The sequence below is a fragment of the Aplidium turbinatum genome, chromosome 1 (genome assembly GCF_918807975.1).
Source record: "Aplidium turbinatum chromosome 1, kaAplTurb1.1, whole genome shotgun sequence".
Classification (NCBI taxonomy): domain Eukaryota; kingdom Metazoa; phylum Chordata; class Ascidiacea; order Aplousobranchia; family Polyclinidae; genus Aplidium; species Aplidium turbinatum.
The window spans coordinates 58,988,530-59,116,174 of record NC_137472.1 but is presented as its reverse complement, the minus strand read 5'-3'; the positions used below and the strand labels follow the sequence as shown (position 1 = coordinate 59,116,174).

General features: G+C 38.9%; 3 protein-coding genes across 3 annotated transcripts; 1 reads left to right on the top strand and 2 right to left on the bottom strand.

Annotated features, from left to right (window-relative positions):
* The first annotated feature begins 7,703 nt into the window (after positions 1 to 7,703).
* On the top strand, positions 7,704 to 12,800 carry LOC145767845 (beta-glucosidase A-like). The gene is made up of 5 exons (XM_082579534.1): positions 7,704 to 7,763; positions 8,329 to 8,424; positions 8,883 to 9,002; positions 10,537 to 10,737; positions 12,654 to 12,800. The coding sequence occupies exons 1-5, from the start codon at positions 7,704 to 7,706 to the stop codon at positions 12,798 to 12,800; spliced, it is 624 nt and encodes a 207-aa protein (XP_082435660.1).
* Positions 12,801 to 19,959: 7,159 nt separating this feature from the next.
* LOC145767829 (uncharacterized) lies at positions 19,960 to 98,420 on the bottom strand. The gene is made up of 64 exons (XM_082579533.1): positions 98,273 to 98,420; positions 85,095 to 85,287; positions 84,123 to 84,623; positions 82,854 to 83,041; positions 81,766 to 82,002; positions 81,142 to 81,318; positions 78,848 to 79,004; positions 78,237 to 78,348; positions 77,301 to 77,459; positions 76,451 to 76,615; positions 75,799 to 75,881; positions 75,295 to 75,391; positions 74,859 to 74,963; positions 74,309 to 74,395; positions 73,761 to 73,908; positions 73,193 to 73,396; positions 72,637 to 72,759; positions 71,624 to 71,735; positions 70,776 to 70,924; positions 69,994 to 70,170; positions 69,316 to 69,473; positions 68,625 to 68,822; positions 67,482 to 67,632; positions 58,713 to 58,924; positions 58,068 to 58,151; positions 55,678 to 55,854; positions 52,557 to 52,779; positions 51,953 to 52,181; positions 51,741 to 51,853; positions 50,843 to 51,006; positions 50,300 to 50,510; positions 49,583 to 49,821; positions 47,442 to 47,673; positions 46,777 to 46,871; positions 45,780 to 46,035; positions 45,123 to 45,246; positions 44,306 to 44,447; positions 43,685 to 43,860; positions 42,905 to 43,142; positions 42,328 to 42,455; positions 41,348 to 41,615; positions 39,663 to 39,897; positions 39,040 to 39,127; positions 38,150 to 38,375; positions 37,429 to 37,524; positions 35,993 to 36,112; positions 35,386 to 35,586; positions 34,919 to 35,061; positions 33,190 to 33,415; positions 32,091 to 32,184; positions 31,548 to 31,711; positions 30,754 to 30,961; positions 29,701 to 29,863; positions 28,880 to 28,985; positions 28,378 to 28,455; positions 27,781 to 27,872; positions 27,210 to 27,378; positions 26,291 to 26,526; positions 25,704 to 25,890; positions 25,185 to 25,433; positions 24,213 to 24,378; positions 23,144 to 23,416; positions 22,100 to 22,288; positions 19,960 to 20,394 (listed from the first exon to the last, which is right to left on the bottom strand). The coding sequence occupies exons 1-64, from the start codon at positions 98,418 to 98,420 to the stop codon at positions 20,252 to 20,254; spliced, it is 10,992 nt and encodes a 3,663-aa protein (XP_082435659.1). The 3' UTR covers positions 19,960 to 20,251.
* Positions 98,421 to 100,344: 1,924 nt separating this feature from the next.
* Positions 100,345 to 114,836, bottom strand: LOC145784072 (eukaryotic peptide chain release factor GTP-binding subunit ERF3A-like). The gene is made up of 6 exons (XM_082595828.1): positions 113,804 to 114,836; positions 112,208 to 112,473; positions 102,062 to 102,162; positions 101,317 to 101,441; positions 100,820 to 100,907; positions 100,345 to 100,488 (listed from the first exon to the last, which is right to left on the bottom strand). Exons 1-6 carry the CDS (start codon positions 114,814 to 114,816, stop codon positions 100,345 to 100,347), a joined length of 1,737 nt encoding a protein of 578 aa, XP_082451954.1. The 5' UTR covers positions 114,817 to 114,836.
* Positions 114,837 to 127,645: the final 12,809 nt, after the last annotated feature.

The following is a 127,645-nucleotide window of genomic DNA, read 5'->3' as shown; positions in this document are numbered from 1 at the left end:
CAGCAATACCTGGACTCATGGTGTCGAATGTAATAGTATAGTAGCCTAAGTATGCTTCAAATACAAAGATAGTTTCACATCTTTTTCGTATCTAAGTATAATAAATATGAACAAGTGAACGACATACTCCAGAGACTAGACGAAAAACTTAAGAATGAAGACTTTTTTTCACTTTTGCATAACGTCGATGTTGGTACCAAAGAGGAGTGCTCTTACAATGAAGATGAAACGGGACAAGACGAGGAGGAAAGCAACATCTTTGACGTTTTTGATGATGATGATGATAGCTTCAATTTTTGTTTCGCTTACTTTGTTTAATTCTTGTTAACGAATGTAGAAGAATAAGTCCAACAGTGACGAATAATTTCAAATTTGCCTGGAGTTCATAAATTTATCCTTTTGCTTAATCGGTAATAACTCTTTTTCTGTATATTTTCAGGGTTCTTGTTAATAGAAAAAGTTGTTCCCCTTGAAAAAAGCTAAAAAATGATGTATAATATGTCCTATTTTGAAAAACTTAAAATTTTCATAAAGGGATTGTGACGTCATTTGGAAAATGGGCCCAAAAGAGGGTTTCCCATCATCCGATTAATGGGGAATTTTTTCTCAGCCATTTGCATAGTATGGGGAAGGTGTGAGAAAAGTATCAGCTTGATAAAAAAATTTTCCCACAAAAAACCTTCCACGACTGCACTATAACAGAAATATGGCTAATGATGGCGCATTGGTTTTGGAAACAAACACAACTTTTATTGTCAAATTTGAAGCAGATGGAAAAGATTTTGGAAAGAAAGAAATGGATAGTAGGTAGCCTACTTATGGTAATACTTTACCAGAGTTTGCCTAATGACACTCTAAACCAGGAATTTTCAACTTTTTTTCCACCGCGACCCCCTCAGAACAGTCAACGTGGTCTCGCCCCTTCCCCCTTAAAAGTAATCAACAAAAGCATATTTAATGCAAAATTTAAGAAAATTTGATTTATGCCAACATCCAGTTAAGCTATGTTTAGTTTTGCTGTTCTAACGTAAACTTCCGAAACGAAAAACGTTTTTTTTTCGATGTTGTCACGATTTCTTTCTATCTCTCACCAGGAAAAAGACTTGGAAAGGTTCAATGACGTAGTTTAATGGGTTATAACCGAAAAGCAGTCAAGTAAATTCACGGATAGTTCTACTGGTGAAATGATATATAAAAACGCTTGAAGTACTTCAACGAATGGTTCACCACTTCCAACAATTAATCAAAGTAACAGTAAACAGCAATAGATTCCAATGCTTGCGACTATTGATCAAGTTTAACGTAATCCACTCACAGCTTCTCATACGATTCTAATTTCAATCAGAAATTATATTAGCATCAACTTTGCTTTACTCGTATTCAATACTTCAACTCTTGATCAACAATAATCTTTGCTTCTATTACCAACTGCTACTATTACAGCAATGATCTCTCATAACCAACTCATCATAATAATCAACTCATCATAATCACATAATCAACTCAATATAATAAATAATCCATCAATTCACACCACTATTTATAGCAGGTTTAAAGAAGCTTCTAGATCGCCACGTAGGCGTAGAAGGTTGTAGAAAACACGTTACATAATAAAGATTTTGCAATCACAGATCTACTGGTAAACATCCTTATGACGTCATGACAAACGTCACTCGGCAATTGTGAAAAACAATAAAACATTCCAGATTTGTTCTGAAAGAATGTCCCGTATGCTCTGGAAACACATTACATAGTAGAGACCTGCAATCAAAAGTTACTTCGGGTCATAACCGATAATAACACATAACACCAGAATTTTACAATCAAAACAACAACGCTCGTTGAAGACACAAAGCAATCCATCGCGAGGCCTTGCACATTGATTGTGACAGATGTCATTAAGGCTTTTGTTACATTTCCTCCAATTGTTATTTCTATTTTCTATCAAGCTTAGCTAGGCAATAGGAGAAGAAATAATGAGAATAATCTACGTTTTTGCACTTTCACCAGTTGAATTTATTGCAATCTTTTATGGATTTATTTAAATCAATTTCAGTGAGCTGGTTGGTGCAGCACATTTTTAACTTTGTCAATGCTTGCACCTGTTGCTGAAAGAACTTTCAAACAAAATAGCAGACACCAATTTTTTTCAATGCCATTGAAAACTATAGGCTACTGAGAAATCTATAGTTTGCATACGATTCTACATAATTTTTTTTTTTTACCATAGCGTTGTTACTGGTTAACTTTAGTCTGCACAAAACAACGTTCGGAACAAGAACTTGGTGAAAAATATCGAATGCTTTCCTATAGCTTAGTTAAAGGCATACTAAAGGAAAATTTCAAACCGGAATTAAGCATTAAAATGAGTAAACTGAACATTCAAGAATACATTTCAAAAACACTTACCGAAAAAAAAATGTTTTCAATGGCGCTGGCAAGGCCCAAAGTCCAGTGTTTCATTTATTTTCATTTTTTTCAAAATGACCAAAACGTGCAAACACTGCTCGAGAATACGTCATAAAAGCCAGCAATAACAAAAGCCACGTTACCACATCTGATGTTTTAAGCAAACTGTCTGCTGTTTTGATGTTAAAACGTGCTGTTTTGATGTACATACATACATAGCCTACAGTCAAATCGCCCGCAGTAACAATTATTGCGTGATCGGTTGATTGCTAGCCTTTATGACGTAGACTGTACAGTCGCACGCTTCGTTGCTCAGGCTCAATCTCGTTTTGAAAGCTCTGACAAAAGCACGCGCACAATGGTGGTCAGACCGCAATTAATGGGGCAAAATTTTATTGAAAATCGTTTTATGGTAGCATGTTAAACACAAAGAACGTGGAAAATCGCCAAGTCAGGTTATTCCTTTAGTACCCCTTTAAAGCCTTTGCAACGTCTGAAAGCTTGAACGATAGCCTATAGGCTAATAACCTCAAGTAGAGGAAGGGACGATTGCGAAAAAAAAACAGTTTTTAATCTTTTCTAGCAAAAAAGAAGAAAACAATACACTGAAATTTCAAGCGCCTCGCGAACGTCCGGAAAATGACTCGCGACCCACAGGTTGAAAAGCTCTGCTCTAAACTCAACTTCGGTGAAAGTGGCGCCTACGTGGTTTTGGAAATGGGCTCTTATGTATTGACTCAACTCGGTCATCGTTTTTAAGCGAAAACTGTACTGTACTGGATCTGTATCACTATTCACTATCAGCCTTACAAAAATTGAGGGCCGAATTTTTTCAGGGCCTAAGGCTATAGCCTTATTAGCCTAATGATTAATCCGGCCCTGGATCTGTTCAACACCTTTTGATGAAGTTACCTTTGATTCTCGCAGAGCCTATAATCTTTGAGTTTGAACTAGTCAGTAGTACTGTGTAGTTTTTGTTTTATCCTGTTCATAGATTTAATAAACCTTAGTATTTTATTCAGATGTAGTTACATTAGGCTATATAAGTGTTATTCCTGAAGAGGACATCTTGTAATGTCGAAATCGTTCGATATTTAATTTGTTGCCTAGTTTTCAGTGCTTATCTAAGTACTGTAAATTAGTATACTTCGGTAGATGTTCATTGTGATGGCTTTTTTGCTTTGAACATTAAGTTTGTTTTAACAAAAAAAACCTTAAGCGAGTTATGTCGGTCTGGAATTGCATGCGGGAAGTGATTTTCTGATGTCTCTGGATTTATTAATATTCAATTGAATACTGAGAATATGTCCTTATAATGTTTGTAATGTATTGCATTGAGTTTAAATTTAACCGTTGTTATTGCGTTCATAAACGTAGTTGCACTGATGAGAATTTAATATTCGAAAACGCGTTCTGCAACACTGTTTTTTGCACTCTGCAATGCTTGATGCAGATTTATCTGTAGATTTCCATCACGCATTGAAGCGGTGATCTGATAATGAAATTTTCTACAGTTTGAGAAAAAGTTTTCTCTGCCTATAAAACGTTGAATGGTAGTTTAATTAACTATTTCTGAAAGTTCCTTGGTTTCATATTATCTGAATTTTCTGTAAATGTAATAAACTTGAATATGTTAAACTTGATAACGTTGCTCGGCTTCGTATGCCTATGGTTCAACAAGACATACTCTTTACCGAAGCTCTGAAAAATTTATCTTGAATCAATACATACCAACACAAAAGAAGTACCAGTACGTTAAGTTAATTATTTATTAAAATAACCACTGTTGAATAATCGCCTTTGCATTCATTTCAAAATTATAGACAAATAAAACCTAGCAACCACACGGCATTTAACATAATATAATAGCATGAAAGTAAACAAAGGATTGTTAGGTTTTATTTGTCTATGGTTCAAGAAAACCACCTCTCTACCTAAATTGTATTTTAAAATTAATTTCCGTCTGTACATAATCTGGTTTTAGAGGTGAAAATATTTACAAAAATCTAGAGAAACACTAACGCTAAGAAGATCTGGCAATAAGCTACTTCCTCGAATCTGGGCTTAAATAAGTTATTATATAAATAAATTTCTTTAATTTCTTTGCACTAAAGTTTCATCATCGTCAAACCTTCAAGGCAACTAAATAGCGGGATTACTCACAATGCATATTGCAAGAATTTATTTGTGCAAAACCGGTTTCAAATAAATTATCACGCAGCCTACACACTGTCACACAGCCTTCAAATGTGAGGTCGGCAATTACACCTGCCTACGCATCTTTCAAACAGACGTTTTTTACAGAAACTCGCTCTGCAAATCCACCCTTTTTTACAATGATTCGACGCCTGCAACTGTTGAAACAGTGTAAAAAAGAGCTCAGTCAAGCGTGACCGGGTAAGCACAGTCCTCGTAGACGGCGCAGTCAGGACTGATTTTGCTTGAAACTTGTTGCATTTTTGCGCGTATTGTAAGTTGTAACGACATCGCAACGTTTTCTAAGTAGTTTTTATCTGGACAAACATGTGTTTTAATGTCTATGTCTATGAAACCTTTTGTCAGTTCGTTTCATATTTTGACAGAAAGATACCAGTTAACATGCTTGGAATAGTTAATCAAATTTGGGCTGTTTGTTGCATGCTTTGCAATTTTCAAAGGCCAATACTTTCGTCAGAAAAAGATTAGACGTTGCTTGTAAGCATGTTTTGTTAATTTTATCATGTTAATGCAGTGACCTGTGATGACCTCAGCTAAATATGAACCTTCTGTTTGTCTGCACTGAATAAAGTGGCTTTAGAATGTAAAAATGCGCAGATTTCAAAGAGCGAAATGATTTATTGAGTCCCTCTGTAGTGCATAAATAGTTTAAACTTTAAAGCATGGCCGAAGTAAAAATATTATTGTTTAGTTTAGGTAACATACAATTCAAAAAATCATCATCAAATAGAATTCTCTGTACAAACAGTGACTTGGACGTTGACACAATAAAATCACACCAAGTCATTCCAGATATAGCCATTTGTCCTTGAATTTGTAAACAATAGTGATGAGCCACAGACATATACAACCAAGCAACCACACGGCATTTAACATAATGGATTAAAATTGAACATAAACTATAAGCTACAAACGTTTTCGGCCATACACACGTTAGCCCTTATCAAGTAACAAAAAATAACTGCTTATCATATCTACAATGAAAATGAATGACTGATCTAAACACTGAGTTGAAAAACGAGTTGAAAGTCGTTTTTCAACTCAGTGTTTAGATCAGTCATTCATTTTCATTGTAGATATGATAAGCAGTTATTTTTTGTTACTTGATAAGGGCTAACGTGTGTATGGCCGAAAACGTTTGTAGCTTATAGTTTATGTTCAATTTTAATCCATTATGTTAAATGCCGTGTGGTTGCTTGGTTGTATATGTCTGTGGCTGAAGAAAGTAACCTCTTTACCAAAATTGTATAATAGTGATGAGAGATTTTCATTTGTGGCAAGTTGTTTGCCTGGTTCAGTTCTAAGCAAGAAGCCATCCTGTCTCTTTCTTGCCGCGCTAAAAACTCCAAACACTTGCTCCACTCAAGTCTCTACGGGTCTGCATGCGAGCAACCTCGGCGACTGAAATCGAGACACCCATTTGTACGTGCTGCACAGCTCCTGATGAAAACCGCTGAAGACCAATCCATCAGTGTGGCTACCTGGGCAGACCACCAATGGAGCTCGGAGTAGAAGAAGAACTCCTCAAGACTTCAAAGCTTCATTTCAAACACCAGCCTCCACCCAACCGGAATGCATTTGCCAAGGAAGGTCTGGGTGCGGCTCAATCGCCTGCGTACTGGCGTTGGACTATTCCGCTACAACATGCACGAATGGGGGACGGCTCCATCGGCGATCTGTGTGTGTGGCAAGGAGGAACAAATCGCAGACCACACCATCTGTAACTGCACCATCTACCATGCGCCAAATGATGTGCGTGGTCTGCGTGAACTGGATGACAAATCAATTAAATGGCTGCTCGACACCTGCCCAAACATCTAGACCGCGTCGCCGCCACTGCCCAAGGGTGGTAAAAGGCAGAGCCCCTCAACCCTTGAAGTGGCGACGAAGGTTCAAACGAAGAAGTTCTAAGCAAAAGTCAGGGTAAGACGTCGCTGCTCTGACGCTATGGTGTCTATATTGTATGGGCACTTTATTTCCAAAATTCGAAATTGGCTTTCCTTCGCAAAAAAATCTATCATCTTCCCATCTGGAGAAGCTCCCAGGTATGAACAGCCAGGATTTACTATTAGGCCACAGTCAATATACTTGTAAGGTATGGCCCATTTCCTTGGTCATTTTGGCAACATAAAGCGTAGGCTACGTGCAGCTTTCTCGTTACTTCGACCATGTACTAGTGGTTTGGCATTAGGCCTACATTTATTAGCAGAGAAAATGAGGCTGAAGGTGCAGCTTTCCTTACACACACTTTTCGACACATAGAAGAAGTTAATCAAGAACATCTGCTTTTAAACCACAGATCACTGTCACATTGTTCAACTGTTTCTTTTTCTAGTAGGCTATCTGTGCATTCTTCAGAGATACTTCGGTAGTGCATAATATTGCCAGTGCTTTATCAGAAAGAATTTGATGTTGCATTTGAAATCGTGGCACTGTAGGCAAATAGGGAAAGTTGGCAATGTATCTTACAAACTTACTTTTTTTTGTTTACAAAGGAAAATACGCAATTTAGGCTTGCAGGCTACCGGTTCGGTAGTTAACATAATCTGAACTGAATCTCAACATAATCTGAATTTCTGACTTTGTAGCCTACCGGTACTGCACTCAAGGTTTACACATGATCATAACTTACCCTGGGCCTGTTACAAACGAATGCAAGATTATAAGTTTCATAGACATTAAAACACATGTTTGTCCAGATAAAAACTACTTAGAAAACGTTGCGATGTCGTTACAACTTACAATACGCGCAAAAATGCAACAAGTTTCAAGCAAAATCAGTCCTGACTGCGCCGTTTAAGCTCCATTGGACAATCAAAGATTGGTCGTTCTCAAATGATCTCTCCGCCTTCTTTTATGTAGAATGATGAAAAGACCAACCTCTGGCTCGTAGCACAGTATAACCAGCATAACATGGTTATGAAGCACAACAAACTAAGGGTTGCGGAAAGTATCCACTTAAGTACTTGGTTTCTAACCACATTTCATGCAAGTATGGCGTGTATCATGTCGATTTCACCGTCCCGGAAAGAAGCAGAACTTTGAAAGCATTTGGCACAGAGCATAAACAAATCATCATGAACAACGGTTTTCCCACGGACCAGCTCACAGAGCTTCTTCCAATTACATCGTCCCAGGTCATGGAGAGCACAACATCTGACTTCACAATGCTCCCGTAGTCGAATTATCCTTCGGATGCTGGTGTGTCTGTTTGGGAGGTATGTGCATGAGATTTTGCTTCTTATATAAAAAAAAAACGTAAGTAGGCCTACGTCTTCCGCCCTACACAGTGATATCAATTTATAAAAGAAATTTGTCTGAAAGCTTTGTGCTTTGCCTCGTGAACTAATAAACAATGCGTTTGCCACTTGTGAGTGTGGGTCGGAGAAAAAAAATTGTTTTCCAGTCAGTTATTTACACCAAGGCTAGCACGATAACGCCATTCTTCTCCAAATGAGTTGATGTACCTGGGATTGTGGTTTTACTGTAAATGGTCGCAAATAAATATGGAAATGCATTTCCATTTTACCATTTAGGTTTTAGAAATTTAAAAAAGCCACCATAAGGACCACAAAGTTTGTGGCGGTCAAATCCAGTTCATAGCGGCCATGGCTAGTTTATGGCGGTCGGTTTTTTATTGTTTTTTGTTACTGTATGTAGATTTCAACTCACTGAAATATTGTTTACAAACTATGGTTGTAGGAACTCAATTCCCTCCCTCCTAGAGAGGCCGATATCTTCCATTATGGAACCTTTCCAGACCGATTCAAATGGAGTGCTTCCTCTTCGGCCTATCAGGTTTGATATAAACAATATGCACTAGTGTGAGAAGCGCATCAAGTTAACGAAATAATTTAAAATCTTTCTTTGCAGAGAAAGACATTTCTGAAACAAATCCTGTTGCAAATAATGCAGGAATTACAACAGCGTGTGAATAAGTTTGGATTTGATTTTGTATTATTATGAAATTTATATGGTCAGACAATTCTTTGTTTAAGTTGGGTAAAAAAGTTTTGAATCAATCCGCATTTCATGAATACAACACACGTTGCTTGAACAATTGAACATCTCTTGGTTATGCTTTGAATTATGATTGGTTATGATTCATTTCCATGTGATTTATAAAGAGAAAGAACTTATATCAAAAATGTAAAATTTACAAGTAGGATTTTGTAGACCTAGCAACAGCAAATTTTCAAAAGCGGAACCTGTCTACATACTTTTAAGAGTCCTCACGTTTGTTCTTGTTTGACCAGATCGAAGGCGGTTGGAACACTGATGGCAAAGGGGAAAGCATCTGGGATAAATTCTCTCACACACCAGGCAAAATAGCCAACGGCGAGACCGGTGATGTGGCATGTGACAGTTACCATAAGGTGAGATCTAAGCCAAGAAGATTGGCTGTTTTGTGTAGGTTTATTCACTCATTTATCTGCATCCTAATTTCAGATGTTTCACATCTTCATAAAGACTTTGAACCACTGACTTTGCCCAGTCTACCGAGTTTGATAGTCTCAAGTTTCTATTTATATTGAAAATGTTTTATCTTTAAACTATTACATCCAGCGTACGTCGAGACACGAAAGAAGTCTAGTAACTTTGTTTTACGTTATTTTTGAAGCACTTGCAGAAACGAGTGAAACTCCAGATTTATCATAACTAGGCTACCGCAGTGACGTTCGGTGGCTTAAACCGTTGGGAAAGCAACTTGGAAGTATGCTGCAGCAAGGTAGTAGGCACGAAGGGCGTAACCGTCGGGCGTAGCCCGAAGGCGTGTTGCCGAAGACAACACTTCCAGCGGGGGGTCTGGGGGGCGTCCCCCAGAAATTTTTGAAAAACACTTCCAATTTTGTGCGCTCTGAGAGCATTTCCAAAACAAATCAAAAATAAAAATCTGTCAAATTGTGATTCGCCTATGTCGTGATCATACATCCATTTAATGTTTAGAAGTCATGAACAATCTTAATTTTAACGTTGCAGGACCAAAATCCTGTGTTAGACATGGAATAATAGTTGTCTAAATGTTTAATTCGTCATGAATGTTCATTCTCAGATATTCTGTTAAGCCTACACTACAAAACTAACACTTAGGCCTAAACATTACAACCGCAAGCAATTTGTACAAAAACCTGGATAAGTTTGCCTCCTGCGTATAGAAGCTTAACAAACTAAATATTGCATCCGCACCTGAACGTTCATTGGCGAAGTAACGTTATATCAACGCTGTAAAAAGGGCAAAGGCATGACTATGAAAGCTAGTACAGTAGGCTAAAGTACATGGCGAGGAGACATCGAAAAACAACAACAAGCTTATTGGCATTATGATGCTGTGCGTGTATCGTGACGAGATACCATTCTGACGAGTTAGTCTAGTCGCTCTAGCGAATGTACGCATTGACGTCACTGGGAAAGCACAACTAACCTACCATAATCATAACACATCTGATTGGCTAAGCAGCTGGTGACGTTTTGCAAAACGGGTGAGGATTGGTTAAAACGAAGGCGTTTTTTGACATTTTTGAATCTGGGAAAGCAAGTTTGATAGTTGCTTACCTAGAGCCTCAGTGATTGTTTCTGACAGAAGCGTTTGCGTCAATTGGCATTTATAGGCAAGACATGCGGTTTGGTAGGACTTAGACAACTCACAAGCGTTACGAGTAATTCTAGTCACGAATACAGTAATTTTCAAGTTAAAATAGACGTGATAAAAATAATAAGTTAAACCTAGAATACAGTCATTATATTTTGCATAGTTTTTGCTAAGGTAAGCACTGCTTTCCTTGCTTTCCCTCACCGATCGTCACTGAGCTACCGCAATAGGGTGGGATAGACTGTGCGATTCCAGCTATAATCTAGTTTATTTTAGTAGGGCTTAGCATTAAATATCATCATTACTAATCACATTGTTAGGTTGAAGAAGATGTAAACTTGCTGAAGACAGTCGGAGTCAATCAATATCGCTTCTCAATCGCCTGGACAAGGATATTCCCTGACGGAACAAAGTCAAAAGTAAACCAACCCGGTGTGGATTTTTACAACCGGCTCATTGATACCTTGCTCGCTGCTGGAATCGAACCTGTGGTTACCCTCTACCACTGGGACTTGCCTCAGGTGAAGGGGCTGATATTTATGACTAATGTGGCTAAATATAGCCTAACTCCAACATTCATTTCATGTTTCCTATTTAATGTTTGATGCTAATGCAATATGTCACTTTTTATACATTTTTATAACTTTGAAGTGCGCTCCCTACGTCTCTTCTGTCTAAAATGAAGTCGCTCCTGTGTGCGGCCGAGTTCTACATCGCATCGCGCGTGGTTGCTGAAAGCGATGTGTACGGTGTCTGTAGGCAAGTGGTGTGGAACGCCAGGGCTGCCACACCTCGCTACCTTTCACCTTAACTTGTTTATGCTGTATTGGTTTTAGAATTTTATTTTGACATATGGGTTCAAGTATCATAATTGAAATTGCTGAATAGTATAGCTTTGGTAGAGAGGTACTTTTTAAAAACCATAGACAGACAATTGATAACAACTTAATAACATTGAATTGCATAATTCAAAATTAATACAGAAATGAAATAGATACATAATTTCAAACGTTTTCGGCAAAACTTTCTGCCCTCTTCAGGAAAATATCTTAATTCATCTAAACAAAACAATTATTCGTAAAATGTTAATAATAAATGACTGAAATTCAATAAAACTGCACTGAACTGCGTACAAGCAACAACTGACGAACAAACACAAAAGGTGGTAGCAATCTGTCATAATTACGCGGGAGTGTGGTCATGAGACAAGATAGTGAGCGGACAACATAACATAAAATAAATGCATGCTAATATAAATTCAACAAAAAAGATGCCCCTCCAGCGAATAATTGTTTGTTGAGCCTGGGGTTGTGCTGCTTTATTTGGAGTGCCTCATGAATTTTAGTTTCATACTCTGATTGACAGCTGCGAATAATCTTGAATGAATCTCTAAGAATTTGTTGGTAGAATCGAGCATATATTTATTAGGAATATAAGGTTTAATTATCGAGTCCAAAAACTTTGCTAATCGGTATTCAGGTGTACCAATCATTGACACTACTGGCCTAACTGGGTTTCCATCTTTATGGACTTTTATAAGACCATACAGTTTTCCTGGGTTGCTTCCGGATGGGATAAGTTTTTTACACAAGTCTTTATCAAATTGTTTCAAGTACGTGCGGATATAATACGCGATAGACTTTTCTTTTTTGATGATAGGATGCGTCCTAACGGTATCATCAATCTTAATGAACTTAGAGGGATCATCAACAATAGAGTCAAGTTTTGTGAATGGTAATCCTCTGTATTCAGAATCGCAGTTCCCTTTCCTTTGTCAAATCGACAAACTTTAATGTTAGGATCTTTGGAGAGACTTAGTAGGGTTTTATGTATAGCTTGATTTCTCCTAGACGAACATACACGTTTAGCATCCGACATGAATTGCCTAACGATAAACTTGATGTCATCTTTTGTGTCATCATCCAAACAAATGTTGTTGGTTCGTTTGATTGAAGAAACGAGCTGTTCAATATTGGCCTTAACAACAACCCCAGGCCTTAACAAGCAGCACGACCCCAGGCTCAACAAACAATTATTCGCTGGAGGGGCATCTTTTTTGTTGAATTTATATTAGCTTGCATTTATTTTATGTTATGTTGTCCTCTCACTATCTTGTCTCATGACCACACTCCCGCGTAATTATGACAGATTGCTACAATGCTACCACCTTTTGTGTTTGTTCGTCAGTTGTTGCTTGTACGCAGTTCAGTGCAGTTTTATTGAATTTCAGTCATTTATTATTAACATTTACGAATAATTGTTTTGTTTAGATGAATTAAGATATTTTCCTGAAGAGGACAGAAAGTTTTGCCGAAAACGTTTGAAATTATGTATCTATTTCATTTCTGTATTAATTTTGAATTATGCAATTCAATGTTATTAAGTTGTTATCAAATTGCTGAATTGTTGCAACTTTTATTTTTATGGCTGCCTACAGGCTCTTGAAGACGTAGGTGGCTTGCTGAATGACACTGTTGTTGAGCATTTCAACGACTATGCGGACTTCTGCTTCAAAACCTACGGAGACCAGGTGAAGTTCTGGATCACATTCAACGAGCCATACGTCGTGACGTGGCTTGGGTAAGTTCTAGTGTGCCTAGTTTCAATCAAGTGCTGTAATCGTCACCAAAGGCAGATGAATCTATACCTCAACGCACCGCAATCGCTTTTGCATTCCGTCTCCACATCGACCTACTTTAGAACGTTTTCCTTTAACAAGTCGATTTTTTTTACCGAAATTGGAACCAGGGAGGACGACATTTAATTATTTATCCTTTTGACAAATAAACGGATTCTAAGGGATATATATTTTTTACACAACCACAGACGGTGGCATCTTAGCTTGGTGAACGCCAAAGGCAAAGAAGATAGTACTTGATAATATGTCATATATCCTAACCCGAAGGTGTCTATAAAATGCCCTGACAAATGCTGTGATAGTTGTAACTAATCATAAGTGAATAATTTTGCCTAACAATTATCTTCGTCCATAAAAAATTCTGCAAACTTGACGTTGATAGTTTTACCTGAGAACCAAGGCTAATTGCTTTGTTACATTGCTTCTATTGTGCGGACAATCTATTGTGTTGTTTGTACCATCTGTGTACCCATATAACTGTGCTACATCTAACAAAGTTATCATTACTTGTATGCATTGCAAGTTTGATGTGACGTTTTTGGGGTCATGCGAATGCGTGATTTCAATACAAATAATGACAATGTTTTAATTGTTTGCAAGACAATGAGTGTTTTTAAAACATTGCTTATTACCGTAAGATAGTACCGTAAATAAAATGGCTTGCGTTCTTCTGGTGAGTGTACTTGGTTATCAGAAGATTGCAAGCTATTTTATTTATCAAATACCTTGTGAGCTTGTGAGTTTCTTTCTGTTATTTGCTTTATGGTGTTGGAATTTTCATGCCTCTACTTATCTTCTTGTTGCTCGATGTTGCTTATGATTGTTCAAATTAAAGTTGCTATTCCTAGAAACGGTATCGGAGTGTTTGCTCTTGGGTCTATCAGTCTGGCACTATCCCATACAAATCCGCTTACAACATCATAAGATCTCACGCCAAGGCCTATAGGACATACGAGCGGCTTTACAAGTTCTCCCAGGGCGGAACGGTAGGAATGACTTTGAGCACTGAATGGGCGGAACCAAAGGATCCGAACAATCCGGAAGATGTTAAAGCGGCAGATAGGATGCTGCAGGTAGAAATTGTACACTTTAGTAAACTAATTTGCGTTTCTATATTAACACTTGTGAGCATAAATTCAGTTGTATTTATTGTCTGAACTAAGTACTCAAATGTTTGTTTTCCCTAATGGTGTCCATCAAATGTTAAATATTTGAATCCAATATACTTAATGCTATATAATTTATGCCGTATACTCAATTACTTATACAACTAGATACTCATCCTATAGTATCTTTACCCATGTTTTCAGTTCATCATAGGATTGTTTGCTCATCCTATATTCAAGAACGGAGATTTTCCTGAGATTGTTAAAGAACTAGTTGCAAGTAAAAGCAAAGATCAAGGTAAACTTTTCATCACGTCGTGGGGTTTGACTCTTTAGTTAAAGCATGCTGTGAGATGAAACTTTTCTATCTTGCATATCCTACAAAATTTCATGTTGCATGCTTTTTTATACTTTCAATCGTGAACCTTGAAACTTTACTTGCGCGTTGCTGAAGCGTTAATGTTGAAAATAGAAGTTATCTGTTGAATTGACTACAAGAGGCTTCGATGCAAAATTTGCATAAATTTTCTCAAATAATGCCATGCAGTCATATCGCATAATGTAACTGATACATCAATTTACGTCGCAGACACGTCTATGACGAAACATCAAATCAAACGATAACAATAGTATGCATGAAAACAATCATAATAGTTCCAAGTTTTCCCACTTTCCAGGGTTGAGTGAATCGCGATTGCCGGAGTTTACGGAAGCGAAAAAAGAGGAAATTGCCGGGACATACGACTTCTTTGCAATAAATGGATCACGTCACGAATAGTGACATCACAAACCAAACCATTGTTTCCACCCAGCCACGAATCTGACAGAGACACGCACGAAGTTAGTATGGCAATTGACAACATAGGCTACATCTTTTTTTCTGCTTTAAAAATCGCCAGTAAAAATAGTTAGTGGCTGTTTTGTCTTCCTCTGAATCATTGAACTCTGTTCAACAGCGACGTCAGATTGTCTTACGCTAGAACCGAACCAGCCAACGTTCGAATGTTATCTTACCAGCCAAACGTTCGTGTCAGAGTTGACATCTGCTGCTTCGAAGATAGCCTGCCCATTTTAAGAATTGGTTGAGTGAATCTTTATCCTCGAAGTGAGAAAGCTTTCTTCTGAGACTTTCGCACACTTGTAGACTGTAGACTTGTAGGGGTAGTTTCGAACACTTGTAGACTGTGTATAGTCTTTGAACCAGCCACAGCTTTTCACATTACACCCACCAACCCACAAATAATATTGTAGCCTCTGCAAAGTATCAATCAGAACCGCCACAATTGTTAATTCATGGGCTATTTCTGTCACCAACAAATCGTTTTTTGCACATCAGAAATCGCCTGTAAAATGAATAACCAGTGGCGAACAGCTGTTAAGTTAGAGTTGAGTTAATGTTGACGCTCAGTGCTTAATCCAAGATTTCTTTATAGATTGATTGATTGAATCTTTATCCTCGGACTGGGAAAGCTTCTTGCAGAGCTTAATCCTGGCAGTTTCGCATACTTGTAGAGGCTTTGAATCACTGACGCAGGCCCGGTCACCGAGATTGACAGAGTGAAGTTTCCGATTGTTGAAGTCTTGTTGCCGGGGAACTATTCCATTCATTAGATGCCGCTGAATGGAGAGCAGTCCTTAACGTGCGTTGCTCAAGCGCACACCCCGAGAGTCGAACCAGCGCCGCTTGATCTTGAAGCTTCTTCGTTCCAGAAGTGACGCGCTAACCAATTGAGCTATCGAGGAAGCGATTCCTGGAGCAACCCAGGCTTACCCTGACTGGCTACAAGTTGTTCCCTGGGGAATGCGACGATTGCTCAACTGGATTGACCGGGAGTACAACCAACCCTCCTATCTAGGCTACATCACTGAGAATGGAGTTGGAACAAGTTACGCCACTGTGGACGACCAAGTCAGAGTGTTTTACTACAAATCTTACATCAACGAAGCTTTGAAAGGTAAAGATATATAGTTGTAGTCCACCAAGTACAAGTTTCGGCTGTATAGTCGAGTGGTGAAAGCCATGGTACGACGTTTGTAAGGCCGCGAGTTCGACATTGCTCAAGAGCATGTGGCTGTGTCTTGCGGAATTTAAAATAGTTACAATCAGAGTAATATTGTTACACGAATTTGAAAAAAAAACTGCGTTTGTTGCTTTATTTTTTGTCCTAAACTAATGCATTCCGAAACTCATGGCTAGCTTCTAGTTTTATGGAACCAAATTTCTCATAAGTAACACCTTAGCCTGCTTGAATCTGCTGTTTACATCTTCGTTTGTGTATTTTAGGTCTACAATTGAGTTTGTAGTATGAATATTTTTAGTAGAGAGAAGACAATTGAGCAAGTTGTTGAAATTATCTGAAATTTCTAAGTTCAAATTAGGAGTTTTTGAAATTGTGGATTTGTGTCAAGTCGCATCACAAATATCATGCAGGCTACATAATAAGTCATTTCGCTTACGGGTGTTTATAAACATGACTCATAAATTACATCCACAAACAATACAGCATTTACATCAACAAAGCTAAGTTCGAAGCTCACTTTTTATTGAAGATTGTGTCAATCAATTTGCAAATACATTTTTAGTCCGCCAGCGTCGAAACAATGTAACAGCGAATTGAGGAACATGTGTAAACAAAGGAAATGTGAAATAACCCACAGTCAGCAAATCTACATAAATTTAACGCTTACAAATGTTGAATAAATGTAAAAGGGCTGGATTGCTGACTGGGTCCTTATTGTTTGAAGCACAAAAAATACGCGTAAAGGCGACAACATCAGCAAGGCAGCGATTATGTTTCTGGCCAATAAAAAAAATGATTATGTATAACGAAGCTTGAAAGTTTGTCGTAAAAAATATTGCAGAGATACAATAAACATAATCATTTTGTGCCAGATTGTGAGAAGACTTCCTAGATTCTTTCCAAACATTTGCATGATTGCAAATTATTTTCTATAACTTTATATTGCTAAAAAATGGTTTCTTTGTTGAAACAACGTGGCTACAATTCTATAAAAAATTCTTAGGCCTACTACATTGAAGTAATGAATTTTTTTTTTGTGATTTTGCTGATGACGCTTTACAATATCCGAGAAGTAAAAAATAATAATGATGAATTATTTTACAAAACCGTGGTTTGCAAGCGCTTCACAAAAAATTGTTGGGGGAAATTTACTATTAGACGTAAAACGTTTGTAAAAGAAAATTGTCGGTTTACGTATTTATAATGTTTATTGTGCTGTTATCGAATTATAAACTGCCTGTATTGTCTACTTTGTGGTTGCCGGCCAGCTTAGAGCAGCATGCAAACTACGCGTTTATGGTATTTGCATCGTGTTATGATTCTCGAAAATTTCCCACAAGGTCTTTATTTTTATCGCGATATTTTGTGCCTCTTCTGTCCTAAACTTGAAGTCATTGTGCAGCACAATCCACATCGGTTTTTAGACTCAGTCTTCATTGAAAATCTTATGTGTGGTGCATCATTTCAAGTAGTGTCTTCCCCTAAGCTGTTACACAAACCGCCCAGAACCAGGTTGATTATTATGCATCTGACAGCCGTTGAGAGCCCGTTATTGTATGTGTGGAATTATTATTGTAGATGTCTGACTAAATTCATGCCAAAGTCGAGCAAATTCTGCTTTCGGGATCCTTGCCGTTATTTACCGTATTTTTTGTTGATAAGTTTAGGCAGCATTTTTCCAAGATAAATGAAGACATTGGTATTGTTCGTCACTTAGATTTAGTTTTCTCAGCATTGTTTATTCATTCTTTGATCAACTAGTTTGTCTCACTTTTGGTATAATCGGATCGTTTTTAAATGGCGGGTCTTCACAATAGCCGGCCTCTTATACATTGGCGCAACGTATTCAGATGTTGAATCAATGATCAAGAAAGCTGATTTGTTGTTTGTCTTATGTGACGCCTAACTTTATGCCTTGTCCACATTACAAAATGCTATGTAATGTAGATGAGGCATTACCATCTTTATTTTGCGCTTTTTGGAACAACACACAGTGCATGGTGAAACAAAAATGCAGGACACAGGCTAACAACAAGTAGGCGACATAAAGCAGGGAAGGGACGCCATCGAGTTAGCTGCTAGGTATAAAATGGAGCCTATCTCATAATTTTGAGTGTATCTCACAATTACTGTTTGCAAAAACGCTATTTCTCCGGCTTCTCCCAAAAGCATTTGCAGTGATACATTTCCTCAATTGCAAGTTTTGTCAATGAGAGCATTTCCATAGAACGTTTGTTTCGAAACCAGGTTTTCGTGCCTGTACCCAAGAGAAGATTTCTTATTGTAACGTTTTTTATTCGTCAATGAATATTATCTGCTTGAAACAACTGTTTTGAATAGTTTGTGGCCTGCATAGCCTACTGGCCGGTGTCCTTTTAAAAGGCAAACAAAACATTCATCAAAAAAGCAAAAATCACCAAATTTAGCATACCTAAAAAGTTATGACAATACAACTTTGTGCCTGAAATGTCACCTTAAAAGAGCAACGAGAACTTGTGGCGGCTTTTAATGGGTTAAGAAGGATCCTATAGTCTTGTTTATATATGCCATGTTTCATGACAATAGACCTGCCATTCGTGAGGTAGCTGTTAGGCGAATTCTGAGAGCACGAAAGCTTTCATCTACAATAATACGAAAATTCCATCACTCTGCTGATCAACTAAATCTTAATGCAATGGATTATATTGATATGTTTGACTGGACACGGATTGACGTTCCTGAACCACCATTATTATCATCTAAGAGTGAGGATGAACTTTCATCACCATCATCACGTGCCGTCTCCGATCCGGAGGTTGGCTGTCATTTTCTTTTCCACAAGTTACGTTCTTCCGCTACTCCTTTTGTTTCTCCAATGCTTGACAAATCAGCACACTGTATTACGTCATCTCCCCATGTTCGTCTCCTTCTTCCCCTGCACTTCTTTCCTTCCACCATACCCTCAATAACCGATTGATGTAGCTATCCTGCTGACCCTCTCAAAATATGTCCCGCGAATTTCATCTTTTGTTTTGCTAAGTCGTCTGCCCATCTATCTTGCACTCCAATTCTTTTCCGAATTGCTTCGTTTGTAATGTGCTCTTTATATGAGATTTTTAATATTCTTCTGTAGCACCACAGTTGAAAAGCAGTAATTTTTTTGTGAATTTCTTTGCTGTAGGTCCAACTTTCACTTCCATATGACATGACTGGTTTTGATGTAACAAGATAAAAGTCTCCGTTTGAATTGTAAATCTACTGTATATCTCTTTATTTAAACCTGCATTTTGAAAGCCACCGTAGTTTACAGTAGTATATAATAAAAGACTTTCAAAACCTGCATCACTTTGCCAACACAGTAGCCCAAGCGTAATAGGCTATAGTTTATCATAAGGGGAGCGAAATCATTGTTTGTTGACACATTTCGTCCACCCGTTAGCTCAGTGTTTAATCGCCCGACTTTGTTATACAAAGAAAGCTCAAGTTCTATAGGATAAAGATTCAAACACACCAATCAACATTCAACAAATCGTGCATTTCAGAACTGAGCTTGAGGGCTACCAAGTTCTGAAAGTGAAGTTTGTTTTTTAAGCAAATTGGGATTCTACCCAGGCTCTAACGTTGAGAGCTCCTGAATTGCCATCAACTACCGGGTTTTTGAAGGACTTCTTCTTCTTGTCCGAAAGCAATTCGTTCAACACGTATGATAACAGGCTTATCCACCGACACCGCCGAACGACGTCGGGAAGTACCTACACCCTCTCCTCTAGGCCAACTGAGTTCCAAGCAGAAATGAAGTTTGATAGCATTTTTTAAAGGTTTTTAGTATGACCCGATGGGGAATTGAACCCACGTCTACCGACGCAGAGGCGAGCACTCAAACCACTAGGCCATTGTGGGAAAGGCCTTTGAAACATGTGTCTCAGACGAAACACACTGGTTTAATTGGCAAAGCTCAGTTCAATTTTTCCATTTCATCTTCAACTTCAAATGGATGGCAAACTTAATTCATTTGTTTATTTGGTTGCAGCAATTACACAACGATGTAACATATCAAGATAAATTTGCGTACAAAAATAAGCTGTCCCATTAGCCACGTAGCCTTTACGCAGCCAAGACCCATACGTCTACTTGAGCCAAGGAGTGTAGCTAATGGAGAATGCATGTTATCAAACCACAAAAATCAAGTGCATCCAATGCGTTCAAAATTGTTCGCAAACTTGAAATTTAATTTTCATTATACATAAAGATATGGTCGGTTTAGGTTTAACTGTAGATATCTGTAGTCTTTCTATAACAAGGTGTCGTCTTTTTTCGCCACAGGATTTTCACTTCCTCCGTTGACGTACGTTGAGTTCGTGTTCCCATTTCCAGCCATTGCATAAGCATTCCCACCCTTCTTGACTAATGTCTTGCCCATAAATACCTTTACAGCTGCAAAATTTTTTATCAGTGTTAGAAATACGAAGTTCCTTTCAATAAATCGCCATAACTTGATAAAAATATATGTCTAATTTTATTGCTCTCTCTTTACAGCTTAAGTTCATTATGAAGCGTCCTGAGTTTATAAGCTACTGTGTTTAAAGGAATAGAGAGTATCACAACAAAGTGATCAAATTACAGTTGTTGCAAAGCATTTGACACACAACTTGGCTTTGTCAATATACATTATTCTGAAACAAACAAATCAAATAATATAACACCCTTCCAAGATTTGAAATAGAAATTAAGTTAAATCATTCATGAAAACGAAGGTAGAGGAGGCCTATGAAAAATCACAAACAATTGTTCGGGTATTTTCCACTTCTTCGATGGTTCTTTATCACGTTTCGCACCCATTTATAATTTTAGATCATTGACAAACTCAAGGAAGATATTCCATGAAAAGTTTTGTGACGAACTTTCATCTTGGATTTATAGTTTTTTTTGCGTCTTCTTAGCTGCATGAAACGATATTATCGCGACCATTGTTTTCACAATAGAATTCGTCAGTTTGCTTTATTCGTCGCTGGTTTGTCGGTCCCGCAGTATTTCTTATAGTTTTGATATGTTTGCATAATTCATCAGTTCGCCTAATTCTTCACTTTTTTTAATCCTCTTGAGGTGGCAAATTAGGTGAATTCTATTATAATTATTACGGTATGTCAATTATATTGCGTCATTTTGAGTCGTCATTTTCCGCCGTCAGTGACGAATGCGTGTCTCAAAACATGTCATGGACATCAATCTCTGTCTTTAATTCAAATTTTTTGAAAATTCAATTCAATCAAAATCTTATAAAACTCAGCAGTTGTAGACAAAACTAAATCGAACTTTGGAAAAGACTCGAGAATATAAACCAAACCCTGAAAGAATTTTTACTTATTAGCTTAAAAATCCGTCATGTGGTTTTTATTAGAGGCTACTCTTACAAATTAACCTGTTTTTTTTTTTTAATTAAGTTGGGATTGCAAAGATCCATTTGCATATTAAACGCACTTTGATTAAAAGTTTAGCGCATTTCTAGTCTCACAGAAGTAAACGGGTCCATTGAAAGACATCGTAAATGCACTTTATTCATAAATCTTGAAAGTATACCAATCTATAATGTGTTGATTTAAGCCAGGGATTCACAACCTTTTTTATACCGTGGCCCCTTTGAAAGTTTTGAAAAATCAATAGCCCCCTATTTTTTTCAACCTTTTGAAACCGGTAGCTAGAATGATAGTATTATGTTTGAAGCAACCGGGAATTAAAGACCCGTTTATGAATATTTGAGCAAAATGTACTAGTATTTTTATTGAATTTTAATTTATTTCTTTTGTTATATAGTGTTTGAGTGGACTTAGAGATGATGAATTAAAAAATGAAATTTTTCTATAGCCCTCTTGAAAAAGGTTCATGACCTACTAGGGGGCCATGGCCCCCAAGTTGAGAACCCCTGATTTAAGCTTACTAATTGGTTTAGGAATCGTTATCCTCGGACAAAGGGAGCCACTTCCCAACCTTGATCTTGACAGTTTCAAAAAGAGGCAAAGGTTTTGAACCATTGACGCAGACCGGGTTACCAAGACTGACAGAGTGAACTTTTTACTTGTTTCTCAAACTTTGCTACATCGTTTATAGCCTACCAGCTGAACCAAAAACGACTAGAACTTACCAAATAACGTAGTACCAGCGAAGAAGAGAATGGTCAAGCCGAATAAAACATAAAGTGCGATTTCCGATTCTTCTTTGGTTAGTGAAAGGCCGAGAAACTGGGGCGGCCCAATAACAATGGGGAGGCTGATTGTCGTTGTGTGGGCGCCTGGTGTGGTTTCGGTGCCCCCACCAGAAGAGGTAGTAGTACCTGCGGAATAGTGAACAATGTCATTAAGTGAGAATAATTACCCTCGAACTGTGAAAGTCTTTTTGGAATCGCAAAAATTAATTAGAAAAACACAATAAAAATGATTTGTCAAAGCAACTGGGTGGTAAAGGCTTAATCATGGCAGTGTCGCATACTGGTAGAGGCTTCGACTTCGAAGTATTTAACTTGTATGAAATTATACAGTGAGGCTCCTAATCTACAAATGTCCTTCCAAGTGACCATTTTCACTCAACCAGTTATTACTGTAAATTAAACATTTGGACAGAAATTTAAATCGGTCTGCCAGTTGTGTTACAACAGCTGTATTTATCGCTTCTATTGCGCCATTGAATGTTAAACCACAGAAGAACTATCAAACAATCATTTCCGTTTTGTTAATTTTGAAACATAAGGAGACTTAAATTATGTTTTAGCCAGTCAAGGCAATGCAGACTTTGCTACTTGGACACAGGCGAGCGCAAATATCCGTGAAACACAATACGACTTATTTTTCAGCCTGACAACGGAAGCAACTTGGCACTGGTTGCAGCTACAATTCCTAGAAAGACATGTGACAGTTGCAAAGAATCGTAACGAAGAGCTCTCTCCGCCTTGCTACAAAGAAACCTTTATCCCCTGCCATCAGGGTTGACCAGTTGCCGCAGCGACTTTTTTATTTCTTGCTATTGGCATTTTTAATTTTTAATGTATTGTATGTAACTATATCCTTACAGACGGCGATGGTTAAGTCTTAAATTTACACTAAAAAAGAAACTATAATTACTTTTAAAAAGTCGGTTCTGCCTATAGGCAACTAAAGATAATAATCTAGAGATGGCAGTTATTAATTCCTACCTGTTGGTTTATTGGTGGTGGCTGGTTCTGGTATCCAGGGTGGAGCTTGGGTCGAATTCTTGCCACAGTATTCCAACCCTTTCGAAGGAAAGGAATTCCTCATGATATCCATGTAGCAATAGGTTGATTGCTTAGGGATTCTGGGCCTATCAGGGTCGTTGAAATCGACCCAGTGCATTCCAAAGCGTTCGGTGTATCCCTCCGCCCATTCAAAGTTATCCATGAAAGACCAAGCTGTGTAACCGATGACGTTCACATCATCGAGGGTCATTGCTAAAAGTAAACATAAAGAAATTGAAGAAAAAATTCAATTTTTGTCGTATCCCAGTGGTTGAAAATTTAGATTAAGTGGACTGAAAGGCAAGGAAGTCACCGTATGTCTCCATGCATGTCATTGTCTTACAACATACAAAGCCGCGTGCTCTTGAGCAATGTCGAACCGGCGGCCTTCGAGCGTCGTACAAATGCTCCCACCACTCGGCTAGGCAGTTGAAATTTTAATTAAAATCCACCTTGCCATGGCCACCTAGAGTTGCAGCCTAATTTGTCACATTTGCAGATTTTGATTATCGCTACCGCTAGTGTCTGACTGAAATATTCTAAAGATTTTTTTTTACTTTTTGCTGACTGATAATGATATAAAAGCTTTCTGTTGCCTTGGGAAGCAGTAAAAAATGAGAAAAAGTAAGTTGGAAAACATTCAAACTTACTGTTAAAAAGCAATTAACAGTCTGACAGAAATTTTTAAAATCAAATTTTCTTTGTTTTTCAACGTCTGATGATGTTAAAACTTATTGTGTCACCTGGCGCAGTAAAGAAGACGTTAAAATGTAAGTGTTAGAACAATTCATTCAGACAGTCATCAAAGTTGGCAAAATCTGGAAAATTCTGCAGAATGTGGCAAATCAGGCCGTAACTCTAGGTAGCCATGACCTTACTTACATTTCTCTAACCTCACGTGGTTTTAAAATTCTGCAAGAGTAAGCTTGTACTCGCAGTTTGTCTTTGCTGCAACTACAGCAGTGCAAACGTCTCATAAAACATCAGATATACTTGATGATGTCCAAACCTTTCAGCACTTCGTTGATGTAATTGTAATAGTATTGTTTCCTCCACCAATCATTAAGCTCATTGGAGTCTTCTTCCTCCGAGATTCCATTCTCAGTGATGATGATAGGAGGATCATTGTACTCTTCTTTGACAAATTTAAGAAGTCTTCGGATGCCCCACGGAATCTGAAAAAATATTTCATCAGACAAACTGACATGTGATATTTCTCCCAAAAGCAATGAGAATACAAAGACAGCTTAGAATTATGTTTATTTAAAGCCGGATGAAATCAGTTTGCGGGCCGGTTCCGGCCCGCGGGCCGTAGTTTGGTGACCCCTGATTTAAAGTAAACTTGTTCATGATATTTTTAAGCACGTAATCATTTTCTTTGTTTGTCGTATCCAAGCTTACACCTGGTGGTTGAAGATTTAGATTAAGTGGACGGGAAGGCAAGGAAGCCAATCTTCGTGTCCACCTTCAGACATGCCTTTAAGTATCCTGCCAAAAACACAGCCATAAGCTCTTGAGCGGTGCCGAACCTGTCCCCTTTCGATTGCCGTTCCAGGGCTTTCACCACTTGGCTATGCAGCCGATAGCGCGTAATCTTCAAGAGATTAAAACGTTAAAAATATATCACATTTGTTTCAACACTGTTCTCATTTGGAAAATAAATGATCCTCCAATGAAAAAACAAAGAACAAATGTAGATTGTAGATACTAATGATCAGCAAACGTTTCGAAAACTAACTTGTTTTGATCTTCAGTAATATGGAATTTATAGCACTGAAAATGAAAACATGATAGTTTTCGAAACGTTTTCTAAACATTACAGTATTGTAATAGAGGAATCTTTGTTTTTTTTATTAGATTGACCAGGCGTTCCCACCATTTTGCTCTTAAATGGTCGTTGTATGATTGTTGAACGTCAACCTTTTTGAGCAAGTTTGAAGAACAGTGTTGTGATGGAATTGGTTGAAACGTTTAAATTCACCTCTTTGAGCCAAGACGACGCCGCTTGGTTGTAGGTATAGTCTTGTTCCGTGCTAGCCTCGCGATCTTCGTAATACCCAACGTTGTTCAAGTTCTCTGGATTGTAGCTCGCATACGCTAGATCGCTAGTGTAGTGGTTCAATCCGAAGAAATCTGACGTTCCCGAAATTAAGTCAAGTTCCTCTTCGGTAAACTTCGGAAGTCGTGACGTAGATTCACCTTGAGCTTTGCTTCTCATGTCCACGTAAGTCTGCGAAGACAAAAGAGTGGTTACGTCAGGTGGTCGATCAAACAGAATCAAACTTTAAGAGAATAGAAAACCAACACCTTATCAGCTTACTCAGAAAACAAAATTCGAAGTCTTTTTGTTGAATCAATGTAAAAATTGACTGATTCAAAGTGAAAACGACGGGTTTTAATTGCTGAGTAGCTGCCAATAAGCCAAATCGACAAATAGTTATTGTACGTAGCGTTTGGTAAGAGTATTAACATGCTTCATGATAAGAGCACATGTGCTTACTTTCATCACATCGGGGTAGTCTCTTTTGTAAACGGGGTGGGCAAACCATCCGAGGAAAAATTGCATCACTCTATCTGTTGCGTCATAATCAGCTTCCCTGTAGGTATTTCGAGGCTCGTGCCAGTCGGAGTTGCACGTCATCCCAACTTGGCCTCCTTGTGTGCTGCGGTACTTGTCCGCGTACAAGCTAAAATAACGATAAATCAACGTATGTTAAACTAAGCTTGAAAACAAGACTGACTGTGTGCAGTGTGCACTTGTGTGAAACTAATTCGATATTTAACCTTGCATCAGTAGAAGACAAACCAGTTCTAAAAATAAGGTAGTTCGAAGATACAAGAAAGCTCATAAGTAGCATATTTGGTTGATTCTTTTGTACCGGACAAGACGTTTTTTTGAAAATTTTTATCACTTACATTTCTCAACGTGTTGCAATCAAGCGGGATCTGTTGTACCCAGCGCATGACTTCGATATCGAGCAGACTTTAACGTTCGTAATATGTTTACATTGTTTTCGCTTCGATGTTTAGAAAAAAAAAAAAAAAAACAAACATGATTGAAAAGGTAAAATTCTCTTGAAAACTTACTGATAAGCTTTGGCGTGAGACAAGAGCATGTTGTGAGCGGCTTTGTACTCAGACCGTCCAGGATCTTTGATGTTGGGCGAGTGTACTCCGTCTGAGTACCCAAGGACAGTGAACACCCAGGGCTCGTTGAAAGTAATCCATCTCTTGACGCGATCACCAAACTCTCGGAAGCAAACATCTGCGTAGGTCTCGAACACATCAATGATCTCTTCTCCAGGCCATCCCCCGAACTCGTACTGAAAATATCAATTTGTTGAAGCGTTGATATCCCACCATTTTTTTCATGAACTTGTCAGGGGCGAAGATATAGTACTTAGGACGGGTGAGAGGACCATTTGGGCCCGGTACTAATTAGATCCTTGGGCCCCAAATCAAGACACCTCCAGAAAAAAAAACTATGTCTAAACATTACGAGTTGATTTCTTTGTTCCCGACCCTCTAAAATCAACCTGGGTCCAAGTTCAAAAGGCACCCCAATGGACCTCCGGTCAACGCTACTGCTTGTACGAGCTACAATAGGCGATATACCAGCATGTCAATGAACTGGCAAAGGCAGCGACACCTTAATACGTTTGAAACGTGCCTGAATAAGTGTGAGTAGCATGGGAGGCCGCATGTCTGCAGTTGGCAATGCAGCAAAAGCCGGATAACGGTTTAGTTGGGTGGGCGATATTTAGCAAAAGTGGCTGCTTTTAGAACCATAGTTAATGAGTATGCTTACAGTGGCATCCGACAACATTGTCGTCAGAAATGAACAGCTAAATCACGATATTGGTGAGACGAATAAAACGAAACAGGACTCTGCCTTCAAATTATGTTTTCAAAAATCTTAAGTTGTCTTACAACAAACCAATTATGTTTAGAAATGGTTTTTTATTTGTGACATGACATTTAAATTCAAACTACGACTGTTACTAACCTGAAGAATCAAAGGCAGATCCCAATGGTAGAGAGTCACCATCGGCTCGATGTTGGCTCTTATCAGCCCATCGATCAGTGTGTTGTAATAATTGACAGCGCTTGGGTTCAAATCGCTTTCTGTTTCGTATCTTCCGCTGGGTAGCAAACGGGGCCACGAGAGACTGAACCTGAAAGGTTCAACGAGTTAGTAGGCCTATATTGCCGTTGGATTTTGCTGCATATTTTTTTCTTTGCACGTCATTGATTGATGACGTCACCGAGAATCCGACAACTCGCACAAAGTCGTGGACACAGAGTATTTTGGTTGACACGGTGGTGTTTTTGCGTTAACTTGAAGTTAAACTTTGTTAAAATGAACAAGGAATACAGGAGTCAGACGAAAACTACCCAAATCTAACCTTATAATTTCTGAAGAGCCAACTTTGGCTTTCAACGGACCGAAAAATCTTACGACAATAAATCACCTACTGTGGACACACGTGGGAGGAAAATGGCAAATAACAAACCAATGAGAACGTATAAAGTTATGTGCGAGTAAATAAAATTGGCAATGAATATTTTCGTCATACCTGTAATGTGTGACGCCCAGCCTTCTGAGAAGTTCGATGTCAACTTCTGGCTTGTTGTAACTGTCACAGGCAATATCACCAGTGTCTCCGTTCTGGTGTTTAAAAAGTGAGAACTTGTATAATGTTATGTGACATGAAGCTATGATTGTAGCCTACATGTTGAACATGTAAACAAAACGCATATGACTTTGGTAAGTCAGTAAAGAAGTTGTAAAAGAAAAATATCGAAAAATAAACCAAAAAATCTTTTTTCGATGCTCAAATGTGAGGTGAAGATGGAAAATATTAACAAGAATTCTAGGTTATATTGAAAATCAAATAATGTATGATTTTCTGTTTTTCTCCGGTTGCTGGACTGCCACGTCATTTTCCTTTTGGGACTGACCAGAATTTTGCTTGTTGGTTGACAATATTTAAAAAAAATTCTAAGTTGTTTTCAAAGTCCTTGTTCCGTATTTGTTCAGATTTTAAATTGTTATTGAGCTGTTTACAACAGAGCTTTGTGCGTTGCAATATTGCAAGCCCAAAATAAGTTCATTTTTCCTCACTCAAGGTTACGTTTGAATAACTGTAAAGTTGTGGTTACACAATTCTTACCGCAACCAATCCTGGAGTATGAGAGGTTTGATCCCATATTCCCAAGCCCTTCCCATCACTGTTCCAAGCTCCTTCAATCTGATGAGATACACGATCAAGCATTACCATCGTGAACAGCACAAAATAATAGAAATAGGAATAAAGAATTCGTGTAGACTGTAGAGCAATGAAACAAATGTAATTCACTCCAAAGGTGAAAATGAACGTGTGTTTGGCTTCAATGTAATTCTAACGCAAATGAGACAAAATTATAAAATTGGTGTATAGCGGTTTTATTCAATCATACAGCCTTTAAATTGTTGCAGTTTGTGCACTACAATCAAAAATTTATGTAATATAATGCTAACGACCAAACGATTGATCAAAACTTGGAATAATTTTTTTCTGCATCAAATCTTAACTTTGTCTAAACACCAGAAAGGGATTTCTAATCAACAAGCAGTAACATCAAACTTTTAAATCACTACCAATGATATGTTTAAGTAGTAAAGAAGCCCTGTACCTGATAAGATGATGTAGCTGCAGCCCAGATGAAGTTTTCCGGAAAGTTTCCGTTTATCCTTTCGTCTCTCTCCAGGGGTGGGAATCCGTTATTTCGAATGACTTCGCTGGAATTAAAATACCACTCAATAATTTCAGGTTGGAGATTTGGAATAAAAATGGCATATGGCTTTCTTATTTTCGGTAAGATATTCACATAGCCTACTTGAAGGTAGCATGGGAAAGAAAAATAAGTTTTTCGCTGTAGGTAAGAACTCGAGGAGATTATACGTTGAGAAGCGTAATGCATAAAAATGCAAAATATATATTGACTTCAAAATTGATTGTGTTTAATTGTGCGGGTTTTCGTTCACATAGGCGGGGCTCTTAACCAAATGAGTCATTGGGGAAAACGGCAGACTTTCGAACAAGAGTTTACCGAAACGTGTTTATACACAGGTATAAGAAGAAGGAATATAGGAAGAAGTTTATATAGGAAGAAGGAATTGGTAACGGACATCTTATTGACGTCATATCCTACACAAAATGACGTTTTGCTTTACAGTTACCATGTTTCTATATCATTAATCACACGCTATGGAATAATGGGACTGTTCTGTTCAATCATTAACAAGTAACTAAAACGTTCATCCAGCTACTACTTTGCTATAAACAGCTAACCCTGCTTGATCTGCTTTTTCAGAGGATTCTTTACTGATCTCAATTTTCGGTAAGCTACAATGTTTTCTGGTTAAAGAGACCACCCACTTAATCCGACCAAGTTAATTTGGTTTTGACATGGCCTAGTCAGGTGGATTGCTCGCATTAAGTAATATGACGTACTTGTAGAACAATGAAGAGCGTTTCGGTATTCTCGGCCTCGCGTCGTCATCAAAGTCAACTTCGAACAGACCAAACCGGGGTCCATAACCAGAATTCCATTCAAAGTTATCCATCAAAGACCAAGCAGTGTATCCACGGAGATCCACACCATCCAAACGATGCGCTGTGTGAATAAGTGGCTTGCAGTGAAGATCTGTGTTAGCCCCAATGGCGTACTACACTTAAGACTAAGTTTGTTTGTTTGTTTTATCTTTATCCTGCATTGCAGAAAGCGGACTTGAGCGCTATGCATCGGTGTACGCCTTCCGACATACAGCTGACCTACGCTGCAGCCGACGGCAATGTCTGTTTCCGGTTGTCTACTTTGCTTATGACTTTAATTTGGTACTTAAATTTGGTACTACTATTTGGTACTAAGTGATAATATTGATAGAGTATGTATTGTCAAAGCAATGTTAAAAACCTGCATCATAGAGTATGAGAGAGTATATATTATTAACTAATTGATAATAGTATGTAGCCTACTGTATTATCAAAGTAGTTTTGTACAGTTGCATTACCGATAGGAATCGAATGTCAAATTAAATTGGAAATTTGCATGTGTAATACTTTTAATTTTAAGAGCATGTAGAAATTTCCGCCTCATTCCATTCATCTTTACACTCTCACAAACTTAAAATTACAAGAGAAAACAATATCACAATAAAATATAACTGATCTATGCTAAATGCGTAAGCCTATAACTCCATCATTGTACATTTGTTGTCATTAATAAGTGTTGTTAAACCTTTAAGAACAATAAATACTTGGACTTCATTTCAGTAGGCTATAGCCTTAAAAGGAGCGGTAAGTATTTCCTTCTAGAGCAATGTACTGTTCATACATACGAAAAATTAAAGACTGTAGTCGAAAGGGGCGCCACTTCTCAAGACACAGACACATGCTCTTGAGCGGTATCGAACCGGCGCCCTTTCGAACGTCGTTCCAGGGCTCTCACCACTCGGCTATGCAGCTGACACTTGTACTTGGTGGACTATAACTTTATATCTTTACCTTTTAAAGCTTCGTTGATGTAAGATTTGTAGTAAAGCACTCTGACTTGGTCGTCTACAGTGGCGTAACTTGTTCCAACTCCATTCTCAGTGATGTAGATAGGAGGGTGGTTGTACTCCCGGTCAATCCAGTTGAGCAATCGTCGCATCCCCCAGGGAACAACTTGAAGCCAGTCGGGGTAAGCCTGGGCTGCTCCAGGAATCGCTTCCTATAAAGAAACATATTGAATTAAGCGCTTAGCGTCATCATTGCAACTGAACAGCTGTTGGCCACTGGTTATAGGCTATATTTTACAGGCGATTGTTGATGTGCGGAAAACAATTTGTTGGTTGATTGAAATAGCCCATGAATTAAAAATTGTGGCGGTTCTGATTGATACTTTGCAGAGACTACACTCTACAATATTATTTTTGGGTTGGTGGGTCTAATGTGAAAAGCTGTTACTGGCTCAAAGCCTCTACTCTACAGTCTACAAGTGTGCGAAACTACCTCGCTAAATCTCAGACGAAAGCTTTCTCTGCTCGAGGATAAAGATCCACTCAACCAATACTTAATATGGGTAGGCTATCTTCGACGCGGCAGGTGTCAACTTTGTTATGAACGTTTGGCTGGTGAGATAACATTCGAACGTTGGCTGGTTCGGTTCTAGAGTAAGACAATCTGACGTCGCTATTGAACATAAGCTCTTCGAGTTCCATGAATCAGAGGAAGACAAAACAGCCACTAACTATTTTTACTGAAGGTTTTTAAAACTGAAAAAAGATGTAGCCTATGTTGTTAATTGCCATACTAACTTCGTGGGTGTCCCTGTCAGATTCGTAGCTAGGTGGAAACAATGGTTTGGTTTGTGATGTCACTATTCGTGACGTGTATCCGTTTATTGCAAAGAAGTCGTATGTCCCAGCGATTTCCTCTTTTTCCTCATCCGTAAACTCCGGCAATCGCGATTCACTCAACCCTGGAAAATGGGAAAGCTTGGAACTATAATGATTGTTTTTCACGTATACCATTGTTATTGTTTGGTTTGATTTTTCGTCATAGACGTGTCTGCGACGTAAATTGATGTACCAGTTGCACTATGATGTGACTGCATTACATGATTTGAGAAAATTTATGCAAATTTTGCATTGAAGCCTCTTGTTGTCAATTGATCAGACAACTTCGATGTTCAACACTAACGCTTCAACAACGAGCAAGTAAAGTTTCAAGGTTCACGGTTGAAAGTATGAAAAAAGCATGGAACTTGAAATTTTGTAGGATATGCAAGATAGAAAAGTTTCATCCCACAACATGCTCTAACCAAAGAGACAAACCCCACGACGTGATGAAAAATTTACCTTGATCTTTGCTTTTACTTGCAACTAGTTCTTTAACAATCTCAGGAAAATCTCCGTTCTTGAATATAGGATGAGCGAACAATCCTATGATGAACTAAAAACATGGGAAAAAATTCCATCGGATGAGCATGTAGTTGTGTATAAGTAACTGAGTATATGGTAGGATAGCATTAAGTATATTGGATTCAGATATTTAACATTTGATGGGCACCATTAGGAAACCAGAGATGTACGTATACGCCGTAAATTCTACGCAGCAAACTTGCGGCGTAAACTTTTTGTTTACGCTAACGCTTGCGGCTACATTTTTTTGGATTGTTTGCGCTTGAGGCTACGTCGTAAAGTTTTCGCGGTTTTTTAGCGCATAGCGTCAACGCATACTTTTTAATGTATTTTTTTTCGCTACAACACGCCAATACCTTCCAGCGCTGCAGTTGAAGGAAGGTTTTCAATGGGCAGACATATTGGAACCAAAACACAGCAAAATGTCAGATGAACACTTTCAGATGCTTGTGTTTCTTCGTGGAAATTCAAAATAAAACTTGTTTGTTTCGAGTAGTTTATACCGTGTGAATGTTTGGCACCTAGCAAATAAAATTAGTTTACGCTAGTGTATGCGCTGACGCTGACGCCGCCAACTTTTTTTACAAGTTGCGTTGACGCATACGGCGTATGGTTTTTTGAATGTTTGCGTTAACGCTGACGGCGTCAATATTTTTTGTATGCGTGTACATCACTGGTAAAAAACAGACTTTTGAGTACTAGGTTCAGACTATAAATGCAACTGAATTTACGCTCACAAGTGTTAATATCGAAAACGCAAATTATTTTACTGAAGCCTACAAAAATAACTCTAAAAATCAAATGGTTAAACTGTGTCAGCTACTACCCGCATAAGCGGTATACGATTGTATGTAACTTGCTCTAGTATTGATGTAACATAGGACAAACAAAAAACAAAAATGTAAAAAAAAATCTTTAATTTTATTGATTGAAATTTTGTTACAAGGATATTAATAATTCCTAATTCTTGCATAAGTATTGATATTTTTGTCGGATAAACAATAGGGTGAGATGCATTAATTAACCGGATTTCTACCTGCAACATCCTATCTGCCGCTTTAACATCTTCCGGATTGTTCGGGTCCTTTGGTTCCGCCCATTCCGTGCTCAAAGTCATTCCTACCCTTCCGCCCTGGGAGAACTTGTAAAGCCGCTCGTATGTCCTATAGGCCTTGGCGTGAGATCTTATGATGTTGTAAGCGGATTTGTATGGGGCAGTGCCAGGCTGGTAGACCCCAGGAGCAAACACTCCGATACCGTACCTAAGAATAGCAACTTTAATTTGAAGGATCATAAGCAACATCGAGCGTCAAGAAGTTGAGTAAAAGCATGAAAATTCCAACACCATATTAACCCTTTGAAGGTTGGGGAGGCTGTCAATTCAACTTTTTTATATCAACAGTTGTATCTCTAAAACCACTGAGGCTGCGACTACGAGATTTTTTGACTTTTCCTAACTTTTATTCACCTCTATTGAGCTGAAATTTTGAGCGAATAAAGGTTATAAATTGAGAGATATAAGGCATTTCTCAGCACATCCTCTGAAATATTTCATATTCTATTGTTCAAAATTTTCCCACCAGATGGATGAAAGTAATTAATTTGGCCTATGTCTCGTTAATCAAATGATTTAAATTGAGATTATGTAAAAAAAAATTAATCACAACATTGCAATGCATGTTTTTCATTACTCTATCAAAAAATACCAAATAATTTAAACGTCATAAGTCACATCAACATTTCAACGTATATAAGCAGTTCTAAAATTCACATAGTTTTAATTTTCGGATATGCTCAGCGTGAATAGTTTTACAAAGTGAATCCCAAATTTTGAAACCGTGCCTTAAAAAATAACAGAGATATCACTCCTAAAGCATAAGAAGAATCTACAGCCCCCCCCCCCAAAAAAAACTGAGCAAGACTCCAGGAGCCCAACCACCTAAGGGTTAATAAGCTAATACTGAAAGAAACTGCTCACCAGGTATTTCATAAATAAAATTACTTGCGATCTTTTGGCAACCAAGTATACTCACCAGAAGAACGCAAGCCATTTTATTTACCATATTAAAAAGCATTGTTCTAAAAACACTCATTGTCTTGCAAACAATTGAAACATTGTCATTATTTGTCTTGAAATCATGCATTAGCATGACCCCCAAAAACGTCACATCAGCCTTGCAATGCATACAAGTAATGTTAACTACAGTATGTTAGATCAAGCACAGTTATAATATAGATACACAGATGTTACAACCTACACAATAGATTGTCTAAACAGCACAATATAAGCAATATAACAAAGCAATTAGCCTTGGTTTTCAAGTAAAACTATCAACGCCAAGTTTACAGCATTTGTTATGGACGAAGATAATTGTTGGGCAAAATCATTCACTTATGTTTAGTTCCAACTATCACAGCATTTGTCAGGGCATTTTATAAACATATTTGTGTTAGGATATATGACATATTATCAAGTACTATCTTCTTTGCCTTTGGCGTTCACCAAGCTAAGATGCTACAGTCTGTGGTTGTTTAAAAAAATTATATCCCTTTGAATCCGTTTATTTGTAAAAAAGAGAAATAATTAAATGTCGTCCTCCCTGGTTTCAATTTCGGTAAAAAAATCAGCCTGTTAAAGGAAAACGTTCTAAAGTAGGTCGATGTGGAGACGGAATGCAAAAGCGATTACGGTGCGTTGAGGTAGATTCATCTGCCTTTGGTGACGATTACAGCACTTGATTGAAACTAAGCACACTAGAACTTACCCAAGCCACGTCACGACGTATGGCTCGTTGAATGTGATCCAGAACTTCACCCGGTCTCCGTAGGTTTTGAAGCAGAAGTCCGCATAGTCGTTGAAATGTTCAACAACGGTGTCGTTCAGTAAGCCACCTACGTCTTCAAGAGCCTGCAGGTGGCCATAAAAGAAAAGTTACAACAATTCAGCAATTTGAATTATGATACCGGTCCCATATATCAAAACAAAATTCTAAAAGCAATACAGACACCGTACACAACGCCTTCAGCAACCACGTGCGTCGCGATGTAGAACTCGGCCTCACACAGGAGAGACTTCACTCTAGACAAAAGAGGGGTTGCGAGCGCACATCAAAGTTACACAAAATGTATAAAAAGTGACCTAATGCATTAGCAATTAGCATCAAACGTTAAATAGGAAACAAGGTTGCACTTAGATTTAGTCACGTTTGTCATAAATATCTCAGCCACTAACCTGAGGCAAGTCCCAGTGGTACAGAGTAACCACAGGTTCGATTCCAGCAGCGATCAAGGTATCAATGAGCCGGTTGTAATAATCCACACCGGGTTGGTTCACTCTTGACTTTGTTCCGTCAGGGAATATCCTTGTCCAGGCGATTGAGAAGCGATATTGATTAACTCCGACTGTCTTCAGCAAGTTCACATCTTCTTCAACCTAGCAATATGATTAGTAATGAGAATATTTAATGCTAAGCGCAACTAAAATAAACTATAGTTTACTAGACTATAGCTGGAACCGTTCAGTCTATCCCAGCCTATTGCGGTATTTATGATAATTCTGGAGTTTCACTTGTTGCTCCAATTGCATGAGGAATAGCCTAACATAAAACAAAGTTACTACACTTGTTTTGTATCGCGACGTAGGCTACACTGGATGTAATAGTTTAAAGATACAAACATTTTCAATATAAATAGAAACTTGAGACTATCAAACTCGGTGGACTGGGCAAAGTCAGTGGTTCAAAGTCTTTATGAAGATGTGAAACATCTGAAATTAGGATGCAGATAAATGAGTGAATAAACCTACACAAAACAGCCAATCTTCTTGGCTTAGATCTCACCTTATGGTAACTGTCACATGCCACATCACCGGTCTCGTCGTTGGCTATTTTGCCTGGTGTGTGAGAGAATCTATCCCAGATGCTTTCCCCTTTGCCGTCAGCATCCCAACCGCCTTCGATCTGGTCAAACAAGAACAAACGTGAGGACTCTTAAGTATGAAGACAGATTCTGCTCTCGAAAAATTGCTGTTGCTAGGTCTACGAAAACCTACTCGTAAATTTTACATTTTTGAAATAAGTTCTTTCTCTTCATAAACCACCTGGAAATGAAACATACAACGTTTTTATATGTTATGTTTATATGTTTAACCAGTATACACCATCGGCGAAGGCATACTAGTTGCTATACCAAAACCCAAGAAACCAAAAGGACCACCAGCTAATCTTCGACCCATTGTGCTCCTCAATAGCATCAGAAAAATCCTCTCCATCATCATTTTGCATCGGATTAGAGACAAAATTGACAGCTTCACTGGACCCTTTCAAAGCGGTTTCAAACGTGGCAGAAGCTGTGCTGACATTGTCTGGGTACAACGTATGCTCGTTTCAGTGGTAATGGCTAGAAAATGGGACTTCCACAAAATGGGAATAGATATGTCCAAAGCCTTTGACACCATCAAACGCAAAAAAATCCTTCAAATTTTAGACCAAGCTGGCTGTGATGAAGATGAACTGCGACTAACCCGCACCCTGCTAGCTGGCACAAAACTGTATGTGCGCATTAACAACGAAATGTCCGCAAACTTTGAGACTATTCTCATCTGTCCTATCTCGAACAAAAATCTCTACAAAATATGCAACAGTGAACCATTGTCTTGCAAGATCTCCACCATGAGATGGCACATGTTTGGACACATTCTGAGACTTCACCAGGACTCACCTCCCCAGAAAGCCCTTGAATTTGCAATAATTGGCAGCAAAAAGTACCAAGGCCGAACCGGACGTCACCGTACCAATTTATTACAACTGCTGAGATCTGACATCAGAAAAGCTGGCCTGGGATCCCTGCTCAATACACCACATCTCCATCGATTGCAAAACATCGCAAAGGACAAAACAGAATGGAGATCCTATCAACCTTGTTGAAAGACTGATCGAAGCCAGCGGATGCCAAACGATTTGGCTACACTGGCGGCGGAGACAGTTACAATAATAATAATAATAATGAAACATAACCAAAAATAATTCAAAGCATAACCGAGAGATGTTCAAGCATCGTGTGTTGTATTCATGAGATGCAGATTGATTGAAGGCATTTTTATCTAACCGACAAAGAATTGTCTGACCATATAAATTTTATTCACACGATGTTGTAATTCCTGCACTATTTGCAACAGGGTTTGTTTCATAAATGTCTTTCTCTGCTAAGAAAGGTTTTTGATTATTTCGTTAACTTGATGCGCTTCTCACACTAGTGCATATTGTTCATATTAAACCTGATAGGCCGAAGTGGAAACACTCCATTTGAATTCGTCTGGAAAGTTTCCGTAATGGAAGATATCCGCCTCTCTAGGAGGAAGAGAACTGAATTCCTGCAACCATAGTTTGTAAACAATATTTCAGTGAGTTAAAATCCCTACATAACAAAAATCAATAAAAAACTGACCGCGATAAACTAGTTATTGCCGCTATGAACTGGATTCGACCACTACAAACTTTGTGATCCTTATGGTGGCTTTTTTCAAATTTCTAGAACCTAAATGATAAATCGGAAATGCGTATTCCATAATTATGTTTCTCGGCAGCCGATTTGTAGCAAGAATTAACAGCGATAGACACCTGTTAGCAAATCGCAACTGCTCGCTGTACTAGTGAGTGCTCAGCCTTGTGCTGATAGCCGGGAAGAACGCCCCTTTCTTCACAACTCTATATTTATTTGCGACTATTTACAGTAAAACCACAATCCCAGGTAAATCAACTTATTTGGTGAAGAATGGCGTTATAGTGCTAGCCTTGGTGTAAATAACTGATTGGACAGCAATTTTTTCTCCAACTCACACTCACAAAGTGGCAAACACATTGTTAATTAGGACACGGGGTAAAGCACAAAGCTTTCACACAAATTTATTTTATGAATTGATATCACTGTGTAGTGTGTAGGGCGGAAGACGTACTTATGCTTTTTTTTATATAAGAAGCAAAACCTCATGCACATACCTCCCAAACGGACACACCAGCATCCGAAGGATAATTCGACCCCGGGAGCATTGTGAAATCAGATGTTGTGCTCTCCATGACCTGGGACGATGTAATTGGAAGAAGCTCTGTGAGCTGGTCCGTGGGAAAACCGTTGTTCATGATGATTTGCTTATATTCTGTGCCAAATGCTTTCAAAGTTCGGTTTCTTTCCGGGACGATAAAGTCGACATGATACATGCCATACCTGCATGAAATGTAGTTAGAAACCAAGTACTTGAGTGGATACATTGCACAATCCTTATAACCATGTTAAGCCGGGTATATATTGTGCTACCAGCCAGAGGTTGGTCTTTTCATCATTCTACATCAAAGAAGGCGGAGAGATCATTTGAGAATGACCAGTGTTTGATTGTCTAATGAAGCTTAAAATTCCTTCTACATTTCATGAACAAAAGATTACGCAGTTGTGTATAATTATGTATTTGTTTTTTTGGATTCTCTCTTCGATAGGCCAATTCAAGTCCGCTTGACATATTCAAATTCTACACGATTGGATCACATGCAAAACAGGTTGTCAGAAGTGAGAGGTGACAAAATTGCTAGCGATGATTGATTTGGAAAAAAAAAATTGAAGCTGAAAAACAAACTGTCTACAAATTTCTTGATTAATTGAGAAAATTTGATAAGCAGCCTATGTACGACTGTACATACACTATGATGTAGCCTACTTTTATAATTATACAGTATGTTGTAGTACTAAACGCTTGTCGGCTGCGTAGCTGAGAATTGACTGCACAAATGCGACGCTTCAGAGGGCGTCTGTTCGACACCGTTCCAGAGCACGTTCTACATGCTACATTATATTGCCTTAGTATTATTATTATAGTTAAAATGGAACTATTCGTCACCTGGCCAAAAACTTCATGTCCCATTCGAAGCCGTCCAAGAAGGATCTGGCAACGTATCCGATTAGGTTCGTTGCGTCCATCATATACGCTGTAACAAGAATTATGGTCTCAAGCAGGTCTGCAGTCATGGTTTAACTGCGGCTTCCGTTTATATGCAGTTTTCCTGGAGAACTATGCGTTAGGAACACCTGCCCTGAGTCTACCCACACACAATTTACTTGTTGGCTCAGAACAGGTGTTTATAGCAGGACGTTTTCTATAAACGTTTGACAAAGAATACATGGTAGCCTATGTCTAGTTCTATATATATTTTTGTGTCTGAATATGTCATCACACTACAATAAATTTAAATATAGTGCAAAAGCTCTGCCGACAATGTTAAATATTTATTTGAAAAACTGAGTTTAACAGCTGAGTCATAATTTTGATATTGTGAGACAAAGCAGTTTAATGGTTGAAGTAGGCTACTGTACATTTTCATGTAAACTTATATTCTTAAAACCGATTTTTTTTTACACCAACCCAACAGTGCGTGATTCCCTGTGGATTCACAGACATTTAAACTCCTTTTCCAGAAAAGTCAGTTTTGTCAATAAAGTAGTTATTAAAAAGCATTCATTTACATTTCATTGCTTCATTGATGTATTGTCGCTTGACTTGCAATAAATCAGTATTCCCAGTTGTTCCTGAATTTTCCGCATCCGGTAATCCACTGGCGGCAATTAAAAGTGGGATGCTGTTTCCGTATTTTTCCGTTATCCACTTTAGCACTTTCCGGAGGCCAGTTGGGTTTGCTTTGATCCTTTGGTCAGCAGTCGCAGTCCATGACACATCCTTCCGAGTGGTTTCACTATTCACCTAACAAACACAACACATAATTTTGAGATGCAGAAAAGTATCCTAGAGTTAATACATTACCCTTCCTAAGAGAAAATATCCTAATTTGTAAAACCTGGTGTGGCCCGAGCTGTGATCTTGACATTTTATCACTTTACAACTTTAGAGCAAAAATGTTGCGTGTACTCAGACATGTTGGTGGTGAAGCGGTTTAACTCAAAGTGCTATTCTAACTCAACTTAACCCAACCAACCACGGTGAGTGTGCACTGAGTCTGCAAATCAATTTCTGATATTGATTCAACGTTCGCAAAAAGTTTGCTGGAAAGACAGGGCTGAGATAAAAGAATGCCCACGTAGCAAATAAGTCGCTTTTTACATTGTAAAAAAGTGAAGTAAGAAAACGCCTGATTTTCTGTCTGAGTGTTGTGTAGGCTTAGCGTGCTACGTATGGAGATTTGTTGCCATTTTCTGTCAATCTTTGTTTTATTTAATAATAATAATAACAACAACATTTATATAGCGCCACATCCACAGTCAAACTATGCTCCTGGGCGCTGTACATGACAATGGTGATAATTAATACGGTACTTTCAGTCATAATGTTCATTGAAATAGAACGTTATCAAGCGAGCTTTGAATTCATTTAAATTTTCAGCTTCTTTTGCACAAATATAGGCAAACAATTCCAGCAACAGGCAGCAACAACTGGGAAGGTGCGATTTCCATATTGTGTCTTACATGAAGGGTTGCACAAGAGCAATTGATGTTGAGAACGCAAAGTTCTGGCAGGTTTATAATGAACAAGCAAAGTGTCCAGATAGTTCGGAGCAAAACCATGGAAAACTTTATAAATTAATCGACATATTTTGAAGCAAATACGATACAATACTGGAAGCCAATGTAGGGATTTTAGTATAGGAGTGATATGCTCTCGTTTACGTGTTAAAGTAATTAGCCGAGCTGCAGCATTCTGAACTCTTTGAAGACGCAAAATAGTACAATGTGGAATGTTATTTAACAATGAATTTGATTAATCAAGCCTGGATGTTACAAGTGCATGAGTTAAAGTCTCGTTCAATGAACGTTTGAGTTTACTGCGTATTCAGTTGACATTGACAGTGATTTAAAATATTTACAGACTACCAACAAGGAATGAAGGTGTTGCAATCTTGTTAACTTTTTTAACTTATCAACTTGTTTCGGTTTCAAACACGTTTTGACGTTGGCGTGTTGTCGCTTCTACTTTTTTTAGACCTTTGCTATGTTGACGTGTATTGTTTTCGTCGCGATGGTGAGAAATAAAAACAATTAAACTGAACAAAAAATAGCGGACGACATACAAAGCATACGTATTACGTAGACTATATTGTAAACTGCAATAAAATATAAATTGCAACTAATTCTTTAAACCGTAGAGATTTACGCTAAATCTTCTTACACAGAGTCGTCATGAGTTATAAACAACTTACAAGTTCTGTTGTGTAGTGATCAATTGCAAAGAAATCGTATTTTCCGATCAACATTTCTGATTCGGCATCAGTGAAAACAGGAATTATGTCTTTATAGCGATCACGGGTGGATTGTGGGTAATCTCCGGTGGTCACCGGGTCAGCGAACCAACCAATAGTATCGTCCAAATATTGATCACGTGCGTCGTAATCGGCTTGAATGTTCGGGTTGCTTGGTTCTGCCCAGTTCGCCAGCAAGGAAAAGCCAACTTTTCCGTTGTCTGTGGACCTGCAAAACAAAGATCCAAATTATAGAAGCGGAATAGCGGATAAAGGAGTGGTTTTAAAGGTCTTTCGGTCGGCAAAAAACATCCGAGAAAACTTTTCAAGCCAGCAGGTGACCATACTTACCGTCTGGGAAGGTGTTTACAGACGGTAAACGTAAGTTTGAATACTGAAAAGTTTGAGTGTTCTTCAGGATAATCATCGTTTTAGCACTAGTTGCAACGTTTATCTGATGAATGTGAAAGTAAAAGCGGAGACAGACAAGTTGATTTATTGCTTCATTGACTTTTCGCGCACCATGACAATGCGTATCCTCAGAGCGAATTATGTACAACTTAAATTTACGAAGAACTTTCACTTTCATCACATAAACGTTGCAACTAGTGCTAAAAGCGAAACGTAAGTTTGATAGCCTGCCAGGAAGTACCGCAGATTTTCTAAAAATGATACTAAATCTCTCTTCCGCTTGGCACTCAGCACTGTTCCCGACTCAACATTGAGAGGATAGATCCATAAATTCTAGAATCCATTGCGATAATGTAACCGACTGCGCCTCTACGCATCTGCGGCTTTGTGATGCGCTAAAAACATCGTAGCCTATACCTACTTGCGATGAATACAGAGCTATACAAAAACACACACCACTACCACGTTATTCCTCATGAAACATGAATATACATAATTATGCACAAGCAAAAATCAAACAAATACAGTACCTAAAGTTGTTGTCATACAAATCCCAAACTATCGCATGTGCCTTCAGCATATTGTGAGCCACCATGAATGCTTTGGACTGGTCATGAAGTCCTGGAGGCCATATGCCATTCACATATCCATTGTTTGCCTAAGGTAAAAAAATTAATTTCAAATCGGTGAAGGGTTTCCCTAGTGTGTTTGACACATCAAAAATACTGAATAAGGCAACGCAGATGGGCAAGTATTGGTGATATCTAAAAGGTCTGAGACAAGTTTCTTTCCACCTTCTACTGCATTAGGCCTAGTATATAGCCACTAAGGGGAATTTCAAAACTTTATTTCAAAAATGTTTTTATCGACTGAAAAACGAATGCGTCTCTTTGCGGAAGAATATAAGTTATGGTTTATTTTAATAATAATGTTATGAATTTATGTATCGTCGCTCTGCAACAGCAAAGGTCATTTAGCAACAGGGCTCATTTTTAATTTTATATCAGGTTTACGATGTCAAGATTTTTATTACTAATTACCGACTAATTCATGGAAGATATATTTCACAAAGAAATCATCACAAGATAGCAAATGATCGATACAAACCTCTTCTAAGGGTGCAGCAATGGTAATCCAGTGGCCAACATATTGCCCGAAATTGCCGAAGCAATCATTGGCATACGAAACAAACTGTGCTATGGTGTCCTCATTGGTCCACCCTCCTGTCCTCTGTAAATTGGCAGGTATGTCATGGTGGTACAGGTCTGCAATGATCGATATACCAGCCGACTGCAGACTGGCAAAGAAATCGGTGTAATATTGAACGGTGGATTCGTTCAAAAGTCTGCAACATAAAAGATGAAGTTGAACAAACAAATGCATTTTAACGTGAACAAAAATACTTATTGTATACCCAATACCCATAGGACTATCGCATCGTGCGAGACGATAAATTTGTCAATCCCGCAATTGTGCGCTTATAATAAAATATACAGACTTCTATGTGGAATAACTTAATAGCAGCTTAAAACCTTCACTGTTCAAGCCTTACTGCCATCACTAGACCTACAACAGTATTTCTATGAAAACAAACTCGTTTAAAATGGCACCTAGTGAATGAAATACTTTCCCCACAACAACATTTCAACAACAATCCGAAACTCCACTCTGTCAATCTCGGTAACCGGCCCTGCCTCAAAAGCCTCTACAAGTATAAGAAACTAACAGGAATAACTTATTAAGGCTTTTTCAGTCTGAAGAAAAAGATTCAAAAACCAACCAAACCAAACAACAACGTAATATCATCAGGCCTACTATACGGTACTTTTAGGAAGACGAAAGACTTATTTAAAGCACGTAGCATTCCGCAATCCATTCTCTACCTACCTTGACCACGATAAGGACACTCGGTAGTGAGAGACACCAAGGTTCTTCAATAACTCCACATCGGATTCCCAGTGGTTGAACTGATCAGCTGTCACACTGTCAGGGGAAGCGTCATTGTCCCATATCCATTCATCCCAATTACTTGCAAACGATTTGTTGACAAAACCACCTTCAATCTAAAATGAGTGATACCAAAACTTTTGTCTTCTTCACAAAATAATTATGACTAAACCCTTATTGACTAACAAGAATGAAATAACTCATGGTAAGTAGTTTAGTTCAGACTGCCAACTATAAGTTTTCTTGTCGTCATAATTTCCTGAACAAGTATATGCTGACATCTGGAGCTAGGTTGAAGGTTCAAGCCTCGGCAGCCAACATGTTGACACAATGACACCCTATGGATGGCATGTCGCTGAAGGGCATTATGCGGTGCAATGTGACGTTTGGTCTGGGAGTAGCGGTTACAGTGCTGCGCGACTTAAAACAACAGTGCGGGAAGTTGTCCGGGACATCACTAGCATACACCTTCAAGGTAACCATAACTGAGACAGCTTTGTGAAGTAGGTTAAGGTTTACTACGGAAAAGCTAGAATGGGTCAAACTACTAAAGACGTTTACCGATTGAGCGGCCGAGGAAACACCCCAAAAGAAACCAGACGGGAAAGTCCCATAAGCCCACTTCTCTTCTTCTGGTTGAACAAACCCGTTTGTCTTGATCAGGCCGCTCAGGAAAGTAGCTGAACTTTTTGGTGCACGTTTTCTACAAATGTAAACAGTAAGTGAGAAAAAGGAAGAATTCCTGCTAAAAACACTGAACTGAGCATTTACTAGCACAGCGAGCGTGCATCTATTGCTGTTAGTTCTTACTATACCAGACAAGCGAAAACATGTAAAATTCTGATAAGTGTGTGATGATAAAACTTTAATCTGATGAGGTTTTCATTTTGAATTTTAATCTGATGAGGTTTTCATTTCATTTGACAAATGTCTCGATGGGAGCTGGCACTGTTTCACCACAAGCATACAAAGCCATGCGATGTTATTGCGAATAAAAACTGATTTGCCTACTTCTGAAACATTTTAACAGAATGAAAGGCTAAAGGGTTCAACTTATTGTAATGTATTACATCTAAAAAGATTCAGTCTTGTAGTATCACTTTGTATTGCCAACCAGGTAGATTCTCCAGCCTACAATTATACCACTCCATGTGAATACAGAAAAGTGGATTACAAACTAGAGCAAAAATTAACAAAATGTGATTCTATTTTAATAATCTAAATAAGTTATACTAGATACCTGTACCAACAAAATACGTTTAACTTCACTAACGTTCCGTACAACATGCCAGCGTACATCTTCAGAGCAAACAAAACAGTATTTGTTTTTTCCAATTAATCAAGTTCAAATAATAATAATGTAAAAGTATATGCCAACCTGTCAATGGTATTGAAGTCTACATGGAAAAGTCCGGACCGCCTTGTGTAGCCGCGCTCCCATTCAAATCCGTCAATGAACTGCGAGTAGTAACCGCCAATGGGGACTTTGTCTTTAACTTGTGCTGCACAAATGCATTGTGTATCAACAGCAGGTTTGTGAAATGAGAAATATTATTTATGAACAACACAGTGCACAGAACTGGTCAACCGCTTAAAGGAGCTCGAAATGCAGCTACTTGTCAAATGACCTGTTTGTTTCATATCAACGTAAACGTTAAGCACGTAACATGTGAAACTTCGACAAAAACGAATAAAGTCGAATATTCTTCGATGACAAACTACACCACGGAATGTACTATTAGAGAGGATCCAATCGATTAAACTTTATCTAGAGTTCGCCATGAAAATTCCCATTCCCAATCTATGACACAAATTTGTCAAGTTGAGAAAACCGTCATATTCTATTGAGCAGGTCCAGAGCAGACGTTTTACCCGAGAAATTATTGCAAAACAATTCAACCTCTGCAAGATTAGGAACTTTACAGCATTGAGATTGTTACAAGCATTCAACATTAGGTATCTACCCAGCAAACTAGTGCTTTTTTACCTTAATTCAACATCTACAGACGTTATCGTCTACAGACGTACAGACTACCTTTCAACAGTTCGTTCAAATAAGACTTGTAGTAGTCCACTCTGTAGTAGTCATCGCTCTCTTGCATGGTTTCTTCAATCGCCAGTCCATTGTCACCAACCGTGATTGGATTATTACGAACACTGGTGGACCCTGACACTGTGACGTACTTGCCGTAAGCAAAGTAAAGGAGCCGTCTGACTCCCCATGCCACTGGGGCGGTCCCATATTCTGCCCCATACTGCGGCCAATCGGGGTCTTGATGTAAATTCAGGTCCTGAGATAACAGAGCATAATGCTGTTTCAATTAAATTTCATTTCCCTGAAGTTAGCTTTCAAGTCTCATCTCGTTCGGCTATAGTCATATTGTTCCTATAGGACTACCGAGTAGTCATTTTTGAGTGTATTTTTATCTTCAAGTGAACGGTATTTCGTTCGTTCGTTCCTTTTGTTGGAAAAATCTGGATTTCAATCTTTCACGACCTTTAATCATTGTAATGAAGTTTAGACAATTAAAACATTATGACATATTGCATTAAGGTAACAAATAAAATCGATATATTGAAACAGCGGTGATAAATGATGACCGCTTGATTCCGCTAAGTTGTGGAAAATCTCGGTATTACTACACAGTGCTGTTAACAGGAAGGTGGTTCATTCGTTTTCTTTTACAAAGCAAAATTATTTACGTGGACAACATAGCAAGAATAAAAGCTTGTTGAGCAAAACGAACATCTGATACAAACGAAGATGGAGATTTGTTACTTTGTGGAAAAAACTCACTAGTTGAAGCGTTCTAGGTTCGACACCCGGTAAAAGAAAATTGCTCCACTTAAGACACTCAAGAAATGTTTGAAGAAAAAAAACAAAGATTACCTTACTTGCATTCATTCCTGCCTGCCTACTATTCTAACTAAGATTGCACACAACAACAAAAAACATTTGATAGACGCATGTGGCACCAGCTTATGGAAAGATCTTTTAGGTTTCAAATTCTACGTCTTAGCAACCATGGTACCTGGTCGTTGACATAACTAGGTTCCAATTCATCGTTGTTGACGTGGACAACAAGTTGGACAGTTCCAGGGATGACGTAGAAGTGGTCCGATGTGCCTGGATGAAAGTCAAAGTTATAGGTAGATTAAAGAATTACTTGTTGCTGTATAGGCAGCATGTGAACTTTCAAACAATAATAAATTTTAACAAAAATGGAACAAACCTTTTCTAAATCAACATAAAGTGAGTTAAGGAAACTTCCAGGGCTCTCACCACTCGGCTATGCAGCCGACGACAAAGTAAATAAGTTAAGGTAAAGCCTACTTGGGATAAGGGCATACAAAAAACTCTTCAAGGCAGAGCATGCTGTGAAAGTTACTTCATGTAGGACAGTAATATTATTTGTATTAGCCTATGTAGATGTACATTTACTGTTAAAAGTTCTTTAAAAAAATATTTCAAAAACTGTAAGACATACTTTGTCATTCCTCATAAGCTTAAAGGCCATAATTATATTTTTCGAAACTGGGAGTTCATCTTTTAGCCCATCTCACAAAAATTCTTGCGTTTATCAGATTCTTGTTGGTGCAAGCTGGTATAGTTTATATTGTATGTGCCTTCAGAACTTGAAGGCACATTATATTATGTCATACAAACGCAGGTAAAGATTTATGTATACTTTAATACCTCGAAGAAAAGTTTGCTCATCAATTGTCAGCTCGGGTAGTCGACTAACGCCAGCAACCGAAGCTTCCAGCTCCAGTTGATCGATCATGGACTGAGGGTAGTTGCCAGTGACGTAGATCGGCTCAGCAAACCAACCTAGGCGGAAATCGACGGCTCGCATTGCCGCAGAAACATCAGCTGAATTGTTGGGGTCAGCTGGTTCATACCAGTCTGATGACAAAGCAATTGAAACCTGTAACAAATTAAGATATAATTCTTTGTCCTGCTACTCTGAAACAGACATTCTAAAAGCAAGCGTGTTGATCAGCTGATCAACTGCATACCACATTATCTACCAATGTCCAGTAACCAACCCCAGGATAGATATGTGGACCTCGATGAACACACAATCCATTGGCTGCTGCGCCTGGATATAACAACGTGACCTGCGGTGGCCTCAAACGCAAGAAGAAGCTGATTTCCAATCATACGAACCTACCCAGTTGTGGAAAATAAACAAAAACTGATAAATTCCACAGTTTCTTGTTTCAAGCATATATTGATATACGAGCCGGCGTATTGCCAAATAGTAAAAAATGAAGATAGCCTGTTTGCTCACTAAAGCAGTGTATTAAAAACGGAATGTTTCAAGGTACTATGATGTTTACGTTTGGACTAGTTGTATCTAGTAGTAGTAGTAGTCCAGTTTTAACCCGATGATGATGTACCCGTTACTGAGGGTAGCCTGATTCACATCCGAGTGCCGCAATCTCCTTCACCCAAAAGTACTTTGTGTTATTAACCGTATCTGCCACTGGCGTAGACCTTATGGTCTCGCCCTCTGCTAATTCAGCAATTTCACATAGAAGCAGTGACGCTAGAAACCTGAGATTTCTTGACTTTTACTTTTTTTTTCTTGCCCCAAATTTAATCCCGAATATGTTGGTATCGGATAATTGTGAAGTTCACAATAAACCTTTTGTCACAGCCAGTTATCAAATGCAGGAAAATTTCGGGTTTATTCAATAGCTTGATTGACAGTTTACTATTAGTGTGCGGTTTCATTTTGTGCTTGTCAGTCAAACGCGACGGCGCTAAAATTTCAGGCAGCAAAATCCGTCTTTTTACATTGATTCAACGTCAATTTTACTGTCTGGGTAGAGAGTCGGTCTCTGACGCAATATGAGTCATTCTTTGCTGGCAGACAATAATTAGGAAGGTAATTCGTTATTTGCGCAAATTGCTTTGTAGTGCAAAAAGTGTATGGAATACTGTTTGCACAGAAACGGAAAAACAAAATTGATGAAATTCTGTGTTCAATACAAGAAGACTTTCAAAATGAAATGTCAACTGAAAAATGTGACCAAGAAATGGCGAAAATAGATCTAAAACCGAGTCTTTATCACCTTTTCTAACTAAAATGCACAATCACGAATATATTTTGCAAAATAAATTGATTGAAGTGATAGATAAGGCTTTTGACCAACGGCATACTTTTTCCCGGTGTTATTTGATATAAGCCGACGGAGTAATTAGCAATAAGAGAGACGTAGACCTGATGGTCTCGGCCAGTAACTCTTGCCGCCAAAAGGAAGCAGTGACAGATACGGTTAAATAGAAACTTCATCATTTAAGAGATTTCTAATTATGATGTAAAAAATTGCAAGAGTAAAATATGATAAAAATTCTATACAAATCTTATAATAAATTATCGCGTTGTAGCAGAAAACTACCTAAAAAACATAAAGACAGAAACGCAATTCCATACTTTTTTTGTATAAAACAAACATTGTTGAACACCACATGTTGCTGTTAATTGAGAAATGAATGGTTTAAACCCTAAGAAATTGTTAACATCGTCAATGCACAATTTCCGGTACTAGAAATGATCATACTTTCGGGGTTTTACCACGATAAGTTTAAAAACTCAAGTAAGCTCTCAATGTTGAACATGTGGCAAATTACCGCAAATAGTGAGCACGGAACATTAAAATCTAAATGCAAAACAAACTGTAAAACCCAAGTAGTGTACAGAAAAGTTAACACTGTTTTAATGAATATTTCAAGGTTTGAATAATTCAAAATGTCATTTGCGTTAAGACTAATAAGTAACTGTTTCAGCAAGCGGAATTATTCTAAACCCCACTAAGCTCTAAAGTCACATGCCGCAGTCTTTTGAGACACTTGGGAGGAGGAAAGTGCAGATTTATCCAAAGTCGTTCCAAGCTTTTGGAGGCAACGTCGGTCTTACCTGGGGCGTGCTCACCACTGCCGTAGCCTTTCCACGCGATGGCGTATGGATCATGGATGGTGATCCAGTTCTTTACTCTGTCACCGAACAATTCAAAGCAGGATTCCGCGTACTTTTCAAACCAGCTCACCGAGTTAGAATCAATCCAACCTAAAGAAAAGTTTTAAAGTTAAGCTTCATAGTATAGGCTACGGTACTATACTAAGGTTGCTATGTACAGTAATATGCTAAGCTGGAGACATGGAATGTCTGATATCAAGGAATTCCGACTGGGACCGAAGGTCCGTCTCGATAGCGCAGTTGATTAGGAGACTGAATTCGCGCACGAAGAAACCACAAAATCTAGCGACGGACTGCTCTCCATTCAGCGGCACCCTGTAGATGGAACAGCTCACTGACAACAACTTCATTCTGTCAATTCAGTTTCTGTGTCAATCTCGGTGACTAGTCCTGCGTCAGTGGTTCAATTTCAAAGCCTCTACAAGTATGCAAAACTGCCAGGAGTGAGTTCTTAAAGAAGCTTTTACGGTCCGAGGATAAAGATTCAAAACCAACCAAACTCAACAGCCTTTTAATTTGGAAAGTAGGTCACGTGATTGGCAAGAAGTATCATCTTTCTCCGACTCACCTCCTTCATCCTGTAGCAACTGAGGCAGATCAAAGTGATATAACGTCACTTCCGGTGTCAATCCTCTGCGCATGAGCTCGTCGATCACGTAGTTGTAGTGCGCCACTGCGAGGCTATTTGGAATTTCGTTGCCCAGGAGATTGCCTTGTGGGAAAAGCCGTGACCAGGAAATAGAAAGCCGATATCGAGAGGTGCCCAAACCTTGTAGCATCTGCAAGAAATAAAACTTTCAAAATAAATAAATGGGTTTACTTTATAATGGTAAAGTTTTGTGCATGCAATAAATTTTTACGAGCGTTTCAGTTTAGCGTCTACAACTACAACCAGGGCGGATCCAGTAAGTAGCCTAGGGGGGGGGGACAATTTCAATAAAACACAATGATGTGTAGGTCTACATTCACCCGACTTTGCAATTACATCGTGAATAACGTTACCTTACGATGGGGGGGGATTGGAATATGTCATATAATCAATGCCTGATCCCGCGCACAATCTGATTAAAAAAACGACATTGATGATAAGCATTGTCAAAACCACCCAGACCTGAGCATCAAACTCCGTCTTGTAGTAAGCATCAGAAGCTACATTCCCAGAATACAAGGACGAGCTATCATCGGTTATACTCGTTGAAACGTACGCAGCTTGCGTTGCTGTGGTGACGGGGATTTTCCCCGATTCTTGTGAAAACGTGTCCCATATGCTCATTCCTGTTTAAATTTTTATTAATATTATTTATTTGCATCAGACAAATCTGTCCATATCCAATACAACGAATTAATGCGAACTGCAAACGCATAAAGATCACAAATATTATTAACTGTTTCGAATTTGATTTAATAATAAAATTTGTTCTTTAATCGCTGCATAAACCAATCCAATTAAACACTTGTCTCAGCAAAATTTCTAAACATTTAATGACAAAACAAAACTAATTGAATAACATAAGTTGACAAGGAGAGATGAGAATGACAAAGAAGTGCGACAGCCAACCGCTATCAAAAAAACGTAAGATCCACTGGATTAACAGGAGTAGGGAAGCACGGATGTTGAGACGAAGTGGGAAAACGTCAACAATATTCACATAAGCTTTAAGTTAAAGTAATTGGTGGCACATCTAGATCAGGTAAACGTTACAGAAGGTAATGAACATTACAGAACACAGTGCTAGACGTGAAATTGCCACCTGATCTAGCTTCTTGAAGAAACCAACCTAAAAATGTAGATAATCATCTTATATCATCTTATGATCATCTCATGTCATGATCATCTCATCTCAAGATCATATCTCATGATCATCTCATCTCATGATCATGTCATCTCATAATCATCTCATCTCATCTCATGATCATTTCATCTCATGATCATCTCATCTCATACAACATTCAACGGTAGCTTAACTCCACACAAAGAACACAGCATGGTAAACGTATCGTAAGTTTACCTCTTCCGTCCTTCGTCGATGCCCCCTCAGTCTGGTAGGCTGCAACCGAGACCCCCCACACAAATTCATCGGGAAACTTTTCGTTGATAAATTCCAACTTATCATCTTCACTCCTATTAGGAAAGATAATTACAAACAAACAATAATTACAAACAATTTATAGCTTACATTTTAGCTTATAAAACAAATGCATGATATTAAAAAACATTTACTTTGCCCAAAAGTATCCCCAAGCTTCGCTAGGAGATCTTTCGAAGCTGTTGGCGCGAATCAATGACGTGTAATATTCAGCTGACTTCTTTCGAATTCTCGGTCGATCGGGGTCCGTGAAGTTGACCCAGTGCAGTCCAAACCTTTCAGAGTACCCCTCCGCCCACTCAAAGTTATCCATAAGGGACCAGGCCGTGTACCCCTTTACTTTCACTCCATCGATGTGTATGGCTGAAAATAAGGGTAGGTTAAACTTCAGTTAAGCAGTTTTGTGTTTCTGAAAAAAAAAAAAACCTCAAACGTCAAAGTTAGTTTTTGCATACCGGTACCGGTAGTGGGTTCAGTATCTTTTACTCAGACTGACCTATAGAGTCCAACCCTATTGCTTGACAATCGAATCACTTTCGTTTGGCTACAAGCAGCAATCAAATTGCATGTTTACATTATATATTGCTGCTCTCAACACTTTACAAAGCATACAATAAAATTTTCAACGGAGCAAACCATTACCTAAAACTCAGCAGGCAGGATTATATCTATAAGTAATATATTAAGTAAATCGTAGGCTATGATATCAAGCATCATCACGTTCAAAGCTTTGCTTACCCTTCAGCACTTCGTTGATGTATGTCTTGTAGTAATTAACCCGGATGTCATCATCGAGGTAGTCGTAAAAATGTTCAGAGATTCCGCTCTCTGTGATATAGATGTCCGGATCCTGGAAGTTTCTTTTGATCCATGTCACCAACTTCCGAATCCCCCATGGGACCTGGTAGAGCCAGCTGGATGCAGATCCAGGCCACTCAGAACACCCATCTCCACAAGTGTCCTGAAATATTGAATTCAAATTTGAAAAACAGGTGAAAAATGAATTGGACATGGCCGGACTGTAAAGAAGAAGATGCAATGGACTGAATGAGATAGAAAATAGGAGTGAAGGAAATCACTGCAGGGAAGGAGTCCGCCTCCCTCACCAGTGGAGACAAAACTGAATTTTGATGATAACTATGATGAAAAGAACTAAAGACAGGGTTGAAGTCTGGAAAGAATCTTATTGGCTTCACAGTTCAAAGAGGTTTGTAATTGTATTGTTAAAGTTTTAAGAGATTTGCGATTGCTGCCGACTTACTGTCAGCCCATAATAGACTGCGCAGTGTGTTATGCTGTAAGCAGCACCAAAGAAAAGAAGCAAAATATTAAATAAGAACTTTAATAACAACAATTTAACGATGCACTGTATTCAGAGCAAATATGCGTTGCTCACAGCGATTTACGCGGCATAAATTTTAAAGCACTTATAAGAATTGTTTTTTCGTAAACCAATGGCAAATTACGTTGCTAACCTCATCCATAACACAAATTGCATGATAATTTGATGACAGCAGTTAAAAGATAGTAGTTGTTCTACATAATTTAATCTTGTGCTAGCTACTGGAGATTAATACTCTCCGTAGCGCCTTATGTGGCCTACATGCAACATAAATTTTTGAAGAGTATCCTACATGACTTTGAGAGAGAAGAATAAATATTTGTGAAGAAAATAAACACAAAATACTTTCAACTGCTCCTTTTTAGCTCAATGTTGCAAATTTGCATCAAGGTGTACAGCTAAATATTCTATGTTGGTTCGACTACACTTTTTTAAAACTAAGAAGGAAAGACGAATCAAGGAACTACTATAAACAGATGAAACCAAGCAACCACACGGCATTTAACATAATATATTAAACTGAACATAAACTATCTACGAACGTTTTCGGCCATACACATGTTAGCCCTTTTCAAGTAACGAAAAAATAACTGATTTTACATCTACATTGAAATAAATAACTGATCTTCACACTAAAGTGAAAACGAAATGCATAAGAATGAAACGGCAAAGCAGAGGAGAAAGGCACATCACATGGCGGGTAATTCCGCGAGGCAAACACGCATCATAACTTATGATGAATTAAGAAAAGACGTTAAGCAAATAAGAAGCACCTGCGGCAAACAACTGCGTTTTGAGGCTAGGATTGCATGATTTTATTAGCAAAGCCTCGTGGATTTTAGTGTCAAATTCGGTGAAACATTTACGCAAAGCTCTAAAAGATTTCAAGAATGGTTTGTTGTTTAAACATGATTGGCAATCGAATATATGGTCTTTAATGGCATTTCTTCTGTTCAAATTAGTTAAATCTAAGTGCTCCCTCACTCTCGTGGCCAAATGCCGCGTGGACATGCCAATGTATGTAGCCTACAGTTCGCGTCGCGCGAACAAGTGAACTTGTACACGACATTTCAACACAAGCAGGAGGGAATATCACCGAACTCGGCAACCACGGGGCATTTAACATAATATATTAAACTAAACATAAACAATGTGTATGGCCGAAACCGTTCGTAGATAGTTTATGTTTAGTTTAATATATTATGTTAAATGCCGTGTGATTGCTTGGTTTCATCTGTTTATGGTTGAAGAAAGTCACCTCTTTACCAAAATTGTATTACAAGGAACTACTGTATACAATACGAAACACAGTGACGATCGGTGAGGGAAAGCAAGGAAAGCAGTGCTTACCTTAGCAAAAGCTATGCAAAATATAATGACTGAATTCTAGGTTTAACTTCTTATTATTTTTATCACGTCTATTTTAACTTGAAAATTACTGTATTCGTGACTAGAATTACTCGTAACGCTTGTGAGTAGTCTAAGTCCTCACCAAACCGCATGTCTTGCCTATAAATGACAATTGACGCAAACGCTTCTGTCAGAAACAATCACTGAGGCTCCAGGTAAGCAACTACCAAACTTGCTTTCCCAGATTCAAAAATGTCAAAAAACGCCTTCGTTTTATCCAATCCTCACTCGTTTTGCAAAACGTCACCAGCTGCTTAGCCAATCAGATGTGTTATGGTTATGGTAGGTTAGTTGTGCTTTCCCAGTGACGTCAATGCGTACAATCCGTACATTCGCTAGAGCGACGAGACTAACTCGTCAGAATGGTCTCCTCGTCACGTACTACACGCACAGCATCATAATGCCAAAAAGCTTGTTGCTGTTTTTTGATGTCTCCTCGCCATGTACTTTAGCCTACTGTACTAGCTTTCATAGTCATGCCTTTGCCCTTTTTACAGCGTTGATATAACGTTACTTCGCCAATGAACGTTCAGGTGCGGATGCAATATGTATTTAGTTTGTTAAGCTTCTATACGCAGGAGGCAAACTTATCCTGCTTTTTGTTTAAATTGCTTGCGGTTGTAATGTTTAGGCCTAAGTGTTAGTTTTTGTAGTGTAGGCTTAACTGAATATCTGAGAATGAACACTCATGACGAATTAAACATTTAGACAACTATTATTCCATGTCTAACACAGGATTTTGGTCCTGCAACGTTAAAATTAAGATTGTTCATGACTTCTAAACATTAAATGGATGTATGATCACGACATAGGCGAAGCACAATTTGACAGATTTTTATTTTTGATTTGTTTTGGAAATGCTCTCAGAGCGCACCGAATTGGAAGTGTTTTTCAAAAATTTCTGGGGGAGGCCCCCCAGACCCCCCGCTGAAACATTTCAATCAACCGAATGTAGGTCTATAGTAGGCCTAGTCCATAACATCACGTTTCTAGCGTCCGATGTCTAGAGCGAGAACAGAGATTGTTCCCTTTATGACGTGCAGCTGCAACACCATCCAGAGAAAAAACATATGTAGACTGTAGAGAATGCTTTAATTCATCACATACCGAGTCTGTGTCATGGTTAGGGAAACCATTGTGAGTGTTGCAAGGAAAGACAAGATTAGAAGTGTAGTGGTTCAGCCCAAAAAAATCAGAAGTCCCTTTGTTGAGTTCGATTTCTTCTGGCGTGAACTCAGGTAGACGGTTGTAGGTGATGTTAAAGTATTCACTTTCATTTCCGACCTAAATAACATAGGCTATATATATAACCGAAATAACAATAACGATAATAAAATAATACCAAAAAACAAGCAAAAAAAATCGCATTTGAATATAAAACAATAGGTATTAACAATAAAGAAATATATCAACATAATGTATTAATATCGTTATTACATGTGCTAGCTGAAGATGCTATTACTAGAGCACAATCGATTCTTAATAAATTACACCAAGAGGTTAGATTGTTGTGCAAATGCCAGCATTTGATGAATGCAAAATAGCAGTACCATCTAATGTATTAATATAAAATATGTTTTACTGCAATGCTTCAGGTGTACACTGAAGACCTATTTCACTCATATGTATTCAAATACCCCAAACTGATTCAAGTTTCATTTCAGTTTGATGTTTGGGGTAAAGCTCGACAGAAATCAAACTCACATCCATCAGTTTTAAGATGAGCATTCCAAGCACTATGCAAATGAGTTGATTAGACAGGGGTCCGCAAATACTTGTTGGCGCAACACAAAAAACAAAAATTGTTCTAAAATCTAAATCTTCGCGACACAAACGTTTCGGCAGCACAAAACTTAATTGTGCGCAAAACACTTTGCAATTTAATATCAATTTCAATACAGTCATCCTCCATTTATTACGCCGACATCGGGTCCGGACGATTTTGGGCTTATCAAGCGAGGGACGATTCTCTACCACTCTTACACATTCAGTAATTTGGACCGGACCAAATTGGGCTTAATAAGCTGGTGGACTTATTAACAGTGGGCTTACTAAGCGGAGACTACTGTACTACCATTGAAAGTAAAAATTTTCTTGTACAAAATTGTATGAAACCTAGTACATCAAATAGTGAATGATCTTATTATTTTTTCCAAAAGCGTTATATTTGTAGTAATTTAAGAAAAATGTGAACACTATAATATAAACGACGACCTTTTATAGTACATGGTAATTGTATGAGTACATGCATAAAAGTGAGACACAGTCTAAGTTGAAATTCTTCTGTTATATTTTTCCAATTTTAAACATGCATGTAACTTTTATGTATGTACTCATACAATTACCATGTACTCTAAAAGGTCGTCGTTTATATTATAGTGTTCACATTTTTCTTAAATTTTTGATGCTTTTGTATCTGCTTTACGCGGATCCCCGATTGACTTTACGTTGATACGGGTTTAAAGTAATCGCCCCTTTTTTTTTAAATAATTAGTTAGAAGTATCTTGCATCCGCTAGTTCGGATCATATAATTGTAACAGGAGACTGGCTTGACTGGTCCCAGGCTTTGGCGTATGTCAGCTTGACTGACCTCATTGTTTGTTGTTTATATTTAAATACTTCGCCGAATCCTTAATATTCTCGTACTTTTTATTGTTGCAACTAAAGTTTGTCACTTTACTTTTATAATGTAGCCTATGACCTAATTACCATCATAATTTGCATAACAATTGTTATTATTACTGCTCGTAGACTAATTTCGCAGATTAGTTTGTTTCTTGGCAACCACATAACATTTTTAATCATTTTTTTTTTAAGTGAACTGCTGTAAATTTTACTGTACCATCCTGTTGATAAAGTTGTACTGATGAGGGTTCAATACCCGAAATCGCGATATGCAACAGAATAATTTCAAATTGGAAAAATATAACAGAAGAATTTCAAATTAGACTTTGTCTCACTTTTATGCATGTACTCATACAATTACCATGTACTATAAAAGGTCGTCGTTTATATTATAGTGTTCATATTTTTCTTAAATTTTTGATGCTGTTGTATCTGCTTTACGCGGATCCCCGATTGACTTTACGTTCATACGGGTTTAAAGTAATCGCCCCCTTTTTTTTAAATATTTATAGTAAGTTTAAATTATTTTGCGACTCAGAGTACATGATCTCGCGACCTGAATTTGGGTCCCGAAACACTATTTGAGGACTCTTGGATTACAGAAAGATAGAGAAAGATGAGAGCAGTTTTGCAGAGGCTGTACTGTTGTACCCCAACCATAACGAATATAATAGAAATTGAGATTGAAGCAAGGTATGTTACTTCAGTGTGTAAAAGCTAAAAAGGCACCAAAAGATATCATAAGTGCATTTGCATTTATAGATGTTTTGTGAATGCCATACAACTGGTTTCTTCAAAACCCATATTATGTGGCGATCAAACTAATAAGTAGGTTGCATGATAACTTGTTTGTACAAAAATATTCACTCACGTTCCATTTCATCACCGGAGAGTAATCCCCAGAGTTGAAGATTGGCTCAGCAAACCAACCAGTGAAAAACGTCAAGCTCCGTTGCTGAAAGTTATAATATTTCATGACGTAACAATGACGCAATGTGACTGAATTATAATAGTTTAACAATTAGAGAATCGCATATAAGACGAATGGTCAGTTCTCTCAGCCGTCTTTCCCTGTAGCTCAACTATGCGGACTCAAGTTACCACACTTTGGGTAGAGGTTGGCCGTGCTTTTTTAACATCCAGTTTCAACCGCGAGCCAAGCCAGGGTTGTATGATTATAAAACAAGCGTTTTCACCACTGTTCCATTCTGTTTAAAAATCACAAGGTCATAATTAAAATTATCGTAGAAAGACAAAGACCGAGATGTTATTGAAGTAGATGAGTTATATTGACATCAAAACAAATGGGTCGAAATAACCACTTAAATGGACTTAAAAAGACAAAAAATAACTAGAAAACCAAATTAAAGAGGCCGGATGATGTGATGATGTTGAAGAAATTGATTAGTATCTTCTGGATGAAAACAGCAAAGAATAGACCAATATGAGAATCTGTAAAAACTTTCCACCAGTAATGGCATGACAGATTAATGATGCTAATAGTTTGAACACCCACCGACGCCTCTATGTCGTCAGGATTCGTGATGCGACCAGGCTCCACCCAATTCGAATTCAAAGTAATTCCAATCTTCCCGCCCTGAGTTGGTCGGTAGGTGTCGTTGTAGAGGTGGTAAGCTCGCGCATGCGCCTTGATCAAGGTGTGTGCGGCCAGGTACATCCCGTCTTCCGGCTGGTAGACGGAAGGGGCAAAAGCTCCCCACCCATAACCTGAAAACAAAGTTTTGATTTAAAATTTATAAAGTTAGGCTATGTGTGTTAATTTTTGTGTCAAAATATGATTTAATATCCAAGAGAGTAAAACAACAACCACAGCAAAGACATCATTAGTCAGCAGAATAAGACCAAAAGGAGTGACTGACCACCACTTTTGCTTGAAACAAGAAAGACATTTTTTATTGTTTGTACGGGTTTCGCACAGGGCCGTTGACAGGATTTCTCGGGCCCGGTACCAATTTATTTTCGGGCCCCCTTCGGCCTTCATCGACTATGTTATGAAAATAAAGGTTGTGTACAAACTTTTATTGATGTCGTTTAAGCATGGTCATTTAACAAATCTTGCGCAATCTTAAAATTTCTTGAACCGCAAAACTTACTATCTCTATCTAGCGGTTGCTTTTTTGAACTTTTATTTGTCACATGGCGCTAGAGTATTCTAGGCTCACCAGAAGAGAATTTACAGCAAAGGTAGTGCAGACAGTCAAAAAGTTTTCAATTTGATTTGGAAAAGGTGTTTGGGCCTCGATCAAACATTTGCTGAATGCTGCAATCTATAAAGCGGTTTTGTGCAGTTTTTAGTGCAGTGCAGTGCCGGATTAAGGAGGGTGCTGACTGGGCTGAAGCCCAGGGCCCCCACTTTTGGGGGCCCCCACCTCAAAGAAGAAAATCCATTAATTTGTTTAGTTGCATAGCTGGAGATTGCTGCTTTAATTCGTATCTCAAACAAGCAGGGGCGGCTCGCCTATATGTGCTGCGGTGTTAGAGCATAAACATAGCCAGGGGGGGGGGGGGGCGAAAGGGGCCATGGCCCCCCCAAATCTTCAAAGTTTATATTCCGAAGTTGAACCATTTGTTGAAAATATAATATAATTTGTATAGATTTATATCGTTTTCCAAGATATCTGGCTATTAACACCCCCCAGGACTTGTTTTAGATGCACAGAAAGACACCAATAAATTTTGAAAATCGTAAATCGTGCAAAGTTTACGCGATTTACGCTTCTTTTAACTAATCTGTAGAAGCAATTTCAGAATCGCTTACTCTGTTGGGTTTTAGTGTAGCTGAGTTTTTTGTGTTCTCTAATTTTAGCCGCAGTTTTTGCCCGTTCGTGTGTAACAGCTACCTTTAATAAGTTAATAATCTAGCTGTTTATCTGCCTATAAATTTCATACAAATATTACCCTGAAAGTGTTTCCAGAAAGCGCTATAATCCATTATTTAAGTGTAATTTGCAAAAATTTTCCGGGGAAGCATGCCCCCGGACCCCCCTAGAATACGCGTGCCTTCGGCACGCTCTAACTCCCCGCCAGCTTTATTGCTTCCCATGCTTAACACACCAGGATACGCCATTGCACATCAGGTGGCGATGTCTTAAATCAAACACTTTGCTGTTCTCTTCAATTCATTAAATATTTGGCCCCCCCCCAAATTTTTTTCTGGCTACGCCATTGTGCTAGAGCACCCCTGCCCTACCCCAGTTATTCATTTTTTTTAACAAAAAACATATTTATTTGCTACTTTCATATCCGGAAATGGTACGGAGTTTTTTTGAAAAAACATTTCAATATTGGAAACACGGCTTGCGCTGTTTTTTTATTTCGCCACGCGTCGGTTGGGTATGTTGATAAGCTAGGCTAGGTAGTTGGGTAGGGCGATTTTTAAAATTTGTACCAATGCACTCTCATACAGGAGCAATAATAGCCAAAATTGTTTGGAGTTTTTGGAAAAGCTTAATACCAACATTGAAGACTGCCGCGGTCAAAGTTATGATAATGCTGCCAATATGAGTGGCAAGTATAGGCTAATGGTCTTCAAGCTCTTCTGCGCGAGAAATGTAGTGTAGCTCATTATGTGCCTTGCACAGCATATTCACTTAATTTAATCGGTAAATGTGCTGCAGAAACATGCCGTTCTGCCGCTGCGCTTTTTGAATCGTTGCAAAGCCTTTATTCAAGGCTCGTCTCGTTTACTCACCGTTGGCAAGTCCATCGAAAATTCGTAGATGGTTTGCCTGTTTTAAAGACATTATCTGATACAAGATGGTCAGCTAGATATGATGCAGTTTGTGCATTAAACAAAGGATACAGTGAGACTATTTTAGCGCTTGAAGAATTGGCCTCTGATGATGCTCACTCTCGAAAGAGCAAAGTCAAACGATTTGTAAAAAAGTTGAAACAACTGGAGACAGTTATTTTGCTTGAAATGTGGCGTGCAATTTTGGAAAGGTTTCAAAAACAAACCTGTCCCTTCAAAAAAAGTGGATTGTGTTTGAATAATGCAGTAGGCTACGGTACTACAGTTGTTACAAAGTCTCATGAGCTTTGTCAAAAGCGAAAGATCCAACTTTGAAACGTATGAAAAAAAGGGTAAGAAGAAATGTGGATCCAACACCTATGCATGTTCTTCAAAATGAATTTAAATCCAACGTTATAGGCATTTTGATGGGCCCTCTACAGAGCCAACGATTTTTTTCCAAGAGATAAATTTAGAGTTAAAGTGTATCTTGCCACAATTGACAAACTATCTGCAGAATTGGATAAGCGTTTGAAAGCATACCGTGACGTCGAAAGTAAGTTTGGTTTCATTTCAAAACTGACGGATCTTAGCCCTAACGAGATTGATCAAGCTACTGTTGCATTGATGAAGGAATATCCCATGGATTTCGAAGCCAATTTTCCAACTGAAACAGTTCATTTTGCAGAATTTTTCAAAGTGAAAACTGCTGATGGTGGAAAAGAAGCCTCAGAAAATCCTGATAAACACAAAGTGGAAAAAGATAGTGTTGACCTCAACATGTTGTTAGGCCTACTTCCAAGCGAAAAAAGGTGCGTTGAAACCATGGTTGAAACCATTCCCAATGTCTTCTTTGCTCTGCGAATGTATTTGTGTGTGATGATCTCCGACTGCAGTGGAGAAAGATCTTTTTCAAAATTAAGGAGAATCAAAAACGAAGTTCGAAATTCTTCGCGGCAAGAGTGAGTTTCGAATCTTTCGCTTCTAAGCATTGAACACGATATTTTGGATTCATTGAATTTTGAAGAATTGATCAGCGATTTTGCCACGAGAAAAGCAAGAAAGCGTCCATTTTGAGTTGATATGAACAATTTTCTAGGGCAGTAAACGATATAACTACGTAGGCCTACCGGTACCGCCTACCAGTTTGCAGTTTCATTTTTGATTTATGGCCTAATGGCTACTCCTATGAATATGATTCTGTTTCTATCGTGTGAAGCTGACAAACAATTTACAGCTCATACATAAAGTTGCGGCCAAAAACAAACGTTTAGTTTTTTGTGAAACGATTAAGCTTAGCCTACTTTGAACGCTCTGTATCTCAACAGTTTTGTGTTTAAGTATTCGACACCATTCACACCAAGCATTAAAAGTTTATTGTCATTGCTAAATTTGCTTTTCAACCAGAAAACGAATCTCTTCCGAAGAAATACTGTTGAAAATTAGCCAGGTTTTTCCTCACAATTTACTTGGGGCAAAATTGTTTGTTTTGAACAGTAGCCTACAGTATTGCACATAACGGATATGTTATCGTACAGTATATCAATAATCGCCCACAAGCAATTTGTATTGAAAGTGTTGCCTCTAAAAATTGTTGAGAAAGGATCGAGTTCACTTTGAACAGTGATAGCCTATCTCACAAACGGATACGTTTGTTGATGTGCTCTAAAATGATTGGTTTTGCTTTCAAAAAGACAACTAGAGAACAGTGGCGTACCTAGAGAATAGTGGCGTCGCTCGGGTAAGTTTGAGAGTTTGCGCCCCTCTAATAAAGTCAGCATTAAACGAATTATGTAATTTTGTTGGTCTAAAAATAATGTTCCTGTTTAATCGCTTTTTTCGATCCCAATCGCAGCAAAAGCAAAGTAGCCTACCAACTACACAATAGCCTACACACAACTCAGGGTTTGGAGGCGGAGCCACCTGCTTCTGTGAAATGCTTTTAGCGTCATTGATCGATAAACCTTTTTAGCGAAAAATTTCACTTGATAAGGGCCCCCACTTTCAACTCAGCCCAGGGCCCCATAAACCCTTAATCCGGCCCTGGTGCAGTGCAATGCAATTTTTAGTGCAGAAACAGTGATAGCAATCTTCTTACCTGTGCCATTTCAGTTTGAGTTTAAACAAATATTAACCTGTTTATTTTGAAATTCGTGTTTCGGGTAATATTCATGGTTAGGGAAATCACTATACTAGACTAAACTAAATTCTTATTTTACTGTTTGGTGGCTGAAGTGGCTATTTGACCACCAGAAAGCTGAAGTGCAGTGCTGTGTTAAGCCCTTTGTGGGCCCCCGGGGCCAAAATAATTTTGAGCCCCTTATTGGCAAGCAGACTTATGATAATATAATAGTGTGTATGTTAACTGCACTGATATGGAAAGGTGGTTCACTTCACTAGACTTTCTCACCAGTTGAGAAAACAATACAAATGTAAATAAGAGCAACGACAGGTCTATCAAGTCATAGCTACACCTTTGCTTGCAATGAAAGCCAAAAGTGTTAACGATTGCTAAACATACTAGCAACGGTCATGAAGCGTATGGGTCATTCAACCCAGATCTCATATCACACAGTTGAAGCTGGTATCAAAATTTGACATGCTTATCACATTGAGTTCATACAATTTTTTACATCGGACAAGATTATGAGAATTTTAAATTGGTTACCTACATTTGGAAGCAATTTTTTCCAAAAATTACAATTGGCATTTGAAATTTCACTAACCTATTATTTTTAAATGTATAGCCATAACATAGCAAAACAGTTTAGAAGTGCAAAAAAAAGTGAATTCACAAATGCTTTAACAAACATTTTAACACTTTCACCAAGTGGTAATTATGTTTTGCCTTATAGGATCGCCGAGGTGGAGGCTGACTTGGTGACCTCATAAGGTCTTTCGCTTCTTTCCTATCTCACTTTGATGTAATGTACCAGTGCATTTGATGTGATATTTTGTGAAAAAAATAAACCAGTGATTGATTGATTAAACCACTCACCTATACAATACTTTCAAAAAGCTAACAATTAAGTACCCAATCAAAATGCTAACATGAAAACTCAAGTGTACTCAAATGTGCATAATCAGGAACTTAAGTACAATAAAAACAATAGTTACCAATCTAGTGATATACTTTCAATTCACAACAGAACAGTGTTAATTTATAACAGCACAGAATAGCGTACATGGTATAATAACTACTCACACAAGATACACTATTATTAGAAACCTGTTGTTAATCATGCTATATTTCAATAAAACATTTTTTTTATTAATTGCTTTATTTTTGGAACATTGTGGTTGCTGAATTTAAGAAGCACAATTATTATGAGCAGCAGTTGCTGTAATCTAACTGTTGAATTAACTTTTCTACATGTAATTATTTTTTCATATGCAAACACCATTGGTCATGCTAAAAACAGTTGTTATTGAAATGGTGCATAAGTGCTGACTTATGTAGATGAAGTTTAATAACTTCATCACATGTTGCAACTACTTCACAGGAATCACAGCATACATAAGAAAAGTACTATGATCTTTAACAAAACGGAGCAATATTTACAGTGTAACACTAGTTAATAGGTTTCTAGGTAAGGTCTAACAGCTTCATCACTCACTGACAACTTTGCAGTACCCAGAAAGCCTTCATAGGTTACTGGTGCTTAATGAAATGTTATAATGCTTACTGCACATTGCACAATACCGGCTAACTACTACCTAGTTAAACTTTTATAACTTCATAAACAATCATCAACCCAGCAGTGTACAGAACACAGCAGAAATATAACTAATAGTAAACACAGGACAGGTCTATCAAGTTATAGCTTCATCTTTGCTTGGAATGAAAGAAATGAAACATAAAGCAGCATGGTTTCTGGTACATTCAAGGTTTAACATTTGGCTCAACATAGCTTTTGAAAAAAAAAAACTATGCAAAGAGCTTGGAGAAAAACATTTCCTTGTTTGGAACATCTGCAAAACTTTTGCAGCACGTCTGCACCATTGCTAATCATAGTAAACGAATGTATTCCAATTGCAATAATGGCAAAGCAAAGTTTGCTAGGTTCTGACAAACCTCCATGGTCAGCCATTTCAAAGAATTCCTCTTTGAGAGTTTTGTTTATCTGAAATGTTCAAAGCAAGAATGTCGCTAGTTCAAACAAGACATCTTCTTTATGAAATGCTGAATGAAATCTTGGTACATAGCAAGGTTACACCATTCTAGAACTAGATTACCAGTTGTAAACCAGTAACATTCACTTTGAAGTTAAGCTTAAGAAAGAAAAACACCCTGTAAAACCAAAACGTTAAGCTAAAAGTGCGACAACCTTAATGCAGCTTATGACACTTCAAAAAATACTTTTACCTTGCCAGTTATACCGGTAGATGTAGAAAAAATATTTTATTGTTAAATGGGATATTAATGGACCAACCAAACTTTAAGCTAGTCCAGTATTACAAAAAGTATTTCATGTATCTTGTTTACTTATTGGCAGACTTCAAAATCAATCGTACCTGACTCTTAAAGTTTATGCTAACGAGAAGCTAACCTATGTATAAAACATGAACGCTTTCACCTCATGCTAAAGAAATGTTTCAATCTATGCTTTTGCAAAGTTTAGACAAGGCATTGCAATTAAGTTATGCAAATGTCTTATATAATTTGCCCATTTATGACAATCATTTTAAAATGAGCTGTCTACTTCGTGGTTTAACCTATAACAGTAGCACACAAAGTATGGTGACCCTACCACTACCAGTGTATAAAGCGGTTTCAGTTCAACAGTTGTCAATTCCAAAGTTTTACCACAAAATACGAAAAAATAAACAACCAAAATAATTAAAACACATTTATCTTAAACACACCTTTGTAGGAATTGGGCCTGTCTTGATTTCAAGTATTCAATTGCAACCAACCTGTTTTATTTCAAATACAGGTAATTTTACTAATGTTGTCACATTTTAACTTTTCAAGATAATGTGGTTTTTAGAGATGTTTTGGTATAAGGGCCCAGCATCTCATTGGTACCGGGCCTAAATTATCTTGTCAATGAACAAGTAGGCTACACGCAGTAAACTTTAACAACTAAAAAACAGATTGTTACTGAAACGCAAAAGTCTATTACCTGTGGGCCCCCTGAAATTCTATCACAAAATAACGACCAAAATAATGTGGTGTTTTTAGAGATATTTTGATGTAAGGGCCCAGGCCCAGCATCTCATTGGTACCGGACCTAAATTATCTTCTCAATGGAAGTACACACAGTAAACTTTAGCAGCTAAAAAACATGTTGTCACTGACACGCAAAAGTCTATTACTAGTAGGCCCCCTGAGATGGTGGGCCCAGTACCCAGAAGGGGGCCCAGTACTTTACCATCTGACGGCTGAAATAGCAGTTTTAACTTCTGATGGCAATTCCTTCAGATCTGATTATATTAAGATCTTGATTATGTTTGAAGTCGCGGGGAATTTTTAAAATCTGGGCCCCTTAAATATTCCGGGCCCGGGTCCAAAAGTACCACCTAGACCCCCCCTGTCAACGCCCCTGGTTTCGCATAAGGCAGTGGGGTACCACACGATGGTTTGGTAATGGTGTTTACAACCACCATACAGTGGTGCTGCAATGCTGTTGTAATGATGTTAGCAACCACTACACAATGGTGTTGTAATGGTGTTAGCAATCACCGCACAATAGTGTTTGCAACCACTACACAATGGTGTTGTAATGGTGTTTGCAACCACCAAACAATGGTGTTGTAATGGTATTTACAACCATCACACAATGGTGTTTGCAACCACTACACAATGGTGTTGTAATAGTGTTAGCAATCACCACACAATAGTGTTTGCAACCACTACACAATGGTGTTGTAATGGTGTTTGCAACCACCAAACAATGGTGTTGTAATGGTATTTACAACCATCACACAATGGTGTTTGCAACCACTACACAATGGTGTTGTAATGGTGTTAGCAATCACCACACAATAGTGTTTGCAACCACTACACAATGGTGTTGTAATGGTGTTTGCAACCACCAAACAATGGTGTTGTAATGGTATTTACAACCATCACACAATGGTGTTTGCAACCACTACACAATGGTGTTGTAATGGTGTTTGCAATCACCCACACAACCATAGAATTTTTATAAGATGTCTGGTAAACAGTCGCATTTTATATTGTGAAATAGAATGGTGTCGCCCAATTTGCCCAAAAATATAAGAAATGTGTAATCAGTCTAAGGTACAAAGTGTGACATAGGCTACTGTAGTACTGTTGCTCTTGTGCAAACATCCATGAATGCGCGAGTGACTAAACATAAATTTTCCATTTATTACTTTTCTTATACTGGCATCCGCTATCGATTAAACTAAACTTCTTAAATTGAAAAACAAATAAAATTAACTTGGTTTCAAATAGGTTTTTGGAGCACAGATGGTTCAAGAGATGCTTATTATGACGCACGTCAAATGTCATATTTAGTTTACTTCAATTGTCATCGCATCAAAGGTAGAAGAAGCGCTACCCACCAAGCTGGGTGACAATGTAGGGCTCGTTGAAGGTGATCCAGAACTTGACACGATCGCCAAAACGTTTGAAACACAAATCTGCGTAATCAGCAAAGGCTTGTACGATCACATCACTTTGATTCACCCATCCCCCGTATCGTTCTTGTAGTTTCTATAACAAATAAAGGAAAGGCTTTCAGATCATTTATTTTGTAGCAAACACCCAATTCATTTATTTTGTAGCAAAATGGTAGTTCATGAATTGGGTTAAGTGGACAGAAAGACAAGGAAGCCAATCTTTGTGTCCACCTTCAGGCATGTTACTAACAGTCTTGTGAAAGGCACACCACATGCTCTTAAGCGGTGTCGAACCGACGTCCCTTCAAGAGTTGTACCAGGCCTCTCACCACTCGGCTATCACACTGACACAGGGCAATCTGTACAGTCGCAAGAAATAGCTCATTGAATATGATCATAATACAGATAATTACGATATGCAGAGTATGGTAAATGTGTAAGGGTGGCAGCCAAGGGCCAAAATATCGTCGGAATTACACTGTTTGTTGCATTTGCCACAGCAGAAAGTAAATGGGCAAATAAACAGATGCTTGCATTGAAACAGACGCAGTGATTAAATGGAAGATTACGTGATTCCTACATGTTCTATGCAATACAGTGATTTCCCACAACAAAGTTGGTGATCAGGTGGTAACACTGAACAACTTATTCAAATGATATTCAGTTCCATCTAGCCTTAGTTGGAATATACGTCATTATCAGATCCCCGCAATCGAGATCTCTTCTCTATTGCCTTATCGTTTGGTTAGAGTAGGCTACTTTCAATTTGCAAGGCTCCATAAAATCGTCAATCCATTTCATAATTTGTCTTGTTTTCCCAGCAATGTATGATTTTCCACACCTGGTTGCCTTACGTCATGCTGAAAGTATGAGTGTCTACATTGAACGGTCAAAGATCCTATAGATCTTTAATCTTGAAGATTTCGAAAACCGAGATGTTTCTTTATCTGGTTGTCCATAGTATTCTTAATAGTAGGCGCTACCCTTAAATCTCAAAGACATCAACGCTTTTACGAAGGCAAAAGATGCTTTTAAGTTTTAATGTCAGCAGCTAAGGGTTATTGGAGAGTTAATGGGAGCTTTTACCTGTGGGAGATCCCAATGATACAAAGTCACTTGAGGTTGGATACCTTTATCCAGCAGCTCATCAATAAGTCTGTTGTAGTAATCGATGCCAGCCTCATTTACTCCTTCCGCTATTTCTCCTGTTGGGATGACTCTAGGCCAGGATATGGAAAATCTGTAGAACCCCACGGACAAATCTTTAAGCATTTGGACGTCAGTCTGAAAAAAAAAACGATCATTTTGTGCAGATCGGTAAAACTTACTTTTTCGAAATTAATTTAACCACATATCTTCAATACAGTTCTAACAATACTTGCCGACATTAAAACATAGGCTATATTAATTATGTAAAGTTCATTTTTTAGTTGATTTTGTAGTTGTACAATATAAAACGCATTTTTAAATTAATGATCTCTTTCAGCACAGCACACAATAGTGATATTTTTAGTCTAGGCCGCACAGAGTGGAGATGGAAAACCTTGGAGTGTGCAAAGTTGATTTTTAAAGAAAATATAAAGTTAACGCCAGTGTGTGTTGGTTCGACACTACAAGAAAAAATAACTTCTCCAAATAATGATAAAGTTCAGTGAGGCAATAAATCTGTTTGATGCATAGGCTTGAAAGTATACGCTGATGTAAATTTTTTTCGTTTGTGATATCAATGCCTTCATCGCTTCCCAACCTTTAATGATACAATACAGCAATAAACCACCTTATATTTATTGTAGCTGTCACAAGCAGTATCGCCAGTTTCACCATCGTGCGATTTTCCAGCGTGTGTGAACACGTCCCAAATGCTTTCCCCTTTGCCGTCTACATTCCAAGCGCCTTCGATTTGATATGCAGAAGTTGCAGACGACCATGAGAAATCTGGGGAAATATTTGAATTTAATTTTTTTTACAATTTTGGTAAAGAGGTAACTTTCTTCGTTTTTTTATAGAATAAAGTTTAACTTTAATCAAATCGACTTAAAACTCTTTTACTTCGACAACAGGAATTAGAAGGAACAAAATGGTCGGAACGCCTGGTCAACCTGCTCAACAAATGAAGATATTACACTGGTCTTTAGCAAACGTTTCGAAAACTATACAGTTTCATCCTCTGTGCTGTTAATTGAAAATGAAATGCAACAGCTTGCAATAGTAGTTAAACGCTTAGTAAATTGTAGAAAAGACCAAAACATAATTTTTCTGGTTTCAATGTTTAATTATGGAAACTTATTCACTGGTTATAGCAGCCTTAGTTTGTATTTAAAATAACTTTATTCTAATAACTATTTTTGTATGCTTGTGTTGTTTTTGCAAAAGCTTTATTTGAATATGGTTCGCTTAAGTTGTCAGTGACGTTAAAGATCGATTTGAACTGTAATGTGTGAGAAATAAAACCGACCTGAAGGAAATTCGCCATAGAACATATTATCCCTGTCTGCGATGTACGGGCATTGCCCTTTCGCTGGTTTAAACCCATTTTCCCTGACCAGGTCAGCAAAGTACCAAGCCGATCTCTTTGCCGTTCTCGTCATGTCGTTTCGGTCCACTTTGTACATGCCGTGACGTTGCGTGTAACCTAGGCAATAAAGACATCCATTGTTCTTTATGAAGTGACAATCCAAACTGTATATACAGAATAAGAACAATGCCCAACAATTACCGGTAGTCTATGTTTTACCTTCCGCAGCTTGAATTGCTTTCGAAGCAATTCAATTATTGTGTATAAATATTGTGAACATCTCCGTCTTAGATCACACGTAAACCTTTTAATTTTTAAAAATTAGCATTAAAACACAACACCTACATTAAAACTCTAGATTAGCTGATACTTCAAAGCGTTAGAAATGCTATCTTCTTGCGTTTGAGATCGCTGCGGGTCAGATTGTTACATCCAAACGCAACAGCAAATGGATTGTGTGTTCATCGAGCGTTGTAGTGTCCACACATCTATTCTGGGGTCTGTATACCGGACATAGATAATGTGGTATGCAGTCTGAGGTACATCCACAAAATGGTGTCGGCGAAGCTCTATTGAAACAGCCCACCCCAGTTTGTAAGCGATTGAGCTCCACACATTCCTTCAGAGGCAAACGGTACAATGTATCCTGCTATGGTGCGCAAAACAAAGTGGTAAACTAAGACCAAAAGTAGTTCTTCTAGTGGTGATTATAACTGGCTTACCTGACAACCATTCAAATCCATCCATGAGGGAATCGAAGAAGTATCCACGAACATCAACATGATCCAATTGTATAGCTTTGAGGACTTCATTGATGTAGGCCTGCATAAACTCCACCCTTTCTGTGTCGTTCAAACCAATGTCTCTCCACCTGAAAGTTGATTGCAATGGAAATTTAGGCTGGGCAATATATTGGGCTAGAGAGCAGAGCTTTTAGTCGTTGCCATTTGAGAACTCAGTGGAATTAACTAAGAAATAGAGCCACATCACCTCATCAATTACTACAATTGTTGGTAAGATGCAATGAGCCGTTTATCTTCTGTCTAATAAATGTCCAAAAATTTGATCTTGTCTGATAAACAAACTGTTAAATACTAATACTTTACCGCTTCATTGGTATCAAATATTCAAACTCTGTTCCAGCCACAAACATCTTCTCTACGAAAATTTTCTGTCTGGCTAGGTTAATGTTGTTTAAAAACAAAATGATGTGGATTTGAACCTGCAAGAAACCAAAGGCCTACGTGACACATCAGCTTTACCACCGAATCTGGGTGTGCGTGGTACCCACTTCCAACATATGAAGAGTCCAGGTGCATAACGATCAAACTCCGTTGTTTGTGATGTTTAAATTTTACCATCTCCAGTTGTGTTAACGTCGAAAGTTTTATGTAGCAGCCTTTTTTTGCGGCAAAACGATCATTATCTCTCAAAATAAGACTTTAAAACAACAGGGTTCAGCCACAAAACAATCAATTTCAAACTTAATTTTCAGTTTACTAGAAAAGTTGTTTTTTGTAGTTTGATTGTTTTGCACCTGCTGGTCTCTCCATATATCAGCTTGGTCTACCTGGTAGTGACTGCTTGATCCAACACGAAGTTGCAATCCGTTACCATAGACGACACCACAGGCTCAGCCAGTCCATTCCCAGTGACGTATATAGGCATGTTTCCATAGTTGTCTGAAAAAAACGTGTGGTATTTACGGCTTACCAACATTGTCATTTGCCTGATTAATTTAAACAAGCGCTCGACGCACACCACTTTTCAACTGCTTTGCCAGAGCGTCACAGTCTTAGGTGTGGAATTGTGTTAGAAGTTTGTGTTGTAGGCCTACTATGTTACCTATTACCATTAGTCTATCTTTACTACTGTTTGTTGTTTTGTGGTTTTGTATTTCAGTGAATAAAACCCTCATTGTGGGCGTTTAAAAGTTTATCACAACTTCTTTCATTTATTCAAATTGATCTGTGTTAACTTTGAAACGCCAAGTAGAGGTTTTTATTCACTGAAATACAAAAACACAAAACATTAAATTTTTAAGGGACAGGTTTCAAAATAAATTTATTAGAAGTGTCAGTTTTACAAAATTAGCCGGATTTGTAAAACTATTATGGTTATAATGATGTCCAATTGCCAGAGCCGTTAATAGCATAATTTGGGCCAGTTATCAATAGGAGTTCCGAAAACCTAAACAAAACGATTAAAAAAAAAAAAACAAGACAAAATCTTAAAGAAATGGAATTACAGGAAAACTCAAAGAGGTAGCCTATAGTTAGAAAAAATTGTCTCTAAAAAATTATTTGGGATTCAATGATTACATTTTGACAACTTATCTTATTGAAGAGATATAAAGTACATTTAGCCTAGTGATCGAAATCAAAATTACATCAGGCTTAGTCATTACTATAGATTTGCACATTGACAAGATTTGCATGTGCAAGACGCCAGGGTTCAGACGCAATAAAACTTAATAATTTCTTTCAGTTTCCAGATCCCTAAATCCACCATGAACCAGGGTCCAAAAAAAAACTCAGGCCTCGCTGTCAATGCTAATACTCAATGGGCTCTAGCATCTTCTACCTTTAACGTAGCGAAGAACTCTACGAAGACCCCAAGGGACGACGTGTTGATCGGATGAGCCTGTCTCCTGCCACGTCCAATCGTTAAATAAAGCCACGTCCATGTCAGTGAATATACTCGGTGCTTCTGTGATGTAACAAAGCAAGTGCGTTATATACAATGCTGGAAATTGATAAAATAAATGGGTAAATAATAGTTATAAAAAATCCAACAGATAAAGATACTTATTAATTCTGAATGTCGTTTAATAATGATAATTCGACAGTATGAATCGGGGTCATACAACTCAGAGTTAACGCAGTTCAAACTTTGATCACGGCAAGCTGCTTTGTTCAATTATGTAATAAGGGTCGCTACAGACAACTCATGCATTATTCGTATAGGCTAGATTTTTAAAATTTGTTGTTTACATAATGAGAATATTTAATAATTAACTACGAAACTGGGAAGATATCGGGTAGTCAATATTAATTGCTGGCTCATCATTCTGGAATGGTCTGTTATGATTCAGCAGTTTGATGTATTTAGTCACAAAGTAATATCTGCCATCAATCACCTGCCACTGGAGTGTCATCCGCCCTGACGTCATCCAGTGGGAGTCCACGACCGCTAATTTGACCTTTTATAAATTCGTCCAATCCATTGACTGTTCTGTTTTCAAACGGACAAGTTTCAGCCCCAACAAATGGGGCAGTTGGAATGTCGGATGATGTCACATACCATGCCGTGAAATGGTTCAAAGCGACAAAGTCCATTGTGCCTGGAAAATAATGGTAGGCTATTTAATAATAGCGGTTTACATCAAACAAATTTTCTTTTATACTAAAATGCTATGGCTATTGTAGCAAATTTAAGTAGCATTATAACCTGTGCAATTGCTTACTATTGCAAGCAATCGATTAAATATCGATAATTGATAAAACTTAATATTATTTACTCAGTTTTTCATTTTGTTAAAACAAGCAAAGTATTATCAAAATACCAAAGTATCTATCAGGTTGTTAAATTAACGAGTGTGCTATGTAAAACGACTGAAATAATTTAAAAATAGGAAAAATCGGATAAAGGGAGTTTACAACTTGTGTAAAGCTAACGTATCACAACCAAAGCAAACCAATCTCAACCTTTAATGTTGTCGCGTTCTTCACGAGTAAATTCTGGCATTCGTGAAGTCTGCAATCCTTCTTGCTCACTTTTCTTTGCAACATTTTGCTTCATGATAGCTGGGTAATCCCCAAAAACGAGAGGATTCATGAACCAACCAAGCGACCACTGAAAAACATGAAAATTGACAGAAGTCCAATGTAATGATACAGGAAAGCTCAACTTGTATGAACCTTTTCATAAACTTTATTGCTTTTGTCATTCCAAACATGTATTCATGTCACTAGGAAAAGCATTTAGGGATTGAGATACCAGATGTTTTTCTACAAAATTAATGTTGAGTAATTTGTAGCAGGTCACTCTTTGTACATATGACAAGCGCTACACAAGTCTAAAGAGACAAAATAGAAAGGATTTTGAATATGAGCATGGAAGAGAAGATTTAAGCATGTACGAGTAGCCTATATGCTTTCATTTAAATTAGCAATGCAGCAAACTTGCCCTTTTATTTCAACTATTTCAACAATGAAAGGATAAATAAAATCACTTCAATTTATGTGCAACTGACCTGCATAAATCGGTTAGCAGCATCCATGTCTTTTAGTTCGCGTCCATCAAATGGTTCACCAAAATCCGCATTCAAGGAGATGGAAAGCTTTGTTCATAAAGTCAAGTCAGTTTATTTGTTTCAATATAGCACCATATTACAAGCAACGGGTTGAATGAAATTTTTAAAACATTGAATTGTATAATGTATATTGCATACTACCAGGAGTAAAGTCCCAAACAACATGATTTAACCAGTGCTTCAGATGTAGCTTGAGAGTTTAAAAAGCATTAACAAGTTTGTGCGACATATGCATAAACAACCAATACTCCCCAGCTGTTAAATATAAGCCTAAATAATAAGTTTGCCAGTAAGTTTGTCACAGGTCATTTGGCTAATGCGCAACTGTGGAACCATAAGCAAACTTTACCACATAGGCTACGTTCATGGATGTAGCTGTTCTTTTATAGTGAATAAATGTAGACCCCGTGAAAAATCTAAGCAGCAAAAAGATAGAAATGTCAGCTTCTATATTTGCTAATTAAATGTGGCTGAGCTATTGGTAGCATACCTTTCCTTTCTGACTCCATCTGTAATGATCATTGTAAAGGTGCCATACTCCAGCATGAGCTAAAATCATGTGATGTGCGACTTGATAAACTGTCTTTCCTTCACCCTAAAGATATAATGCAGAAGTAATTCGTCATTGGTCTGTTACCCAATTAGAAAATTTTTAATTAAAGTAAAATATTAAAAAAATTGAAATCAATAAAATTGATTTATTGTAGGAATCCTTATCCTCTGACTGAGTATAAGCCTCTTTTCAAGCTTGATTCTGGAAGTTTCGAATACTTACCAAGACCACATGTCTCAGAGTAATCCAAACCGAAGTTAGTTGTCTGCAACACTTCTATTTTTCAACTTGATGTAATGAAATCAACTGTTGGTGAAAATTTAACAAAGTTGAACATTTTTTAAAAAAATGAGAAAAACTATTCAAAACTTACTTGTATTTTCTGTGGGAATTCCCCGGTGTCGAAGCCTTTTATCGCTTCTGTTTGGGGTTCCCTCATTGTTATCCAAGTTTTCACACGGTCTCCAAACCTTTACAATATATAAGAATGTTGTCATTGGAAAGTTTTATTAAACTATTCTACTATAAGTTATCATAGCAACTTTTAGGTTAAAAATAATGAGTGGATAATTTTCCTCATTGTTTTAAATCAACCTTAAGCTAGTGATAATTAGATTGTGGAAATATATTTCCTCAGAGTGAGTAGCTGTCTTTGAAAATTGAAAGTCGGGATATTTACTAGAAAAGCATCAGGCTTATTCCTAGAAGTTTCATAAACTTTATGATACGTTTGAAAAATAGACATAAATCATGGAGCTTCATTTTTGCTTTGGGTTATTTTTCAGTTAATTTTTTCTAATTTTTCAGTAATTTATTTTTTTTTACTTTTTAGCTTTTGTTGCTATGGAGACTATACATAAGGCCATCAAGAAATTACCTGTCAAAACAAAGTTTTGCGTAACTTATAAAATCTTCAATGCTTTGTTCATCTATCCATCCTGCGTAATCATCTTGAAGATTCTATTTCACAAAATAAGTTGTTTTTATGGCCAATTACTCAATGAAACAGAAAATCGGTTTTCGCACTAGCCTGTTTGGCCTGCATCGATTTAACAAGAAAGAATTTTTAAAATTTACCAGTTTATTCTACCTTGGCAAAGTAGGAATATAACATGTGCGTAGGCTACTTGAATACAAAATGATTTAAAAAATCTAGTAGGCTACAATCTGAGCCGTTGAGAGGATAATTTGGATCCGGTACCAATGAGATCTTCAGGCTTCAAATTGAAAACACTTCTAAGGAAAGCTTATAAGCTTATACTACATCCAACAAATACAAGGTGGTGTTCAAGTTGTGGGCCCCTTGGAATGCTAAAGGTCCCTAAATTCATCTCGGATTCACGGCCAGGGTACAAAAGTAGGCTACACCAAGAACCCTCTTGCCAACGCGGCTGTCTACAATTCGATCTTATAAGTAAGAAGATTCAAGCCTCTACCAAAACTACAAAATCAAGGTATGTTTTTTTACTGTATTAAATTGAAGTGACAAATGGAGAAATGCTACATAGGCTATGACCAGACAGGCTCACTTGTGGCATGTCCCAATGATACAACGTCACGACTGGACGAATGTTTGCAGTGATGAGAGCATCAATCAGACGGTTGTAATAATCAATTCCAGCTTCATTGACGGGTGTTGCATGACCATTCGGTAAAACACGTGACCAAGAAATCGAAAAGCTGTAGTCAGATACCTGAAAAAAAAATCCAAAAACTCTGTTATCCGATACTTGAGAAGATGCATAAGTCTCGAATGTGTTGCGTTGGTGCCATATTTTAAACTGATAATCCTGTTTCGGTATCAACCAAGTTACAATATTCTCGTTTTGTTGCTTCTACCTTTTTCTAGATCTCTGCTATGTTGGGCATATATTGTTTTTCGCTGTGATGGTTAGAAATAAAAACAAACGGAAAATTTGTATAAAAAAGATCTCGAAAATGAAACAACCACTTGGGTTACGCCGCATGTTTGGCAAATATCTTCCATCGCAGTCAAATAAATGCAACCTAATTATGATTCTGCAGCATCGTAGTTTAGCTTTTCACAGCACTCGAACAAAATTAGCCTAAACGGCGTAGAAATAAACCTAATTAAAATGTTTTTCGTTTATTCGCGTAAGCTTTGAAGGGTTTTTCAATTTTTTTATTTAAGCTAAATTATCATCTCGTGTTTTCTCATAGGCTGCGGGTAATCCACGGTATATAGAATGTTTTATACCAATAATTTTATAGCAGAATGTTTTATAGCAATAAATTTAATATTTTTTTTGTGCCATGTTAACGTTATTGACTTTGGGCTCCAACAAATATTTATAACGTATAAATTCCACAATCGTATATTCGAAAACAAAAAGTCAAAATAATATTTAGCGTAATAACCCTTAGCTCTTTCAACATCTTTATGTCGTCATCAATCCGATGATAACTGTCGCTTGCCACATTTCCGTTGGAGTCGTCAAGTATTGAGGAACCTCTAGAGTTGGTGAAGTGATCCCAAATGCTTTCACCTTTGCCATCGTCTTTCCAAGCTCCTTCAATCTAAAGGAACATTCAGACTTTACTCTTAAACATTATTGTACTCCACGATGATTATTTCTAGGTAGTAGAATGATTAGTAAAATTGACTGGGATGGTGCAAGGCAAACGAACAATGGGACGACAAAAAATGAAATATTTTATTATCTATTATCAAGCAAATTACCGGAATAAAAAATATGCCAGAAGTACTAGCAAAAAAAAAAAGAGAGCAAAACGGATGGAGTTTCTATGAGAGGCCACAGCTGATCAAATATGATTAATCTGTTGATGAAAGAGAAGAGTGATTAAAGTAGGTATTAGGCTAATATACTTTGTAAGGTTTTATGTTGCTAAGGAATAATGAAATTTCTGTTGATAATTTTTTATTGGAAAAAAGGCCGGTAGGCTAATAAATTTAGAGTAGGCCTACAGAGTCACAAAGTTTTATTCCATTTCTAAAAAGTTTATTCCATTTTTTGAAAATAACCCAGATAAACTGAAAGAACTGGTTAATTTTTTTTAAATGGACGTTCCATTGATCTTATTTTGCAGCTAATGAATGCAAAACAAGTTGTTGTTATTATTATTATTTACGTTGTTATTATTATAGCCTATCAATTAAGCAAAAAAACACTTCTGGTGTGGGCTACGAAAGTTAGTATAGCTTGCCGGTAAGCTGATGTTAGATGTTTGGTGATGTAAGAAAGATGTAAGGTGATGTAAGAAAGATGTAAGGTGATGTAAGAAAGATGTAAGGTGATGTAAGAAAGATGTAGGCTAAGGCGATGTTTGACCCACTTGGTAAGCCGAACTTGCAGCTCCCCAAGCAAATGACGAGGGAAAATCTTCATATAAAAGGACTTCGTGACTAGGCTTTTTGAAGCCATTCTGTTCAACCATGGCAGCAAACCTGCAAAAGATGCAGAATATCAGCAAAAGTAGGCCAAGCGGCATGCTATCATAAAAACTTTGGTAGCTAGCCAAGATAATATTCGTTAATAACTTGATGTAATGACGTAGCCTACGTAGTTTATCAGAGTTTCTAAGTTTTCTATGCTAGTTGCAAGGTTCTTCCCAGGTCTGCCTTAGCAAGTTTATGGTTACAGGATGTTTGAGAAGTAGATTTGAACAGCTCTTTTAGTACTAGCAATAATACTTTGACAGCAGTGTGTGTAAGCTGAAGCTTGCATTTAGAAACGAGAGTTTTAAGCAGAATTTAACCTATCAGCTCATGCATATTAAGAAGTAAATATGAACCTATTGGTCTCATACAAATAAGCAATAACAATATGCCTAGAGTAGGCTATATCAATTACCAGTAGCGTATATAGGCCTACTTTAGTTAAAAACTCCATTTTCCTCAAATATCCTACAAATTAAACAAAACACTACCAGTGTCCAATACTTACCAATCCGAAGATCTTTTCTTGGATCGAGTACGAGCAGGGTCTTCAAAGTCCACATAGTAAATACCAAACTTTGGAGTGTAACCTGCTGCCCATTCAAAATTATCAACCAAACTCCATGCGCAGTATCCCCGAACATCTACTCCGTCTTTTCTAATTGCTGTACAAATAAGAGTAATTATGATGATGCACAAAAACTCTGACAAAAACATAAACTTTACTGAATAGCAACTTTGCAAATGCAGGCATACTGTAGGCTTAATAGGATTGTCTGCACAGGAGTTACTGAGTCTCTTGAGAATGATGGAAAACGTTTTGAATAATATCTGACGACAATGTAGTGTGGAATCTGATGACAATGTTGGTAATCAGCACGCCGGAAACATCTCACAGTAGAATCGACATCGTATCCAGGCTTACGCATGGTAGTTGAAGATTTTGATAACACAAGCCAATTTTCGTGTCCACCTATAGGCATGCTTTAAGGCAGTTCCATTGCCAATCACCTAATATCTAGTGACAATGTGATGCAATCTGACGCCCCACGACGTCATAATGCCCCAAAAGGGCTTGCTGTGTTGTCAATCTTGGAGCCTGACAGGCTGCTTTAATTTTAAAACCCCCACCCCAAAAAAATATTTTTAATCCAAGTCTGCCACAGACAAAGCCACATGCTCTTCAGCTGTGTCGAAGTGGCGCCCTTTTGAGCATTGTACCGTGGCTTTCACGGCAAGAGTCTCACCACTCGGTTATACAGCCGACTGCAGAATGTAGATATCTGCATTCACTTCAAAGCATTGAAGCAAGGAAGCAGAAGGAAACGTTCTTTATCAGGCTATCAATTTTTTTATTCAGGGTTAATCCTAGACTTGTTATAAAAGTTCAAACAAGAGATGGAAACGGTTCGTTTCAGCAAACATTTGTCAAAAGGCTGCGGAAATACGCTACGGTTAAAGTGCAGATAAATATTTGCAGTAATGATTTTGCAGTCATCCCATACCTGATTTATTAGCTTGGAGGTTATGCAATTAAAACACCTTGAAGTTACCATACTTGAAATTAAGAAATTGAAACAGCGAAGTTAATAGGATTTTAACCTCTTCATTGTAGAGTCCAAAGTCAATGTTAAACCTACAGTACTTAAACATTTCAAGTTGTCGGTAAATAAAATAAAAAATTCTGCGTAAACAAAAGTTTGTTAAAATGAAAACTTCAATAACATGTATATTCTACATCTTTCTATGGTTCCCAAGCTTATTCAAATTAAACTATGGACGGAAAAGCAAAAAAGTCAATATTTGTGTCCACCTTCAAGCGTGTCATTGTGTCTCTCATCAAATACAAAGTGTTCCTTAGATGACCCATGTCCTACCGAGTGCGTCAATTTAAAAAAAACATTTATTGCACATGCATGCATGAGTCATCTACTGCAGTGGCTCATACCAATCAATAAAAAACACTTTGTTGTCTTGATAAAGCGATAAAACTCTTAAGTGTTTTTGACATGAAATTACGCACAGCATATATGAAAAAGATGGTAGGCCTACAAAATCTAATCAACGATGCCTTTTAACAAATTTGATACCAATAGCCTACCACTTGTTGAAACTGAAATATTAATTATTCAACAAATAGTTTTTACGTGTATGACAATTCATCAGACAAAGAAACGTTGCAACAAAAAGAAAACCTTATCTAACTCAATAACTACAAGGAGCTGTGCGAAATAAGATTTTTTACACTCTTAGGTTGGTCATGGCCACCTGGAGATGCGGCCTGATTGCTCACATTTTTCAGATTTTCATTACAGCTACTGCTAGTGCTTGACTGACATTTTTTGAGATTTTCTTACTTTTTGCTGTCTCCTAATGATATAAAAGCTTTTTGTTGCCTTTGGGAAACAGTAGCAAATGAGAAAAAGTAAGTTGAAAAACGCTAAATCAGACTGTTATTGAAAAATTAACAGTCTGACTAAAATCTTCGAAATCAGATTTTCTATGTTTTTCAACATCTGAAGATGTTAAAACCTACTGTGTCATCTAGGGAAAACAGTAAACAAAGCGTAAAAATGTAATTTTTAGAAAAAATTATTTAAACATTCTCTCAAAGTTAGAAAAATCTAGAAATTTCTGCAAAGTGTGCAAATCAAGCCATATCTTTAGGTAGAAATGGGTTGGTGTTTATCATTTCCCCATTTGAGAACCACTGTCCAAATATAGCAGTTACCAAATGACCACCGAAAAATAAAATCTACAAACTCTATTTGGGGGACTGTTGGCCTACTATTGCATACGAACCTTTCAAAACTTCGTTTAAATGCGACTTGTAATAAAAGATTCGTTTGACGTCATCATAGATGGGATTGTCTTCAAATCCATTTTCAGTGATCCATATTGGCCGCTCGCCGAACTCAGCTTTGATGTAATTCAACATTCGACGCAATCCCCATGGTACAGGTCGAAGCCAACCAGAACCTATCAAATAAATTAATTGTGAGCTTGTTAAGTTTTAGAGCAACCATCAATATACAGAACTGTAAACTGCCGAAGTTGCTTTTGAAGTTTGACACCGGTGCAAGCTTATGGTATCCAACTTGAAAGCATAGAGTTAGATTTACAGTATCATATCACGAACATTTTTGAAATGTCCTCATGACCCTATTTTAATTTTATAATAAGCTTAGTATAACTTACTATAGAATATTATACTATTATAACATAATATGAAATATTGTACAATAAAATAATATACCATAAAATATTATACAATACAATAATATACCATAAAATATTATGCAATACAATAATATACCATAAAATATTACACAATATAATAATATACCATAAAATATTATACAATATAATAATACACCATAAAATATTATACAATATAATAATACACAATCCACGGCATCATCTTGCCTGGAGATTGCTCCCATCTGGTATCGCAAGCGACTTTGGTATCCCGATCCGACGCGAAGCTCACGTAACGATCAGGATAACCGTAAAACGGCACAATGTATCGTGTGGTGTAAAGCTGCAAGGAGAAGAAGTCCGAAGACTGATTGATCATCTGCTTTTCGTCTTCAGTGAAGGTCGGAAGACGAGATCCGAGATACTTCCAAGCATCCTGAGACTGTGTTTTGTTGTAGACCATTTCTGAAGAGTTTTAATGACTTTAAAAACTTGCTGCACTTTCAAGCTATAGGCATTAAAGCATATCAAACAAATTGAGCAAACACATTTTTATATTATAATACATAGATAAAAAGTAACACTATAGCCTACACAAGGGTAATAATGTAAATTTACTTTACTCACTGGTAAGCTAGGCCTAAGTCAGAGCATATAGCCTACTATTTATGAAATAGCGCTGAATTTTGTAACTGAATATTTTGAGCTGGTTAATAATTTGAGGTGCGCAATATTTTATCGATATTATATTATTATTATTATCATTACTTCAGTTGTAAACATGAAAAATCAAGCGGAAATTGAGCTACTGTTCATAAAAAGTAGAGATAAATTGCGAAAAAGCGTTAGACAAAGTGCAGCAAAAAGCAAAGTAGTTTTCCTCTGTGCAATAAGAATTTTAGGCTTGGCCTCATTGTTAATGTACAGTATGTGGACTTCTATATAAAATCCAACAAAAAATGATTGCAACTTGATGATGATGGCGTATGAGCGATCTTTCCAGGCTAGATTGGAGGGCAGGAAATCTTCAGCCACTCAGCAGTCTCGTCGTCCAGGATTCTCAGACCATGCGCACCGTGTGGAGGCCGGTGGGTTAGGCAATGGTGGATGACATGGTCTGCGGTCTGTTCCGTGGCACCACACTCGCATTCTGATGAAGGAGCCAGGCCCCACTTGTGCATGTCCGAACGAAAGCGGCCGACGCCAGTTCGCAGGCGGTTAAGCCTGACCCACGCAAGCCTTGCGAGGGACATACACGGAGCGTGGAGGTGTGATTTTGATTGCATGAAAGAGAAAAACTTAAAAATTTTACTTGCCTTTAAGCAGTTCTGGATAATCCCCGTTTACGTATATCGGATGAGCAAGGATACCCAATTCAGAGGCGAGATATCTTTCCGCGGCCGCATAATGTGTTTCGTTCAACGGGTCTTTAGGTTCGGCCCATTCTGTGCTCATGGTTATAGAGACGCCTTGCCCAGACGCGGATGTATATAGCTCGTGATATCTGAAGAAACAATGGAATTTGAGTAATGAAATCTAGAAACTGGGAAATTTAAAGCTTATTCCGGGTAATTTCGAATACTTGTAGAAGCTTTGAACCATTGACGAAGTCCGATTACCGAGTTTGATAGAGTAAAATTTTCACTTATTAAATTGTTATTGTCTATATATTATTCCATCCGCCAAGTGCCGCTGAATAGAAGGTGACCTTAAAGTAGGTTGCTCAAGCGCACGCGCACCTCTTGAGAGTTGAACCGGTGTTGCTAGATCTTGTCGTTTATCCGTTCCTAAAATAGCGCAACTATCCAAGTGAGCTATCGGGGAAACAAAGCGACCACATATATTGTACAGGGATTGCCATAGTAGACTACTTTCAAAATTTCAAAGAAAAACAAAACTACCCTAACCTCTTATCTGTCATTATTATGCTATCTTCACTTGTGTAAAAAAAGGTGAAAATTTGAATAAATTCAAAATATGGTTGAAAACATTTTAATTTTCTAAATATTATGACTGAAAGTACCGTTTTATTATAACACCACCGTCATGTACAGCGCCATGAGCGTAGTTTGCACTGTGGATGTGGCGCTATATAAAAGCTGTTATTATTATTACTGTGGCCTGTTATCGCCGCACTGGGAATCGATGATCTTTACTATAGTTGTAGGCTATTTCTTTGTGCAAATAGTGTAGTTCGGTATGTTTCTCTCACAGAGTTAGCCGTACAGAGTTATGCCTATTTGGGAACAAGAAGTTTTGCACAATGTTCTCTGTTCATAAAATAAAACTGTAGCTAGCGTCAACTCGTGTCCCAACAGACTTATTGTATTGTTACAGACAAAAATAACAAAGAAGACAGAATATGTCCAAGAGAAATATGCAACAATGTGCACTAGTAAACTCGCACGAAACGAGGTAAACCACCATACAATATATAGGCCTACTGTGCAAAGAACACAAAATCAACCAGGTGACGAGTACAAAGGGTTGATTTGATTGGAACGACAAACAAGTAACCAAACCAGACGTTTTTACCCTGTTGGTTACACGAAAATACGACGTTAACTGATGTAGGACTAACTAACCTGTGGTAAGCCGAAGCATGAGATTTAATCATGTTATGTAGGCAATTATATACTCCAACTTCTACATCAAGGAGCCCTGGAGCTGCTACACCAAGTCCATGTCCCAACTTGCAGTACATGTAAGGCTCGTTGAAAGTGAACCAATACTTTACACGATCACCGAACGTACGGAAGCAAAAATCGGCATAGTTCAAATAATGGTCGACAATTTCACTGCTGTTAAATCCTGCGAAATCATCTTGCAACGCTTGCGGCAGGTCCCAATGAAACAGAGTGACCATGGGTTCGACTCCGGCATCAAGCAGCTTGTTTATTGTTTCGTTGTAAAAGCGAACGCCATCTAGAAGCGGCTCAGACGACATTCTTCCGTCAGGAAAAAGTCGTGTCCATGATATGGAGAATCTGTATTGTTTCAATCCTAATTCTTTGATGGCGTTTATGTCTTGATCCAACTGATGATAAGTGTCATCCGCAACGTCTCCAGTTTGGTTCCGCAAATACCTGAAAAGAACACCACACCTCCTAAACGAAAAACCAAACGAGATAATGTTTTTCCTTATTCAGTCTCAAATAGGAAAGAGAAACTCAAAAGAACCAGGTCAGCCACATCAAGTTCTTTGCATAAGCTTCACGTAGATTTAACGTTCCATGTAGAATGTTGCATAAGGTTCTTTCTGATTAACGATATTTTATTGTGCAAAAAAAAAGATTCAGACAAAATTTGCTTAAAACTACATATGTCAGTAGCCGGAAATACGTTTTGTAGGTTGTCAATTTCAAACAAAAAAATAGCCCTATAGACCAAAGTAAATCGCTTTTCAGAAAAAGATATTCCACGTTGCTAAAATACTTTCCAATAACTTTACTCAAATCAAATCCTTTCTCATACAAAACTTGACTGCACATAAAAACAGCATTAATGTTTACTAATAATACGCTAATTGGTAGTAGTAATAAAGAAAATATACGAACGCGCAGGGGGCTCGATGGGTGTAATTGTCCCATACACTTTCTCCTTTCCCTTCTACGTTCCAAGCCCCCTCTATTTGATAGGCTGCCGTTGCAGTGCCCCATCCGAAGTCATCCGGAAAATCACCATAATAAAATTCATCTCGTTCTAATGCATCTTGGAAGATGAAATCTTTCCAAACTCTCCTTCCTTCTCCTGTGAAACAAACAGTTTCTGAGTCAAAATGTGTTTAAAATTGATAGGCTAAATTCAGTGTTGTACGCGTCATTGAAATAATTTGACGGCGTCAGCGTCAGCGCGAATTGCCTAAAAACTTTACGGCGTAAAGGACTGCGTAAGCTCTTAAAGAAATTGACGGCGTCAGCGCTAATTTCTAGCGCTATTTTTTGCCAGCGTCTCATAAAACGCATAAAACGCAAATATTCCAACCAAGTTCAGGCTAACAATAGCTATAAATAAAGAGCAGGTATTATGTTTTGAGACTGTATTGTAATTAGCTGCTCAGCCTATTAGTTATTTCCTTGCAGAAAAACAAGCATTTCAAAACGTTTGTCTGACAATCTGCTGCGTTTGGGACGCATATTCAGGGGCGCCGAAGCGATTTTTGACTGGAGGGGCAGGAGTATGAAATAAGGGCACTTTTGTTGCTGAAAGGTCAATTTTTTTTTAAAGTTTTATGATAAGATATAGCGATAATGCTCATCTATCAGCTCATTATCGAGTAATGATACAAGTATCCGCTATACAAAAAACAATGGCACGGAAAGGCATCATGCTATTTTATAATCATGTAATATAACTTACTGTGATGGAGAATTTTGTGTCGTGAATATTATTTTGAGGCAAAAATAGAACATTATAATTAGGCTAAAAGCGAATAGCATAAATTGTTATATTGCAAAGTGTGCAGTAGCTTACATGACCTTAAAAGGGCACCATTGCCTCCTCTTCCCTCCCCATCCACAGAAATTTGAGGGCAGGGGGGCATCCGCTCCCCCTGCTCCACCCCCGGTTCCGGCGCCCCTGCGCATATTGTACTTTCCAAGTGAAAACATGCGTTCCACAGCAGCGCTGGTTGGTATTGGTGTGTTGTATTTCAAAAACAAGTTGAAAACGTTTAGTCGGAAAGGTATCACTGTTCCAAGCGTGCTGTGATAGTTTAGCATGTATAAATCTTTTAACGAGGTCCACTGCACCAACATCGCTCTTTTCAGGGGCATAGAGCTCTTGAAATAAAGTATATTCAACGTCCGCGATGCCATTCATGGATTTTTCGCTTTCTGTCTCTGATCCCTCGTTCTCAATAAATGGGTGATCACCATTTGGCGAACTTCTTCCGCATGTATTCCAGGGAGCCATTCTAACCAACGCAAAAACTGGTAATTCGGATGAGTCGCGCAGGCCAGAATACATTGTGAAACTCTTATTGCGAAACGAGATTTTCCATGAAAACAAAAAATGACGCTTAGCGCTTGACGCTTAAAATCGGCAAAATAGTTGACGGCGCTATCACTTCCGTCAACTGAAAAATAAATTGACGGCGCTAGTCTCAACGTCAACAAAAAGTTGACGCCGTCAAATGACGCCGTCAATTTGACGGCGTCAACGTACAACACTGGCTAAATTTATTTCAGTAATGATCATTGGCTTTGATTGTTTGTGGTACAATAAAGTAGAGTCTCTGCCAAAGCTCCATCAAACTATTTTCTACGAATTTAATGGCATTTAAGTTGCTGTGCCAATATTCTTTTCAAACCTGGTTCATAAAGATTCCTTTATCATATGTTACAACTTACCATCTTGATAGAAGTCAGCTCAAAAGTTTCTATAGCCTACTGAAGGTAATCTTTTACAGTTACGTAGGGCTACATAGCCGCTAAATTAACTCATAGGAAACATAAGCTATAATAATGCGCCAAAAGTAGTTTACTAGCATACAATTAATGAGCTTCGTGTAAACCATACATGGAGGCTATGGTCACATAGCAAATTCTTTTAGTTTGAAACAAACTTACCCAAATGGGATGCAACCTTTCCAAGCAGAGCAGTGCCTACTAGAATGCACACAACCCAGTTACTAACACGAAACATGCTCACCACTCTAATAAGGAAAACTAGGTTTGAGAAGTTTTGTAGGGGAGAGTGGGGTTAGTTGGAAGGCGGGGTTAGTTGAAAAATGGTCATTTTTTTAACTCTTGATAACTTTTTTAAATATTTGTTGCCAACATGTGAAGTAGTTTATAAAAACACATAATCCATGTTAGTTTCGATTTGTTGAGTCAAGGTATACCTGTTTGGCTGACAATTTTGTATTTTCTTACTTTCGAAGTAAAATTTTTGGCGTATTGAAAAACATCTTATACGTCGATATCGTTAAAGATAGGCAGAAGTTTTTTAGTGTGTGTCAGCTGTAGGTGTTCTACAACACTAAGAAATAAACAAATTTTAGTCCAACGCACCATGCTTCAATATTTTAAGAAAATAGTTTGTCATATGTTAATGGGGCTAGTTGGAAAATAGTGGGTGGGGTTAGTTGGAAAACGTTTTGATAACGGTATGACTATGTAGTATGATACGAGTATATCGTCGTGGTATGATAATAAGTAGTATAAGCTCCAATGTACTTGTTTTAAGCAGATATACATTGTAAAATTTTAATTTGAATAACTTGGAAAGTGCTACATATGCGGCATCACAAGTTTTAACAATGCGTTTATTAAAAAATGTTTTTACGATGATTTGATGTAGAATTCATTGCATTTTGATTTTAAAGCAAGTTAACATATTTGCTTACAACCCCATGTTAATGTTTGTTGGTTGAAAAAATAGTATCCAGTTCATTGGTGGGCATCAAACTGACGTTTTTCAACTAACCCCAGACATGGGGTTAGTTGAAAAATCCATTGTATGTTTGTTTATTTTAAATTTTTATTAAAAGCTTAATTGACTCAATACTTATTTTTGGTTGTATGATAGAGGACACCATAGGTGATAATTTAAGCCGCTTCAAGTTGTCAGGTTATGCACGAATTGTTTTAAATTTCACTTTAAAAAAAAATCTTTCCGACTAGCCCCACTCTCCCCTATTGTTTATTTAGAATGCTTTTGCATTCAATGTGTTGTTGAGATGATGTAGAGTAGCCAAGAACACTTGTCTTAACATGCCATCCTAGTTTGACTATTGGCTTAAATTGGTAATTGGAAAGCTCACCTCTTTTCTACCTAGAGTGCAATACAGAGGCTATAGTGTAGTCCCCGCTTATTAAGCCCATCTTGGGACCGGACGATGTTGGATTGATTAAGCGGGTGGATATATTAAGCGGGGGACGATTCTTTGCCACCCCTATGTATTATGTAATTCTGGACAGGACTAAATTGGGCTTGATAAGCGAGTTTGCCTATTAAACGTACGCTAAGCAGGAACTACTGTAATAAAGTGGGTGGGCTTTGTTCTAAAGAAAAAGCGTCAAGCGACAGGAACCTGCCCCATTTTTGTTGTCATCGAATAAGACTGAGTAGAATGAGAACTGAACATTCACATGTACAAACGGTGAGTACCTGAATATGGTGCCATATTTACCTTATTTGACATAAAACATACTCTACATTGTAGCGTATGTTATGTTCTGCAGGAATATGTTTTTCTTTTGTCATAAGAGCATCAGAGATCGATTAGTTGCCAGAAGCCGACCCCTTAAATCCGTTTTAATTTAATTTAATTTTAATAGGCTAGCATCTTAAATTTAGTCCATATTTCCACACCATAATCTCACTGAAGTAAAGTTTGCATTGCAAAACGTAATAAAACTCAACTTGCAATTTTTTACGTAAATTAAACCACACGATACATTGCAACAAACTACTGTATAGTGCCCACTGGACTGCATAAATAATCCTAGTCCATTATATTTATTCAAAAAGAAATTATTTCCTAAATTTAGCAGTGATAGGCTATGATCACATTAAGAAGGATTAAAAATATTTAATCACACTAACAAGATTTCATCCAGATAAGTTAAAGTGTGGTGACGACAATCTTTCTTTGGTAAACTTGGGAAGTTTTCCTAATGCCTGTCCCAAGCGATGACAGTTCAGTTCAGTTGTTTTTTTATTTCTGACCATCATATCAAAACAATACACGTCAACATAGCAAAGGTCAAGAAAAAGGTAGAAGCGACAAAACGCGAACGTTAAAACGTGCTTGTGATCGAAGTAAGTTATTGAGTTGAAAAAAATTTGGCACGGTCGCAACACCTTCAGAAAAATTTAAGATATAAAGGGAAAATAAAAAAAATAAAAAATGTTACAAAACAAATAAACATAGCCTATATAGGCTATAACTTTATTAGCCTACATAACTTTAGCTGATATAAGGCATCTGCAGCTAATAAGGCCCGGCCAGTAATAAGGCCCACCTGCTGGATCTCCGTTGTTACAAATCTTTTAAACAAAATTGGAAGCTCTGATTGCTGCTATGGTGAATTGAGACTAACTGGTAAAGTTTCACAGCCTAAAGTTGAGAACTTTTTGAGTTACGGAAAGTTGAAGTTTAAGGGGTTGAAATTGAGCGGTTTTATTAATTTTTACATATTTTAGATTGTTCTGCAGTTAACAAACCGCTTTGACTTCCGTTTTTTTGCATTTTATGTGAAAGATATGTACATGCTGATTGCTGATGCAGTAAAACCAATAAATTTGAATTTTTTTCTAATTAAAGCAAGACTGATAATGATGATCAGACTAGGCTAATTTTGGTAATGAGGCCCATGGGCCCCTGGGGTAACATTGTGCACCCCTGGTTAAGAAAGTAAGGGTTAAAAACTGGAGTGACCTAAACAATTCTTGTTACACCATTAATCCAATTTGTTATTGCAATGGAAATATCATAATTTCAGAATCAAAATACTTTATCATCCCTACCGTATCTAAAAACACCATGTCGCTTTTTAAAAAATGGAGCATGAGGCGGGGGAGGGAATAGTTGTCTCTGTGTATTCAATTATTAGTTATGTGCCTGTGTTGTCGATTAGAATTTGTTTTGTGGTGTTGTTATTGTGAAAATACACCTTTTCCATCACTTTTGGTGCTAATTCAAACCGGGCCTTATTCACAACACGTGGATCTAATATGGCCAACTTGAGATTTTTTTTTATTTTTTTAATATTTTACAACCCCTTTTATTTAGTAACTTGTTTCATAGATATGTTGTTTAGATAGACCCAAAGTATCCTCATTCCAAGTTTCGTTCAAAATTATGCAGTATTTAGAAAAATATTGAGGTTTGAAAATTAGCGGGCCTTATTAGCTGCAGGTGCCTTATTGAAGATTTGTATGGACAGTTGCTATGAAGATCGGCCATGGTGCGTTATCAAGAGTGCTGATGGTCGTAAGGGGAACACGTCTTGATGCGTTTAGCTCATAGCAAAGAGCAAGGCAGGCAAAGAAAACCCCACAAAGAAATCCTACCACGGGCAAAGCCATTTCAAGCGCAACGCACCAGGCCTTGCACGTTTAAATAAGGTTCAACTGATTCCGATGGCAGTCCTATTCTTTCATTACTTCTTTAGCTCAATTTGTTTTCCATACCTGACTATTACACCTTCACACTTTCAGTTTCGTTGTGAAACCAGATCGATATAAATCCAAAATTGAATATTGATTTTATGTACACTTGTACACTATACAGTCTGCCTTGATTTGTACAACCGCAAACATAAACATAAAATCATGTTTCTTTTTCACCTGTTGCTGCCTTGGTAGACCACCTTAATGACTTAGTGTCCTATTTTAAGGAGGAGAGCAAGATACTCTTCATTGCTTGAAGCACACGAAAAAGGAAATGTCAATATTTATGACACGCTTTTATAGCGTGGTCATTTCATTTTATGCAAACATGAAGTGACATTGTAGGATAATGCGAACATTTGCATGTCTCCTGCACCTGATACGCGGTGGGACCAATGTCAATATAGCCTATTACAGAGGTTTCTGTCGATAAACAGAAAAACCAAATCTCGCTTTCTTCTACATAAACTCTAAAATGTAAGATTGTTCGAAAAAATTATATGAATGTTATTGAAAAACACAGTATTTTTGTCCACTTTTGGCTCCAAAATATTTTCAAAAATTATTAATTATAAAATTATTAATCGTGTCACAGTTCTCTTTATCTTTTGCTGGTAAAGAGACTTTGAAAAGATTGATAACGTAGTTTATTGAGATACTAAACATTAAACAGTGAATTAATTGTCGAATAGATCTACTTTATAAATTATCGATTGTTTCCAGAAATCCTTGAAAAACTAAGCAAATGGTTCAGCACTTCCAGCACGCAAAGAAATCAAATTCAGAACAGCAAACTTTTTTCGTCGACTTCAAAATATATATAGGCTAGATCTACGCTACTACTTGCAACAGCAACTTTGCAATCGGCGATAATTTTCACTTTTACAACCTATTCAACAACGGCTAGAACTCTACAATCGTTTTCAACATACTTTTCATTAACTTACGACTTTTCCACTTCTATTTCCCATAATACACCACTCAGGCGCGGATCTAGAAGTTTTTTTCGGGGGGGGCCAGAAAATTTGAAAATCAATTAAAAAGAAAGAAAAAGATAAAGCACATATGAACAATAATGATACTACGACATATAGCCTAGATATGATATAAAATAGACATTAAACAGCCATTTTCATCAATTGTGAATGTTTAAAAAATAAATGTTGCTTCAATAAAAATTGCTAAGCATGCAAAGTAAACTTGAAATCTGGTTTACAACCCTGCATGGAGTATCCATGACCAACTGGATATATTTTATGTTTGCAGGCATACAGTATACGTAATTGATTGAAATTATAAAGAAGACTAAAAACTATAAAACAGGCATTCCAGTGGCGTGGCTAGAAATTTTGAAAGTTTTTTTTTTATGACGTCGGGCGGGCAAAGCCCGCCTGCGTGTTCGCCTAAGACGACACCCAGCAGCGGAGGTCTGGGGGGCCTCCCCCAGAAAATTTTTAAAATTTACTTTAAATTTTGTGCATTCTGAGAGCATTTTCAACAAAAATGTAGGTATGAATATTCCTATAAAATGGTGCTGTCCGGTGGCATAACAAAAGGATAAGATCATGTTTTCTTCGGCATTTTTCAGAAATAAAGCTAAGTCTCTATGTTTTCTTGTTGCTAATTCCTGGCTGAGATATTTGAATGTTTGGTATTGGCAAAACTCGCTCATTTAATGCAGTTTCATTTGAAGTTAAGTAAACTTTGTTTTAGAGACATAAAGAGACTGAAAGCATCATTCTCAATATCGTGACGTCACACGCGTGCCAAAGGGGGGGGGGGGGGGTTGAAACCCTCAACCCCCCCCCACTGGGCCATTCAGGGGTTTCAGATTGTTGCAACTGACGCCATTTGGTTCAGCGTTGGTTTCAGCTCCAACAAATGTTACTATTAAAATGTATTTGAAGTTGTATGAAAGAAAATAACGGAGTCTGATCGATGGATAATTTCAACCATAATAACAAAAACCTATCCCCCCGGGGTAAGTTAAGTCTGCCGTGGGACTAACATCAGCTGTTTAGAAGCATATCACACCATTTGTTGCGGAAACATACAATTTCAACAATTCCTCACAAAATTTCGGGGGGGGCCCGGGCCCCCCCCATAAATCCGCGCCTGACACCACTCTATGGCACGGTGGCAACACCTTCAGAAAAATTTAGAAAGAGAAATAAAAGAAAATGTTTTGTTTGTAAAATTTTCTTTTATTTCCCTTTTTATCGCAAATTTTTCTGCCGTGCCAAATCCTTCAACTAACTTAGCCTACTTCGATCACAAGCAGGTTTTAACGTCCCCGTTTTGTCGCTTCTACCTTTTTCTCGACCTTTGTTATGTTGACGTGTAGCCTATTGTTTTTGCTGTGATGGTCAGGACTGAACTGAACTCTGTATATCATACTCAAATCAAGCGACTATTTAAAGAGATTTGCTTAGACCAGGAGCTTCCAGAAACTATGGTAGGCTAATAGGCCTATTAGGCTCCATCACAAGAACTCGTTTTTCTGGTCAACAAGTCAAAGACGTTTCCAGAATCGCATGAAAGTAAAATCTTCTAGAACAAGTTTGGCAATAAAAGATTGCGTAATTAAAGGTTACTTTAGCTCAATAACATCTCGCAATAATTACACAATTAAAATAGCACACTTGTTCTAGAACTGTATAGCCTGCCGTGAGGCTACGCATATTCATTGTGACAAATCGCTTTATAACGGCCTATAAACTGAAAAATGGGGCCATTGAATCCAACTATTAGCCTAGATTACAACATAGGCAAAGCCATGCAAAATCAAAAGATTTTTTAAAACACTGTGCATATCTGACGTATCATCTAATTAAATAAACGTGAGCAACATGTATAAACCATAGGCTCCGGGCCAAAATACCGGTCATACCACTGGTTGGGGTTTTACCATAAACAGGTGTCCCACTCCACAAATCTTAATTTTTGTTATGATTTTATGACAAAAATTGGCTTTTTTTATGATCTTTTTGCTTATTTTATGCTATTTTTATGCTTTTCCACCGGCCCCACATTATATTGCTTAGCCTAACTGAAGTTGCATTCGCCAAAAAAGTTTGGAAGCAATCCACACTATGACGAGATACCAGCGACTGGGAGGGATTTCAAGCAATTTTGATTAGGCCTATATTAACTAATATACCATAAGCAAACGAAACCAAGCAACAACACGGCGTTTATCATGATACACAGGAAAAATAACTAAAAACTGCAAACGTTTTCGGCTCAACATCTAGCCCTTGTCAAGCATTTTCGTTGTAGGCTTATAAATTACAATAAGTTATTGTACTTACAAGTTACAATAAAGAAAAGCGTCACATATTATTATGCTATGCCACGGAAATCAAGCAATGTGCTAGAGAGCCAAGGAAGAGCAGTGACCATTTCCATACAACTCGAGAGTAGGTACCCCAGCACCGCACAGGCGGCCACCATTACGAAGTACCATCAGTTGCCTCTTACGACTCGCCTGGATGGGCGGCTTCACTATTCTGTCACGGTGAAGCACGGGGGATTCGATCCTAGATGAACAAGTTTGACTTTTAGGTACCAGTAGGTAGGCTATCCAAGACCACTTCTGCTTTTGAAAACTGTCCACATAAAAAATTAACTTTTTTAAATCACCAAATCAAATGAGCTGCAATTTTTATGATTTTTTATGACTGAGGTAAAATTTTATGACTATTTTATGCTTTTTTCAAAACATGATAAATTTTATAATTTTTTATGATTTTATGCCGGGTGGGACCCATGCATAGGCTAAACAAACATTGCAGCGAGTTATGAATTGTTGCACAAAGTAAATAATCTCGACTTCTAGATTATTATTAATGATTATAAAAAGGGTTATCCATTCATAAAGCATGTTACTTTTCAGCATGGCTGCTTTTTATTGCAGTCTCTTGTAGCATTAAAAAATATCATGCCTCCAATTTGCTTGATAATAATTAATGCCCCTAACTGCATAATTTGATAATAAAAATTGAAAAAAATGTTTTCAAAACAATATTGGACGCTATTTTGCATTCATCAAATGCTGGCATTTGATGTTTGAAGTTCTAGCAATGGCATGTTAGATCACACATTTACATTTTAAACACAATGCAGATGCAATTTAGAAAGCTTCCCTGTTCAGCGGCAACTAATTTATAAAGGTTGGTTGGTTTTGAATCTTTATTCTCGGGCAGACAAAGCCTTGATAGGTTATTCCTGGTAGTTTCGCATACTTGTAGAGGCTTTTGACGCAAGGCCGGTTAGCGAGATTGGCAGAGTGAAGTTTTCTGATTGTTGAAGACTGGTCAGGACTTAATTATCAAACTGCAGCAGAAAAATCTCACATCATAGAAACTTGGCGATTCATTGCCTCCAACTTGAGCCGGGCGCGTAACCGCTGAGCTAACGGAGTAGACCTATAATTTATTTTGACGAAAACGTCAAGGACGAGCAAAGATGGTTCGATTATTATCATCAAGAAGTTCATTTTCTCTTGTTCAGCGCCACCTAGCGAATGGAATAATTTATAAAAGTGAAAGCTTTCTAGACTGCAAACAAACGGCAAAGATCAAACGGCTCTGGTTTGTCTTGTAAAGTGTGCGGTTGGGGAACGTATTTCAAGGAACTCTTTTCATTTTGCAGCACCTAGGAGATGCAATCGTTCATAGAAAACAACAGTATTTAACAAAAGAAAATTTCACTCAGCTATCTTGGTAATCGATTCCATGAGGCTTCTATGACCTACCAAGCTTTCAATGCATTCATTCGATCCGACGTAGGCTATTTCTAGATATCTACAGCGAAACTAATTCGAAACAATCCAGAAGTCATTTTACTGAAGATTCGGGTGAAATTTTGGAAAGATATAAAACCGCAGTATTCTTTCTGATTCAACCAGTGCCTGAAGGCTTAACTAGTAGGCTACGTAGCAAGTAATTAATTTGCTGTTTTTAACGTAAGTTAGTCTATGCAGTATGCATAGCACAAAAAATACATATTTATTACCGGTTTTGAAATGTTTTAGTAGCAATAAAACGTTTTCTTTCTCTTTTCTGAATGATTGATCCAAATAATGAACATAGGTTATTGCAAGGAATAAAAAAAGCAATCGGCCTAAAAAGCAACAGGCAATTGATGTTCCAGGTAGCCAGCTACATGAGCTTGGTTTTTACACGATCAATAAAACGAAGGTTTCTTTTATTATCGTGGTGAGTGCTAGATGGCTGTCAAAGTGGAGCACGTGACTGGGTATTGGCCAGGGCTAGGGCGTTGGGCGAAAGCTATATGACTCGGACTCTTCGGTTTACAACTGATGGAATAATTCACAGGCAACAACACTTCAACAACAAGCGGGAACGTAGGTGAAGGTTGGGCAAAACGGACAGTTACTTTCAATTTTTAAATTTAGAAAAACATGAAAAATGGACTTGAATGATTTTTAACAATGAACCTATATACTAAAGTGATAAACAGAAGGTGAAACTAAAACGTTTTCACAACAAAATTTTGAGAAAATCGATTCTTCGGTATATTATTTTGCCCGTTTTGCACAACCTTCTCCTATTTTATCAATCTCGGTGACCGGGACTGAGTCAGTAGTTCAAAGTGTCCTCAAAATGCTAAGATTAAGCATCCAAGGATACTTTCTCAAACCAGGCATAAAGATTGATACAATCTAATTACATTTAAGTATAATGAAAATAATGGAGAATTTCTCTCGGGAAGCTAAATATAAAAGTAATTTCACTGATGTTCTTGATGCAAAAGAATACGACAGAATAGTATATAGAAGCAAATGAATATACAATGGCATGTCGGTATATTTCGAACATAACGCAAATTCAACCAAAGTGGATTATTGTTGGCCAAGGCCAATACGACAACGCCAATATCAATACCTACTTGCACTTTCAGACGACACACAAAACCAAGTAATATCTTTAAAGCTCTCACATGGCCAAATTAATTGCTTTAGGGTTTCTTATGAACCAAAAGTTGTCACAAAATGCTAACAACCTAACAAACTTTTTCAAGTTAGAAAAGAAAGTATTGGTGAAACAAAATAATATTTTACTAATTCCCTTTTAACACTAAATTGGAAGGTCTGCGTGTCATGGATAATGAAACCAAAGACTCGGTGCTCTGTAGTAGCCTTCCAGTGTAGTCCGGGAACATCGTGAATCTGGGGTGGTAAAACGATAGACCCTCGGCCCCAGACGCTCACACAACGACGACGACTAAAGTAATGTATCACTTGTCACCGGTGAGTGTTGCTTTCAATGGTTGTCTACCAGACAATAAAATCATACAAACTGCAATAAACGTTGCATCTCACATAACGACGGATGGTGCATTTTGACCTTCTCTTAAATAGTTGGATGAAGCAAGCATGTACGTTTGGCACGTACGACGTACGTACATGTACGTCATGTATGTTTGGCAATAAAAGCATTGAAATCACATAGAACTGAAAATGTACTCCTCACTTTCAAAGGCAATGCACTGCACCCTAAAAGGCATCGTTTCAATTGGGCCCAACAACCCTAACTAAGACTCCCACCATACCAAACAAAATAACACACATTATACATAGTAGGGTGGAGTGAAACATAGGTTAAAAATGAAAGTTGATAGAATCAATCTGTAATAGTTACTAAAAGTTGTGATGTGGTAAATGTATTCACATGCTGAAATATTTTTGATTTTGATCAACGTTTACGTCTGCCGCAAGTCCATTGAAGTTTTCACTGGTATTTTGGAGCTATGACGTCATCACAATTAGCAGATCGTCACTTTTATCTAACTTCTACCTTCGGTACTTCTATCTAACAATATCAGAGTTGTAAATTACACATAAATCGTTGCAATGCAGTGGAAAATACGTCTTTTAAAACGCTTGTTGCATGTATATGATCAACTGATGTGCAGTTGATCATATACATGAACAACGGATTTTAAGCTATTTTCTTCAAATTTCTGTTCCTTTCACAAGTTCATCACCACAGTTTAAGCAAGTATGTGCAATGAAGGTAAAGCAAACTACAGTAGAAAAGTGTTTTTCTTAATATGACAATATTGAGATTTCGGTTGCCTGTTTACTTTTGATCCCATATAAATATTGTAAACGCTTTTTAAATCATCAGCTTATACAGTACATGGGCGTTGGCAGAAATATTGCAGGGGGAGGGGGCAAACATCTTTTAAGCCAAATTTCATCTTGTGAGCTACAACGAGTGCAACGTAGCTAAGTGTATTGATGAAATGTAACGTAAATTTGGACGGCACGAGCGAAAACGTTACAATTAAAGATATTTCCAAGGCATACTTAGCGATAGTTTCCGAAAGCGCGAAAAAATAGTCCTGGTAAAATGTTGGTTTACTTCGAAGAAAATTGGATGAAAAAGATATTATCGCCCAAAGGTAAGAAACATTTTTGAAAGTATCGTTTTCATAAGGAAAGAAACGTTTATAAAATCCAAATCCAGGGGGACAAGTGCCCCTCTCTGCCGACTCCCATGAGTTTAAATCTCATTAAGCACTCCATTTGCCAAAAACTCTCGTTTTGTATTGAATACAGGCATTTCTAATTTTGACTGCAGTCTACTTCGAATGAATCCTTCCCGTTGTTTCTGCCCACACTCCGCAGATGCTGCTTCAATAACGAGGCGCACGGCCCCTTCCATGGCTTGCGTGTGACACGGATAGCTAGGAAATTCAAGCTCTGGAGCTGCAGCATCTTGAATGAAAGACATTAACTGACTGTCCGTTATGTCTCGAGTTAGCGGTAGTTCATATCTCTCTGTATGCTGCCAATCAATCAGTTCAAAGTATTCGTTTGCTTCAAAGATCAAGAGTGGAACTTTAAAGAGACGAATGGAATCTCCATGACCTTGTTTTCTGGAAAGTATCCTTCTCAGTGCTAATTTTCTGTTGTACAGACGTTCATCTACCAACATCCACAGCAATAGGTTCTCTTGGTGAGCAAAATAGGCATTTCGGTTGATACCAGGGACAACTATTGCTTTTAGTTCAGCGCTAAGACAGCGCGACTTTTTAACTACGTGAAACAAAGTGTTTAGCTCCTTTACAGTAAGTAGTACAGGAAGGTTGCGTTTTCACTGCAAACCACGTTGGAGCGTATAACTTGGCAATGTAGGCTACTCCACCAAAAGTTTCCTTGCTTCAGTTGTCCCATTAGGTCATGACGATGTCGCCGCCAATGTGCGGGTTCAACTATGGCAGGAGAGACTGGCAGCCGGACCGACATTGGCCAATATGGAGCTCACACCCATGGAGAGCCTTCCTCCAGGAAAACGTGAACCGTGGAAGTATTGGCGATGCCTCAACCGCTTAAGAACTGGTATTGGCAGGTGTAAAACCTTGATGAGACACTGGGGGTATTCCATGGGGAGCACAAGTTGCAAATGCGGACAGGAGCAAACGATGCAACATCTACTCGAATGTCCTGACCTAAAAGCAAGGTGCTCTGCACAGGATTTGGCCGAGTTCAACGATAGAGCAAGAGCCTGCGTGATGCTCTGGGCTACGGCCGTGTGATACACGATGAAGAAGACCAACGCTCTCAGATTTTACAGGGATTGTTTCGTGAAACATAAAGCTTCAAAATGCGATTGGTTGTTGTCAGCCATCTGGAGTGATTCATCTTTCTTGGATTACAATAGGCAAGCTTGGCATCACAACGCCCTGAGCTAATTGCTTTACAGATGCCATACAAGTACAGTAGGCTACTGCTGGTCTGTGCTTAAGCTCACGTCAATTGAAGGCAGTTGAATATCAACAGCCTCAAACTCTGTGACTGGTAAACTGTCACAGTCTTCAAGTTTTTTACCAATGGAGCCAGAAAAACTTAGTGGACCAGATGTAACTCCATCAAGATAATGCATCAAGTGTCTCAGTGGTAATTCATTAAAATGCAACAGACATACAAACCGCTGCAATGGCTTTTTCAGGCCCTTTTTAAGAATTGCATATTTTCGATTATGTTGCTTAAATGGACTAATTGAATCGTAAGAAATATCCTCTATGACGTCACATGCGATGGTTTTGTTGCAAAAAAAAATCTGAAGCAAATTGTGATATTTAATCAGCACATCCCTTGTAATCTTGAACTTGCTTGCGGCAGACGAAAACTTTATTTTAAAACGCTGAAATTTTCAAAGCTTAATAGTCAAGCCACACTACAACTTTTAATCGCTATTACAGAGCAAAAATCAAAATTTTCTTTTTTCACTCCACCCTAATACATAGTATACAATTGCAAGTTTTCTTAATTTTACCTAAACGTTTTGTACTTTCTTATATTAACAACTTGCTATACAGCAATAAAACAATACAAAATGCGCACGACTGCAAGCATTTTTACGTTACTAAACGTTAATAAGACATCAGCTATTTAGCCGCGGTATGTCATGGACTAACGTACGAGATTGCCTAAAAAATGTCATCATAAGCAATACTTATAATGTACGAGCAATACAAGTTACACCAAAAGCAGCAATTGAAACATATACAAGCCAGCATTACCAGCAGTTCTCTTTCCATATTTTACAATGCACATTTTGCATAAATGCGTTGATGGTTTGGCAGCACTTGCTCCATCGCTTGTGGTACTGAGATTGTGACTATTCCACTAGTCACGAGTCGAAGCATGGCAACTTACTCAATGAGTTTGAGGATCTTCCCAATAGCAATTGTGTGGCCCTCGTCACGCAAGGTGAAGCGGCCCATTTGTGGAAAATCTTTGAAACTCTCAATGCAGACAGGGCCGCGGGTTTGCATGCGAGCAACCACAGTTTGATCCTGGCAAAATTAACTGTTTTAATTGCAAGTCAAATAGCACTGGACTAGCCTTGTACACCTAATACATAACACTTGTTTCTTGTAATAAATCTATGTTGAGAAAGGATGGCTGCAATTTCTTAATAAGTCAGTTTTAAAGTTCATGTTTGAAAGCATGGGAGATAAAAAAGATAAAACATCTTCATGGAATGTAAAACATGAAAAGCGTCCATGCTCTGTTAGGGGGAGCGGTGTTGTTTTACCTAACATAAATCCAACACAACAATAACAATATGCAGCACTACACTTCACAGCACAATGACATGTATGATGAGTTGAAATGTACAAGTACCTGCTTCACAAAACGCGCCTTCTTCTTTTCCCCCGTCTTCCGATCAAGTAAGAAGAGCAATTTCGTCATTACTACTTCCTCGACACACCTGCAAGCGTTTGTTGCTCTTATTAACAAATGCATTTTAATAGGATGAGCAGAAGCAGCATGAGCATTGAGCAAATAATATATATATATATACCATACCAAGGCAATAGCCCTTGACACTCAATTACGCTATCTCTGTGCACTGTTAGACGTTGAATCAATGTACTGTAACAAAGAGTGCTTTGTAGGCTGGACTGAGCTTGAGGAAGCTACCTCGTGTTATCACATTCTAACACATTGCAATAGTTACTAATAAAAGCAAGTAGATATTAGAAATAGAAGGGAAATTTACCATGTTACATCATTTGCTAACATTGGCAAATTGTTAAATACGAACGAACTCATTTCTTTACCATAACAACGTTAATTATATTGATGGCAATATAAATCAAACAATATTTTGCACCTACGTGTGAATGTGAAGGATTGCACTATAGCCAGCACAAATGATGGACTTGTACTCAACGATCGCTATCTGGGCGTCAAAGACAGTTCCAGTGGAACATAGGTTATCCGGGGAGCACAGAACAAATCCCTGGAAATCAAATGTCGAATAACTCAATATACATTCTGGTGTATTCAAGTGAATGTGACACCTGGTTCAACAATCGCTTTGAAAAAAAAAAACTGTCCAATTACTCAATCAACAATAAATAGAGTATTAGGGCGACACTGAAAAAAGTGAACAAGAAGCGTCTAAGCTACATTACTTTAGTAGGCTACCATAGACTTAGTACAATGCAAACCTTGTTTTTAACTCTCCAAGTCTCCATACCAAGCATAAAACTACCTTTTTTTCAGACATGTTTAACTAGACTTCCATGAAAGTGATATGCAGTTAAATTGTAGGTTGATGAAAGCTATAGAATAGCTCTAACCAATTAGAAAGCAGAACGTTTTCCTCAAAAAGAAATTCCTCTAGATGACAAAAAGATACTTATATATTTTAAGCCATTAAAAGAAAAAAAATTCTTATAAAAATAGCTTTCGGTCTTTTCATTGATAAAATTGCATTCAATGGCTTAGCCTACGATTCACAAATTTGCATAATGACCTGATCACTAAGGAACATAGAGTTGTCATATGGGTAATTTTTCAAATTTGTAACACCAAACTAAAGCAGCATCTGTAGAAAATGCTTAACCGCATTTGTACCTTTGATATTTCATCTTCTTCCACTGAGTCCACACGAACTTTTACGTTTTCGCCAGCAATTGCCTGGTCAGTGTCTTCGTCATCGGAGATAATACCCAATACTGAAAATTATCAAAAAGATAATTTGAAACATTTGTTTAAAACAGGGTTGTAAAAAAAAACATTTTTTTAAATAAGTTTTTTATGGGCAAAAAGACTCTTTTTGGTAAAAAAATTCGTTTTTTGGGGGCAAAAATGGGTTTTATCAAAGAAAAACAGCCAAAATTATTTTGCCGAATTTGTATGTTGGTTTAAGAATAAGTTAAGTTATTATTTATGCAATATGCATTCAAGTAAAAAATTATGTTCCTATGCAATGAGTAGCCAATTGCTAAGCCTGCAAATTCAACAAGATTTCGATTAAATGTTTTTTTTTTCTAGCAACAGTTGCAACAAAACCAATGCTAGAAAGGATAACAATCTAGATCAGGGGTCGGCAACCTTTCTTCAGTCGCGGGCCAAAACAAAACTGCGCAGATGTCAACGGGCCGTACAAGTTTTCCATTTGCACTTCCGTTTTCTTTACTTTTCATAATATTGTTAAAATTGGCGTTCTTATCAGAGTATCTCCATATTTAGCTACTATAGGCTTATATAGATTAATATGAAGAAAATTAGTAACAATTGGTAACGAAAAACACCAAGTACTTTATTTATTGACAGCACAACATTATGTGATATTTGATGTTGTTTCCTGCTAGAAAGTTTCTGAAGGTCAGGTGATAGGTTGGATGAGGCAAGAATCATAACATCTTGCAAGTGGTCATCAGTAAGTTGTGTTCTCAACTTGCCGTTAAATATACGGTTAATTGACTATTACTAACGCAACTCATGTAGCCTGCAACTAGCATGCAGTAAATAGGCTAATATAACCGGACTTCAAGGTGAAACTGCCAAGTACCTTGATGCTACCTTCTGCAAGCTTAAGCTAAATTTTGCCCCAAACCTAGTTTACTATAACAAAGCGACCCGTGATCGATAGGTCGCGGGTACAAAGGCGCTTTGTGATAATTTCCTATGCTTGGTGGATTCTAACAAGCAGCAAATTCTTCAAAGACAAGAATCACTTGTTGAAAAAAAAGGAAAAATGGAACTGGGAGTAAATTATAACTCTAAAAAATAAAGTAATTTAAAGTCTGGACCGGCTGTCACTAAAAAGGCCAATTCCTGCTTCCTAAGCTACACATATTTCTAAATTATCAACCTTCAAACAAACTAATTCTTAAAACTTCAAATCTATCAAACTATCTGTCAGGCCTGCAACGTCGCTCTCTCTAAAATGCAGTTCGCAGAGAAAGAATATCAAGGAAATTCAAAATGGCGACAATGCCCTAACTAAGCATTGTTGCGGCATAAGTACACAGGCTACGTGATTACAAGTGAGCGTTACGGATAAATATGGAAAAGTAAAAATTGCGAAAGTTTTACATAACAATTAGTAATCTTAATTCTGTTATGTAAAACCAAATGGCAGCATAAAATAATGGGATGTTCGTTTTGGCCCGCCAACTACAATTTGCAAAAATGCTGCGGGCCGGATAATTTTGCTTGGCGGGCCGTAGGTTACCGACCCCTGATCTAGATGAACACCCGAACTTTGCAGTATTTATTGGTTTAGTTGTTGAAAATAACACTTTTGAAAGTTTCAAGAAAAGGCTTTGTTCTGTCACATGTGTTGCCATGAGCGTTTTTTCTAGAAGAGTGTTACAGACGGTTGTTCGCCTGGTCAAACGTCATGTAGAAACCGTTCGGGTCTACTGAATATTACGTCATGGAAATTCCTAAAACATGAGCCAAAATTGCACCATCGTCCGTAAGACTCGTGTCAGACCGGTTTAAACCTGTTTCAGTTTGAGACCTGTTTGGACATGAAATATTGCGTCACGAACTGCTCTCGTGCCTTTGAGTTATCACAAATTTTTCTGATTCATTCTCGAAGTTGTTTGTTGGAAGTCGGTCGCACATTTAACTGGTTTATTTGGTGCTTGCTAGCTGGACAAATTCTCCGTCTTTTATCCAAGTAATCTGTATCGTAGTGACAGTTTTTTAGAGGTGTAAGGCATTGCACCAGTCATTTCGATAGCCGCGGGCTAATTTTACAGGAATACACTTTAAGAATAGACGTTTCAAGAAGTGTTTCTTTCTCGGTCGATACATACAGACGAACGGATTCGGGAATCTTATGTTACAATTTTCCCACGAAGAGATTATGGTTTACCGCTGTGACCATAAAAAATAAAAGACGAGTTCTTGTCAGTTGGTAGGTCAAGAAGAAATTAAAACAAAAAAAAAATAAAAGAAGATTTGTTGGTTGGTAGTCTACACTCTTACAGAAGCAAAGAAAAGTAAAGACATTTCTTCTCAGTTTGGTACAGAAGAAAAATAACTTTGACATTCATTGGCAAGAAAGAAGATTAAAAGACAATCCATCTGTGCTTGTAGATTCAAGTGGAAGAATCCAAGCAAGTTTTGTGGACTTTAGGACTTCATACTCGTACAGCTACGGTATCGTGCATTTAAATTCTTTTTTGTATTTTTACGGTCTTGGCAGTTAAGTTTTTTATAACTACTGTAGCCTAATAATTTTGTGTGTTTGTGTAACTTCATTTTTTTTAATTGTTAATTTAGCCCCAACATTTAATATGTCTACACTCGGTGGCAACAAGGACTCGACCGCCGTAGACTCAACTGAGTTTAAGCCTGATGATGTTCTTTGCGGTCGGGCAGGCCATTCTGGGGAGGGACCCATTAACGATGAGGCTAAGTCAGTTCGAGAGGCCCGGCATCTTAGACGGGATATTTTGACTCAAATTGGGGAACTTTCTGTAGCCCTAGGTTCTTTGAGTGATAAGCAGGAACTGTTAATTTTTCGATCTAACTTATCTACTTTAGAAGAGGAATTACGGCATTTCCATGCTCTTTTGACTAAAATCTTTAACTCTGCAATCTTGGCAGAACTTCGTGATAGGGTAGATCCCGAATTTAACTCGTTAAAAAATAACTTTGAACAAAAAGAAAGTGAGTTCTCAGATAGGTTGGATGCTGACATACATCCTGAGGATAGCGCCTCAAATGTAAGCACTAGGATGTCTGAGAGCTCGTCACGGATAGTTGCACAAATTAATCTACAGTTAAGATGAGAGGAGCTCCAGATACAAGCTGAGGCCGAAGCAAGAGCTGCTGAGGCCATCGCGAGAGCTGAGGCCGTACGAGCTGAGGCTGCCGCGAAAGCTGCTGAGGCCGCCGCGAAAGCTGAAGCTAGAGCTGCTGAGTTCGCACTCAAAGACGCTCAGTTGAGGGCCGAACAACGTAAAGAGGTAGTTTTAGCTGAATATCGTTCTGAGTTGGGCTCCCGGCGTAGCTCTAGGAAGAGCTCTTCTAGGCATTCCAGAAGTGAACATCAATCACAGTTTAATTTACCTAACCTTTTCCAGACGCCTGTTCAATCCGTAAGTGGACCTGTACAATCCACACGTTTTCCAGCTGTTTCAGGAGGTCTCGGGGCCGCGGCTAAGGGTTTTCCGAATGCTGTAGAGCCAAGGTCTGCGAATTACAACCGAACTCCTCCCCCAGAGCGTACAGGTCACGGGGCCGCCATTAGCAGTAATGCTTTGCCCCCTTCAAAGTTTTCTGCGCCGCTAGTTGTGGATCGCCCAGCTACACGTAATTTTGGTGGTTGTGAGAGGCGTATCGCGTCTCCTGATTTTAACGTGTGTGAGGATCGTGATCGGGCTGTGCATGTGACTGAGCCCACTCAGCCCCTTAAGGGATATAGCTTGTCTTCTCCCGCTAAATCGAGTTCTCAACAGCAGGATTGCTTTTTTGAATACCAAAATAGTAGGACGTTTTTCGATAAGGCGGCCTTGATTGGTTACGATGGTAATAATATGCCATTTATCTTCTTTAAAAATCGTGTTACGGCCTTAATGGCAGCTTCGCCCTTTAAGGGGACTCGTTTGACTTTGTTACAAGCAGCTTGTGTTAAGACAGCTGCGCAAACGATTGCTAATTTGGTTTCTGACACCCCTGGCTTGTCAGAGGAAGACAGGATAGAAATGTCGTTAGCTCGCTTGTCCCAGCGTTTTGGGGTTCGTGGAGGTCTTTTTGCCGAACCGGAAATTAGAAAGTATCGCTATGGTAGCAAATTGACTTCGACCTCTTCCAGTGATCTGAAAGAGTTTAAAGATGAATTATCGCAGTGTTTGCTTTACGCGCAAGCTTATGGTCAGCGTGACAAATTAGAAGGACGTTTTGTTTTGGATTTGGCTAAGCGACTCCCGTTTGACGCTAAGCAGCGTTATCTTGACTTTTTAGGTGATCAGTATGGTGGCACTGATGAGCCTACTTTTCAGAGTTTGTTTGAATTTGTAGTACGGGAGGAAACGCGTAAGTCGACTGATTTTAGCATTATGCTAATGGGCGATTCTGGTGAGTCGCAGCATTTTAAAAAGTTTGGCAAAGGAAAATTGCCTTCATGTCCGGTTAGGCAGACGTCCGTAAAACCCCATGATGATGTGATGTCAGGGAGTTCGCAGTACTCGACTGTTGTTGGCGCACCGCGTGGTGGTGATGCCAGACGTAAAAACCTACCGGCATGTATTTGTTGTTCGTCACGTGGTCAAGTTGAATATCATTTTTTGTCTAATTGTAAAGAATTTTTGCGCTTGACACCTAAAGATCGGAGAGATGTCATTGTGAAAGCTGGCAAATGCTTGAATTGTTTGCGCCAGCATATGGTTAGGGATTGCGTTCATGCAAATAACTGTCGTAAGTGTGGGCCTAACAACGATAGGAAACACTATTTTCTTCTGCATGATTTTTATGTGACGTCACGTGATTCTCTGGATTCGGTTGGGAAAGATGATGCTCGTGCCAGAGTTCCTGTGCATAATGTTAAGATTGGAAATGTTAAAGCAGCCTTTAACCGCGTTACTGCTGCTCGTGTTTTGAATCCAATGACTGGCAAATCGAAGTTGGTGTATTGTCAGCATGATCCTGGTTCGCAGTTGACGTTTGTTTCAAGTGATTTGGTGTGTGAACTTGATCTTAAACTGTACGATAAAGCGTCGTTTAAAATGGATACCCTGGCTGGTCAGAAAGCTACTTGTGCTGACCTTGTCAAACTCAACATCCAGTCGTTAGAGACAGATGAACTGTTTTGTGATATAACTTCGGTGGTTAACCCAGCTTGGGCTGACGATGTTACAACTTTACCGCATAAACAAGATTTAAATGGTTTCCGTCATTTTCATGACGTGAATATGTTTCATTTGAATGATTGTAGTACTGTAGATGTACTGATTGGCAACGACAACGCTTATTTGATGTGTGCAAAAAAAGAGCGTGTTGGTGAAAATCGTAGTGAACCACATGCTTTGCTCACTCCTCTCGGCTGGTTGGCTTGTGGTGGTAAGTCACCCTTAGATGAAAGCGTTGCTAAAGTGTGCAGAGTGCAGACGTCTTCAGAGTCGGATGTCATCTCTGGCTTTCAGCGTAAAATTGAGTCTCGTGATATGGAAATAGCAGACCTGAATAAAGTCATTCAGGATTTGACGTTGCAAAATGAAACCTGTGAATTGTCTCGCAATGATAATTTGGCTAGAGAACTTGTCGAACCGAATATTGAGTTGAAAGATGGTCGATTTGAGATACTTGTTCCGTTGAAGGAAGATATTGATCTACCTAACAATTTTGTGTTGGCGTCAGATAGAGCTGCTGCTTTAAGAAAGAAAGCTTTAAAACAACCTGAACTTCGTGATTTCCTTACTGACACCATGAAAGATCTTAAATCAAATGGCTATATTGAGCGTACTGGTGAAGCAGGAAATGTCAAGGGATTTGAATGGTATTTACCATACTTTGTTACGTCACAATTAAAAAAGCGCATTGTTTACGATGGCAAGTCTGAATTTCGAGGAACTTGTGTTAATGATGTAATGTTTTCGGGTCCTGACTTGTTAAACCCTCTGGTAGATGTCTTGGCTAGATTTCGGCTTGGTAGATTTGGTCTCATGGCTGATGTGACTAAATGCTTCTTTCAAATAAAGTTACCTGAATCGCAAAGGGATTTGTTTCGTATATTGTGGTTTGAAGATGATGACCTTGAAAATGGTAGGATGGTACCATTTCGTTTTTGTGTACACCCTTGGGGAATAAAGAGTAGCCCGTATATCGCTTGCTTGGCTATAAAGAAAATGATCGAGCAGAATCCCAGCAGTGCTGGTGAATTGACTCTCTGCAATATTGCAAATAATATGTACATGGATGATTTTATATTTTCGGCTGATAGCTTAGAGGAAGCTCAGCAAATCACTCATGAATCAATTGCTTTGTTTGATAGCCGTGGGTTTAAACTTGGTAAGTGGAGTGCTAACAAGGAGGCTATGATTGTCTTGTCAAATTTGGATAATGAGATGCTTTCACCTTTGATTCGTGACATTGACTTTCAGACTGAAAATATGACTTTGCCATCAGCGAAGACATTGGGTTGTGTGTGGCAAACCGAGTCTGACGAGATGCGTATCGCATGTTCCTTAAAGCCCTTAGCTAAACACACGCGCCGAAGTATGCTCAGTCAGCTTGGACAAAATTTTGATCCGCTAGGCTTTGGAGCGCCATTTTTTCTAAAAGCACGCCTTATACTTCAGCAATTGGCGATAGACAAGTTTGATTGGGACACCGAGGTCCCTGATAGCTTTGTTAAAGAGTGGGAGTCGTGGCTTCGCTCTTTAGACCTGCTTAAGGATTTTTCGTTACCGAGATGGTATTTTGCAAACTCTGGTGTGTGCAGTCCGGATGATATTGTTTCATATCAATTGCATGGGTTTAGTGATGCTTCGAATCAAGCTTTCTCTTCTATTGTTTACTTACGTAGACTGGTTAACGGAGTTCCGAGTGTGTCTTTCGTTCTGGGTAAATCTACCATTGTTGTAAAAAATCAGTTTTCTTGGCCGATAGCTAGGAAAGAGCTTGTTGCCGCTTTGAATACAGCCAGACTCGTGAAGCAGGCCTACGAGGCATTGAAGATGCCCGACTGCCTTAAGTATTTTTGGTGTGATTCTCGTACTGTGTTGCAGTGGGTTAAAAACCCTGATTTACGTTTGAATAAGTTTATTACGCGTCGAGTTGAGCATATTTTATTGTTGTCTGGAGCCCAGGATTGGCGTTTTTGCCCTACCGATATGAACCCAGCTGATGTTGGCACAAGGCCAAATCTTATTACAAAGAAAGAATTTCGAGAGTTGTGGTTAAATGGTTCTAGTCTTCTCTACCAGTGTGAGGAAATTCCATCTGTAGAAAATGCCACTCCAGTACCTGTCCATAGCCTATATCTTCGTGACGAAGAGGAGTCGCTTGACGTTGGACAGGGTGGTCTTCACAGATTGATCGAGGCCGCACCTTCTTTGTATGTTATGAAAAAGAGAATCGCTTATTTGGTTGCTTTTGTTGAATTTTTGTGCTGTAAAACGAGAAAGCGTAGCTTTGTGAAGCCAAAACTGGATGCATCTTATCTTAACAGTGCTTCAGAGTTGGCTGTGAAGTTTGTTCAGAAGAGCGTGTATGGCGATGTGGTACATTTAATGACCAAACGATCGCCGGATGCCCTTGAGGAAGTGATAAAGCGAGGTAGTGTTGGCGCTTCGCAACGTGAGAAGGAACGCTTAAAAGAATTACGTTCACTTAAAAAGTACAGACCTTGTGTAGATGACGCTGGTGTAATCCGCATTGAAGGGCGCTTAAGTAACTCTCCCGAGATCTCTCTTGAAGCAAAGCATCCGATTGTTTTGCCTTCGAAGCACCCCTTCACTAGGCTTGTTGTACTGTCGCATCATAATGGAAATGCGCACTGTGGAGTACAGCACACTTTGTTATCTACGCGACAGAAGTTTTGGATCGCTAATGGTAATGCCTCCGTGAAGAGGTATCTTAATGACTGTGGTGTATGCGCGATTGAGAAAGCTCGACCTATAAGGCAGCTCATGTCTGATTTACCTTTGTCTCGCACAACTGCGCATAGGAAACCCTTTTATGATTGCGGCTTAGACTATCTTGGACCTTTAACTTTCGTTGAAGGTAGAAGTCACAAAAAAGCTTGGGGACTCTTGTTCACATGTATGGCATCTCGCGCTATTCATGTTGAGCTGGTTACATCATTGTCGCTGAGTGATTTTTTACTTGCCTTTACACGGTTTACAGATTTACGTGGGCAGGTTAATGCTATCTATTCCGACAATGGAAGCACCTTTCAGGCAGCATCTAAGAAGTTACCCGAGTTGATAGAATCAGCTGAATTTCACAATGCCCTGAGACAGAGAGAGATAAACTGGGAATTTATACCTCCGTATGCTCCGGCGCAAGGTGGCGCCTGGGAGGCAATGGTTAAACAATTTAAAATCGCATTTTTTCACATTTTGGACTCTTCAATACGTAAGCCCAGTTTTATTGAACTGCTTACATACACAGGCAGTGCCGTTCGGATCGTGAACGAACGCCCTTTGGTACCTTTGAGTGACGATCCTAGGGATTTTACTGTCATCACCCCTGCCTCACTTTTGACCCCATACTTAGACCCATACTGTGCTGTTGGGCAACCACATGATCGTGACCAACTAAGAAGTGATTATCGGTTCAATTTGTCACTTTCTCATCAGTTTTGGAGTAAATGGATCGATTTTTACTTGCCAGGTCTTCAGGGCCGGAAAAAATGGCTAAAAATAGCCGAGAATTTGGAGCCTGGTCAACTTGTAGTGGTAGGTTCTCTCCAGGACATTGGTAAACGTGGAAAGTATCAACTTGGGAGGGTGCATGAGGTAGTTCCACAAATTAGGAAAGGAAAGCCTGTGGTTCGTAGAGCTAAAGTTGCCGTCTGCAACTATGATGAGAGTACGGGGAAAGTGAAAGTAGACTATGTGTTGAGGGATATTTCGTGCCTCGCCCCCGTAAAGAACACCTAAGTGTTAGGGTTTGAGCCTGGTTTTGTCTGCGGTGGCCGACACTTGTCTTAGCCCAGAACAGTCGGTTATTATCGCAACCATGGTATATAGCGTCATTTTTTGCGTGTACCTACTACCTATGGTACCAATTTCATGTATCGTCGTGTTTATTCTTATTGCTGTTCATTCTTTGCATGCCCTTTGTATTTGCGTATTAACTTAAACGTGAGTGATTCAAACAATTTGTGTATCATGTGTTTTTATTCATTGGCTCACAATTGTCGTCAATTCTTTTTTAGTTATGCCATGTCAGACTGTCATAACTAGGGGCCGCTATGTTACAGACGGTTGTTCGCCTGGTCAAACGTCATGTAGAAACCGTTCGGGTCTACTGAATATTACGTCATGGAAATTCCTAAAACATGAGCCAAAATTGCACCATCGTCCGTAAGACTCGTGTCAGACCGGTTTAAACCTGTTTCAGTTTGAGACCTGTTTGGACATGAAATATTGCGTCACGAACTGCTCTCGTGCCTTTGAGTTATCACAAATTTTTCTGATTCATTCTCGAAGTTGTTTGTTGGAAGTCGGTCGCACATTTAACTGGTTTATTTGGTGCTTGCTAGCTGGACAAATTCTCCGTCTTTTATCCAAGTAATCTGTATCGTAGTGACAGTTTTTTAGAGGTGTAAGGCATTGCACCAGTCATTTCGATAGCCGCGGGCTAATTTTACAGGAATACACTTTAAGAATAGATGTTTCAAGAAGTGTTTCTTTCTCGGTCGATACATACAGACGAACGGATTCGGGAATCTTATGTTACAATTTTCCCACGAAGAGATTATGGTTTACCGCTGTGACCAAAGAGCTTTGAAGTTTTCTCAAATTGGAGCAGACTTCTTCATCTGGCAACATTAGTTTTGCTGATCTAGCCACATCTTTTTAAAAAAAACTTTTTTTTTCTAAAAAACACCAGCCTACCTGAGTAGCTACCTAAGTACCCGCCACCCAGGCACTGGCAGCTATCCGCTACAACCTGGTTTCAAACAACGCAGTGCTTCAAAATAATACATATTTATATATAATTCAATAAAACTTTGTGCAACTATATATGTTTTTCAAGTAATTATACTTTCAAATCAACTGATTCAAATCTTAGTAAAGCAGATTTTACCTTTCACTTTTCTTTTGTTTGGCTGCATGATTAACTGTTGTCCTTTTGATATTGTGCCTGACTCAATTTTTCCCAGCACAATCACACCCATGTCTTTATATTTATCAACGATCGGAAGTCGTACCGGCCCCGAGCCTGTACGGGAAACAGTCGGGAGGTTATCAAGGTAAGAAATCAATGGAGGGCCAGTGTACCAGGGGTGGTCAGATATAGATGATTCTTTGAGATTGGCCCCTGTCATGCCTGAACATGGCATAAAATATATGGGTCAGATGCATCAATTTTGTACCTGTAGTCTCCAGAACGGAGAAAAAAATCAGAATGCTTGGTGCCATAAAATTTTGATTTAAAAGTCTTGAGATACTTCTCTACCAACTAAATCAAAAGACTGCCCCCAAAAAATATCATGTTTTTATACTGAAAATTAAATATCAGTGTGAGTATACCTATTTTATCAGTTTCTAGCAGGTTTACTGCAGTTGTGCGATAATGTACCTAAATATTCTGATACTTCAGCCAAAGTCATGTATTGTTTGACCTCAAGGTAGTAATAAATCATATGCTAGCAATAGTAATAGCAATACTTTTTTCATATGGAGCCATTGCCAATCAAATATGCGTAAAAAGCACCTCACAATCACAGCTAAATTAAAATTTAACAACTTTAACTGTATCTATGTTCTCTAAGATCAAAAATAGGTTACAGAATGCTTTAACAGGTATCATTTCTTATGAGCAACTTTTATAGTAACATTACATGTAAAAATAACTGTACAAAGGAGTGCTTACTGGTTTTACAAAAAAAAAGAAAAAAAAAAAGTTCTGGAGACTACAGTGTTCTGGAGACTACAGACAAATTCAATAAGAAAGAAATTCCTAATCTTTTATTTATTCCGAGTCCTCTCTATGAAATCCTGCTAAGTGAGCATACTAGTCCATCACATACTGGAAGAATGTTTGCCATTTTAAACAGGGAAGCATACATTTTTTGTTAAAGTTTGTTCTGGAGACTACACAATTTTGGAGCCAGGCTAAATAGCTTCCATAGAAGAGTGAACTATTATCACACTTTTTAGTAAATCTGTTTTCTTGTTTTGTAGGTTTGTTTATATATAAATTTGCATCATTTTACACCCAAACAGGAGCACAGAGTAGGCATTGGTAGAGTAGTACCATGGGTCGTTCTGGAGACTACAACATAGTGGAGCCAAAATTGCAGATTCGTAAAATTGAGAAAAATACAAGGCCAAAATTGTAAAGCCAGTGTCATTTCAACATTAAAATGTAGCTAAAGCTGCACAGTGTTAAATAAAAGTCAGTTTAGCACTGCAGTATTTGCCTGTGAAAAATCACAAGGGAATTACAGAAGTAAAAACGTGAAAAATCCAAAAAAAGTGGGCAATTTTGTGATAAATCCAAAATTTTTGCTAAGAAGTTAACAATTTCCATTGAAAATTAGCATTACATAGGGGGGGCACATATCTAAACTGTAACTTAAAGCCTAAAAAAGTAGACTGAAACCTTAAGAAATACCAAAACTGCAAAAATGCGTTCTGGAGACTACAGGGTACAAAATTGATGCATCTGACCCATATGTCTTTTTTAGGATTAAATCCCACCTTTTTTAAAAAAGGGGTGAGTTTATCTTTGCATTCATTGTAGCGTTCTTCACTCCACTTCACGGTTGAGTCATCCATTTTGTTAATTAAAACAACAAGATGTTGCACCCCAGCAGCTTTTGCCAACATGGCATGTTCTCTTGTCTGGCCACCTCGCTCAAAGCCAGTTTCAAATTCACCTCGGCGAGCAGAAATAACGAGCACAGCAACATCGGCTTGAGAAGCGCCGCCAATCATGTTTGGAACAAAACTTCTATGACCAGGAGCATCAAGTATAGTAAAATGCTTAGTTTCAGTCTCAAAATATGCTCTGCCTACATCAACCGTTTTTCCTTTCTCTCTTTCTTCTTGGTTTGTGTCCAAGGCCCATGACAGGTACCAGGTCTCCCTGTTCTTTTCCTTTGCTTCACGTTCATATTTTTCCAATGTACGTTTGTCAACCATACCAGTAAGATACATTATCTGTCCTCCAATTGTAGATTTTCCAGCATCAACATGGCCAATAAATACAACGTTCAAGTGATCTTCTTTCTTCATAGATTCACTAGAAGTTTGAGGTGGAGGAGTTGATCTTGCTTCTCGTTTTAAATTTTTTCCCGAAGACACACGTGGAATTGGAAATCGCTCTTGGTTCAGAACGTCTGTACTTTCTGTTTTGCAGTTTAGATCTTCAATAGATTCTGTTTTATTCTTTTCAGCTTCATCAACAGATTTCTGTTGCCCAGTGGAAGCTGCAGCTGGTTGCATCTCAGGTTCTGGTGTCTCTTCAATGTTGGTAGGTGGTGCATCGCCTTGGGGATTTGTCATTTCTTCGGTAGGACTCTGCTGAGCAGAGCTTTTAAAAGCAGGACAAAAAGACGGTGCATTTACATTCGGAACAAATGGCTTTGCTCCAATATTTAGTGATGAAAATGCAGATGTAGTGCTCTGCACATCATTTCTATTTTCTGAAGAATCATCCCATGAATCAGGTATCTCTTGACCATTCATATTTACTTAGTGAAAACTAGTTACCCCGGATCAAATAACAACATTTACAAAGACAAACTTACACGACTGAGTTTAGTGGCAAAAAAGCCTATCAAAAAAATGATTTTTAAAAACATAATCTTGATCAACCTTGAATTTCCATTTGATCCGAGTTTTGAATCAAGATTACATTTGTAATAAATTATATATGTTTTAAGTTCCAAGATCAGATGTCAAGTGAAAAATAAACAACATCCTCACTATAGAAAAACACAATTTAAGTTGTACAATCAGTAGGCCTACTAGTATATAACATGTGAAACTGTTCGTGTTCATAAATCATAATCACACTCAACTCCATATAATGGGGCAACATGGAGTGTAGGTTATTTCTTTAGGTAGAGGCTATATTTACTACACTTTGCATTGAGATTTGTTTGTCCTCAATATGCACTCAGGCATGACATGTGCATCTCTATTTACAATCCTCCAACAAAGTTGTGCAGAAACTGAGAAAATGTAGCCTATGAGGACATATTATTTATTATTATCTATTGCATGAGGATATAAATGTCTTGTTCAAGTAAACAGCGAAATATAACCTCAGAGGCCATAATGGTACTACTTACAACATATGAACATAGTAAACAATAGCCAATCCAATCGTTATCCTAACCCAGCATCTAGGTAAGACTAAATATGACAAAACTTGAAACATAATATTGCTTCAATGCAAAATATATACCATTTATAACATTTTGCATTGAAACAATATTATGTTTTAAGTTTTGTCATAATTAGCCTTACTGCTATTGGGTTATTAATGTACAATGTACATACCATTTGTATTTGCTTATTACCAATTTACCATTTGCAACATTTTGCAAAAATAACAAAAACATGTTTTTTTTTGTGAATTCAAAACATTTTGCCAATCATAGGTCATTCAGACTTACAACGAAGCTAGACTATAGAACATAAAAATGCTTTAGCTCAGGGCTTCATAGAACTGGGGGTCGCGTAACGAACTTCAGGGGTCGCAAAAAGTATACCAATTTGCACAAGGTACTGTAGGCCTATATAAACACTTGGTTTGGTTTGGTTTTGAATCTTTATCTTCGGACTGACAAAGCCTTGATAGGTTATTCCTGGTAGTTTTGCATACTTGTAGAGGCTCTTGACGCAGGGTCGGTTACCGAGATTGGAAGAGTGAAGTTTCCGATAGTTGAAGTCTTGTATTGCCAGGGAATTATTCCATCCATTAGATGCTGCTGAATGGAAAGCAGTCCTGAAATGCGTTGCTCAAGCACAAACCCCGAGAGTCAAACTTGCGCCACGTGAACTTGAGCCGGGCACGTAACCACTGAGCTAACGGGGCGGACTTTAACCACTTCTGTGCAAAATGCTGTGACAGTCATTGACTTTATTAAGAGTCATAGGCTGGCCTATTTTTGAAAATGTAAGAGGTGAAATGGAATTGGAGTTAAAAACTCTTTTACTGCATTGTGAAGTGAGGTGGTATTCAAAAGTCAAAGCTTTAAAATGGCTATACCAAATAACGTTGAAAACCAAAATCATGATTTTTCCAACAGAATAAAATTCAATCTTGGTCCACCATGTTTGCAATGACATCTAGCTTTTGGAATAATGCCAAATGTCAGACTTGCTTGAAAAACTGAACGAATTTAATTTTTCTCTCCTAAGAGAAGACATCAATATTTTGCATTGAAATCTAAAATTGATGCGTTCATCAAAAATTTGAACATCTGGAAACATATATATCATATATTTCAAAATGGTTTATCTGAAATGATCTCTCTTCGCCTACCGTTCCAGCCTAAACAACATTGAAACCGCGTTGAGACCTGCATTAAAGGCATAGTAAATGAAATTTTCAAGCGGGAATTAAACATTAAAATGCGTAAACTGAACATTCAAGAATTGTTGTTCAAGAAAATTAAAGAATTGTTGTTCAAGAAAAGAATTCAAGAAAATTGTTTTCAATGGTGCTGGCAAGGCCCAAAGTTCAATGTTTCATTTATTTTTATTTTTTTTCAAAATGACCAAAAAGTGCAAACACTGCTCGAGAATACGTCACTTTCGACAGCAATAACAAAAGCCACGTTACCACTTCTGATGTTTCAACATCAGATCTGATGTATTGAGCAAACTGTCTGATGTTTTGATGTTGAAATCTGATGTTTTGATGTACATACATACATAGCCTACAGTTAAATCGCCCGCAGTAACAACTATTGCGCGATCAACTGATTGCTAGACTATAGTGACGTAGCCTGTACAGTCGCACGCTTTGCTGCTCACGCCCATTGCCGTTTTGAAAGCTCTGACAAAAGCAGGCACGGAATGCTGATCAGACCGCAATGGGGCAAAATTTTATTGAAAATTGTTTTATGGTAGCATATTAAACACAGGCCATCACACCGAATAAATGTATTTGCTTTTTCGTTTTGTTTCCAGTAGGCTGCCCATAGGCTTTGTTGTTATGGTCAGAAATAAATAAAAACAAATTAAACTGAGAACAGTAATTGTTTTTGATTTTCGTTAGATTTAAGCTGTTCAATAAATATCACAAATGTATATTTCCTCACCCTCTTCCTAAGTCCAACCGTTCTCCTCAACGTGGTGGAGAGGTGGCAACAACATATGTTATATACGTTGGCTAAACGGCTCTGGCATGGGGAAAGACCTGGCAACCTACCCCAGAACTTTTGCCAAAATACTCTATGATGACAAAACAAAAAAGTGGAGACGAAATGGTACCAGAAAGTGGAACCTCCAGGCTGGATGGTACCAATGGGTACCTCTAAATACCCATTGTCAGGCATTGTCAGGCATTGTCAGGCATTGTCGGGCATTGTCAGGCATTGTCAGGCATTGTCAGGCATTGTCAGGCATTGTCAGGCATTGTCAAGCATTGTCGGGCATTGTCGGCTTCTCGGGGGGTTGTGGAGCATTTCTAGGGGTTGTCGAGCATTTTCAGGGGTTGTCAGGCATTGTAGAGTAGCTACTTTCAGGCATTGTTTGGAATTTCCAGGCATTGTTTAGGATTTCCAGGCATTGTCGATCATGATCAGTGGTTGACGGGTTTGTTAGGCATTATAGAACATTTTCAGGCATTGTCGAACATTTTCAGGGGTTGTCGAGCATTTGCAGGGGTTGTCAGGCATTGTAGAGTAGCTACTTTCAGGCATTGTTGGGAATTTCCAGGCATTGTCTAGGATTTCCAGGCATTGTCTAGGATTTCCAGACATTGTCGATCATTATCAGGGTTCGTTAGGCATTGTAGAACATTTTCAGGCATTGTCGAACATTTTCAGGGGTTGTCGAGCATTTGCAGGGGTTGTCAGGCATTGTAGAATAGCTACTTTCAGGCATTGTTGGGAATTTCCAAGCATCGTCTATAGGATTTCCAGGCATTGTCGATCATTATCAGTGGTTGACAGGTTTGTTAGGCATTATAGAACATTTTCAGGCATTGTCGAACATTTTCAGGCATTGCCGAGCATTTTCAGGGGTTGTCAGGCATTGTAGAGTAGCTACTTTCAGGCATTGTTGTGAATTTTCAGGCATTGTCTAGGATTTCCAGGCATTGTCTAGGATTTCCAGGCATTGTCGATCATTATCAGTGGTTGACGGGTTTGTCAGGCATTATAGAACATTTTCAGGCATTGTCGAACATTTTCAGGGGTTGTCGAGCATTTGCAGGGGTTGTCAGGCATTGTAGAATAGCTACTTTCAGGCATTGTTGTGAATTTCCAAGCATTGTTTATAGGATTTCCAGGCATTGTCGATCATTATCAGTGGTTGACGGGTTTGTTAGGCATTATAGAACATTTTCAGGCATTGTCGAACATTTTCAGGGGTTGTGGAGCATTTTCAGGGGTTGTCAGGCATTGTAGAGTAGCTACTTTAGGGCATTGTTGGGAATTTATAAGCATTGTTTAGGATTTTCAGGCATTGTCTAGGATTTCTAGGCATTGTCGATCATTATCAGTGGTTGACGGGTTCGTTAGGCATTATAGAACATTTTCAGGCATTGTCGAACATTTTCAGGGCTTGTCGAGCATTTTCAGGGGTTGTCAGGCATTGTAGAGTAGCTACTTTCAGGCATTGTTGGGAATTTCCAAGCATCGTCTATAGGATTTCCAGGCATTGTCGATCATTATCAGTGGTTGACGGGTTTGTTAGGCATTATAGAACATTTTCAGGCATTGTCGAACATTTTTAGGCATTGCCGAGCATTTTCAGGGGTTGTCAGGCATTGTAGAGTAGCTACTTTCAGGCATTGTTGTGAATTCTCAGGCATTGTCTATAGGATTTCCAGGCATTGTCTAGGATTTCCAGGCATTGTCGATCATTATCAGTGGTTGACGGGTTTGTTAGGCATTATAGAACATTTTCAGGCATTTTCGAACATTTTCAGGGGTTGTCGAGCATTTGCAGGGGTTGTCAGGCATTGTAGAATAGCTACTTTCAGGCATTGTTGTGAATTTCCAAGCATTGTCTATAGGATTTCCAGACATTGTCGATCATTATCAGTGGTTGACGGGTTTGTTAGGCATTATAGAACATTTTCAGGCATTGTTGAACATTTTCAGGCATTGTCGAGCATTTTCAGGGGTTGTCAGGCATTGTAGAGTAGCTACTTTCAGGCATTGTTGTGAATTTTCAGGCATTGTCTAGGATTTCCAGGCATTGTCCATCATTATCAGTGGTTGACGGGTTTGTTAGGCATTATAGAACATTTTTAGGCACTGTCGAGCATTTTCAGGGGTTGTCAGGCATTGTAGAGTAGCTACTTTCAGGCATTGTTGGGAATTTTCAAGCATTGTCTAGGATTTCCAGGCATTGTCTGAATACGCCAGGTTCCGACTCCAAAGCCATTTTTCACACTGCGCATCCACGATTATCGTGTTTTTTATTTCCATTATCTTGAATCGTCATATAATCATAAAAAGCTCTGCATTTTACTTGGTGTTTTGACTAAACATGGGCCAACTCGAGATGCGATTTTTTCAAATTGCGAACTGCAAAATTGGAATAAGAAAGACGTTAGCTTATAAAAGTTAGACTTTCCACTCTATCTTCATTGTGAGATTCAGTTTGTTTTTATTTCTTCGATGCAGCTTGAAATATGAAGATCGCGGGTAGGCTATGCTGTACAGTAGGCCAGGGGTTCCCAATAACCGGGGCGCGACCCAGTATGTCCTTAGCCATAGAATAAACTAATTACAGTTAAACAAGATCAAGCGGCGCTGGTTCGGCTCTCGGGGTGTGTATTTGACTGAGCAACGCATTTCAGTTTAGCTCTCCATTTAGTGGCACCAAGTAGATGGAATAATTCACCAAGAAGAACACAAGAGAAAATACCACTCCGTCAATTTCAGTGACCGGCTGGTTCAAAGCCTCTACAAGTACGCGAAACTGTCAGGATTAAGCTCTCAAAGAAGCTTTCCCAGTCCGAGGATAAAGATCAATCAATCAACTACCCAACAATAAAATTGAAGTATAAGGTGAAATGTGCATTGTATAAGCTATATATGAAAGGTGGGGGCACCTGAAATGGATTTTCGAAATTTTACTTTAAGCTCATACAATATACTACTATACAAACTTTTAACAAATAAATTATTGAAATCCTTCTGTAGTCGAGAAAGAAAATATATTTAAAAAGTACCGGTAACTTTAATTTTAAATCAAAATTTGTCACTCAAACTTCTAAAAATCTATTTTTAATTTGATGATGTTGATCAATTACGAGGTGTGCGACTTCATAAATAAATCATTATTGGGCCTAAAAGTGCATCAAAATGCGATCAAAGCAACGTAAATTTAGTCAAAATTTTCTGGGGAGCAATCCTCACAGACTCCCTGCTAAACTAGCTTCATTTTCCGACCTCAACTGTTACATTGTCTATTATATTTTACAAATCTTGCTCAAAGTGTGTTTAAACCGCAATAAAAAATTGGACCTGGGCTATAGGCCTACGTAGATGTCAAACTTTGTTTTTCCTATCGCCGGTCCGCAAGGCAATTTTTATTTAAAAACGGTTCGTGAGAGCAAAAAGGTTGGGGACCGCTGCAGTAGGCTATTTCGATTATCATGCGTATGGTGCTGATACCATACTCAAGTCCTACTTTGGATGGGGGTGAAATACCACAGGGTGAGAAAAGTCAGCTTCTATCGTAGCCTATAACCAGAAAATACAGTATGGCAGCTCATCTTCGACTATTTAGGGTAGGCCTATAACAATGTAATAATGAAGTAGCCTATGGCAATGCATTAAAACCAATCAATTGAGAATTAAAACAAAGTTCCTCCAACCCAGCCTCTATGCTGGCGATTTTAATTGCCACCACGTTCACTGGGGCTACAACACCACCAACACAGACGGAGAAAGCCTGGCCTCATGGTCAGCCAATAATAACCTCACCCTACTGCACGATCCCAAGGGTGCAGCGAGCTTCTTCTCCGGGCGCTGGAACACTGGTACAAACCCCGACCTGGCTTCGTGAGTGATGACCCCGATAATGGCCAACCGGACAAACGTGTGCTAGAGAAGTTCCCCAAGTCCCAACACCGACCCTCGCTTATCACGGCTCCAACGCTCACAATGCCTGTCCCGAGCAAGCCTGTTAAGCGATGGAACTTCAGAATGGCTAACTGGGAGTACTATAGCCTCCTCACCAACGAAGCCAGGCAGTATCTTCCATCACCACACACCAAGAACGTGGAAGAAGCTTACTAGGACTTTTGTGATGCAATAACATCAGCGGCAAAACACTCTATCCCCCGCGGCCGACGAAAGAACTATATGCCGTGCTGGGACAAGGAGTGCGAAAGCCTCTTCTCCGACTTCCTCCACGCCCCTCAGGGCAATGACACCAACAGTTCAGCCACAGCTCTGTTGGCAAAGCTGGACTCAAAGAGGAAGGAGCGCTGAACAGAAGCCGTTGAATCAATCAACTTCACGCACTCCAGTCGCATAGCATGGAGTACATTGAACAACCTAACTGGCAGATCACATGCCTCTCGTCAACAACGTCCCGTTTCAGCAAATTCCATCGCCTCACAACTTGTGGAGAACGGGAAATACAAACCGAGAGACCGTGAATCAGACAGATTCGTCTTACAAGAAATGACGGACCTCTGGAAGGTAACAACCCCAGACGGAGACAACATCTCGGGTGAGTTCACCACGGACGAATTTTCCGCCGCCCTCCAGCACATAAAGCCAGGTAAAGCCCCGGACCCTGACCACCTATGCCCGGAGTTGATACTCCATGCTGCTGCCTCCTCAAAGTCCTGGTTAAAAGACTTCCTTTCCTGCTGCTTGCGCCGCCTGAGAATTCCCAGGATCTGGAGAAGAGCCCTTGTGGTTGCGGTTCCTAAGCCAAAGAAGCCCCCAGGGGACCCGAAGAGCTACCACCCAATGTCCCTGCTCTGCATCCCCTTCAAGATCCTCGAGAGACTCATCTACGCCCGTGTCGAACCAATAAAAGATCCGCAGCTCCCCCGTGAACAAGCTTGCTTCCGACACGGACGATCAACCGTAGATCAGGTCACACTTATGACCCAAGACATTGAGGACAGCTTCTCGGCTAAGAAGAAGGCTGGCGCCGTGTTGTCAATCTCACGGCTGCCTAATGCCTATGATACTGTATGGCATAGCGGCCGTACTTGCTAGTCGGCCTTATACTTTGCGGCCGTCTGCTCCCTGACAGACACATGGTTCATATGATGATGGAACTTGTGCAAAACCGCAGTTTTACCCTCACAACCGGTAGCGGTCGTCGAAGCAGACTATGCCGACTCAAAATCGACGTCCCACAGGGCTCAGTCTTGGCTCCTGTCCTGTTCAACACATAGCCTACACCTACGACATGCCCCCACCATCTCCACGAAATATGCTTACGCAGACGACCTGGCACTCCTGCACTCAGAGGGAAATTGGCAGTCAGTGGAGAGGAACCTCAGCCAAGACATGCAAACACTATCAGCATACCTCCAGAAATGGAAGCTACAGCTCAGCATGGCTAAGACAGTGTCGGCGGCCTTCCACCTTAACAACTGGGAAGCACAGCGCGAGATAAACAACAACATTGACGGGGAACGCCTTCCCTGTTTGCCGAACCTACTTATCTCGGCATAACCCTGAACAGGTCACTCACGTACGGCCGACACTTGGAGTCATTGCGCAAAAAAATATTTACACGCTTCGCACTTTTGAGGCGATTGGCGGGTTCCTGCTTGGGAGCTGGTGCCAAAACTCTTCGTACAACTACCCTAGCCCTTGTTCATTCCACTGCTGAGTACTGCGCACCAGTCTGGTGCCGTAGTTCTCACACCCACCATATTAATACCGCCATCAACGATGCGCTGCGTACTGTGACTGGATGCCTGCGTCCCACCCCGACAGACTAAGTCTACCTATCCTAGCAGGCATCCAATCTGCTGAGCAACGTCGTAAAGGAGCCACGATTCCTCTCGCTCGCCGCGCTCTGGACCCCGACCATCCCCTCCATCCAACATTCAAGCGACCACCACCTATAAAGCAGCGACTGAAATCAAGACGCCCCTTTGTGCCTGCCGCACAACAACTACTTAAGAACGAAGATGAACTTGGGTTAAGTGGGGAACACTGGACGAACCACATGTGGAACACGGAGTGGCAAAACCATATACCTCCACGCTCCGTGACTTCATACCCGACGGCGATCCCCGTCCACCGGGGATGTCCCTCGCAAGGCTTGCGTGGATCAGACTTAACCGCCTGCGAACTGGCGTCGGCCGCTTTCGTTCGGACATGCACAAGTGGGGCCTGGCTCCTCCATCAGAATGCGAGTGTGGCGCCACAGAACAGACCGCAGACCATGTCATTCACCACTGCCTAATCCACCGGCCTCCACACGGTGCGCATGGCCTAAGGGTCCTGAACGACGAGACTGTTGAGTGGCTGATGACTTCCTGCCCTCCAATCTAGCCTGGAAAGACCTGCTCATACGTCGATGATGATGATGATTCAAACACGATGAATGTCTTTAGCCAATTCACTTTCTAACTTCGCAATTTTTGCAAAAACATTGAAAAAATATCAGGCAGTAGTAGGCTACCATTTTTGGTTACTGTTTAGGTACCACAAATGGGAAGCCTCTGCTCCACATTTTTATTTGAATTTCGTCTGCCGACCGCTCCTGAAGCTGGGAGTTGCTCGCAGATGCCCGAGTGGATGAACTCCCACCGTTACGAGCATGATAGTGTGAACCTCTTCCCCGTCGATGACGGTGAAGGTCCCATTACGGCCCGGGAGGTGGAGGCGGTCCTCCAGTCGCTTGATGTCGGTTCCGCCCCTGGTTCTGACGGATTGTCCTACGGTTTCTGGAAGACCCTGGATCCAAGAGGGGGACTCTTGGCCAGCCTTTTCGAGACCTGCCGGATCAACCGTCGTGTACCGGACCAGTGGAGAACCAGCAGGATCACACTCATATGTAAAGACCCTGAGGGTGACCTGCACGACGTCAGCAACTGGCGGCCCATCTCCATCTGCCGAAACATTTATAAAATCTACGCCGCCGTATTGGCCCGGCGCCTGCAGCGATGGGCGGTGGAGGGGAATGTTATCAGCCGAGAGCAAAAGGGATTCATGCCCACAGAGGGCGTCTATGAGCATGTGTTCATGCTCGACACCATCCTCTCGGATGCACAGTCACGCAAAAGGCCTGTGTCAGTTGCGTTTCTGCACATTCGAAACGCCTTTGGCAGTGTCCGGCACGAATGCATAGCCGAGGTCCTGCGTCATTTCGACGCCCCCACAGACCTTATTGAGTGCATCTCCGACATATACGTCGACAACACCTGCACCGTCCGCTGCGGCAATGGTGAAACCGACCGTATCCCTGTGGGGCGGGGAGTCCGTCAGGGCTTCCCGTTGTCTGGGCTGCTATTCAATTTGGTCATCGAGGTGCTCCTCAGGGGCGTCCGTGACAAAACGGATTGCGGCTACAACCTTCCTGCCAAAGAAGACGACATCAAAGTGCGTTGTATGGCTTATGCGGACGACATCTGTCTCGTTTCTTCCGATCGCGAGCAGATGATCTCTCTTCTATCTGCTACTGAACCCTTCTCTTCCCAGGCCCGGATTTAGGGGGGGGCAGAGGGGGCAGTTGCCCCGGGCCCCCCGACTTTTGAAGGGCCCCCCTATGTGGAAAAAAATGTGATTTTGTGTTATTTTTTCCCTTTTGGCCTTTAAAGTTTCTGCAAAATGCTGTGCAGTACTGGACTGATGCTACTGTAGACGTAGAGATGGTTTTTCGCACCGTAGGCTTGAAAATTTTTTTTGCACGGGGGCCCCCCGATCTAAAAGTGCCCCGGGCCCCCCATCAGCTAAATCCGGCCCTGTCTCTTCCTGGTCCGGGCTACGGTTCAACCCACGCAAGTGTGGCACCCTTTCCTATGGGAAAGTGTCGGCGTCCCGTCTGCGGGTCGACCCGAAACCTTTCTCCCTTGCCGGGGAGAAAATTCGAGTCATCCCCAAAGGCGAGACGTATAAATACCTCGGCGCTCGAACCGGTTACGCCTCGGACGCATCCCTAACCCAACCCTTCATCTCCACTCTGGAGAAGCACATTTCCTTATTGATGAAATCCTTTCTTACCCCAAGCCAGAAACTTCTGGCACTCACTTCCATCATTCTTCCGTCCGCGTCATACCATCTGCGAGTGCGGCGCTTTAGACAGTATGAGCTTCTGAAGCTTGACCGACTGGTTTTGCGGTGTTTGAAGGTGGCGTGGCGTCTTCCCAAGTGGGCCTGCAGCGCGTTCTTTTACTGTAAGCCTGCATTGGGAGGTTTGGGCATCACGAACTTGTGTCGCGAAAGTGACACGCTTTCGCTAGCTCATGCTTTCAAGATGCTGACGTCACCTGACAGCATTGTCTCTGCCGTCGCTCTCGGGCAGCTTAGGCGTCATGCCTGTCTGAGGTTCGGCACTCCAGATCCCACGACTGACCACCTGGCCAGTTATCTGAATAGTGACCCCCCTCCTGACGGCGCCCGTCCTAGACCGTGCCCTACAGGCGAGAGCCTGTGGGGCCGTGTCCCGGCGGCCACCCGTCGCCTGAACGTACGTTGGTCCGCCCGCCCGGATGGCGGCCTTGAGTTGGCCGCGGGGAGCTCCACAATCACCCCTCCTATAAGGAAAAAAGTGGTGCCGACCCTCCATCAACACAATGACTTGTGGTGGAGGAGACAGTGGGAATCCAAACCTGACCAAGGCAAGACGGTCAGTGCCCACTGCCTGTCCGGATTTTCAAATTCCTGGACCCGGCGCCCGGAGCTCCTGGATTACGCGGACCGAGTATTTGCGTACAAAGCTAGATTGAATCTAATGCCACTTGAATCAAAACCAAGCCATGGCCGCCGTTACCTACCTTCCATGTGTCGTGCGTGTGGGAAAGCGGAAGAGACTCTCCCCCACATATTGAATCACTGCCCTACCGTGATGACTGTCATCACGGAACGACACAATTCGGTATTAAGGGAGATCGTGGGGCACGTGCCTGCCGAATGGCAACCCGGGCTTTCCATAGATAGTACGGTTCCACAGCACGTGGAAGCGGGCGGTGCCGATCTGCGTCCTGACATCGTCCTGCAACGCCCTGACGGTGTCACGGTCGTATGTGACGTCACATGTCCGTTCGACAACGGCGCGGATTCTCTTCGAAAAGCCGCCGATAGGAAACACGACAAGTACGGCGAGTTATGTGTCAACATAAAGGAAGACAGGAAGCGCCCTTGCAGGGACGTCCTGTCACTTCCGTTCGTCGTAGGCTCCCTCGGGAGCTATGCCCCGATGAGCTCTCGAGCTCTGACGGCCTTGGGCGTTCCTACTCGTGGGGTAGCAGAGGTGGCTAGAAAAGTGGCTTCCCTCTCAATCAAAGGATCCTTCCGCGTCTGGAAAGCTTGGAACGCCGGGCTCACTTGTGGAGGGGCTACGTCATAGAAAAGACGACATCAGCGATCAGAAACTTATTCCCCAATAACGTTGCAGTAAGTATCCGGGCGCGCAAGACAGCAAACCGTTTAGACGTTATAACCTTATAACAATATTGGCTTAAAATTGATCACCTTATGTCATCACCTTATTTCTATAAACCTGCGCCATTTCTTTTATATTATATGATACTCCAGTCTCTTCAAAAACAACCATTCTAAAGTAAAAAGGAAGGAAATAAAATACCTCATGTACATTGTGACTTGAGACTGGTTTAATAGCAATTAAGCAATTTCAATCCTCACTAGATTCTCTATGTACTAATCAATCAATTGTTTCGAACTGTCATACGCTGCTTTCGCCTTGTAACGCTGTTCTTGCCCGCTCGGATCAACATCGCTCCGCTTTCAATGCATTGATCAACACGATCCCCTGATCAACTCGATGCAGCCTCAAAACTTCTACCCCAATTTTCTATTGTTACCGGTAATGCAGCCTATCAGTGCCTCTGGTTTTGATCGCTAGCCTCCCCGACCCAGCTGGGCGAACCTGCCTCAACGTCTGGCCAGTGCACATCCGTGCTCGCCGAATGAAAGCTTACTCTTCTCCAGTGAGTATTAATTACACTCCCACCTATATATATATATATATATATTTTTTTTTTGAGTACAGTATATTGATTCATCGAGCCTCTGCTCCACATTTTTATTGAATATTCGTCTGCCACGAGAGCCAAATTATCCTTAAATGGTTCGACTCTCTTCCTCGTGGGAGACCCCAATTTTATCCGCTCTGCCTACTGGCAGACCGGGTATAAGAGTCAAAGTACCTGCGCGAG

Excerpts from the sequence above, each read along its gene's own strand:
- LOC145767845 (XM_082579534.1), top strand. The coding sequence starts at position 7,704 with ATGAACAACGGTTTTCCCACGGACCAGCTCACAGAGCTTCTTCCAATT. Across the intron at positions 7,764-8,328 it reads TTCCAATTACATCGTCCCAG|GAACTCAATTCCCTCCCTCC; the intron begins GTCATGGAGAGC and ends CTATGGTTGTAG. Across the intron at positions 9,003-10,536 it reads CATGTGACAGTTACCATAAG|GTTGAAGAAGATGTAAACTT; the intron begins GTGAGATCTAAG and ends TCACATTGTTAG.
- LOC145767829 (XM_082579533.1), bottom strand. The coding sequence starts at position 98,420 with ATGTCTTTCATTCAAGATGCTGCAGCTCCAGAGCTTGAATTTCCTAGC. Across the intron at positions 79,005-81,141 it reads TTTAAACGAAGTTTTGAAAG|CAATTAGAAAAGACGGAGTA; the intron begins GTTCGTATGCAA and ends TTATTTGTACAG. Across the intron at positions 43,861-44,305 it reads TTTCCTCGGCCGCTCAATCG|ATTGAAGGTGGTTTTGTCAA; the intron begins GTAAACGTCTTT and ends CACTCATTTTAG.
- LOC145784072 (XM_082595828.1), bottom strand. The coding sequence starts at position 114,816 with ATGAATGGTCAAGAGATACCTGATTCATGGGATGATTCTTCAGAAAAT. Across the intron at positions 102,163-112,207 it reads AAACAAAAGAAAAGTGAAAG|TATTGGGTATTATCTCCGAT; the intron begins GTAAAATCTGCT and ends GATAATTTTCAG. Across the intron at positions 101,442-102,061 it reads AAGAAGATGAAATATCAAAG|GGATTTGTTCTGTGCTCCCC; the intron begins GTACAAATGCGG and ends TTTGATTTCCAG.